Below are 132,146 nucleotides of genomic sequence, written 5' to 3'. Positions count from 1 at the left end.
GAGGAAGGCACTTGTGGGGAAGAGCACTGGGTGTTGTATGGAAATCAATTTGACAATAAAATATTACTATATCTCAAAAAAAAAAGAAAGGTCTATTTTATTATGTAATGAGGTGACTTTTGGAAAGCAAGGAGGTAACCGAAGGATGGGGGCTGGTTGTCAGGGGAACCAACCATATGTTTAGAGGGTTAGAAATTTCAGTCCCACTAGTAACTCACCTCCAGGAGAGGAGAAGAGCTGAAGGTTGAATCAGTCCCCAGCGAGCCAATGAGTTAATCAACCACACCCATGTAAATGAAGCCTCCACAAAACTCCAAAAGGAAACTTGGTGAACCAGCCTATTTCCACACACCAAACCCTAAACTTCAGGAGATTAGAAACTCCCTTTGTTCGGGACCTTGCCCTGTGCATCTCTTCATCTGGCTATTGATTATTATCCTTCAATGTCCTCTGCAATAAACCAGTAATTTAGTAAGTAACTTGTTTCCCAAGTTCTGTGAGTTACTCTAGCATATTAATCAAACCCAAGAAGAGAGTCACGGAACCTCTAATTGAAAGCCGTTCAGTCAGAAGCAGAGGTAACACGTTGGGCTCGTGATTAGCATCCGAAGTAGGGGGGTCTTATAGGACTGAGGTCTTATCCAGGGGAATCTGATGCTATCTGCATGTAAATAGTTTTAGAATTGATTTGAACCCAGTTTGTGTCAAAGACTTGCTTGGTGTTGTGGAAAATTTCTCCTTCATCCACACACTCGTTGGAATTAGGTACAGAACCCTTTACTGGGGTCTCACTCAGGGATTTTGTCTAGGCTGTAGCCATTTGGCCCTTTCCAGGGGATGAGAAAGGTTTTATGATTCTTTTATATGAGAACAATTAACAAAGACTTCAGATCTAATTCTCATGTATTCGAAGAGTCTCATGAGAGTAGGATCTACTCCTAGCACTGAGAAATCCAACAATGTTTCATTTCTTCACATTTGTTTAAATAAAGGATTTTTTCTTTAAAAGAATAAATAATTATTCTTACAGTGAAAGGTTTGACCTACATAAAACAGATTCATAAAAATAGTTTTAAACCTTTTCAAGGTTTAAACTTAATATCAGATTTTATTACCTTATAAATAAACCCTATAAAAATCCAAAGTGATAACAGAACAGTATAATTTTAGTAGGTTTATTCAGTGAGGGTAATGTCAATATTAAACTAAAATGGTTAGTATCATAAAAACAATCGTCGTTCAATTCCAAACCAATCATTTAATATTCTACTTTGTGATGCAGGGTTGAGAGTCTGTTAATCACATTTCTCCATTGCTGGCTGGTTTCCTGCTAGGTTTAGCCAACAGACGGCACCAGATGGAACCAGTAGGCTAGAGCAGGAAGAATAGACTTGGGCCCACTTGCCTATTCCCAACTTCACCTCAGCGGTGGACCTTGACCCTGGAAGGGTGGTGAGCTCTCATAGAAGCAGATGAGATTCCAATTACGGACTCCCCAAAAGAACCTCATCCTACCCTTTCAGATATACAAACACTAGCTAGATAGCATGTATCCTTAGAGGTCTGAGACCCAGCTACAAAACTTCTGAGGCAACAGTGCTGGTTGAACCCCAACTTCCTTCAGTCTAAGGGGTGGAAGATTTTTTCTGCTATTACTTCTTTAATAATCCCTCTTGCCTAGTTAAATATCCAATATAAATTTCAACAACCTCCTATATTAAATTATTTCTTTAACATAAAGCCATCTTTAATATGGCTTCCCTTTCCTGACTTGACCATGACTGAGAGTTAAAAATCAGATGGCCCCAAATAAAGGAAATGTGAGCTTCCAAGTCAGTAAGATAAAGGTTCAAAACCTGTAACCAATATTTTATTAACTCTGAGTGCAAAATATATGGATTTTAGTGTCAAGTGAGCCAATATATGATGGTGATTTAGATAAGATAATTTAAATAATTTGGGCCTTCTCATTTTTTATGATTTATTTGTATAAGAAGAGTGATTCATCTTGAGCTCCAAAATTCCATTATACTTGTTGCAAATGTTTCAAAGATATGTTAAAATGTAAGTCACACGTGAAGAGATTTAATCTCAGAGACAAAAACATCAAATCTAGCATACAAACACACACATGCTTACACATGCACACACTCACACACACTCACAAGGACTCAGACTTCTCAAAATTAAACAATTCTCAGTAGTTAATAGATTTGGAATCACTAGAATTAATCATACTTTTCACTCATTATAAGACAAAGCAATTTTCTCTTCACAACTGGAATTGCAGTGAAAAAAAAAGGACATCATAGCTATTTCACAGAGCCTTGGAGAAATTATTTAAAAAATCTTTGTTATCTGAAATTTCTCACACATTTCTTTACAAAAGACATTTCTCCAGGGCGCCTGGTGGCTCAGTCAGGTAAGAGTCTGACTTTGATTCATGTCATGATCTTGCAGTTTGTGAGTTTGAGCCCCTCATCGGGCTCTGTGCTGACTGCTCAGAGTCTGGAGCCTGTTTCTGATTCTATCTCTCCCTATCTCTCTGCCCCTCCCCCACTCGCACTCATTCTCTCTTTCAAAAATAAATAAACATATTTTTAAAAAAAAAGACATTTCTCAGGGGCACCTGGGTGGCCCAGTCGGTAAGTGTCCGGCTTCAGCTCAGGTCATGATCTCAGGGTTCGTGGGTTCAAGCCCCACGTCAGGCTCTGTGCTGACAGCTAGCTCAGAGCCTAGCGCCTGTTTCAGATTCTGTGTCTCCCTCTCTCTCTGACTCTCCCCTGCTCACGCTGTATCTCTCTGTCTTTCAAAAATAAATAAAAAACAGAAAAAAAATTAAAAAAAGACATTTCTCAGACATTTTTTTTAAAAAGCTATTAAAGCAAAGATTTAAAAAGAATTCCTTCCCAGTCTTATTTAATCTTTTAGGGAGTATATTTTTACGTGGTACAGTGTATCAGTTTGGTAATTTTTCTTGCTAAATTATTGTATTCCCTAAATGCTGATTCAGGTCAATTTTGTATGCTATCTGACTTTTATGAGAGATAACAGCAGGTGAAATAAAATTTAAAAAGCTCAAAACACCTTCATTAGTAAGTTACACACAATATCATGCACTAAATACTAACAGCAGATTTGGCTTTCTCCTTCCTACATCCTTTATTTTAAAATGTCCATTTTTAATGAGTATTTCCAGATCAAAGCCTGATGACTTTAAGTAAACAGTCTACTTAGAGTTTCCACTGTGACCCTGTCTCAATAGTCCCTGAGTCTGTTTTCTATAAAAATTTAAGAATATCAATCGTGTTCAAGGCTCTTCCAGTATAAGAAGGGTGGAAAGATTCAAAAAATGAAAGGGAGGGGCACCTGGGTGGCTCAGTCAGTTGAGCATCTGACTTTGGCTCAGGTCATGATATCATAGTTCATGGGTTTGAGCCCTACATCAGGCTCTGTGCTGACAGCTCATAGCCTGGAGCCTGCTTGGAATTCTGTGTTTCCTTCTTTCTGCCCCTCCAGTGCTCATGTGCTCACTCTCTCTCTCTCTCTCTCTCTCTCTCTCTCTCTCAAAAATAAATAAAAACATTAAGAAATTTTAAACAAAAAAATGAGTCAAAATTCTTGTTTATTTTCATTTCTCATGAGTTTTTATTGAAAATTGGCCACGTAAGCGATATAAGGTGGCAACCTTATAAATCAGACCCTCTAATCCCCAGGTGTTCATATTGTTGCTGTGTGTTGTGGTATTGATGCTGCTGTTTTGCTTGTTTAGTGACTTTTCTAAACTAATCCTGTTAAGCCTGTTTTCTTGGTAGTATGTGGCCAATGCAATTCCTGCTTGGTTAGGTTAATGGTCAGCTAAGGACCAGACAGAAATTAAATGTCTTGTGCCCATTAGGCTCCAGCCCTTGCTAAGGGGTTCTGTGTGTCTCCTGGTTGCCTACCTTTAATGCTTTCCTAGGCAGTTCATTCCTCTGCCTTAACCTCCATTTTGCTATGTATATACGGAACATCCATTTGTGCATTCCAGAATCTTTTCCAATACTCACTTTCTTTTTTTTAATTTTTTTAATGTTGGTTTATTTTTAAGAGACAAAGAGAGCATGAGTAGAGGAAGGGGCAGAGAGACAGGGAGACTCAGATTCTGAAAGAGGCTCCAGGCTCTGAGCCGTCAGCACGGAGCCTGACGCGGGGCTCAAACCCACAAACCATGAGATCATGACCTGAGCCAAAGTCGGTCACTTAACCAACTGAGGCCACCCAGGCATCTTTCTAATGGTCACTTTCAATCCTAACTTTCTTCATCTTATTTGAAGAAAAATACTCAGACACTTGAGATTATTTTTTAACAGACATTATTACTATGATTACACATGTATGTTTTTTTTAAATATTTTATTTATTTTTGATACAGAGAGAGACAGAGCCTGAGAGGGGGAGGGGCAGAGAGAGAAGGAGACACAGAATGTGAAGCAGACTCCAGGCTCTGAGCTAGCTGTCAGCACAGAGCCTGATGCGGGGCTCGAACCCACAAACGTGAGATCTGACCTGAGCCGAAGCCGGAGGCTTAACCGACTGAGCCACCCAGGTGCCCCTGATTACACATGTATGTTTACTTTGGAGAGTTTTTAAGTGTAATTGATCTTTGGAATAAATTTGTAGGCAAAAATTCATGTGACAGACGTATGTATTTTTTAGAATATTTTATCTTGGTACTGTTGTAGGACTGGGTAGATGGCATTATTGATCTTTTCCATTTCTTACATTTGTAAGAGAACTCTGGGAACTCAATAAACACCTGTTGACTAATGACTTGAAAGTTCTTACTCTGTCTCAGGGGAGCCAAACAACAACTGCACGCCATCTTTATTCATAGCTGTACTGTCTTCCTTTGTGTTCTGCTTACAAATCAGTGTTGAGGGCAAATACACCAGGACACACACACCCATGTAGCTATAATTTCTCATATTAAATGTATGTTGGTCAACTACAATATGTCTGTAGGTGTAATATTAGAGGTGAAATGTAAAAGAACCAGAGAATGTCATCATTTGTCCTTAGTGATGTCATATTTGAATCTGTTTTCTTTTATTTTTAAATGTTTATTTATATTTGAGAGAAGAGTGCAAACAGTGGAGAGGCAGAGAGAGAGGGAGACAGAATGCGAAGCAGGCTCCAGGCTCTGAGCTGCCAGCACAAGGCCTGATGCAGGGCTCGAACCCACAAACCATTGAGATCATGACCTGAGCCAACATCAGATGCTTTGCCGACTAAGCCACCCAGGTGCCCCATGAATCTGTTTTTATAAACCAACTTTGCCTATATAATTCTTATCAGTATCCACTCCCTGAGGAAGCGGCATACTCATTTATATGCAATACAAACTGCTCATTCATTCTGGATTATTAGTTCCCTTATTAGAAAATATATGGGGTAAATTGCCTACAGATAATTTGTAGATCTCAACATGACTCTTATTAATGACAAAACCAGTACTAGGACATCAGGGGTAATAAGCCCACAGGAACATTGTTACGGCGTAAAGTTAAACCCTTCACCACACTTGGAAAAGCATTGTTAGATATCTTTGCGCTATTTGCCCAGCGTGATGTTTGTGCCTTCATATGTATCATATATGTATGTGGAATTTGATATGGGTATATAGAAAGTTACTTCAAATCGATTTATCAGAAAAGCAAAAGTTATTTTCCCCAAATTAAGAGATCTCTCTCTGTATCTCAAGACAGACTTGACTTTGCTCTGAAGTAACAATTACCAAAAAATAAAAAGTCATTTTAAACTTCAGGCTTTCAAATCCTTCTTTTCTTTTACACTTTCTGGAGGAAAAAAACAGTTTCTTTTGCTATCATGTTTGAAAACTCAATCCATATTCCACTTCTTACATATTTTCTAGAAAATGTTTACTGGAAGAATGAGAACCTTTCTAGGCATTTGCCCATTCCCTCAAGGTCTCATTCTATTCCCTCTTTCATTTACCACCTTCTAGTTATGTGACGTTAGCCAAGCTACTTAATCATCATAAGCCTCAGTTTCTCTTCTGTAAAAGAAAAAGATAAATGGCAATACATACCTCAAAATGTTGCTGAGAAAATTAAAACAGTCCTGTTTCATTTGTGCTTAGCACCGGGTAAGGATGCGGTGAATGCTAAAATATTTTTTTCCATCTTTATTTAGGTATGATTGACAAAAATTGTATATATTCAGGGTGTGGGATGTGACTTTTAAAAAAAGTGTCACATGATTTAATATACATATATATTGTGAAATGACTACCACAATCAAATTAGTTAACACATTCATCACCTCATATAGTCACTTTGTTACATTATATAGTGAGAACACTTACTCTCGTAGAAAATTCCAAGTATACAATGCAGTATTGTTAACTATTATCTGTATTCTATTAATTAGATCCCCAGTTTATCTTATAACTGAAAGTTTATACCCTTTAAACAACATCCCCTTATTTCCCCCATTCTCCCAGCTCCCCCCACCCCCAGCAACCACGGAGTTTCTATTAAGAACAGGGGTTTCTTTAAACTTCCTTTGGTTTAAAATAATAGATTTTTTTTGTTATAAACGTTCTATACCTCCTTTTTCTTAAGACCTAAATCTACAAATCTTACCTTTTTACGTGTAGCTACTTCTGCATAAAAAGGATATTTTACTTACTCTTTAAACAAAGTTGGATTGCCTCAAGTTAAAAGACAAACTTCCTTAATGTTTAAGTCTGTTCATAAAATTGGGGGAATTTTCTTAAATATTTTAAACTTTAGTTACAGATTCAAAATATTTTATTTGCTTTCTTTTTTTTATTTTGTTTTTGAGTTCATTTATTTATTTTGAGAGAGAGTGCACAAGCAGGGGAGGGGCAGAGACAGAGGAAAGAGAGAATCCCAAGTGGGCTCTACACTGGCAGCACAGGGACCAACATAAGACTCGAACTCATGAAACTGAGATCATGACCTGAGCTGAAACCAAGAGTTGGATGCTTAACCGATGGAAAGTTCTTTATTTTTCTTGTTTGTTTTTGTTTGTTTTTAATTCCAGTGTAGTTAAATACAGTGTTAATTTCAGGTGTACAATATAAAATTTAATAATTCCGTATATTCCTCAGTTTTCATCAACATCAGTGTAGTCTTAATCCCCTTCATCTCTAAGTGCTATGAACCTCAGACAGAATATAACCCAAAGAAGCAAAACATTTAGTGAAATCTTATAAATATAATAAATTAGAGTCAATAAAATAATTTATTTTATACCTTCCTATACTTAGGACCTCTACAGGAGCTCCCAAATAAGCAACACCTCACAACTCAAGTTTAAATACATGTCTGTAATGAACATTGTTCTCCATCCACACTGAGTTTAACTAATTTCTTTACTGAAGGATTGGATTCTATATTTCTTCCACACTTTTCTTGGCTGCTTAACTGCAATCTGTGACATGTTAATGCTTTTTTTTAAGCAAGTTTTTGGCCACATCCTTGCTCTCACTTTTTCTAATTATTTTTTTTTCATCCTGGGAAGTGTTATTTAGTCCCCTCACCTGTCTCACCCATCCTCCAGCCACTTCCTGTCTAGTTACCATCAGTCTGTTCTCTATAGTTGAGTCTATTTCTTGCTTTGTCTATTCCTTTTTTAAAAAAATTTCCTTTACTCATTTCTTTTGTTTCTTGCACATATGAGTGAGATCATACGGTATTTGTCTTTCTCTGACTGACTTATTTCACTTAGCATTGTACTCTCTAGCTCCGTCTTTGTTGTGGCAAGTGGCAAAAGTGCATTCTTTCTATGGCAGAATAAGTCCATTGTGTGTGTGTGTGTGTGTGTGTGTGTGTGTGTGTATCACATTTTCTTTACGCCAAAAGATACTTGCACTGCTTCCAAATCTTGGCTATTGTAAATAATGTTGCTATAAACATAAGGGTGCATGTACCCCTTTGAATTTGTATTCTTGTATTCTTTGAGTAAATACCCATTGATGTGATTTCTGGATCATAGGGGAATTCTGTTTTCAAAATTTGAGGAAACTGTATTGTTTTCAAGAGTGGCTGCACCAGTTTACATATCCACTAAGAGTGCAAGACATTCTCCTTTCTCTGCATCTTTGTCAACACTTGTTTCTTTCGTTTTCGATTATAGCCATTCTGACAGGTGTGAGGTGATATCTCACTGTAGTTTTGATTTGTGCTTTCCTGATGATAGGTGATGTTGAGTATCATCTGTCGGCCACCTGGATGTCTTCTTTGGAGAAATGTCTATTCATATCTTCTGCCCATTTTTAATTGGATTACTTGTTTTGAGGGTGTTACGTTGTATCAGTTTGATATACTCCAGATACCAACCCTTTATCGGATATGTCATTTGCAAACATCTCCCATTCAGTAGGTTGCCTTTAGTTTTATTATTTCTTTGCTGAGCAGAAACTTTTTGTTTTGATGTATTCTCAATAGTTTATTTTTGCTCTTATTTCCCTCACTTCAGAAGATATATCTAGAAAAATGTTGCTATAGCCAATGTCACAGACATTACTGCCTACGTTCTCATCAAGAATTTTTATGGTTTCAGGTCTCACATTTAGGTCTTTAATCTATTTTGAGTTTATTTTTGTCTATGGTGAAAGAAAGTGGCCCACTTTCATTCCTTTCCATGAGGCTGTCCAGTTTTCCCAGCACCATTATTGAAAAGACTGCTTTTTTCCCATTGGATATTCATTCCCCCTCTGTCAGAAATTAATTGACCATATACTTGTGAATTTATTTCTGGGTTTTTAATTCTATTCCATTGGTCTCTGTGTTAATTTTCTATGCCCATACCATACTGCTTTAATTACTACTGCTTTATAATATAAATTGAAGTCTGGGATGGTGAGGCCTGCAGTTTTGTTTTTCTTTTTCAAGATTGCTGTGGCTATTTGAGGTCTCTTGTGGTTCCATACATATTTTAGGATTGTTTGTTCTAGCTCTGTAAAAATGTTGGCATTTTGATAGGGATTGTATTAAATATGTAGATTGTTTTAGGTACTACAGTCATTTTAACATTTGTAGTTCTAACTCATGCCCCTGCTCTTGCTTTAACACTCTAAAGTCATTATAATGCATTTTGACATTTCTAACATTTTCATTTTTTCATTTTTATGAAAATACTTCTGTATCTATATATCGCCTCATCTTTCGTCACTTATTTTGACTGGATGCTCAGTAATATTTAAGTAGTATAAAGTATTAACTCCAGATACACGGATATTGTGGCAAATTGTGTAACAGAAACACTTCCCTACCATCACTGAAGAACACACTGTACTTCGGGTTATCACTTAACAGTCAGCCTGATTTAATGCTAGGGAACAGTGGAGTCTGGGGAATTTCACATAATCCATAATGGCACCAAGTATTATATTACTTAATAATGTTTCCTAGATAATGTTATGCAATTCCTAGTGCCTTTAGATATTATAACTAATTAAATGCAATTTGTTTTAAACATTTCTAGATTTGCAGTTTTTTGTTATTATGTACTTTTCAAATGGATCCTAACATGTAATTACAAGCATCTGGGATTCCACAGAATATTTTGATATTAAAATATGATCTATGTACTTCAAAGTTTGGAAACAAAGATGAATAATACATAATCCCTGATGTCAAGTTTACATTTTAGTGAAAGAAAAATATATGCAGGACATGGATATCAATAAAAAACATACTATGGCAACAGGTGTATGAGTGGGTAATGAGAAGAGGTTAATTCATTCTGGGCAGTTTTTTAAGGTTTATTTACTTGAGAGAGAGAGAGAGAGAGAGAGAGAGAGAGAATGAATATGAGTGGGAGAGGGGCAGAGAGAAAGAGAGAGAGAGAATGAATATGAGTGGGAGAGGGGCAGAGAGAAAGAGAGGGAGACAGAGGATCCCAAGCAGGCTCTGAGACCATGACCTGAGCCAGAGTTCAAGAGCCGGATGCTCAACTGACTGAGCCCCCCAGGGGCCCCCAGACTGAGCAGTTTTAAAAAGTCTTCAAAAAGTCTCTATAAGAATTGAAATAAATGAACTATGTAATTGCTTAAATTAAAATACAGTCACTTTCTGACTAAAACACCTGTCAACACACTTAAATCTATTCTTTTGTGCAGACTTGCTAAAAAATTATAGATTTGCTAAAAAGCTAAATGTTTATTTATACTTTATTAACCAGGAGGTAGCCAAATACAGATGAAAATCCAAATCCAGCTACCCCATTCGGGTATTTGCCATCGCTGGCTATTTTGCAATAGTGATGTACTTGAGCCATGTGACTGAAACCATACGGCCGGCAAATCTGGAAACATTTATTCTCTGGTTCCTTAACGGCAAACACTTGCTGACTCCTATTGCATTAACATTAATACTGGGCAGCCCTGCAATCTTAGCCCAAAACTTCTAGGTATCTTAAAATCACAGTGCTTCTGGTTAATCACCACAGTTGGTGGCTATGGATTTGGTCTCATTCTTTTGGACCCTAATCCCCCAAAACATCTAATCAAGAAAGGGTAATTTCCTACATCATACTGTTTTTTAATAATGGAATTGCTCCCCTTTTTCCCTTCTGCCTGAACTAATTTACACCTACAATTGAATTAGTTCCCTAACTGGCTTTCCTATATGTTGTCCTAGCAACACTTAGAAAATGGCTACTACTTTTCACTGCCCTTGAGAAAAGGCTTATCAGAAAGGAATCAAACATTTCAGATGGAAATATAGAGAATTTTTGAATAGTGTCAAAATAGTCCTGACTTGGGGAGGCTCACTTGGTTAAGCATCTGACTGCAGCTCAGGTCACAATCTCATGGTTCGTGGGTTCGAGCCCCACATTGGGCTCTGTGCTGACAGCTAGCTCAGAGCCTAGATCCTGCTTCAGATTCTGTGTCTCCCTCTCTCTTTGCCCTCCCCTGCTCGCACTGTCTCTCTCAAATAGATAAAAATTAAAAAAATAGTCCTGACCTCAGGGAGCTTGGCATTTGACTATACTGAATAGTTTGGAAATAAACTGGTCTCTTCTAGTAAACAGCAGATACTGCAACGATAAAGCAATGTCACCTATGAACACAGAGTAAAGAGTCATTTGTATAGTCTCAAAGTCTTTATGCATAGAATAGTAAATATGAGCTCGATGCAAGATTTCTGTCTTTATGGTTTTTTTTTTTTAAGTAAAAGGTCAATCTGTGAACATTTATTAAAGGCTCACTCTTTACCATGCATTAAGAACAATGGACCAAAGGAGCAAGATAATGTCCTTAGCTCTAAAACGCTTACATGTTTATAGAGGAGACACACATTTATGGAGATAATAGTGACACCCAGATTTCTCTAAGAGCTTCAAGAAATATATTTTGCATAATGGGAGCTGAAGACTAGAATACTAGAGTGGGATCACTGAGAAAGCGACATTAAACTGGCCCCTGAAATATAGGCAGACCTTTTTTGAAGTGGAAATGAAAAAGAAGGGTTTTCCAGATCCAGGAACAAATAAATCAAATATCTAGACTAAAGATTAATGTTTTCAGTGTTACTAACTTCCGGATACAATGCAGCTGCAAAATGTTATTAATAATATCCTGGTCAATAATAAAGTTCTTTTATCAGTCTTGTTTTAAAACTTCAGCATTTGATTTAAATGCTAGTTAATTCACTTGCAAGATAAAATTCTAATTTAAAGAGCTTGTTAAAGTTAAAAAAAACAGAGAGGAATGAACAATTGGTCTTTCCATAGTCTTGTTTTAGAGAAAGACTAACTCCTTCTGCAGCATTTAAAATATAACATTAACAGACAGCACAGTTTTGTTCTCATCTGCCCTGGTAGACTCCTTCTATCCTTCTATCCTCAATAATATTTAACTGACAAAATTCAAATAATGGTATTTGAGGATATATGTATACTATGAATGTCATAAACATATTCTCTTATGTTTAAAACTAGAAGAGGCTGGCCTTTTATTTTTTATACTATATTTCATAAACAAAGAGCTATATTTTTACCTAGAAGGTACTGATTTCACATAAGATACATGCACAGCACACCAATTACACACAGTGTCTCTCGCTGTTCAGAAAGCCGCTGAATTGAAGGAGCCACAATACCATCTAGTGTCAGCTACGCACAGTCTCTACTAACACGGAGAATAGTAGACTAAATTAACATACAGAAAATAATGGAAAACAAAACCCGTGCCCTCTTTTTTCAATGATCAGAAATAAATATGTTGTCTAGCATGAAGTACTCTCTTGCACCTCCCCTATCTTTTATTTGTTTTTGAACCAAACTTGTCAAGAGAAAATATCAGTCTCCTCAGGATGTAATAGTCTGCCATCTTTCCGTTTAAGACCGATCCCACAAATAACAGCTCATCAGATTACCAAGACAGTATTTCTCAACAGGGTGATCTGTTGGGTTGAGATCCTGCTGTCCACAGTAATGTCACTCAGCAAAATGATCTGTGGTACAATTCAGCCATTATTCATCCCTATTTGTATGCTCTATGTGAAGTCTAGTTTCATTGACTCTTGCCTTTTTTGCAGTCTAGAAATTGACATGTCCCTAAATTGGACTGAGCTGCTTTAGGAAGTTCTGCATTTCTGGATGTATTTAATCTAAACTTAAGTGAGCTCTCCTGCATGAAATTTATAAAAGGGACTCATGTCCTTATACCTCAAGTTCCCTGAGTGCCTAACTTCTCTCTCCTAAAACTTGCTCTAGTGATTGCTTTCATTGGCTGGACATACAACAAATATTTTGAACTAATTTATTTGATTTTTGTACACATTGTGCCATGTCTTCACAACCTGGTTGTGAAATCTGATTTCGGAAGGGGGTTTGTCTACTTTCAGCTAACAAAGGTTTGCCTACAAAAGTCACTCAAAAAATAGCTGGTAACTGGCATCCAGGCTGGAATATATCCTGCTTACTAAAGCGATATTCATGTGACTCACTCTTGTTCTCCACTGCATCTGACAAAAGCTCAAGCCACAGCTCCTCTAACATATTTTGACAGCTTTAATGATCTATAATTGACACATAAAAAGCCGTATATATTTAAAGTGTACAATTCCATCATTTTAACATATGTATACTGTCATGAATCCATGATCAGAACCAAGACAATGAACACTCCTATCTCCCTCCTGCCCTGCAAAATTCCCTCCTGTCCCTGTGTAATCCCTCTCTATGACTAGGTGCTACAGGCTGAATTGCATCACCCTCAAAATTCACATGAGGAAGCCCTAACCTTCAGCACCACAGAATGTATTTGGAGATTGGCTTTAAAGGAGTGATTCAGTTACGGAGAGAGCATGACCATGGGCCTTAAGCCAATCAGACTGGTATCCTTGTAAGAAGAGGAACTTGGGACACACAAAGAGACACAAAGGTCACATGTGCACAAAAGAAAGACCATGTGCGGTCACAAGGAGAAGGCCGCCATCTGCAAGCCAAGAGAAGAGACTTTAGAATGAAATCCACCTGCAGACAACTTATCCTCAAATGTCCAGCCTCCAGAAAAAGCACATTCATGTTGTTCAAACCACCCAGTCTGTGGTGTTTTGTTAGAGCAGCCCTGGCAAACATACACCAGGCAACAACCGACTACCCTTCTGTCACTATGGATCAGACTGAATTTGCTAGAATTCTATATAAAGGTACACTTTGGGGTCTGGCTTTTTCTTCATTCAGCTTAATTTCTTTGAGATCCACTCATTTTGTTTCTGTTTGTTTAAAAATTTTGGGCTTTCTAATAGATATATGGTAGCATGTGACTACATTTTTTAATTTGCATTTTGTTACGACAATGGTGTTGAACATCTTTTCATGTGCTTATTTGCCAAAATTGAAGTGTCTATTCAAATATTTTGTATTTTGTGTTGGGTGTTTGTTTTCTCATTACTAAGTTATTACAGCTCTTTATATATTCTAAATAAATGTTTTGGGGTGCCTGGGTAGCTCAGTTGATTAAGCGTCCAACTCTTGATTTTGGCTCAGGTCATGACTTCACAGTTTATGTGTTCGAGCCCCATGTCAGGCTCTATGCTGACAGTGTGGAGCCTGCTTGGGATTCTCTTTCTCTCTCTCTAAAAATAAATAAATAAACTTTTTTTTTAAAAAAAAGGGCTTTATCAAATAGGAGATTGGCAAGTGTGCTCTCTTATTCTTTTTATTCTCTTCTTAGTATCTTTCACATAGCAGAAAATTTTAACTTCAAGTAAGTTGATTTGTCAACTGAATCTTTTATGGATCATGCTTTTGGTGTTGCATCTGGGAAATCTTTACCTAACTTCGTGTCAGAAAGATTTCCCTTATGTTCTCCTAGGAGTTTTGTAATTTCAGGATATAAATTAGGTCTACTACCTATTTTGAGTTAATATTAGTATGTAACCTTTTTTTTGCTTTTACATCATTGCAAATAATGTTGCATTCTGTCTTAAATGTTCTACCACCCCACTCACCTGTTTACACACTCATTATACCTCTTCTTTTTTAAAAAAATGTTAATGTTTATTTATTTTTGAGAGAGACAGACAGAGACAGAGCACAAGTGGAGGAACAGCAGAAGAGAAAGAGAGACACAGAATCTGAAGCAGGCTCCAGGCTCTAAATTGTCAACACAAAGCCCGATGTGGGCTCAAACTCGGGTACAGTGAGATCATGACCTGAGCTGAAGTCTGATGCTCAACCGACTGAGCCACTCAGGTGCCCCTCTCTTTCTTCTTTTATCACATCCTTTTATCCTTCTAAGTCAACATGCATCTTGCTGTGTCTACAGTACTAGCAGTTTAAACCCTATATCTCCTGATTTCTAGTCTTCTTCACATATGTGCAAATCCAAGTCACCTCTATTAAAAATAAAAAGTAAAACAACACCTTTTTGAGTCTACCTAGCTTTCTAACAACTTAACCTTAACTTGCCTTGTTCTTTCCCTACAAAGCTATTCTCTTGAGAGAATTATCTAGTTTTTCACTTTCCTCTCCTCCAACACAAGACTACCGGGCTGTTCTTTCTATCAGCATCCGTGATTTCCTTTTGCCACGTATACAGGCCCCTCTTCTGCTTTTCTCACACAGGCTCTCTGGGAGGCATTTATACTGCTGGCCTCTCCCAATGGTGGGAATTTCCTTAGCTCGTATGAAGCCACTTCTCTGGGTCTTCTCCCACCTGTCAGCCCTCCTTAGTCTTCTACATTGTCTCCTCATTTTCTCTCTGTTACTGGAGACAGGTCTTCCCATATTTTCTCTTCTCATTCTATATGCTCTGCTTGTGATCATACACAAAATCAAAGACGCTACTGCCAGCCTTAAAGCAATGAATCCCCTATGTGTATTTCTGGTCCAGACTATTATACCCAGACCTATATAATAACCTTCCTGCTGCATAATCCCAGTATGCTATATGTGCACATAACACATTCTTCTGTTTATCCAAACATGTGGCTCATTCTATATTTCTGTGTTGGCAGATAGATGGCTTAGCACTTGCTCTGTCACCTAAATCAGAAAACTGTGATTCACCCTTAACCACTTCCTCTCTCCATTCCCCACAAAAAACAACGAAGAGTTTTCTCTTATTTATGTCTTCAATCCAAACTTCCTCTCCATACCCAGGGTTCCTACCCTCATATCTCCTCTAAAGTTTTGGTCCCACAGACTCTAGCTCTTACTCTTTATAAATTCAACTTTCATACTGATGCCCAGGTAAACTTTCTAAAAGGCAAAAAAATTTTTCATGGGAACACTAAGCAAAATCATGCATCTCTACCACCTAGAGATCATATTGCACCCATTCTCATACAACATTACATGCCTTCCCGATCTGGATACCCTGAATTTGCCATCTTTTCTCTTAAGTCTTATCACTAACAGTTTACTCCTCTACATGACTTCTAAGATCCACGTATAACTATCTTCTTCGAGTTTCCTGAACATGGCATTTGAATATACCACCAGATCTTAATCCAGGATATGCACACCTTCTGTAAACGCCCTTTCCTTTCATGTCCATTGGTGACCAACACAGCCTGAAAAGAGTAGTTCATTCCTTCTCTTGCATGGAACCTTCCATGACTCAGTAAAACCTAAATGAACATTCCTTTTATCCCACAACTTATACTTCTATAACAGCCCTTAACATATTGTATGATAATTATATTTTACTTACATTTCCCAGTGGCTGCACTTGAAGTTACAAGTCAGCTCAAATTTCTGTTTACACCTTCTGTGCCTAGGATAGTGTTTGGCACACAGAAGGTTCTCAACATATTTGTTAGATTAATGATCAGTTTCTCTCTTTTCCTACAGAGACTTGCTCAAGTAGAGATCATCTGCAATCAAAGTTATACAAGTTTCCCTTTTTCTTTAAGGGAATAGGCACTGGTTATGTTCTAATCTACAAACTTTGAAGCTAGAAAATACTTCTTGAATCAGGTGTGATGAAAAGGAATTCGATGCATTGAGAACACCAAAAATGTTCAGCCGTTTAAGGTTCAGTGTGCAATCTTAAATTCAAAAGGCACTAATGGCATTCAATCTTTGTAGATGTTCCTAGTCACCCTTAAAAGGGTGAAATATATTGCATCTGCATGGAAAATAAATACTGCTTTTGCCATTTTGCTTCCTGTTATTTATGACTATAGAAGAAAAACTTGATCATTTAAGAGGTAATTTTTTTTAATAATTCTAATAATTTGCTTTTAACTTGATGGTTAATGATTGGATATATCTTAAAAATTAGAATATGTATAAACTTAAGAAAATAGTTAATGTGATATAAACCATTAATAAGATATTCTCAAAGTACTTTGAAAAAGCACACATATTAAGAAGTATGGCCTCTGCTCTTTAGGTAAGGGAAAATAGAGAAAGGTAAAGAAAGTTAAAATAATCATAAGTCCTAAGTTTCATTTCCCATTATTTTTATCTTACCGTTCAATACCAAAGGTCCTTGTCATCACAAAATTATCAATAGGGAAATAAAACATTGAATCTAGGGCTGACAAAGGTCTAGCAATAAATAAATAAATAAATAAATAAATAAATAAGGAGTAAGAATTCACATACTCACGTTCTCTCTCCCATTTCAATCACTGCCCTAAAGCCAGCCAGCAGTACTCACTAGAATGACCTGTGAAAACAGAAAAACCACGTGCAAATCTGAATTCTACTGCTTGCTAGTTGTGTGACTGTAGGAAGATCATTAACCCCTGACTCTATAAACTCAATTAGTTAGGCTTATCTAGTAAAAGGATTTGATGAAATATTGTCCCAATCAGGATAGGCTGGGCTATGCTCGGCCAATAAACAACTCCAAAATCTTAGCAGCTTCAAACTACAGACTTTATTGCCAGCTCATGCTCCAGGTATATCATGGTTGGGCAGCTGATCATTCTATTCCATATTATCCTTCTCTCTCCAAGACCCAGGATTATGTAGTATCCATCAACTAGAACTCGCCAATCTGCCAAGGAAGGAAATGGATACCCAGCAAGTTGCATATTGACTTTCAAAGTTTTGTACCAGAAGTAACACATGTCACTTCTGCTCATATTTTTCTGCTCATATTTCAAGAGAGAAGTGAAATCTTAGCAATTCTGGCTACCAAGAATAGCCAGAAACCTTTATTTTACATAAATATTTTCTATTAATGCATGATATTAAAATATACTACAACATTTTGATATGTTCAATGGTACTGGGTAGAGAATAACAGTAATAGCCCACTGGAGTGAAGGCTTACTCTGTTCAGGGCACTTTGCTAAGAGCTTCACTCCTATTATTTTATTTAATTATCATATTGGCTTCTAAGGCAAATAACTGCATCTATCAGATGCAGCTAGCTGCCTTTCCAATGACCATTCCCCCATTTTTTTTTTTTTGGTTTTTAACAACACAGCAGAGATTTCACTCAAGTGTGTAAAGTGTCTAAAGCTCACATCACCCTTATTCCAGGAACAAGGTGAAAAACTTGTGGCCCAAATGATATGTGGAACTCCCCAAACACCATCATTTCTTGAAAAAGATGTAAATAAATAAGGCAGAATTCTCTCTTCTTTTCACATGTCTGCAGAAGGCAGAAATGATATCAAGTGATACAGCTTCCACTTAGGGAAAGTGAGGTAAGAAAGCATGGGGTTGGCATAAACATCACAGAAATGGTGGCCATGACATCATTGCTGATGATGCCGATCTGATGCCAGCAGCCACTCCTCTGCTGCCTCCCTGTGATGTGAGCTAAATAAACCAGTTCCTCTTTGAGCTGATTTCTAAAGAGTTTTATCTTATTTTCATCTGCATCACTCTTAATCAATGCAGTGTATATCTCCCAAGGATTAATAACAAAACAAAATGAGTTATAGAAAAGTTATTTATAGATAACAGTCAAAATAAGACCAATTAGTGCCAGAGATAGAAGTTAGATCTATAATGGCCTGACTCTAAAACTGGATGATTCACTAGGGATCTTCTAATCAATTCCAAACAGCTGTGAGTCAAACCCTAGATAGTTGACATTTCAAAACATATGTGATAATCAAGTTATTAATAAAATGAAAGTATCACAAAGGAATTGAGAAGTTCTTAGTGTTTATAAAATAGCGCTTGTATAAAATCATGCTTCAGTTCAATGTATCCAATATATCTATTGGTATATCTTGGGCATTGTGACTTCATTGTTTAAATATATTTTTAAATGAAAGATTAACGAAATAAGTGACAATAAGCTAACCGCTACCTTCGTTAGGCTTCAGTTCTCTCACTTATGAATTGTAGTCATTGATTAGGTAAGATTTATTACTTTCTTGTCTATGTAAGCTATGATTTTAATGTGGTGATGAAAGCAGATAAGTTTTAGGTACCTGATTATTCTTTGCATACCATCACTGATAGAACAATAGGAATTATTTGTGGTTTTTTTTTTAAGTTTATTCATCTCGAGAGAGACAGAGAGAACAAGTGAGGGAGGGCTAGAGAGAGAGGGGGGAGAGAGACTCTGAAGCAGGCTCTGCACTGCCAACACAGAGATCGAGGCAGAGCTCAAACCCATGAAATGCTAGATCATGACTCCAGCCAAAACCAAGAGTCACAGGCTCAACCGACCGAACCATCCAGGAGCCCCAGGAATTATTTGCTATAATAGCTATCTAGTCAAGGGCCGCAAACCTCCCGAAGGCAGAGTCATCCCTGCCTTGGTCACTCTGTGCTTCTAGCATTTGATAGAGGAATTGTTCAAAGTATATTAACTCCTGGATGAAATGTTCAATATTATTCTGCTTAAAACAGGGACAGGATAAGACAAAAACAATCATGTTGAACGAATCACAGACAGTTGTATTGATTTTTTTTTTAATTTGGAACCAGTTGTGAATATTGCAAATAGACATATCTAGGCTTAACTAAATAAAATGTTCCTTACCAGTTAGAGGTGCTTTTTGATTAATGATCTTGTGAGTTCTCAGTCCCAGAATATAATAAAAATACAGGTAAATATTAACCTTGAAAAACAAATATTTTTATGAACTATGTGAGGATAGACTGGTAATATTTTACTGATAATAAATAGACTCTAAAATTTGAATGGTTGAAAATACTAAAAATTATTATTTATTCACTTAACAATCTTTTGTTGTAACTTTATTTTTTATTTTTTTTTAGAATATAACACGATTTTTTTAACATATGCAATTATTTTCCATCATTTACAATACAGTAGTTACAATGACACTCCAAATGGATAAGCAAAGTATATTGTGTCAGGTAGGGTGGCCTTCCTCCCTAAAGTGTTTCCAGGATCCAGCCTCCTTTCATCTCTGGCCCTACCATTCCCTTGGCCTCCTCTCCATCTGTATCCATGTGGCTGAGGAGAGAAAATCAGGAGGGAGGGTGTTTTATGGTCCCTGAAGGAAAGATGTTTTCTAGTACTCAGTCACTATAAAAACGTGGATACAAGCCATATTTAACAGCAAGAAAGACTGGGAAATGTAGAATATCTCTTTAAAAAATCAGAATAAAGGAGGGATGTCTGTGTGGCTCATCAACTCTTGATTTCAGCTCAGGTCATGATTTCATGGTTCATGGGATTGAGCCCCTGTGTCGGGCTCCACACTGAGTATGGAGCCTGCTGGAGATTCTCTCTCTTCTTCTCTCTCTGTCCCTCCCCTGCTCATGCTCTCTGTTTCTCTCTCAAAATAAATAAATAAACATTAAAAGAGTCGGGATCAAGGATTACAGTAAACAATTGGTCTTTGCTATTCATATTACAATTCTGTAATCGGTAATTCTGCGTGAAATTATATAGACAATACTTCACAGGAAAACAAGCAGCTTCCCTTATATATTTGCTTTGGTCTTTAAACTCCTTGAACGCATCTTCACGCATTGCTGTTCTTCCTTGATGACATTAAGCCTTGTGAAAATAAACTGAATGCATCCTGAGAATTTTAGTGTGGGAGCTGCCAATGATATTCTTAATGCTGCTTGTGTCACATATTCTTCTTTCCTTAGAAAACTCATCAGTGAAAGATTGTGCGATGCTAATTCAGTCTCGGTCTCTGTACTAATTCACATTGTTTCCATTAGAAGTTCTATTCATTACTGAGACTGGATAAGCACAGAAAACACAAAATTGAAAAGACATTTATTTAAATTGACTGTAATGAGTCAGTGGCTTCTATATTCCCCTTATTATCTTCAAATGCCAAATGAAACTTTCAGTAATGGGCGCTGGCCGTTGTTCAGTTTCATGATTATTTCACATTTGTTCAAAAGTCAATTGAAATAATTGCTTTGGTTAAAATAATTGAAGGTCATCTGTAGACTGATTTATCTGTGTGTGTGTGTGTGTGTGTGTGTGTGTGTGTGTGTGTGTTCTCTGTAAACAAGCACCTATCACAAATTTTGGAATATTTTCTTATATTTAAGGAAAAACAAAAAGCAAACAAATAATAAAATAAAGGGGAAACCTTTGTGATGTTTTATTGCATTATTTTTTTATTTGTTCCTAAAATTTAGACTGGTAAGTCTGATGTTGATTTTATAAGTTTTCGTATACATGTTCATTCCCAGGCTTTTTTATTTTGGGCCATTTATCACCCAGTTACTCTCTATTTTCAAGAGTCAGGGATCATGTCTCTCTTTCAAAACCACACCTCCTAAAGCCACATTTTAGATATTCAATAACTTATTTTAAATGTTGAATATACATAAAACTTCATTTTGAATATCAGGTTCACCCTGACATACATCCGTATCCTCTCTCTCCTCTCACCTTCTCATACACACACACACACACACACACACACACACACACACACAAATACACACAAATACACACACACCTTCTCTCACAGGTTGATTTCTGTGTAATAAAGAGAAAACAAACAACAAAATTATAGCTTGAGTTTCATTTATTTAAGTTTTTTTCTGCAGAATGGTGAATTTGAAGGGTTCTTTCACAAATCAATGCCATTATTGAAAATCTTGAGTAAGTAGTTTTATGGATTTGTAAAACATTGTGATCATAGAATATCATTAATAAATTTTGTCTTTTCCTTTTTGAAAAATATGTTTTATTTATTTTTGAGAGAGAGAGAGAGAGACAGAATGTGAGCAGGGGTGGGGCAGAGAGAGAGAGGGAGATACAGAATGTGAAGCAGACTCCAGGCCCTGAACTGTCAACAGAGAGCCTGACATTGGACTTGAACTCATGAACTATGAGATCATGACCTGAGCTGAAGCCAGTCGCTCAACCAACTGAGCCACCCAGGCGCCCCCATTAATACATGTTGAAAGAGGGAAAATATTCATAGGGCTAAGAACATTCTTTACAAAGGTTACATAAAGCAACCATATGTCTTCTTGATGCAATAGCCAGCATCACTATTTTATAACCAATAAAATAGATAAGATTATTTTATGTGAAAACTAACTTATAAAATGTGAAAAAAACAACCACTTACTTATTTGAATCACTATAAATAACCTTACAACTTTATTAATAATTTTGCATTATAATTGTGTGGTTTATCTATAATGTTTTCCATTTTCCACTTTTAATGCGGTAATATTCCAATGTACATATTCTAATACACACACACATACCACTGATAGCTCCCTTCTCTTGCCATTCTCATTGTCTCAGTCACCACTATCACCCCATCATTAGCTTTACCTACCCTCAAAATTAAGTTTACAGAGAAGACACATTAGAGGGGGACTTATCAAGGATATAATCTGGGCCACTCAGATAACAATACATATTTTGAACAGTCTGAGGTCATTTTCAGCAGGACTGTGACAATGTCCCTTCTAACAGCTGGCCCCTTAAGGATGTAGTTGTCACATGAAACATTTAAGATCAGAAATATCTGTGAATTGTGTTAAGTGTCTTCTCTAATGATGCGGAATACATTTCTTTTATTCTCCAAATATCCTTCAGTCCAATGCAAAGAAAACTCCTCCTGGAAAGTTTTTGGAACAATGAAGATCCGGCTTGAGTCAGACATCGCTTCACAGCAAACTATATTTCCACTACTCATTCATTATCTTCTAATTTTTTTAAGTTGACTCCCTGTTATTCATTACTATTATTTTTGAGAATAATGCAAAATAAAAGATGAGTTTACCTTGATAATTTTTTTATTGGCATACTTGTAAGTGAACAGAACAATCCCTCTAAGATTGTTGATAATGGAAAATGACAATGAAAAAACCTTGCTAGTCATTTCTCATTGTCTCATGCTTTCTGATATGCTATGGGTCAAACAACAGCCTCCAAACAAAACTTCAAAACATCATAGAGAATATGGGGACTGTGCTAGGCAAAATCTGATGTCTCTCCCAAGATTCTGGTTATTCAACCAAACACTAAGCTAGGCCATGCTTTAAAGCCATGACCTTTAAAGAAGATTATCCTAGATTTTCTGGTGTGTTGATGTAATCACATGAGCCCTTAAATGTAGAAGAGGAGAGCTAATGAACAAGAGGTAGCAGAAGAGCAAGGCAAGAGAGATGAGGTAGAGGGAAGTGTTGGAGAGATGTGAAGTATGAGACTGCCTCTTGCTGCTCTGATTGGCTTTAAAGGTGAGCATGAACCAGGGAATGCCAAAAGTTTCTAGAAGCTAAGAATGAGCAGCAAAGAAACTGGGACTTCAGTTCTTTAACTACATAGAACTAAATTCTGTCAACAACCTGAATGAAGCTTGGGAGTAGATTTTCCCTCAGAGCCTCTCAGAAGGGGATGTACTCTTGTTGGTATCTTAATTTTGGCCATTTAGGACTCTGAGTAGAAAAAGCAACTGGGCCATTCTGTGAAATCATGAGATAATAAATATGTTTTACTTTAAGCCACTAGGTTTGTGGTAATAAGCAATAAAAACCTAATGCAGGCAGCTCAGTTGTGTGTGTGTGTGTGTGTGTGTGTGTGTGTGTGTGTGTGTACGTGTGAGCTTTTGTTGTTCACACAATATCCCTAACACTTAGGGCAGAGGATGGCACATGGGTTGAAGCACGTAAATAACGGAGAGATAAAGTTCTTTAACTTCAGCAATTGTATTAGAGCCTAAAGATAAGCCAAGTTATTCTAAGGATAGCCAGACTGTCATGTTGGTATATATTTGTTTGTGATAATCAGACCATCTTTATGACATTTCTAAAGTGAAGATATTGGTATTTCTATGTTAAACTTTAATACTCCATAGCTCAGGAAAAGAAAGTAAGTTAACAAGGTCATTTTGGGAATGTTTACTTCCAAGAGACCTAAGCCATGCTATTACTCTTCAAGTCTTTGAAAGAAATGAGGTATTATGAAGGTATGGTAATGAAAAACAAATGTCTGAAAATTCAATATTCCTCTAAAAAATGCCAAGTGCATTAATAGGGTAAATTCTCTTCAAAAATATAGTCATTCATAAAATTAGAAATGCTGTGAAAGAACTCAGTCTCCATTTTTTATAATTAATATAGATTAAAGCTAGAGTCATTCATATTCTCCAATTAAACATTTCAAGCATAAGAGAATCTACTAAGCCTCCAAAACCCGAGATACCCAAACACAAAGTGAGATGTGCTAAGAAAAGAATGTGTGAAACACACACACATAGGTACATGCACATGTACACACGTAAACACATGCATTTCCAGCCTTTAGAGTCAACTTGTTTCATCAAGTTCCTAGGTTTTAGCTTTTATCTAGGTACAGCTGACCCTTGGAACAATATAGAGGGTAGGGTGTGCTGACCGCTGATGTGGTAGAAAATCTGTATATAAACTTTGATTCTCCCTTAATTTAACAACTAATAGCTTACTGTTCACCAGAAGCCCTACTGACAACATAGTCAATTAACACAAATTTTGTATGTTCCATATAATAATACTAATATAACTATACTTAATAACAATATAAATATAACTTATACTGTATTCTTATAACAAAGAAAACTAGAGAAAGGAAAATGTCATTAAGAAAATACTAAGGGTGAAAAAATATACTTGCAGCGCTGTATTGTATGAATAAGAAATCCATATGTAAGTGGACTTATACAGTTCAAACCTGCATTGCTCAAGGGTCAGTTGTAGGCCTGGTAGGGCTAGTTGACTTTTCCAGAGCTGGTGAGTGATAACTGATCCACCTGTCTACCTCTGGTTAGGTTAGACCATTGTTATGTATTCAAGGCTGTCTAGTACCCGTATATTCTTTAGAAAAAAAATACTAAGTCTGAAAAAAAGATACTACCTTGCTCCTCTAACATACTTGAGGTCTAGAATGTGACCTGCTCCATTCATCCTGGGAACATATACCCCAATAACTTAATAAGCACTTAAAAATTACATTTTAGAAAAGAGAACACAGCTGGTGCTTAAGCACACCAGAATAAGGAGGTTTCAGACCTGCTGCTGCTGCTCTTGGAGCACTAGGTTGGGATACCAAATAAAGTAAAACCTTGGTTTGTGAGCATAATTAGTTCCAGAAACATGTTTGTAATCCAAAGCACTCGTATATCAAAGCGAATTTCAAGAACCATTGACTCAGTTGTGATCAGGTGACGTTCGGCATCATACGAGTCATATTGCAAGCCTTCCCTCATTTATCAAGTTAAAACTTGTTAGAAATGTTTGCCCATCTTGCAGAACACCCGCAGAACAAGTTACTTGTAATCCAAGGTTTTACTGTTTGTGGAAGTGCCTCTGGGAGATGCTTGGAAATGGAGCTACAAGCCCATGTGTCTGCTGGCCTGCCAGGACCCTTGTACATGCACGCGGGCTAACCAGAGCACGGAGCAGACACCCAGTCCCATAGGGTCACAAAGAGTGAGGACTGTTTTAGGTCCAGTCTGGACCTAGAGACAAACGAAATTCTATACAAATGTTTATTCTGGGATTTTTTTGGTCTAATTCTTTCTCTGGGAAATCTCGGTTCATGTAACCTGAGCCAGTATTTTGAGACAAGATAAGCAGCTGGGGAAATAAACTAGGAGAAAGTGGGGACAATCAAGAGTTTACATTGTGCTGAAAATATTACAAGAAAGTAAATTAGTTTTTACCCGTCAGATTACACTTTGCTACTGACATTTTACCTCTTAATTTCCATAAAAGTTCTAAATTTATGGTGCAAGAGATTACTCTGATATAGAATAACAGATTGAGAGTGTTTACGTTTTTAGGATACTATTCCCCAAAGTTAGCCATTGCCTGACTTTTTTCTTCCTTTTCCCATTCTACAGTTAGACTTACACATGAACTCTTAGAAAAGAGAGTGGGAGGGGTACCTGGTGGCTCAGTCAGTTGAGCATTCGACTTCAGCTCAGGTCATGATCTCACGATTTGTGAGTTTGAGCCCTGCATCGGGCTCTGTACTGACACCTAGCTCAGAGCCTGGAGCCTGCTTCAGATTCTGTATCTCTTTCTCTCTCTGCCCCTCCCCTGTTCACACTCTGTCTCTGTCTCTCAAAAATAAATAAATGCCAAAAAAAATTTTTTTAAAGAAAAGAGAGTGGAAGGCAAACCAGAAGAGACTCTTAAATACAGAAAACAAACAGGGTTGCTGGAGGGATGTTGGAGGGGATGTGCTAGATGGGTGATGGGCATTAAGAAGGGCACCTCTTGGGATGAGCACTGGGTGTTATATTTAAGTGATAAATCGCTTAATCGATAAATCGACAAATAAAAGAAGCTTAAATGCTGAATAGCATTCTAAATATATACTCATGGAATTAGAAACCTGGTAATAGGAGAAGAGAAACTTTACTTCTTATCTCTCAGGCTCCGTTATGGACCAGCCTAGGATAGCAAATACGGAGTATGCACGATGAGTCTATCCAATTCAGTCTCAACTTTGGACATCACTAATCTACCACAATAGTTCCCCATTGGAATGGCAATACATCCATCTCAGTACAGAGATCCAGACAGCTACTCTTAATTGATTACATGTCATACAAAATAGAAAAATATATGCCCATCATGGAATGTTTTATCTTCTCATTGAGTGATAAGGAAACCAAGATACAAAGAGTAAGTACTTTAGACACAGACAGAAACTAGTAAGTGACTGAAATAGAATTTGAATACAAATTCTATCTGTGGGGTCCTCAGCCTTTGTTTTGTCTACCCTCCCACAGTATGCTTCTAGGCATAAAACAAACCCCAAAATTCTACTAAAATATTTCATAATGACAGATCAGTCTCTGTTCTCAGACATCACTGATTCATCTATTTATACTTATTATTTCTGTGAGCTGGGATGGTTATTTAGGCTCTTAGGCTTAGTTTCCTCATATGTAAAATAGGATAATCACAATACCTACTTAATTGTGCTTTTATTAGGAGTGAATGAGATAATACATGTAAAATGCTTAATCCAGCACCTGACACCTAGTAAATACCCATTAGAAGTTAGCATATTATTATTATTGTCACTCGCTACACTGGCTAAATGAAACCAGGAATATAATGTAAATGTTAAGATGCAAATTATGATTGTGCACTAGAATTATCAAATACCAATTATTTACCTTAAAAAACAGAGTGAAAAGGGAGTGAGGCAAATCATGAGAGACTTTTGAATGCTGAGAACAAAGTGAGGGCTGAGGAGGGAGGGGGAAAGAGGAAGGGGGTGATGGTCGTGGAGGGCACTTGCAGGGAAGAGCACTGCATGTCATATGGAAACTAACTTGGTAACAAACTATTTAAATAAAAAAATAAATAAAATCATATGGTTAAAAAAATAGTTAAGCATCATAAACATTTTTCTCTGTACTAATTCCAAATATGATCTCCTATCATAGACAAGTGCTCGTATGCTCCTAAAAGAAGGTAGGAAAATGTATTACTGGATAATGTAATGCATAGTGGACAATGTGAACTTTATTTGTTTACAAAGCTGAAGAGTTTTGTTGTATCAGGAATCACTACAAGCTGATAATGAAGATGGAGGTGAATTCCTTTTTCTTTTGCTTCGGGCAGTCAGGACGACTGCCAGTTCTGTATAAATGCAAAAATGGCTGTTGACAATGCGTTGGTGAGCACTGCAGGGGAGTGCTGGCACAGGAGAGAAAAGCAGGGGAGGTACTGATAAATTAGAATGGGAAAATAGGCATCATGAACCCCTCAGGAGTTGGGTAGTCGTCATTCAATATGAAAGCAAGAGATCAGACATTCTCAGGATAGGGCTCTATTCTACCATGCTGTGCTCTGCTCTTTTGAAGGAACCTATTAAATGACAAGAGCAATACTAAAAAATACTAAAATCTCCCTGAATGCCTGTCACCCAGTGTTGAAATATAGCCCTATGGACAGGAGCTACCACCATCTAAAGAAGCTACAGGGGCACATTTCAAGTCATGGGCACATTACAAGAACCCTGGGAATTCTCACCATTGTGAGGCTTTTTAGAAGGGGAAAATTAATCTCTACTTTTTTCACCTTTGTCAGTTATTCTTTTCAAACTTTGAGGAAATTGCTACTGCTGTCGGTGTCTAGCAGTAAAGGACAAGTGTGGACAAATAGCAAAAGAAAGGAAAACTGGTAAGCAGCACAAAAGGGTGATTCTTGCATCCTAAGAAGTAATAGATCAGATCAGAAAATCAGAACAATGGGAGTCATTTGATTTGTTTTCCAGACAAGAAAACTAAAGTCCAGAGAGGTAATGTGACCTGCACAGTGAGTTAGTTGCAGAGATGACACCGAATGCCCAGTCTCACGTCTACCTTTAAGACGTACACCAGTGACACACGGCAATATGCTCTGAGTCATTGTGGCAGACCAAATTCTAAGATGGCTCCCAAGGTTCCCCACACCCCCCATATGTAACATAACCTCTGAATTTACACTATGAAACTCCAGTTACTCAGTTTAAAACTAGTCTAGATGCTGCTCTAAATGGGTTTTCCAGCTCTACTAAGGTCCCAAATCATTGACTTTAAGATAGAAAGATTTTTCTCAGTGGCTCTGATCTAATCAGATGGGCCCTTAAAATATCTACATTTTCTCTATTGAGACAATTCAAAGCAGGATGGAATTTGATATAAGCAAACATTGGAAACTAACTTGTGACCCTCCCTCTCCAAAAATCATATGTTGAAACTCTATCCTCTATTGTGACTGTATTTGGAAGCAGGGCCCATAAGGAGATAATAAAGCTTAAATGTGGTCATAAATATGAGGCCTTAATTCAGTGTAACCAGCATCTTTATAAGAAGGGGAAGAACCACCAGAGACCTTTCCCTTCAATTCCAGCACATACACAGTGGAAAGGCCATGCGAGACCACAGCAAAGACCATCTACAAGCCAGGAAGAGAGGCCTCACCAGAGACCAACCGTGTAAGTACCTGGATCTCAAACTTCTAGCCCACAGAACTGTGAGAAAATAAATATCTGTTGCTTAAGCCACTCTATCTATGGTGTTTTGTTATGGCAGCCTTAGCAGGCTAACACAGAAAGACTGTCCATTTCAAGTTTTAAAAATTGAAAGCGTCATGTGACAGGAAGTAAGAAAAGTGGTCTCCCACTGACAGCCATCAAAGAGACAGAAACCTCAATCCTATAGCTACAGGGAACTGAATTCTGATCCAAATGCATGAGTTCAAAAGAGAACCTCAGGATCCTGATGAGGACACAGCCAGCAGACACCTAGATTTCAGCCTTGTATGAACCAAAGGAGGCAACCCAGCCACAATATGCGCAGACTTCTACCCTACAGATCTATGAGTAAATAAAGAAGTTTTGTTTCAAGTTGCTGAATTTGTGTTAATGCTTTAAAAGGTGACAGAAAACTAATACACCCACCAGTATTAATTTTATTGTTTAAACAGCTTTATGAGGGTATAATTGATATGCAAAAAACACCTATTTAATGTACACAATTTGATGTGTTTGAGCACATGCATACACCTATGAAACCATCACCACAATCAAAGTAATAGACATTTCTATCACCTCCAAAAGTTTCTTTGTATCCTTTTTTCACAACAGATCTCTAAGTCGTGTACTTTTTCTCATATAACTAAAACCTTATGTCCACCGAACCACAACTCTCATTTCCCTCTGCCTCATAGAGGGCCACCTCCAGCCCCTGGTAACTACTGTTCTGTTCTGCATTTCTTTGAGTTTGGCTATTTTTACTGCTTGTGAGTAGATTCATGTAGTATTTGTCCTACTATAACCAGCTTAATTCATTTAGCATAATGTCTTCCAGTTTTATCCATGTTGTCTCAGATTATACTCTAGTACAAAAATTAACAGACAAAAGTACTAAAAATAATTACTACTATAAAACTGTGTTAATGGATATATAATGCAAAAAGGTGTAAAGTGTTACATCAATAATATAAAATAAAGGAGGAGAGGTAAAAGTGTAGAAGTGTGCCGTTTTTGTATGCATTTGAAGGTAAATTGTTATCAGCTTACAGTAGACAGTTAGTGCTATAAGATGTTTTATATAAGTCCCATAGTAACCACCAAGAAAATACTTATAGTAGACACACAGAAGAGAAAGGAATTAAAGTATATAACTACAAAAAAAAAATCAACAAATCATAAAGAAAGATAGCAAGAAAAAAAAGGGACAAAAGAACATTTCAGACATTAAAAAAAAACCTAACAAAATGGCAATAGTAAGTCTTTATCAATGATTACTTTAAATGTAAATGGTTTAAATTCTCTAATCAAAAGCCATAGAGTAGCTGAATGACTTTTAAGAATCCAACTATAAGCTATCTATAAAGATACATATAAGTGGAAAGAAAAGGACTGTAAAAGATATTCCATGTAAATGGTAAGAAAAAGAAAGCAGAGATAGCAGTATTTACATCAGACCAAATGGATTTTACATCTAAAAATTTCACAAAATCAAATGATGTATTTATATATATTGTTTTATATAATAAAAAAAGGTTCAACTCATTAGGAAGATATAATAATTATAAATCTATAAGCACCCAACATTACTGCTGCTAAATATATAAAGCAAACATTGACAGATCTAGAGGGGGAAATAGACAGCAATACAATAAAAGGAGACTTCAATACCTCACAATGGATAGAATATTCGGAAAGATCAGTGGACTTGAACTACACTATAAACCAAGTGTATCTAGCCAACATATACACAACATTCCAGCCAGCAACAGAAGAATACATGTTTTTTTTCAAGGGCACATGGAACATTATCCAAGATAGATATTTATCATACCAAGTATCTTTCTCACCCATAATGAAATGAAGCTAGAAATCAATAGCAGAAGGACAACTAGAAAATTCACAATATGTGGAAATTAAATGATGTACTCTTGAACAGCCAATGGTTTGAAGAAGGAATCAAAGATAATTTTAAAAATCCTTGAAGAAAATGAAAATGAAGATAAAACATATTGACAAGATGCAGCAAAAGCAAACTCAGAGGGCAGTTTATAGTGATAAAGATCCACATTAAAAAAGAAAGAATTCAAATAAGCAAGTAGTCTTATAACTCAAGATACCAGAAAAGGAACAAACTGAATTCAGAGTTAGCAGGCTAAAAGAAAATTAAACATTAGAGGAGAAATAAATAAAACAGAGAAATGAAATACAATAGATGGGTGCCCGGATGGCTCAGTTGGTCAAGTGTCTGATTTTGGCTCAGGTCATGATCTCATGATTCATGAGTTCAAGCCCCACACAGAGCCTGCTGCTGTTAGCATAGAGGATCCACTGTCTTATTCTCTCTGCCCTTCCCCCTCTGTATTCTCTGCTCTTCCCCCTGTATTCTCCCCCACCCCTCAAAAATAAACATTAAAAAAAGAAATAGAAAAAAACAATGAAAGATATTTTTTTAAGATTAATATAATTGACAACTTCCGTATCTAGACTTCCTAGTTCTAAAATTTGATACTTAGGAAATAATCAGAGATATAGGCAAAAGTGTTATTTAAAAAAATGTTCAAAATAGTGAAAAGTTTAAAATCTCCATGTCCAATGATAAGTGATTGATTATATCAATTATGGCATATCGATGAAATATGTAGAAAAATACCATTAGAAATGGGTAAATATAATGTGATCTATATGTATGTTATGTTTGTATGTGTTTTATTGTATACACATTCAGAGATATGTATAAATACATTTCAAAATGTATTTTACTTACTAAATAAATATTTACATTACTAAATATTAGCTCTCGTGACTGGATTATAGAACATTGATTGGAACTTTTTTGTGCTTTGCTGTATTTATCAATTCTTCTGAAATAGTAGCTATTATTTGCAATAAAAAGAGAAACAACACAAATAAATTGCATTTTTAATGTTGCCATAAGTATTAAATGGTTTTTATGTATGTACAACTCTTCAGAAGCAAGATGCACAGATATTTTTTAGTGGGTTGCTCAACATTTTTCTGGAGAGAAGCTTCTTTTTGTAATCCTTAAAGTTCTCTGTCTTCACCTGAGCTATGAGGTCTGGGCTGCAAGTGCACGGAGGCTGTGGAATGAGTGTGGACGCTTATGGACACATTTTTCCTACTTGGCATTAAGCTTCAGGGACTTACCTCACAGGGACTGGACAGATCAATGCTGACATTTATTTTTTGCAGCTCCTAGAGTATTTTAAAATACATTTCTGATAGCCCACAGGCTTGAGAAATAAACTCAGGTAGGACATTTTGATTTTGTTAATACGTCAGACAGACACGTGACTGCAGGCAGTGACAAATGAGGTGGCAGCCTGAACAGGGGTGACCTGCGTTCTCGCAGTCTCAGTACCCTGCAGTACCTGAGTACCCACTGATAGGCAGCACAGAAAACTTCAGTGATGATTTAATTTAAAAAGTTCCCTGTGCTTTATCATTCATGTGTAATTATAGTTAGTTCATTAATTACCTTCTTGAGAAGTGAGACTGGAAAGAGAATTAAATGGTACTTTCAAAAGCTAATTTTGCAAACAATTAAATGAAGCCAAATATAATTGGTAATTGCTGTAACAGCTGGCCTGGAGGCATTCCTCTTTAGAAAAACTTGTTTAGACTTTGGTAATATGAGAGGATAAAAACTCTCTCCATAAGTTTAAATAAGCATGAGAAAGTCAAAATAAAGACAATTAAGCTTTTCCTAAAATTTGGTCGAGCTAAAGATGGCAACTTTGGCAACATTAATTTTAACATTGTTTCTACAAACTTTTGTTGATGATTACCAGGTCTTAGTGTTGGCAAATAATATATTTCAACCATCACAAAAATGGGGATTTTCAACAGGCAATGAACCTGTGACTCTCTTGTCTTTCTGAGGGAAGTTTCACTCTCTTGAACCTCCTTTCCCTAGTATTCATAGCACCTTGAGAGTTTTCAAACTGGAACCATTGAGTATACGGCAAACTGAGTATATAATTTCAAAATATCATTACTGAGGGGCTCCTGGCTGGCTGTCGGTGAAGCACCCAATGTTCGGTTTCAGCTCAGGCCATTATCTCCCGTTTTGTGAGTTCAAAGCCCCGAGTCTGACAGTGCAGAGCCTGCTTGAGATTCTCTCTCTCTCCCTCTCTCTCTATGCCCTTCCTCTGCTCATGCTATTTCCATCTCTCTCAAAATAAATAAATGTAAAAGAATTAAGAAAAGAATAAAAATAAGATATTATTACTGAACACCTACTTTGCGACAGACTCTGTGCTAAATGCTAGGGATACACCCAACCCTTCCTCAAGCAGCTGAGGCCCAGCAGAGGATTTTTCATCACAGCAAATCACAGGAAGGACAAGGAACAGAGTAGCCCAGAAAGAAAGCGCACACATTTTGGGTGGGTCATCCAGAGCAGGCTTAGCAAAGAGGTGGTGCTGGACAGCAAACAGCAGGGTGTGGAGAGCACGGAGTGGGAGGCATAAACAGCACCAGACTGGACGGATGGGGCGATGAGATGCTGTCGAGAAAAAGCGCTCCAGGTGGAGGCAAGAGGTCGGGAAAAGACTGGCAGCTTGGAGTCGAGAATGTGATGGCAGCCAGGTAGCTAGCAAACTTCTCCTAGAAGTGACTGGGAGGGTTTGAAAAGGATCCTGGCATCAATACACATTTAACTTCTGACGATCCAGGCTCCTGACACCTGGCTTAGCGGACCAAAATTTTCCCAAGGTGAAGCCTTTCCCTTGGGGATCTCACAAGGCACTGGGGAGAAAAGGAAGAAATCAGGCAAAAACAACGCGGGGCAGCATTCACTGCTGGCAACGCCCGCTGTTGCCCTTCTTCCAACAACTCAGAGCACAGCTTCTTTTTTTTTCTTAAAGCAGTGAAATGCTAGCCTTGGTGGATGAATTGTGATTGGGCTAAACCATCATGGCCATCCCAGTTCTCTTCACCTAAAGCTCCTTTTCCAGCCTCTCTTGCTGGGAATTGCAGAAGGCAAGTGAGCACTGGCTGGAAAAGACGGATCCTCGTTGTGCTTTGGTGTTACATTTACATCAAATGTTCTGTTATGTGTAATACACATGCATGTGCACACACACACACACATCCATGCTATATATAGCTATATTTATATGTATATATAATATATATGCATATCTCTTCCACATAACAAGTCTTCAGCTATCTGCTTAAAACTACCAAAGCAATATCTACATGGATACTGAAGACTACACTTCCCTAGCCCTATAACCACATGCCACATGATAAAGTCTGTAGCCCACATTTCCCCAGGCTAGCCCTTCTAGGGACATATGTTGTTAGGTCAGTGCCTTTTAATAAGTATGTTTCTCAAGTCAGGTCTTGTCTTCTGCACGACCCACCAGAGCACAGTAGAACTGCTTGCTTCCTTGACAGCATATAATGGTCCTTACTTTTATCTAGAAATCAACTCCATCACTGAACTGAGATAGACTAAAAAATAGCCGTTGCCTTTGACAGTTTCAGTATTTACAAGTCCTTTTTTTATGGCAGGATTTTGACTACCAAACTCCTGGACTCACCTCTGTTTTGGTGATGCCAAGTGTGAAAGCAAACATCACCATACTGAGGAGTAATACTTTTATCTTTGACAGAACTCAGACATTTTGAAAGGTCTATCTGCCTCTCCCCTGGCCACATCCATCTTTATCATGAGCCCTGAGCCTAGCAATCCTCCCATCTCGTAGGACCGGTGCCTGAAACACATTCAGAGAAATGTATTCATTTTGTTTCTGCCAACCCTGTGTTTCCCTGTACCCACAGAACCCTGCACAGAGGCTCAGATCATAATTTTGACTGGCCCAGTGAGGCTCTGGGACCTACTTCAGTAAATGTACTAGAATAGGTTCCTTTTCTTCGCCTTGGATTCTTTCTAGTCCTCAGGAGTCTGCTAAGATTCCCTCTCCCAGAAGCTCTCAATTCCTCTCTTTCTGCACCTGGTCACCAACACAAAAGCATTCTGAGGAACAGTACAGCAAAGATGAAGCAGGCTACACATTCTATCCTTTGGTGTCCCATTCTCCATAAGGTCATCAGGGAAGAGGCTCAGGTGTCCACTGTAGAGGCCCCAGGCCACATGGGAAAGAACTTCAGCCTGAACCTGGAAGTATGTGTGGATATGCCAGCCCCCTTGCATCTCTGAAACTCTGAAATGTTCTGGAGCTGGAGAGAAGGAAAAAAATGCTTTCTCCCACTGTGATCTGATCTAATCATTGTCAAGAGTAGCCCAAAGAAAAACATTACATTATGAACATAGGAAATAGAATCAAAGTGCCCAAGAGGGATAAGAAACACCCTGAACATACCCCAAATAACTCAGAACTCGGAATATCCAATTGTGAGAAAAACAACTTCAACAGGAATTAAGTGCATCCTCTCCCATAATAAGAAGGAAGGAATTTGTCAACATTTTGGCCTTTGAAAGAACCAGGTGGGGCAAATAGCAATGACAACACAGACCAACCGGAGATGAGAGCACAAGGAAAACAGACCCGATCCCAGTGGGAGAGTGGATAGAAGTTCCACCTCAACATAGAGTCATGGTCAAACTGCTCCACAAAGAAAAGTTTCATTGATTTGCAAACTCATTAACAGTATATGGGTAAACAATTCTGCTACCCCATCTATACTAGATATCCGACTGTTTTACGTATTTACTAATATGATAATCATCTTATTTTGCTTTATTTTTATATTCAAGAGCTAGAAAGACTTCATACTTCTACTGATCATTTGTATTCATTTTTTTGGTACATTGGTGAAAGAACTGACAATACATATTCACAATAATAATAATAATCAATCTTAAGTAAGAAATCCCACTATACTCCCTTGAGTCAAGGACAAGTCTCTCACGGGCATGCCGTTCAGTCAACAAGGCTCCCACAGTGCCCACTCTTCTGACATTTGTCACTAACGTGATGGACACTCTGATAATTGGATGAGTGAAGTGGGAATTACCTGCTCCACATACCAGCCACCAAATTCAGGTTGCTTTGCTTATTGTTTATATCAGCAACTGTGCTTATGTCAAGATGCCAGATTAGACCCAAGGAGAAAGAATAAGACCTAATTCCGGATATGGCTGTATTTATGATGCTTTAAACCTAATTGTTTCCTGGTAACACAGGCAGGCATGGGCATTATAATTGCCTTGTTTCTTAGCTGTAATTGCTTTGAATCCTTTTTGCACATAGGTGCAATAAGGTCTCCTTGACTGTGAGTTTCTCTAGAGTCAATTAAATTTGTATTCCCAAGGTTTAGAACAGTGCCTGGCACAGGCGATTGTTAATAAGTAGTATGAAATGCTTTTTGATTATACGAATGGGCTTAATTAATATAATAAAATAACGATATATGTGACATCCATCACTATAAATTCTGTGAAGATCAACAAGAAGTCTTTTCTGACATCTCTTTTTTCATGCAGTTGAAATTCTAAAAATGTCATTCTAGTGACATAATGCTTCCCGTTTCTCATCATTCATGACAATGCGTCATTCTCTCTCATTTTATGGGTAGAAACTATTGGCATTTTTCTATAGAAGAATTTGCAGGATTATACATTCTCACAGTTTGGTGCATTCTTTGATAGAAAAATGTGCTGCATTGACCTGATAGTTGTAAAATACTTGAGATTTACTGTCTTTCTCTCCTGTGGATGATGAGAAATAGCTCCTTTTCTCTAAATAGTAAAGAAAAATTATTTTTCTACATAAATATCATCAGTCATAACATTTATCTTCTTGATAAATATGGAAAATAGTATTTATCTTAAAGAATTTCATGAGAAGCAGATAATTCAAGGCCAATAAATACCCTTAAAAATCCATTAATCTTTATGAATTGAAAATAAATCCTATGAGAAATGTATTATAATTTCCCCCTTTTAAAAAGCATTCTTTTCTGATTTTTTGATTACAAAGGAAACACAATCCCATTTTCTCTAATGAGAGACTACCAATTTATTTTCAAAATAAATGAAAAACCACCTATAACCCATTACCACTCAGGGATAAAAGCTAGTAACAAGTTATTATGTGTTCTTCCTGTATTTTCCTACATAGGAGTATATATTTATAAAAGACATAATATGTTGTGAATACCATTTGTAAGTCTGTTAAAAACAAAATTGTTATTTCATGTCCTTGTTCCCATGTCAATAAATACTGGTTTAAAAGACACTGAGGGAACTTAACTACAATTTATTTAACCATCTGCCTACTGCAGGAAATTTAGATTGTTTACAGTGTTTGGTTATAATAAATAACACTGCAGTGAATATTTATGACTCTGTATCCAGTCCACCCTGAATATGAATACTTAATATCCCTGCCAACTAATTATATGCTTTGAAGTATTTTTCTATTTATTCTACTCAAAAGGAGGTAGAATAATTTTAAAAATTTTATGTGCTTAATACCTAACATCAAATTGTTTCCCCCCAAAACATACATATTTACATACATAAATATACATATTTATACATATTCACATTGCCAGCTATAGTATCTAATTATTCCCATAAGATTTAATATTTCATTGTAATAACACTATTTCTCCCTGAAAACTCAGCTACGGGCTACATTTTCAAGTAGAGACTCTAATGTATGCTGTGGTATAATGTCGTAGGTGAGAGCACAGGTTTATGGCATGTACTTTTTCTCTCTAATAAGAAATGGAAGTCATTTTTTATTTTTTTAATTTTTATTTTTTTAATGTTTTTATTTATTTTTGAGAGAGAGAGAGTGTGGGCAGGGGAGGGTCAGAGAGAGAGGGAGATACAGAATCAGAAGCAGGCTCCAGGCTCTCAGCTGTCAGCACAGAGCCCAACGTAGGGTTCGAACCCATGAGCCGTGAGATCATGACCTGAGCCAAAGTCAGATGCTTAACCGACTGAGCCACCCAGGTGCCCCGGAAGGCATTTTTTAAAGATGAGTTGAAACCATGTAATTTTATATGAACTAAACCATGAAGTCATCCCTCATGCTAATACTGCTATGTTACTTTCCAGAGAAAATAAATTTATGATAGTGTTATTTATATATATGTTCGTATATTCATCTATACTTTTTTTATACACATACACACACACACACACACACACACACACACACACACACACACAGGTTAAACCTGTTTGTAGAAGTAGTTCTTCCTTTTTCCAAAATTTAGATCATACCCCACATATTATTCTGTACCTTTTCTTAATATTAAACATTTCATGAATACTTTTGTTTTTGTAGCTTTTTAAAATATATGAAACCTTTTTGAATGATTTTTTCACTTATTCCAACATGTCCAGTTTATATCTCCTACCTCAGAAATCTCAATTTACCAAAAAATAAGTATTTTGAGTTTGGTGCAGACTCTTTTCCATTTATATTCTTGTTGGCATCATCAGAAAAGACCAAGAATTGAGTAAATGCAAACTTGTTTTTCCTTATGAAGCTACCTCTATCTTAAATGCTTTGACCAGTTATACCTTACCAACAAGATTACAGTAAAATTAGTTTTTCATATGATGTATTTTAAAAGGGAGGAAAAAGAATTGTACTTCTTTTGCTGTTACCAGTCTTCAGATGGTGACTTGAAATAGTGTCAAGATGTACATTTCTTCATTTGGTCCCATCAACTGAAATGAGTGCCAGCATTCTCAGAGCAGATTCTGTGCGTTATTCTATTATTTTTTATGTTTTTTAACGCTTACTCATTTTCAAGAGACAGAGATGCTGGAAGCCATTTCTGAACTCATGAAGTTGAGAAAAATCTTGTGAGGTAAGGTGGATTTTGCAAGGCTCCTGCCATCAGATGGCAACCAATGTCTATCCCCATTCAATTATTTTGCTTGAGTACCAACCCCCAAGGCGCCTTGCTGACTGGTATCAGGAGTAACTGCTAATTGTACCTTGTGAAAGAAATTATAGGAATTTCTTCTTTTGTGTTTATGAGAGCAAATATTACATTTCCTGAGGAACCTGTTTTTCTTCCCCTCCAGAAATCAGGCTATTGACCCCTGCTCACAAAGAACTAACTCTTGCCTTTGCTATGCTAAAAACATTGCCTTGTATTTGAATGCTAAACATCCCTTCCTTCCCCACATGATAAGCATCTAAGTCACCTACATCAGTCATTATTGATAAAGATTATACATGAGTCTTACCAACTATGTTCTGGGAAATTTTTACATACCAAAGAATTTGTCATCAGAAATCATTGCCTAAGGCAATTGCCATTTCTGTCTTATACCCCATACATTTTTTTTCAATTAGCAAAGCTGACTCTCTGGTCAATGCAGAGATGCCTACCTGGTGATCAGAGAGAAACCGAGGCTTTCTCACTCCCTTTCGCCAACATCATCCATCCTTGAGGGAGCCCTAGACCTGCTGCAGCTGGACTCCAGCACAGAGAGAACAGAGCATGAGCTGGGGTGGGGCAGAGAGAGAGGGAGACAGAGTGCAAAGCAGGCTCCAGGGTCTGAGCTGTCAGCACAGAGCCTGATGCGGGGCTCAAACTCACAAGCTGTAAGATCATGACCTGAGCCAAAGTCAGATGCTTAACTGAGCGAGCCATCTAGGCGTCCCTCTGTATCTTTATTTTAATGAGCAAGAATATTGCAAGAATGAAGGAATGAAATGTGCATACTTGCTAGAGGCAGATGAGCCTTTAAAGTATGCTCCAGGGGGCCCAGTCAGGTAGGCCTCCAATTTCTTCTCAGGTCATGATCTCACAGTTCATGGGTTTGAGCCCTGCATAGCTCTGTGCTGACACTTCAGAGCCTGGAGCCTGCTTCAGATTCATTGTCTTCCACTCTCTCTACCCCTACCCTGCTCACACTCTGTCTCTCTGTCTCTCTGTCTCTGTCACTCTCAAGGACAAACATTAAAAAAATTTTTTTTAATAAAATGAAATACGCTGAGTGGAAGAAGCCAAACAAAAGGACACGCAGCTTGCCCACTTGTTCTTCTAGCTGTGATGTCATCTTTTCTTATCTTTCTTAAAGTATTAAGGGCTGAGAAGTGGGGATCATAACCGAACATTCTTTAGATGTGAGGAATTCTCCACAAACTACAAACATCATCTGTATGTGCCAAAAACAGGCAGTTGTGTGCCGTCCCTAAATCACCACATGATTTTTTTCCTCTAACACACCCTGCAGCCCCCGTCACTGTACAGACCTTATCTCCTGCTAACCCTTCCCTCCACATACTCTGCCAGCCATGGAGTCACCCCTGCACTGTCTTGCCCACAGAGTGTTGCAGAACGTACCCTTCAGCCGGGAACATTTTTTTCCTACCTGGTCTTCTTATCATTTATATATCTGCCAGATTCATGTGGCCAGTATTTCTACTGAAGTAAGCTGTTCCAGAACAGAATCCTGTGGCTTCTACTCAGGGATGGGCCAGCACCTAGGAAACAAACATGGCCATGGTTTTTCTTACTCATGAATATTCTCTTCCCCGTTTTTACCCATTTCCAGCCTGGGGATCAGGTCAGCCAGATTACTGGGCTCTTAATCTAGAGCCAGTAAATATTATCTTTACCTTTAACATATTTAAAAATTTTTTTAATGTTTATTTATTGTTGAGAGACAGAGACAGAGAGTTAATGGGGCAGAGACAGAAGGAGACACAGAATCCAAAGCAGTTTCCAGGCTCTGAGCTGGCTGTCAGTGCAGAGCTCAATGCAGGGCTTGAACTCACGACTGTGAGATCATGACCTGAGCTGAAGTCAGATGCCTAACCGGCTGAGTCACCCAGGTGCCCCTACCTTTAACATATCTATGCATTTAATAAATGTGTACTGGGGAAATAAGAGGTAGAGAGAAAGATGTGAGGTCCAATAAAGTGCTCACAGATAAGCATATTCCCTGAGGAATCACACAAAAAGATAGAAGCATTTTTCAAATACATTTTCTGATTTATAAATTATTTAAAGAGAAAAAGAGAGCAAATAAAAAAAGTAGAGTGACATCAGTTTTAAAAGATATTTTTATTATAAAATAACAAAGGATTTGCTAAAAATGTGAAAATATAGGAAGTAAAAATCTTATATTTTAAGATTCTTTGCATACTTATTCTTGCTAATCATTTCATCTATATCTTTCAAGTTTTTAATTTACAGATCACATGATTGTATATATACATTAGCTCTTTCCAACTGTCTTGCAAATACACTTTTCTTTATTTCCTTATTTTTTAATGTTTATTTATTTTTGAAAGAGAGAGTTAGAGAGATAGTACGAGCAGGGGAGGGGCAGAGAGAGAAAAACACAGAATCTGAAGCAGGCTCCAGGGTCCAAGCTATCAGCATGGAGCCCGATGTGGGGCTCGAACTCACGAACTGTGAGATCATGACCTGAGCTGAAGTGAGATGCTTAACCAACTGAGCCACCCAGGCACCCCTACTTTTCTTTATTTATTTTGTGTACATGCGTGTGTGTTTGTGTGTGTGGTGAAGCATTTTTTTTCTTTTTATGATTCATAGGCTTTGTATCATGCTTCAGAAAACATTTGCTACTCCTAAGATTATATGATTTTGTAAAAATAATTTGTATATGGTTAGAGAGCAAAGGATGATAGAAAACCTTTCCCTTTTTTTAATATAACAGGCTTTTTACAGACACTGAAATCAACTAGCCCCTGGGGAAAGAATGACATTGCATTTAATGGAGCTGAACATGTTTGGAATCATCAAGTATAAGATCAATTAACCAGAAAATTGATAGCCCCATAAATTTATATAGAAACCTTTCAATGAACCCACCTACAGTTTATGAGTACTAGGCAAGAAGGACACTTACAGAAAGAATTTGTACATTTCACCATTAAGTCACATTGAGATTTATTTAGAAATGTCAAACTATGTTGAAAACTAAGTTCACGCACGGACACAAAGCTTGAAGTCTTAAAATGGCTTCTTAACTATCCTCAGAAAAACTTAGACTTAAGACATATCAGGTATAATATACTTTATTTCCATTTATATATGTAATTTGTTGGTTTTATTCATCACAAATTAGGCTTTCTGATGTCACCTCTCCAATAACGTTATCAATTAGTAATCTCGATTTGAAGCTCCTTTTCTGGTTAACATCTTTCTTTTTGTTTTTAGAGTTGAGTATACTTGACACACAATGTTACATTAACCACAGGTGTACGACATAAGGATTCTACTTCTCTATAGGTTATGCTGTGCTCACAAGCATAAGTAACATCTGTCTCCATACAATGCTATTTCAATTTCATTGACTCTATTTCCTGTGCTGTATCTTTTATCCTGATGACTTATTCATTCCATAACTGGATGCCAGTATCTCCCACTCTTCTTTACCCATTTGGCCCCCTCCCCGCTGGCAACCATCCGTTTGTTCCCTATAAGTCTGATTCTGCCTTTTGCTTGTTATTCATTTATTTTTTAGATTCCACATACAAGTGAAATCATATGATGCTTCTCTTTTTCAGTCTGACTTATTTCACCTAGCATAATACTTTCTAGGTCCATTCATGTTGTTGCAAATGGCAAGATCTCATTCTTTCTTATACCCAGGTACTATCCCCTTATGTTTATTCCACATCCTTATCCATTCATCTATTGATGGACACTTAGGTTGCCTCATCTTGGCTATTGTAAATAGTGCCGCAACAGGCATAGGGGTGCACACATCTTTTTGAATTAGTGTTTTTGCTTTTTGGACAAATATCCAGTAGTGGAATTACTATATCATATAGTATTTCTATTTTTCATTTTTTGAGGAACCTCCACACTAGTTATAAACTTTTAATACCCATGTCTGTAAATTCAGAGAAATACAATAATTTCAACGTCTTGTTCTTTCTCAGTGCCTTTTCCAATTATGCTTCTTTCTGAATGAGCTGCTTTGGTTGGACGTCAGGGAAATTGGGTACCTTATCACTTAAGTCACAATAAATATGTCATCTGTTTTCATTATAAAACTGTTAAATAAAATATGGGCAGATTCAAGACTCTGCCACAGAATCTCCCATGAGTTGACATCAAACATTAATCTATCTATTTTCTGACGGTCTCTTAAAAACTATGACTCCATGTAGCTACACTGAAATCCTGGAAATACCTTAATAAGTCTTTAGAGATATTATGAGAACTACTCTGCTGAAAGATAAATATATTATATGTATGTTCCCTAGCTTTTTCACCCTAGTAACTCCATCAGTCTAAGTGGATGATATGAACCTTCCAATTGCCTGTGTGTAGTCAAAGTTATGGACTGTTATTGTATCAGGAGAATTTTCTAAAAGTGGGATTAAGCCTTCCAGTTAATCGGTTTTTTTCTTAGTGACAATGTAAATGCCTCATTGGTATAAATAAATAATTTTTCATACTGTGTATGATTACACAAATCACACATGCTGACTGTAGAAACGAGAATGACACAGAAGACACAAAAATGAAAATAATTCATAATTTTAATATCTGGAGATAACGTACATTAATAGTTTGTTGAATATCCACCTAAGTGTATAATTATATATATCACTATGTTTTTCTTTATTTCAAATATAGTCCTACCTCTACCAGTTGACATATTAAAAAAAAAACAAATACACTCCAAAAAGCAAAACCAAAAGCAAAGCAGAGTGACATTTAAAAAACTAAATCTAAATACAGAGGCCTAAAGGAAAATGTATATTTCAAGTATCTACAGAGGCTGCTAAAGAAATCTTTTCTTCCTTTGTCATCCACATTACTCATGACAAATGACCTACCCAGCTACATACTGGTTCTTAGAAAATCTGGTATAATATTGGCTCCAGTGGATGCTCTCTAAAGAGTATCTTTCCACCCTGGTAACTTAGGAACTCAACAAATTACTTTTCATCTCTTCAGGAAATTAAATTCATTTCTTGTTGAAATCTTCATTTCAATTATTTTGCCTATGTACTCAGAAGTGGAATTTCTGGATCATATACATAGTAGTTCCATTTTTAATTTTTTGAGGAAATTCCATACTGTTTTGCACAGTAGCTTCAACATTTTACATTCCCACCAACAGAGCATAAGAATTCCAATCTTTCCAGTCCTTGCTGATGCTTAGCTTTGTTTTTTATTTTTATTCTTGCTAACAGCTATCTTTAATAGGTATGATGTTACATCGCATTGTAGGTTTGATCATTTATAGGTCTTCTTCAGAGAAATGTCTATTCAAGACCGTTGTACATGTTTTAATCAGATTATTTGCTTTGTTTTTGCTCTCGAGTTGTAGGAGTTTCCTTTATGTTTCATATATAAACCCCTTACCAGATATAAAGTTTGCAGATATTTTCTCCCACTCTGTAGGTTGCCTCTTAATTCTGTTAACCATTTCCTTTGCTGCAAAGAAGTCTTTAGGTCTGATGCAGTCCTACTTGTCTAATTTTGCTTTTGTTGTCTGTACTTTGGTCATTGCCAAGGCCATTATCTGTAGTACCATATTGACTGCAGCACTATTCACAATAGCCAAGGTATGGAAACAACCTGAATATCCATCAGTGTATGAATGGATAATGTGTTATATACATAAAGGTGCAAACATAAACTGGAATATTGTTCAGCATTAGAAAAAGAAAGGTGTCATACACAACAACATGGAGGATATTATGCTACACAAAATAAGCCAATCATGGAAGAACAAACACTATCTGATTCCACTTATTACATTAGGTATCTATAATTGTCAAACTCAAAGAAGCAGGAAGTAGAATGATGGTTTCCAGGGGATGGGGAAGGGGATAAGTGAGGAGGTGTTATTCAACAGCTATAAAGTTTATGTTAGGCAAGATGAGTGAGTTCTAGAAATATACCATACAATACAGTATCTATCATTCTTCTTTTCTTTCTCTCTCTCTCTCTCTCCTCCTGCCTCCCTCCATCTTTAAAATAACTTATACAGACCAGCAAATCTAACAACAAAACTCATTCAATATCTGATATAAGTACCATTTGAGCCACTAGAAAGAGAAATCCTTTTAGACAACAATTTGACTTTTACTACTGATGATTTGACCTGCAAGTAGTAAGTCAATTGGATGCAATAATCCTAAGGGGGATGGTTCCTTGAAAATCAGGCACTACTTTTGATGACATGGGCTTTGAGAAAGGAGTAGTGTGATAGGGGCTGTTTAGGATGGGGCAGAAAGGATGTGTAGCACACAGGGTAAGGTGATGAAATCCTGGCCACCAGGGGGACTACGAGAACATTCTGCTTCCTCAGTCGGTTAGGCTTCACACTCTTGATCTTAGCTCAGGTCATGATCTCACAATTGAGATCAAGCCCCATGTGTGGCACTGCACTGACAGAGTGGAGTCTGCTTAGGATTCTCTCCCTTTCTCTCTGCCCCTCCCATGCTCGCACTCTCTCTCAAGGTAAATAAATAAACTTTTTTAAAAATCTGCTTTCTACATGGCATTGAGGCATAATCCATCTAGAGAATCTTGGAGTGACTCTGAAGAAATAAGCATTTTTGGTGCATGTCAATTCTTACCTAGCAGCCACCAGAGGGGCCAGAACAGGTTTGGGCTTCCCCCAAAGCCCCACCCCTGACAATAGTCACTATTTGAACTGTCTGGAAGATCTCTGAAGCAGTCCCATTCACAAGACTTTTTTCTTTTATTTGACCTCACTCAGAACTTGCTTAGTGTAAACAGTCCAATCCTCAAGGTAGTTGTCAAAAACAATCAGTGGCATCTGCTAAAATCACAACTGCTTGAGGTGGTAAAACCAGTGGGGTTAAACAAATGTCTTGCCAAAGAATTTAAAAGGAAACACTGGTGAATGAGAATCCTTAGGGGGCTTTGAAAATTCTGACTTTTCCCAGGAGAGAATGAAGTCCATTTGCAAATGTAGGGCTAAGTGCATGCCCCTGGAACTAAATGCAAATGCCCTAAGCTCTTTCCTGTGGCCAATGCCAAAGGTCTGTGCAAGCAGCAAGTGAAAGCTAAGATAATCCATGAATACACATGAGAAAGAATATCAAAGTTTAAGAATTAGTTCATCAGTCACTAAGTTGAATAAACGTTAACGCTAACAATAAAAAGTCACAACAACAAAAAACCCTACAGAGAAGGGAGGGGTGCCTGGGTGGCTTGGTTGGTTAAGCGTTGAGCTCTTTTTTTGATTTATGTTTTAGTTTTTTTAATGTTTATTATTATTTTTTTGAGAGAACACATGCAGCAAAGGAGAAGAGAGAGGAGGATAGAAGATTAGAAGTGGGCTCTATGCTGACACCAGGGAGCCAAATACAGGGCTCGAACTCACGGGTCATGAGATCATGACCTGAGTCAAAGTTGGATGCTCAACTGACTGAACTACCCAGGTGGCCCAAGCATTGGACTCTTGATTTCAACTCAGTTCATGATCTCACAGCTTTGTGAGCTAGAGCACTGCATCAGCCTCTAACAGACTCTGCAATGACCAACCAGGCAGAGCCTACTTGGGATTTTCCCTCTCTCTCTCTGCCCCTCCCCAACTTGCTCTCTGTCTTTCTCAAAATAAATAAACTTTAAAAAAAGACATAAATGGGTACTTGGGTGTCTCAGTAGCTTAGGTTTCTGATTTTGGCTCAGGTCATGATCTCATGGCTTGTGAGTTCAAGCCCCATGTCAGGATCTGTGCTGACAGCTCAGAGCCTGGAGCCTGCTTCAGATTCTGTGCCTCCCTCTCTCTCTCTCCCATGTGCACAAGAACACATGTTCTCTTTCTCAAAAATAAACATACAAAATTGCACCAGCGTTCTTCTCAAAGCTAGAACAAGATATCCTCAAATTCGTATGGAACCACAAAAGACCCCAAATAGCCAAAGTAATATTGAAGAAGAAAACCAAAACGGGAGGCATCACAATCCCAGACTGTAGCCTCTACTACAAAGCTGTCATCATCAAGACAGTATGGTATTGGCACAAAAACAGACACATAGACCAATGGAATAGAATAGAGAACCCAGAACTGGGCCCATAAATGTACGGCCAATTACTTTTTGACCAAACAGGAAAGAATATCTGATGGAAAAAAGACTGCCTCTTTAGCAGTTGGTGCTGGGAGAACTGGACAGCAACATGCAGAAGAATGAAACGAGACCACTTTCTTACACCACACACAAAAATAAACTCAAAATTGCTGAAGGACCTGAATGTGAGACAGGAAACCTTCAAAACCCTTGAGGAGAAAGTAGGAACCAACCTCCTTGACCTCAACCACAGTAATTTCCTACTCGACACATCCCCAAAGGCAAGGGAAATGAAAGCACAACTGAACTCTTGGGACCTCATCAAGATAAAATGCTTCTGCACTACAAAGGAAACAATCAAGAAAACTAATAGGCAACCAACAGAATGGGAAAAGATTGTTGCAAATGACATATCAGATAAAGGGCCAGTATCCAAAATCTACAAGGAACTCACCAAACTCCACACCTAAAAAACAAATAACCCAGTGAAGAAATGGGCAGAAGACATAAACAGACACTTCTCCAAAGAGGACATCCAGATGGCCTATAGGCACAAGAAACGATGCTCAACATCACTCATCATCAGGGAAACACAAATCAAAACCACACTGAGATACCACTTCACGCCACTCAGAGTGACTAAAATGAACAAAGAAGACTATAGATGCTGGCAAGGATGTGGAGATGGGCACCCTCCTACACTGTTGGTGGGAATGTAAACTGGTGCAGCCGCTCTGGAAAACAGTCTGGAGTTTCCTCAAAAAACTAACAATAGAACTCCTCTATGACCCAGCAACAGCACTGCTAGGGATCTACCCAAGGGATACAGGAGTGCTGATGCATAGGGGCACATGTTCCCCAATGTTCATAGCAGCACTGTCAACAATAGCCAAATCATGGAAAGAGCCTAAATGTCCATCATCCAATGAGTGGATCAAGAAGATGTGGTATATATATATACAATGGAGTACCACATGGCAATGAGAAAGAATGAAATCTGGCCATTTGTAGGAAAGTGGATGGACCTCAAGGGTGTCATGCTAAGCGAAATAAGTCAGACAGAGAAAAACAGATACCATATGTTTGCACTCATAGGTCTAATAGGAGAACAGGAGAAACCAAATGGAGGACCATGGGGAGGGCAAGGGAGACAGAGAGTTGGGGAGAGAGAGGGACGCAAAACCTGAGAGACTATTGAATGCTGAAAATGAACCGAGGGTTGAAGAGGGGGGAGGGGGAAAAGAGGTGGTCGTGACGGAGGAGGGCACGTGTGGGGAAGAGCACTGGGTGTTATATCGAAACCAATTTGACAATAAACTATTTTTAAAAAATAAATAAATAAAATATAAACATAAAAAATTAAAAACAAAAACACTATAGAAACTATGACTGAGAAACCCAATTTGGTGGAATTATCACTTAACATATTAAATCAGCTCCATTCAATACCTTTGAAAAACTAAAGCAAACCACCTTTAGGAACTAAAGGGGGCCTCTGGCTTCTAACTTCACATGTCAGGAGCTTGGAAGTAGCCACTCCAACCTCACAAGAAGTTAAAAGCTGAATAGACTGAAAAATTAACAGCTGCCCTTGGATCTGAGAGAGAGGGAAGACACAGGGGAAACTGCTGCCCCCAAGACAGGAGAATATCGGGAGTCACAGCCACTGGGACCAGTGCTGAGTTAGGAAACCTGATCAGTAAGTGACTGGTGGAGGCTCAGAGTGGACAAGAGATTGTGACAGGCTCCAACAGGACTGAGTCTGCTGGGGTGGTGGGTGGTGGGGGGGGATCTGAGATGTACCTCTAGGCTCTTGAGCAGATTCCCATAGTAAGTATTTAAAAAAAAAATCTCCTCATGCATCCAGCAATGGGAAGGGAAAAGGAACCATTTTGAAAGACAGAGCACTCGGTTTCTCTTAACAAGTCCTGTCCTGATGGAACACGAGTTCACTGCAGCCTAACCTGACAGGGTTCAGAGCCTAACTGATTTGGGGAAGAGAAATCCCCAACTCCAGCCCACTCTCACCATCCTGTTCCACCCAAAGGAGGAGCAAAATCACTTGTGAAGATCACAGTCCAGAGACATAGGATCATTAAAAGACTGAGGCCCAATCATATCATAGAACTAGACAATGCATTCCCCCCGATACCTTCTGGCAACACTACGTAATGATTATTTATAGTTACATCATGTTGGATATCTAGGAAAAACCATAAGGCATACTGAAAGGTAAAAACAAACAAACAAAAAACAACAACAACAAAACACACACACACACAATTTGAAAGGACACACAAAACATCAGAATCAGACATTGGAATTATAAAGACCATGAATTTAAAACAATTATGATTAATACACTAAGGGCTCTAATGGATAGACAGCATGTAAGAATAGATGGTCAATGTGAATAAAGAGACAAAAATTCTAAATAAAAATAAAAAGAAATGGGGCGCCTGGGTGGCTCAGTCGGTTAAGCCTCCGACTTCGGCTCAGGTCAGATCTCACGTTCATGGGTTCCAGCCCCGCGTCAGGCTCTGTGCTGACGGCCAGCTCAGAGCCTGGAGCCTGCTTCCGGTTCTGTGTCCTTCTCTCTCTGCTCCTTCCCCTCTCATGCTCTGTCTCTCTCTGTATCAAAAATAAATAAAACATTAAAAAATTTTTTTAAAAAGAAATGCAATAGATTAAAAAAAACACTATAACAAAAATGAAGAATGTCTTTGATGGGCTTGTTCACAGACTGAGTACAGCTAAGGAAAGAATCGCTAATCTAGGAGATTTAGCAAAAGAATCCTCAAACACTAAACAGTCAAAAAGCAAAGTGAACAAATATTGAAAAGAAAAATCAGAACTGAATACCCAAGGGCTGTGGGACAGTTACAAAGTTTGGTGTAACATATGCATAATGGCATCATGGAAGCACCAGAGGAGAAGGAGAGAAACAAACAGGAGAAATATTTGAAATTTCAAATTACCAAATCTTCTACTTTATTAAATCAGAAGGAGAAAAAAAATGAAAAAGAAAATTAAACCCAAACTAAGCAAAAGGAAGGACATAAATGATAAAGACCATATAATGGAAATAAATGAAGCAGAGAATAGAAAAACAATAGCAAAGATCAACAAAACTGAAAGTCAGTTCCTGAAAAGATCCATAGTATTGACAAAATTTAACTACACTGATTAAGGGAGAAAAAAGAATCAAATTACTAAATAAATGACGAATGAATACAATAATGAAAGATGGGCTATCTTTGCCAAGTTTACAGAAACAAAAAGGATTATAAGAGAGTAGTATGAACAACTTTATGTCAACAAATTAGATAATCTAGATGAAACAAAGTCCTAAAGAGAGAAAAACCACTTAAACTAACCCAGGAAGAAATAGAAAATCTGATTAGACTTATAACAAGAGATTGAATTAGTAACAAAAAAATAAACCCATGAATAAGTATCCAGGACCAGATGGCTTCACTGTTAAATTCTTAATATAAAAAAAAAGTTTAAAGAAATAATAACACTGATGCATCAGAAACTCCTCAAGAAATGAAGAAAGAAGAAAAAACACTTGCTCTTATTGCACCAATATCAAAACAAGACAAATACATTACAAGAAATAAAACTGCAGATGAAGTTTCATGATGAACAACTCAGATATCCTCAGAAGAATAGTAAATCTAATCTACCAAATATAAGACAAATCATACAATGTGACCAAATGGGATTTGTTTTACTAACAAAGAGTTGGTTAGACATCTAAAATCAATCAATATCATATGCTATATTCACAGAATGTAAGACAAAATTACATGACCACTACCACTACAATAAATTCAGAAAAAAAACATTTGACAATATTCAACGAAGCAGGAAAGAAGGGAATTTCTTCAACCTGCTAAATGGTTGGCATTTCTGGTTAGAGGGAGTAGGGAATAAAAGAAAGAAACAACATCTAAATTCAAAAGGAAGAAGTTAAAACTATTTTGCAGTTGATATGATCTTGTGTACAGAAATTCATACGGAATCTGCAAAAAATTGTGAGAGCTATTGAAGTTCAGAAAATTTGCAAGATCAACATGCAAAAATCAATTTGATGTCTACACCCTTGCAATGACTATCAGAAACCAGTACAAATCATTCCATTTACAATAGCAATGAACAAGAATAAAATTTATGAACAAATTTAATGGAAGACATGCAGATAGGTACAGTGAAAATTACAGAGCATTGTGGGAAAAAATTAAGACTTAAATAAATGGGAAGACTTTTCACAGTCATGACTTGAAGGACTTAGTAAAGTTAAAATGGCAATGTTACCAAATTGACCAAAAGATTAAACCCAATTGCAATAAAAATTTTCAGCTAAACCTTCTTCAAAAATTGACATGCTGATCCTAAAACTGACTACTATTCTAAGAATTTTTGCATGGCTATTCATTAGGAAACCTCCTTAGCAGCTTTATTTCTTGCAGTGTATTTGTCTGTGTTTTGACATACCACAAAATTTATCCTTTAAAATGTTGGAGCACCTGGGTGATGCAGTTGGTTAAGCCTCTGACTTTTGATTTTGACGCAGGTCATGATCTTATGGTTTGTGGGATCAAGTGCCATGTCAGGCTTCACCCTGGGAACCTGCTTGGATTCTCTCTCTCTCTCTTGGCACTGCCCCCCCAAAATAAATAAACTTAAAAAAATAAAGTGTATAATTTGATGATTTTTAGGATGTGCATAGACATGTGCAAACATCAACATTATCTCAATGTCGACCCTTGTCACCACCACCATTGACAGAAGGCAATGCGGTCATTCATCAGCAATTACTCCTCACTCTCCTTTTCTTTTTCCCTGTAACCAACTTTATGATATATGAATATCTTAAAGCTGTTGTCTTATAAAGGGTATACATCCCCCCATACCTAGTCCATAAGAATATAGATACATCATTACAGTCCATAAGAATGCACAAATGTAACAAACACTAGGAGGTTTATTACAATATTTGATACCACCAAAGAAAAAAAACCTGCATAAAGTGCGACCTACTCAGAAACTGAAAAATTATGGAATTAAGGAATATCCATTCCATGAAATTTAAGCACCCTTAAAATAATAAGGTATTAAAATATCATTTGAGGTAATTATCATCAGGGATAAGTGGGTGAAGCTACATATGGAACAATATATGGAGTATAACCCCGTTTTTATAAATGAATAATGAACTTTACCAAAGGTGTATATATATGTATGGTATTTGTATATGACTACATGGCATTGAGGAAAGGTTGTTAACTGCTAGTCACCTGGGAAATGGGAAGAGAGAGATAGGTTAGATGTGACAACAAAAATTGGTTCTTCCTATAACTCCATAGATCATATGATTCTATGCATGTATGTAATATTATGCATATTTCCTATTCATAAAGATAAATATTAGAGGACAATCAGCAAAATACAAATACATTGTCTCATGATATTGAGATTTCAGGATATTCTGAATTTTGTACTGTTTAATTCATTTTTATGACCCTGATATAATCCAGAATTAAAAATGATTTGGGGCACCTGGGTGGCTCAGTCGGTGGCTCAGTGCTGACAGCTCAGAGCCTGGAGCTTAGGATTCTGTCTCTTCTCTCCTTGCCACTCCACCACTTGAGCTTTCCTCTCTCTTTAAAATATAAATAAACATTAAAATAACTAAAATAAATGTATTTTAAAAAGAATTAAAAATGATTCAACTATTTGTTCAAGGAAAGTAAATAAAAATTATCCATTTGAATATATCTCTAATGCATCAACTCACACAGGATTAGCCTACTTCTTTTTACTTTTGTCTATGGAAAAACACACTTAACACGAGTGGTAAGAGCAGAAAGACAGAGTGGTATCATCAGTACTTTGTGTTACATGGGCCTCAGTGTCCATCCCTCATCTTTCCACACTGAGCATCTATTTTAACATCTTACGGTATGCTCAGAAATAACTGAGTATAATGAAAAGATGGCCCTGATGTCATGGTATAGAATATTCCAAGTGTGTAGTATTACACCAGATACTTTGCAAGAGATATATTAAAGTGAGTTGCTTTTCTCAGAGTAACTTTATGTTAAAAGTCAAAATCTCTATATTTTGTCTTCTGAATCCAGTAAGTTAGGGTCTTGAAGTTTTTAGTCTGGCTAAGTTACTCTACTCACATACAAACTAATGGACACCATCAAAGTGTTTGTTACATAAAGAAAAAATTCCTTTGTCAAAAATCTTTGTAAATACACCTGTTTATCCACATAAATGTATTGTCAGTTCACTTTTATTGATGTTAAACAGAATAATCCTTTAACCCTGGTATCAAAAGTACCACAAAGGACAAAATGTCTGTATTTATTCTTTATAGGGTGGGTTAGGTTTCTGGAGAATCGGTTTGATGTTGTTCCAAGGAAATCAGTGGGTTACAGGTTAGATGTCAACACTGGCTAAAGCAGTCAATATATGGCATTAGTTCCTTCGGGACTGGGAGGGTGCCCACATTGCAGGAATGGGATTCTAGAAAAGATGGGACATAGTATACAAAATATGTGTTAAACTTCTATACTCAGTAAGGCCATGATTATGGTTTTTTTAAAGCTCAACCTTCATTGTTAACCAACTCTGTAACAATCTGATAATGCACTTTTTAAATGTTACTTATTTAATTTTGAGAGAGAGTGTCAGTGGGGGAGGGGCAGAGAGAGAGAGTGGGACAGAGAATCCTAAGAGGATTCCTTGCTCACAGCAGCAAGCTCGATGTAGGGCTTGAACTCACAAACCTCTAAGATCATGACCTGAGCCAATGTCAGATGCTCAACCAACTGAGCCCCCCCGTGCCTCAGATGATGTATTTTTAAAGTATCCTATAGTAGTGGCCCTTTGACCTTTATGATTTAGCTAAACAATCCCTCAGCCACTCCTCAGAGGGCCCATCTCTGTGCTCCTCTGCACTCTGCATATACCCTTCTAATAATGTTTGGTATTTTTGTATTGCAAATATTTAAACAACAGAGACTATCTGTGTACTTCACTGGAAGAGCTTAGAGGGCAGAGACCTATTTTGTTTTTATTTTTGAGACCCTTTTACTTCTTATAGTAGTACCTGTGTCATATAATAAACCACAGAATACTAGGCAAGTTGATGAATTAACTAATTACATATATATGAATGAATGGATAAATTTATATAAAAAATAAAGAATAAAGAGATAAATTAGTGAATAGTTGTCAAACTATAATTAAGACACAATTTTAAACACATTATAAGGGAAAGAGAGCAGGAGGGCAAAAGAGTGAACCAAATAGAAATATATCACCATCTCTGTGCTAATGTCTTCACTTTTCTTAAGTTTATTTATTTATTTTGAGAGGTGGGGAGGAGAAGGGGGAGAGAGAAAGAGGGAGAGAGACAATCGCAAGCAGGCTCTGTGCCAGCAGTGTGGAGCCAGACACAGGGCTCGAACTGCAGAATCATGAGATTATGACCTGAACCAAAATCAAGAGTCGGATACTTAACAGACTGACCCAGCCAGGCTCCCTCTGTACCAATATCTAAGGAGATTTTGTGAACAGGAAAGATACCATGATGAGATAAATATGTTCACTCTGAAAAGAAGAGGAATACTTGAAAACTTAACTGCTGATACTTTATCAGTGAGCCATGACTGCTTATATATAAACATTCCTCCCCACAAAACACATACACACTGTCACCATCTTCATTTAGGAGCTGCCTGGAAAAGAAGGCATTGTGTCCTCAACGTTACAAGGTGCAAGGCTGAGAAGAAAAAAGAACAGTTCCACTAGATAGTTTTGCACAAGAAAATAAAAATATATAGTCATTCTCAGTTATAAAATATTGCTTTGACAACCACCCACTTAGATACCATTTACTGCTTGTATTTAACATAATGGAAACTATATTGATAACATCAATTCATGCAGAGAGAATGGAGGAAAATGAATAGGAGACTTGAAAATGCTATTGTCTGTATTAAAGGCTTTTATATTACTGGAGTGCTTTTTTTCCTTTTTTCTTTTTTCTTTTTTTTTTTGCATCTTAATTACAGTCCTAAGGTCCTCAAACTCCATGGAAGAGAAAGTAGGAAACGTTGTGAATTATAATTAAGACTTAAATAATGCTATAGTTATAGGCAAAGTCACACTTGATGTCTAAAATCAATGGCTGCTTGTTTGTTTTGAGGTTGTCGGGATAAACTCAATTTGGTAAACATAGAGGAGGAAATAGCAAGTCACTAACACACTTGACTGTCAGGATTCTGTTCCTTTGTGTTAATAACTTGGGTTTGAACTTAAGCTATTTGGGGTGCCTGGGTGGCTCAGTCAGTTGAGCGTCCTGCTTCCGCTCAGGTCATGATCTCACAGTTCGTGGGTTTGAGTCCCGTGTTGGGCTCTGTGCGGACAGCTAGCTCAGAGCCTGGAGCCTGCTTCAGATTCTGTATCTCCCTCTCTCTCTGACCCTCCCCTAATCACGCTTTCTCTCTCTGTCTCTCAAAAATAAATAAGCAACATAAAAAAATTTTTTTTAACTTAAGCTATTTGATGTAAAAAATTGGAATTTTTAGTATTGATTTTTTTTTTTAAGAATGGCAGATGCATGATGAAGGTCCTGAGGATAATCTTCAAAATTCAGAAAGAGAACAGTGAATTTAATGGAAAGAATACAAGACCCCTGCCCTTACCTGCACCCTCAGACAGAAGTCCTGAGAACGGGGAGTATCAGGCAACAGGGGTTTCTGTAATCAGTCACTCAGCCCCTCAACACCAAGTAGTTTTCAAGGCAGTGAGGGGCGCCTGGGTGGCTCAGTCCGTTAAGCATCTGCCTCTTGATCTTGGTTCAGGTCATGATCTCACAGCACGAGTTCAAGCCCTGCATCCGGCTCTGCACTGGCAGTGTAGATCTAGCCTGCTTGGGATATTCTCTCTCCCCACTCTCTCTCTGCCCCTACCCCGCTTGTTCTCTCCCTCAATATAAACAAATAAACTTTAAAAACTAAAAATAAAACAAAGGCAGTGAACACACGGCTTCTCCAGCACGGCAGGGTTGAGCTCTCTCCGCCCGGTGGCATGTGCCATGTCTCTTTGGTATCTGTAATGATCAGGCGTCCTCTAAGTAGGCATATCCGGGAAACAATGGAGCAGACCCGCACTGTGCGGGACTTGCTCTCCTCATGGACAGCTGGTTTCTTCCTAACCCTAGGAACGAATAAAAAGCATTCATATTTCCGGTTATTAGTTTATGGTTACATTCCTAAGGTCTTCTCTTCGGAGAAGCACAGGACCACCCTATTTCCTATACAAATAGATGTCTTCAGGAATTGGACTGTCGAGGACGCTATCCTGAGTTGTTTGGTTATCAGCCATAACTCTGCATCATTATATATCTGTCTCTATATCTTCCCCTGAAAAACAGTTTATTTCCACAGCTTGCGAGAGGGCTCCCGGGTGGTTAAGAACATGCCTTTTGGCTGCAGGAGGGGGATGCAGAGGGGACTCTCCAGTGCCTCTGGACTCTGGAAGCACTTAGTTGTACTTGAGGGTCAGCCTTTAAAGGAGATACGCAGCCAGCCCAGCCTGTTGGTCAGGTATTCCCCCATCTGCATGATGAATTTCACTTCATCTATGAAGTGCTTCTTTAGAAAGTCACAGAGCCCAGCATCCTTACCTTAATGATACTTTCCTTATAAGCCATATAAGCAACTTCAAATATGTCAACCTGAAAAAAATCTGCTGTGTAGATAGCATGAAAGTTCTCTTTAGTAAGGATATATGCCTGAGAGAGCAACAGCCAGTGGTTCCAAGCATGGGTTCTAGAATCATACAGAAATCTGGCTGTGCTACTTTCTAGATTATGACTTTCAGCCTAAGGCTTCCTAAGCCACTAGGTCATTATCCATATAATAGGGGCGCTAATATCTGTATCAGACACTAAGTATGCACACTACAAATCTTCTCAGCTGCACCTCTTATCTAACCAGTACTGCAGTGACAAGTGCTATACAGAGCGTCCAGTTCCATGCAGGTACAACTTAATATTGTCTTGACTCATATTAACCCGTGTGTCTCCCGATTCCTGTTCTGGGGCTTCTCTGATGGGCAGCTTAGGGCAACCATCTGGCATTCCCTATGTTTTTAACTCACATGTGCAAAAGGATTACAGGCCCCCATGGAGCTACATTTGACCAACAGTGGATGGCACTCAATTAACAAATAGCTTTTTCTTTCTTTCCCTGGGGAGAAAGTTGTAAAATAAATTTCATAAAGCCCTTCTAAATGCCCTGGTGGGATCATACAACTTTTATTTTTTAATATTTATTTAATCTGGGGAGAGAACAGGTGTGGGAGGGGTTGAGAGAGGGGGACAGAGGACCGAAAGCAGGCTCTGCACTGAGAGGCTAACAGCAGTGAGCCTGATGAGGGGCTTGAACTCATGAACTGCAAAATCATGACCTGGGCTGAAGTCAGATGCTCAATTGACTGAGCCATCCAGGTGCCCTATACAACTTTTCATTCTAGTGGCCTACCAACAAATGCATCTTCATATTGGCTCTCCAAGCTAAGAGAAGGTTTTTATACATTGTGGTAAATGTGACCTATTATGGGATCAAATATTGCTCTCAACATCTTAGATGTCAGCTTAAGCAATGACCATACGGATCATAAGATAATATCAAGAAAGAAACACTTAACCAGTTTATTAGACCTAGATCCTAATTCTAATTGAGGAATGATATATTTTTTCCTATTTCAAAAATAAAATGAACTAAGTTATTTAACTGTCTCTTCTGAAGCTTCTTCACTGTTGCTATTTCCCCCAGTTAAGTACCCTCTCCTTCTTTCCACTGATTTCTTATAAATGAGCTACAAAACACTACTACTAATAAATATTACTGATAAAATTCCCTCATTAAAAAATATACATATGTATTCATAAAAATTACTAGACATATAACTCAGAATTATGATAGAATTAGAAGTTATTCAAATTAAAGCAACCACATGTTTATATTGGATATGATTGGGGATAAAAAGTGTCATTATTTGGCCAAGCATGTGTTTCAGAATTAGCTGTTTGGATTAAGCCCTCTTGAGAGTCAATGAGGTTAGATCTTATTCAGAGTCGTGGTTTGGAACTGTCTCCATTTTAGTTGACTCACAACCATGGTATTTGGTTCCTGCAAAATCTTTTCATGGTGAGGGAGACAACGGAGGTGTTTGTACGACAAAGGGCAAGGTCTGCTCAGTTTCTGTCCAAGCCACTGTCCACATTATCTAGACTCTGGTGAACTTCTTTACCACAGGTCAGCTTGCTTCTAATAGTTTGATCAAACTGCTTCATTTCTCATTTACTCTTGACTGTGTTTGGATAAATTAAAAAATGCAATCTAGGTCACCTGGGTGGCTCAGTTGGTTAAGCCTCTGACTTTGGCTCAGGTCAGGGTCTTGTGATTAGTGTGTTCAAGACCCTAATAGTGCTCTTTGCTGTCAAAGCAGAGCCTGCTTCAGGTCCTCTGTCCCCCTCTCTCTGCCCCTCCTCTGCTTGTGCTCTCTCTCAATCTCTAAGGTAATCATTTTTAAAAAATGGAAGCTTACCCTATCACCAATATAGGGCAGAGCATTGGCATATCTGTGATTGTCAGGGCCTGTTAAAAATGTGAGAGCGTTTCACAATGACAAAAGTTCATTTTGATAAGTCTTTGCCTTTGCACAGACATGTATCATTTGTTTATTCTATTTGTCAGATCAAATTACTAAAAATACATTTTCCTGCTAGGTTCTTCTCCAGTGATTCCAAGTTTTCTTCTCATGATAAAGATTCTAAAATTACCATTTGTCTTATAGTTAATACCCAAACCTCCCCAGCTGAGTTATTAATTGGATCAGTTGCCTTTCAATCTTTACTATTTAGGTTAAAGGAAGAATACCAATTTTAAAAGTAGGAAAAGATGAAATATCTATTCCATGTACCTAATGAGATAATGATTTCGACATGGCTCACTCCCTGTAATACTCTCTGATCATGTAAAATATCAATTGCAAAATGATTTCCCATAGCCGAAAAGCTGACTTATTTACTAAAAACGCCTCTTTACTTATTAATACTATATATAGACATATATATGTCTATCTGTCTACTGCTTCTACTAAAACAGTCATCACTAATCACAGGCTAGTTTGCAGATAAAACATGAACAAAATAGAAAAAAAGTACTTAAGTTCAAGTTGTATTTGCTACAACCAAGCCTCTTTAAACATCCTAGAAGGGCTGCTTCAATAAGCAAGCAGAGGAAAATGGCCAAAATCGATCCAGGAGACAAGAGTTTTAGTTCAAATCACAGGGGAGAGGATTAGAGTTTTTAGAAACCTAGGTTTCCAGGGCATTCTAAGGTTAGGTCCCTTTTTGTAATATGAAAGGTTCATAAGAGACTTCCCAGGAAAATCACATTTCACAGGTTTCATGTGAGAAGTTTGGCTATTTGCAGCCTGGACCTCACTATATAAATTGTCCTGGGCCAGCGTAGGACAGCATGTCCTGTCACTCGGATGACTGAAATGGCCTCCTGTTTTCCTTCCCCTAAACCTATAATCCCCATCACAGCCCAAATTATCCTCCATTTTATATCCACAGTGGTGTCTCCCAAACTGCATGTTAACTACATTATTCTCATGCTTGATGTCCTTCAATAAATTCCCACAGACTTTAGGAAAAGATCCAAACTCACTAAAATTGCTCTTAAGAAATGGTGCAGCTGACAGGTCTCAGCTACCTCAGCTTCATTTGTCTTGAAATGCACTCTCTCTGTCTCCTCCAGGGACCTCAGACAGATGTCTTATTTTAGTCTTACTTGCTAATTCCACCCATCATCAAGTCCCTGACTCTGAATCCTATCCTGGTAAAATAATGGTGAATCCCTGTGGCAAATGCTCCAACAAAGCCTTACACTTCTGCCTTAGAACACCCATCGCTCTAGTAGGGGCTTGTTTATTATTAGATTTTCTTACTAAAATAGACATACACGGGAATAGGGGGAAAAATCGCTGCATGATTCACTGATGTATCATCATTGGCTAGCATCATGCTGGCACATATGAAACTGATGATAAATGTTGGGTAACATAGTGAAAGCGAGCTCATGCTGAGATTTTCCTGCCAGTAAGATTCCCCTAACAAGTAATCTGACGTCATCAGTCAATCCAAAGAAAGCATAAAAAGTCCAGCATTCAGATTTCTCCAAAAGATTCGAATTATTGAACCTAAAACTGCCATTAATACCAGAGACTCACTGAAACAAGACAGAGTTACAGTGTATTCAAATAAAATCATACAAACAAAATTAGTTGTGTAACTGAACCCATGTGAGTTTGCTCCTTGGGTGAGTCACAACTACAGCAGGTTGAGTTGTCACAGGAGGAAACTTTTATTTGCAACAAATAAGGAAATCCTGGTAATGGCGTCCAAAGCCATGACTCTGCAAGAGATGGCAAATAGATTCCTTTTGTTTAGGGTTAGGATGAAAATTTAGATAGAGAAGCCTTGTCATCAAAGACTGGCCCACAATAGCGCAATAGTGAGTGGCTTGAGGAAACATGCCTATACACATGTGAATGTTATGTAAATGAGGCTTGTGCTCCTCCCCTGAGATTTTAGTATTATAATGAGGCAAAGGTGATTGTAGGTCATTCTAGAGGTCACTCCATGGTTGCATCTCCGCAGGTGCGCAGATGCAAAGTTTAACTCAAAACATCTGGTGGTCTGGACAGCCTGGGCCAAAGGGAGATTTTTGTCGGGGCAGTGGCCACCACCTGGTGGGGACGGGGTGGTTTTGAGTTTTACTTGTCTGCATTAAGGGGAAAAGCTGGAAAGTAGAGCTTAGAGAAAAATGTAAGACAAAGGTGAATGAGTACAAACAGGTGGGCAGTAAAAGCCAGGTCCTGGGGTCTAGCTGTTGACAGCTAGATATATTTAATATATATTAAAAATGAACAGGTAAGATCCTTTAGTGGTATGCTACTTTTGCAAAAGAGCTACATATTTTTGATATTGTTCAAATGGCAAAGAATTGACCTTATTTTTAGCTGGCTACTTTGACTCTGGTTTAAAGGTAAAAGAAAAGGCTGGTTCATTTATAAAATTTTTTTTTAATGTTTAGTTATTTTTGAGAGAGAGAGTAAGAGAGTATGTGCAAGGGATGTGCAGAGACAGGGGAAGACAGAGGATCCTAAGGGGGCTCTATGCTGATCGCAAAAGAGCCAACGTGAGGCTCGAACCCATGAACCCTGAGATCATGACCTGAGTCACCTAACCCACTGAGCCACCCAGGCACCCCTAGATGACTTTTCAATGGAGACAGTTTAACACATTTCATACTCTCTAAGTAATCTTGACTCTGAGCTACATTTGTGAAAATTAATGTTTTGCATTTTCCTTGCCTTAATACAAGTAATTTACATATTTCTTTATATATTATAGATTTGGAAAACCTAATATATCATGGAAAATATTGACTTGGGCAATCTCATATTTGATTATTTACTTAAAGATAAAACCTGTGTGTGTGTAATTTTTCTAAAACACTATATTGCAATCTGGCAAACTGGTATCTACTTGAATTTAATCCTTCTTCATTGACATAGGATACTGCTGTCACTGCGAGACACAATTTATCATCTCTTTTTGTTTGAAGCTTCTTATTTTTCCTTAGTATGAATCCTATCTATTGCTGTCTTGAAGGAGCACGGATGTGAAACTTTGTCAAAACTTAAACTTGTCAAAATTATAAAATTAGTAAGTTTATATTTTCCCCAGAAGTTGGTCATTAAAAATAATTGTCTGTTTTCATTCCAGGCAACAGAATTCCAATTCTTTTCTAAGAATGAACAAGTATCATTTAAATGTGTATTGTTTTGGGGGCAGCTGGGTGGTTCAGTCAGTTAAGTTGGTAGAGAGCTTCCAACTTCGGCTCAGGTCATGATCTCACAGTTCATGGGTTTGAGCCCCGCATTGGGCTCTGTGCTGACAGCTCAGAGTCCAGAGCCTTCTTCGGATTCTGTGTCTCCTTCTCTTTCTGCCCCTCCCCTGCTCGCACTCTGTCTCTCAAAAATGAATAAACATTTTTTAAAATGTTAATAAAAATAAAAAATATGTATTGTTTTATATTAATCTATAATTCATTAAGTGTTAGAAGATGCATTTAAAATTTGTATATAAATGAAAAATATTCCATATTACTTAAAAATACCTGTTTATAATATTATAAAAAAGGAAAATCACTTTATGTATTATTTTTTATGTTTAAAAAATGTTTTTTTATTCTTCTGAGAGACAGAGAGAGACAGCGCCATCAGGGAAGGGTCAGAGAGAGAGAGAGATACAGAATCTGAAGCAGGCTCCAGGCTCTGAACTAGCTGTCAGCACAGAGCCCAACGCAGGGGCTCGAACCCACGAACCGTGAGATCATGAACTGAGCCGAAGTCGGACGATCAATCAACTGAGCCACCCAGGCACCCCTCACTTTATGTATTTTAATTAATTCTTCCTGATTAAAAACTTAAGGTGAGGGAATATATACTTAATAAATAAAACTGAAGTTTTTGGTCAACTCTCCCTCCTGCTAGCTGAGTTCTCATATATGTATTTCACAAGAAGTTCCAATAATAGAACCAGATTCCCAGGCATTAGCAGGCGTACAGACAGGCGGATAGGTCCATCATCAGAGACCTTCAGTTCTTAGCACCAGCCATTACCAGCTGTGTGTCTTTAGGAAAGTAATATTTAATCTGAGGTCCAATTTAATCACCCATAAAATACAAGTAGTAATAATCCTTTGCAGAGCTTGAGGATTATATGAGACAGAATGTTTAACATGTTCTCTACATATTTTGGAACCTAGTAAATCATCAATATATGATACTAGAATACCAATTAATATGACCATTATGTATAGATCAGGAATTAAGATTCATGCCTTAGGCATGTTTCCTTTTAGACCTGAGGAATACTAGTATTGCTTCTCCCGATGGCTTATTTTACGTCTCAACCACCCTTCCTTGTCATGGTCCCAGCCTCCACAGTTTAGCCACCCACAACCTTAAGAAGCCTTCCAGCCTTTTACTGGCAGTCCTCTCTAAAGTAAGAACTCCTTGCTTCTCATTTCCCGTTGCTGGGCTCCCCCGCCCATGCACAGATACTCCATGTTTGGACCTGTCCGCCACCTGGTGCTTGCTCACACAGTTATCAGATTTATCAGTTTGCTGGGTTGGGTTGTCTGCAAGTTCATGGAGCAGGGTCTGTCTCACACTTACCTCCTATTTATCCAACGACTTTCCCCGGACCCCTGTTCTGAACCAGCTAGTTGGAAGCAACATGTGCAAGCTACTTGCATTAAGGAAATCTGTTACATTCACTTTCACAAATATCGCCAAGAAGCAGGGTTAATCAGAAAATCCAGAATTAATTACTTCACTGCCTTTAAACAACCAACTCATCTTAACTTTTCATTTAATCATCACAAAATTTATGGAAGGCCAATAGTAACTGCTTCCAATATATAGAAGAAAAACTGCCAGTATTTCCTAAAGAATGTTCATCCACATTCATGAGTGATATTGGTTGGTAGTTTTGTAATTACCATTATGCAAGCCTCAGAAAACATTTGTAGGGGGGACCTGGGGGGCTCAGTCAGTTGAGCATCCAACCTTGGATTTAAGTTCAGGTCATGATCCCAGTGTCGTGGGATAGAACCCCATTTTGAGTTCTTTGCTGAGCATGGAGCTTGCCTAAGTTTCTCTCTCTCTGCCCCTCTGCCCCCCTGCTCTCTCTCTCTCTCTCTCTCTCTCTCTCTTAAAACAACAACACCATTTTGCAAAGTGTTTCCTTCTGTTCTATTTTCTAAAATCTCTTTTAAGATTGCTACTATGTCTTCCTTAAATGTTCGAGCTAATTCACCAATGAAACGGGGCATAGAGTTCTCACTGTGGAAATACGTTGATACTGAATTAAATTTCTGTAATAAATGTAGAGCTACTCAGTTTTTCTTATTTTGTGTTATTCAGGTAAAAGGTTTTACAAGGAATTTATTTATTTCATATAAATAATAAGTTTATTGTATTCAAATGCTTTTCCCTTCTCAGTGTTAGTAAATTGCATTTTATTATTTTCTACAGCAGCCTTAAGTAGTAATAAATTGAACATAACAAAATACACATAGTATTAAAACCATCTTAACCATTTTTAAGTATATAGTTCAGCAGTGTTAAATGCAGTCACCTGTGTAGTCAATCCCCACAATGCCTTTCATCTTGCAAAACTAAAACTCTATGCCTAAAAAACAGTTCCCCATTCTCTTTTCCCTCCAGATCCTAGCCACCATATTCTAATTTTGGTCTTTATTAATCTGACCACTGATGTGAGCAGTATCATACAGTATCTGTCCTTTTGCAAAGGGCTTATTTACTTAGCATGATATCCTCGAGGTCCATCCATGTTGTAGCTAATGTGTCAGAATGCCCTTCCTTTCCAGTGCTGCATTTGGCTATTATGAATAATGTTGCTATGAACACGGATGTACAAATATATTCTCAGGACCCTGTTTTTAATTATTTGGGGATATATACCTTGTAGTGGAATTGCTGGATAATATGGTAATTCCATTTTTAATTTTTTGAGGAACTGTCATATGTTCGTCAAAACATTTTCTTGAAAGTGAAAGAGTTTATTGCTTCAAAGAAAACAACTGTGAAGTATTCGTAGACAAAGATATAATTCAAGACTTCAAACAAAAATTATCTGTCATTGGAAAATTTATATCTGTCACAGTGAAATCAACATGCCACACTTCCAGCATTTTCTGATTAGATCAGCAGTGATACCAATAAGTGTGATTTTTAAAAATTATATAATGAAAGGCGCCTGGGTGGTTCAGTTGGTTAAGTGCCCAATTTTGGCTCAGGTCATGATCTCACAGTTGCTGAGCTCAAGCCCCACACTGGGCTCTGTGCTGGCATCTCAAGGTGTGGAGCCTGCTTCAGATTCTGTGTCTCCCTCTCTCTCTGCCTGTCCCCTGCTCATACTCTTTCTCTCTCCCTCTCAGAAAAATAGACATTAAAAATTATATAAGGAAATGTGTCAACATTTGGATGGACAGTGAACCAATAATTTCCAAATGGCCAAAATCATGCGCAGGTAAAATGTTTATTATGGGGAGGGGCACCTGGGTGGCTCAGTTGGTAAAGTATCCAACTTTGGTGCAGGTCATGATCTCACAGTTCATGGGTTTGAGCCCCATGTTGGACTCTGTGCTGACAGCTCAGAGCTTGAAGCCTGCTTTGGATTATATGTCTCCCTCCCTCTCTCTCTGCCCCTCCCTTGCTCGTGGTCTCTGTCTCTGTCTCTCTCAAAAGTAAAAAACCAAAAAAAGATTTATTAAAAGGGAAAGGGAGGGGTGCCCGGGTGGCTGTCAGTCAAGCATCTGCCTCTTGATTTCGGCTCAGGTCATGATCCTACAATCTTGGGACTGAGCCCCACCTCAGGCTCCACACCGAACTTGGAGCCTGCTAAAGATTCTTTCTCTCCCTCTGCCCCTCCCTCCAACTCACTTTTGTTCTCTCCCCATACCCCTGCAAAAACAAAAAACAAAAAAGGGAGAGGCAAAGGAATTTTATAAGTCTTTATATATGAAAAGTTCATTGATATGGTTTCATATTCCTCATTGTGACTAACCTTTAAGAAATTCCCACTTGCCAAGTTTTGGTATAGTATCAAAGAAGAATATTTTCAATTACAGGAAAGATTCAAAAACATTCTTAACTTTTTCTACCTATATTTCTCAATAAATCTGCATTTTCTTCATATACTGAAATACTATATTACAGCATAATAAACTCAGAGGCTGATGAGTATCCAGCTTTTATTAAAACAGACATCATGGGGTGCCTGGGTGACTCAGTCAGTTAAGCATCTGACTTTGGCTCAGGTCACGATCTCACGGTTCATGGGTTCGAACCCCGCGTCAGGCTCTGTGCTGACAGTTAGCTCAGAGCCTGGAGCCTGTCTTTGGATTCTGTATTTCCCTCTCTCTCTGACCCTCCCCTGCTTGCTCTGTCTCTCTCTGTCTCTCAAAACTAAATGAAAAAATTTTTAAAAAAAAAGTAAAAAATAAATAAAAAATAAGACAGACATCAAAGGTACTTGCAAATTTATAAAACAATGTCACTTCTAATCTTTTTCTTTTAGAAAGTTATTTCTTATGAAATGTGCTCATTAGCATAAATTTTAATAGATCTAATACAGACATTTTTAAAGAAATCAATGCATCAATATAATAAAATGCACGCTATTAACATTCATACATTTTTCAGTCTTATTTCACCTTACATCTTTCTGCTAGTCAAAACAATTTAACTACAGACAAAAAGCCATCCTATAATTGGGAGGGTCTTTAAAACACCCTACCTATTATGCCCTTTTCTCTTTTCTCAACACAGATTCCTACACTCATGTCTTGATCATTCTTAGCTCTCAGCCCTGAGGGATTCAGATAGAACAGCTAACTTCTCGTAAATTCAAAGTGTGATAGCACCAATATTGCTCATTTCATTTCACGCTTCATAAATATGTCTTAAGCAAAATACAAAATAATAATGAAACCATCAAAACGAGAAAATCAAGAAAGTGTACAAGTATCTTCAATAAATTCATTGATTGCTAAAGAAAAAAAATTATCAAAGCAACTGCCAGAAAACTAGCCTAAAAGTGAAATTTGAACAATCACAGGTTACTGCTTCATTTTGCCATATGTTAGGTAGGCTTTTAAAATCTTGTGATTTCTAAAACAAGTCAATGCAAGTCTTAAGTAGTGCTCAAAGTGAGAAATGAACAATATCTGGTGTTACATGCTTTCTTTTTGGTTAAGTGTGGGGTTGAAAATGAATCTTCTCAGCCACTGAACTGGTAGTACTGTATTTACAACATACTGTATTTTCCCTAGCAGGTTACAGTTATAATCCTGTGTTTCTGAGACCCAGGAAGAAAAATTCTCAGTGCCAGGCAGAAATAGTGATGAAAGAATCCGTATGGTTCTACTTTTCAAGTTTGTGCAAGTATTCCTTTAACAAGAACTCAAAAGCAAATCTCTAGGAATCTAAAATAGCAAAATATAATGAAAATGCATTTGGGAAAGTTAAATCATGTTTCCAATCCTGTGTCTGTTAATGTTTTACTTTTTTAACATTAGGAAAATTTTACTATTTCTTTAGAAATTGAAATGCTCTGTCTTGTCAACTAAGTTTTTAATCCCTTTTTTCTCTTGAAGACTACAGATTTCCCTTTTTTGTTCTGTTGCTGGTTTTCTCTTTTCCCTGTGAAGAAGCAATGTGTTAAAAACTGTTAGTTGATTGCCATTTTTATGTGTGTGAATAGTTTTTAAATTAGAAGAAATAGAAATAGGATTAATTGAATAAAAGTTGAACCTTCTACTTTCATTAGCCATTTTTTCTTTTTTTTTTTTTTTTTTGGCTTTGAAGTTCTAGTTATAGGGGAAATTTTTACTATGACATGTTCATATTTATAAAAATATATCCTATTGTTTAGGATATTTAGCTCATTTCTAAATAGAATCAGTAGTTCTTTTCTTTCCTGATGCATTATTCAAAGTACTTCATTTGGAACTGTTGGTGATTCCCTTAAACAAGTGTATATTTTTGACAGATGTTTAGCATAGATAAACTTCAGATTTATACTGCCACCAGAGAAATACAGAACATCTGGCATTTTTGAAAATGAGCCTTTCTTGATTTATTTAAGTATAATAAATGTATTTACAGGATTGTGATTCTGAATTTTATAGTAATAGACTCTAAGACTAATGAATCTGAGAATAACTTAAATATCCATTCACTCTCAGGCTCACTGGAATGCCTCTCTCATCTATTTTTTTCTTTTAGCTATTCTTCTAATTCATTGCTTAATTGCCTAACATATAAAGAGGCATTTTGCCTAAATGAAGTAACATCAGTAAAATAAATGAGGCTAGACTTTGACTATGATATCCATTCTAGTGCTTAATCACTTATCCACAGAAGATTATCTCTGAAGGGCCCTATTCCCTCTTCTATTTCTCTCCAACAACACTCATGTATATATTCTAGAAGAGTTTTATTTGATTTGCATTTTAGTGAAAATAAGCTTATACATGGGAAAGTTTACAAAGTTTAAAGTCACATGGTCAATAATTTTTTTGTATTGAATATTACTTGAGCTTCCTACCCTAAATTCCTCTCTAAACAATATTTGCAAAAGGGTTTTATATGACTAAATATAATTAGCATCCTTGCTTTTGTCCAGAACAGAAAAAATATATCCACAAGCTTCCAGGAGGATAATCAGGAACTACTGCTGGATTTCACTGGAAATTCTATAGTAAGGGCATCACAGAATGAAGACAAAATAAACAAGTGTGGCCTCATTTTCCCCAGGTCTGCTTCCAGTTGGTTACCACGCATTAGCTATTTTAATAGAAACTTCATCTCTCCAATTCTATTCTGGAGTTGTGTTACTGCGTTCATTAAGTTCCCAGTAGAAATTGCGAGGTACGCTAAGCTGGAGTTTTTACAATAATTTAATGAAGAGACTAGTTACAAAGAAGGGAAAAGGAATGAAAAAGGACTATTAAAACATGCTGGGACAAGCAAAAGTGAAAGCTCGCTATTGAACAGAGGCATGGGGATCACATTCCAACCTCAGACTGACAGTGATCATGTAACACGGTCTCAGCAATGGTATTTTGGGGCCCATCTAATAAGCAGTGTAGGCTACTTGCAACCTGTTGGCTGAATTTGAGAAAATGTCAAGACCTTAAAATAGTTATCTAATCAAAAGACGTTATCTCCTGGCCCAACTACTGATGAATCCCAATGTTAGAAATCACTTGTAGGGCCAAGGCACTCAGGGAATACCAGCCCCAAATACTGACAGGCCAAAGTCTGTAGAGACCTGTCAAGCTTTCTTCCTTCACACTACATATTACACAAAATTTGCTCATCAGGTCCACAAAGATACCTTCCAACTGTGGGAGGGAGCAAGACAGTTCTTTTCTTTCTATAAATTTGGTCGCTGTTATAGCAGAATGAAACATGCTCTTAAATTCTTAACCTTGTATGTTGGGCTGATCTTGCTCTGTTTGCAATAGACAAGCTTGGGTCTAAAAGAGTGGGGAAGGAAACAGTAGGAACCTGCTGAGAGTTGAAGCCACAGAAGTTCCTGAAAAGGAGATATAATTTTAGAGAGAGAATAAGACCAAAACTAGACAAGCAAAGCTGAGAGGGAATAGGGAAAGAAATAACTTTTCCTTTCTCCTCTTTAATCACCCATTGGCCAAACTCAACTGGAAGCCACAGTTCCAAGCAGTCCTGGTGATGATCTGAAGGTCAGAGCCCAGGCACCAAACCAGGGCAGGAAATTTACATGGGGAGGAGAGGCACACAGAGACTAATAAAACCAACCAAGTTTCTATAATTGTCATCATTTTGTAAAGTATATCACATATAAAATCAAAAGTGTAGTTGCCTACTTAAAGAAATTGAGGTGTGAATTCTCATCTTAAGCAAATTTTCAATTATTTTATATTTTAAATATTTTATACCAATATGCAAAGTTTTTGAATTCATAAATATCTCAATGAAAAATTAATTTCTTTTTTAATGTTTTACCTATTTTTGAGAGAGAGAGAGACAGAACCTGTGTGGGGGAGGGGCAGAGAGAGAGGAAGACAGAATATGAAGCAGGCTCCAGGCTCAGAGCTGTCAGCACAGAGACAGATGCACGGCTTGAACTCGTGAACTGCAAGATCACGACTTGAGCCAAAGTCGGATGCTCAGTCAACTGAGCCACCCAGGTGCCTTGTGGACTTCGGCTCAGGTGATGATCTCACGGTTCGTGGGTTCGAGCGCCACATTGGGCTCTGTGCTGACAGCTAGCTCAGAGCCTGGAGGCTGCTTCGGATTCTGGATCTCCGTCTCTCTCTGACCCGCCCCTGCTCGCACTGTCTCTCTCTGTCTCTCAAAAATAAATTAAAAAACATAAAAAAATAAAATAAAATTTAATTTCTTTTAAGGAAAAAATTCTAATTTTCTTTTTAGAAAATACTGGCTTTAATTTCTTCATTTGAAAATAATTTAATGTTATTGAGTGACCACTAAATGCTCTTACACAGTTATAGTTCTAATTTTATAACATTGAATGATACTTACATTAGCAACTCTTCTGATGTAGTGTCAAGCAACCTTGAGTTTTCTGAAACATCTAAAACTGTATATAATTCTGTGTAACCAAGCAGCTAAGTTAGAGGTTTCTTTATTGTCCTGTTGCTCTTTTTAATTTTTGAATATAACGTGCATACAGTAAGTGATAAAATATCAAGCACTATGGAATTATATAAATATATACATTCAGAGAGAAAGACCCATACAATCACCATATAACCACCTCCAGAAAGAAATATAGGACATAAGTTAAAATTTGACTCAGGATCTGTTACCCTTTTACAAGAGAATCATGACACTGAGTTGCTCATTTTGGGCTCAGATAAATATCCCTTGGGCCTTTTTATCCTTGTCCTTGCCTGTTTGACAGAGTCATTCTAAAATGCCCTACTTAGAGCATTCAGTATTTGGCTCACATCCCGTAGTACAAATCGAAACAAGGGTAATGAAAGAGGAATTACCACTTGGCAACCATCATAAGAATTGATTTAGGCAAAAATCATCAACACATGTCAAACACTGAAAGTACAGTCAGGATTAGAACACTTATCTGGCCTCACAATAATTCTTTATTAATTACATAATATATTTATTACTTATAAAAGGAAATAGTAAGTTTACAATGCAGAAACCTGGCAGAACTCCAACCTACGAGAGCTAACATCATCAGTAATTCTTCCTAATATCATGAACTGAGAAAAACAAAACAAGGCTTCTGTGGTTTTCCCGTCAAAATCAAATACATGAATGCACTCAGGGGGAAACATTACACAAACCTTATCGATGGTCATTTTATAAAAGATCAGATCAGTTCTCTTCAAATATGCTAATACCATTAAAGATGCAGAAAAGGGAGTAACTGTTCCAAAATAAAAGAGACTCATAAAGGAATGAAGGAGATGTGATACCTGAATAAATGCATGGTTTGGAGTTTTCTTTCATGAATAAGGATATAATTGGGACAATTGTAAAACTGTGAATATGTATAAATGTCAGTTCCCCACTTTAATTATTATACTGCAGCTACGTAAAGGAATGTTCTTGCATTTAGGAAGTACGCTACAAACTGTACCACATCATAGACATGAACTATTCTTATAAAATGATGTGAATTGTATAACACAGAAAACATAAAAAGAAAGATATGCAGTAAAACCTTGGATTGTGAGTGACTTGTCCTGCAAGTGTTTCACAAGATGAGAAAATATTTCTAATAAATTTTACGTTGATAAATGAGAGACATCCTACAAGTAGTACGTGATGCCGAATGTCACAGGATCACAATGGTCCAAACCATGCATTTATTCAGGTATCACATCTCCTTCATTCCTTTATGAGCCAATGGTGCTTGAAATTCACTTTGATATACAAGTGCTTTGGATTACAAGCATGTTTCCAGAATGAAGTATGCTCGTAAACCAAGGTATTACTGTATATGTATATATAGAGAGCACATGAGGGACAGAGTGCAGTTCTTAACATTTAGAGGATCTTGAAGGAAGAGTGTAGGAATACATTGTACTATTCATTTTTTTTTATTTTTAATGCTTATTTATTTTTGAGAGAGAGAGAGAGACAGAGTGCAAGTGAGGGAGAGGTAGAGACAGAGGGAGACAGATTCTGAAGCAGGCTCCACTCGGAACTGTTCAGCTGTCTTGAACCCCAAGATCATGACCTGAGCTGAAGTCAGACACTCAACTGACTGAGCCATTCAGGTGCCCTTACTTTGTACTGTTCTTGAAAATATTTTGAAATCATGTCAAAATAAAAAGTTAAACAAAGAGGAGAGAAAAGAGGTAGAGATGAAGCTAGGTAGAGTAGAGCTGAGGCAGAACAACAAAACCCAAAAGCAAACCAACAACTATGTATGTATTCAAGTTCCACTCCTCCTACCACAAAGCAAAGGTTATGCTCTCAAGTCTAGCTAAACCAAGGAAAGGAAAGCTTTCAGGGAAGAATGAATGAGTGGTGCCACAAGGAAAGGAAGATCCAGACACAGCATTTTTAGTCACACATAGTGCCCCAAGCCCGGAGCACAGGGGCTGAAAGACAGCTGCTTCTGAGGACCCCAGGCATGTTGCCACAATTGTTGCTGTTAGCACTCTGTTAACAGGCCTGCTGGATGCTGACGAGAAAGTGTCCTACCATTACATGAGGCCGTAGTAGTATGTCCCCAAGAATGGCTGATGTTAACAGTTGTAGCAGCCAGGCAGAATGTAGACTCCAAGTCAGACTTGCAATTTTTTTATGTTTTATTTATTTTTGAGAGAGAAAGAGAGACAGAGCACAAGCAGGAGAGGGGCAGAGAGACACAGAATCCAAAGCAGGCTCCAGGCTCCGAGCTGTCAGCACAGAACCTGATGTGGGGCTCAAACTCACAAACTGCGAGATCATGACCTGAGCCAAAATTGGACACTCAACTGACTGAACCACCCAGGCGCCCCAGACTTGCAATGTGTTAAATAGAGAGTTCCAGTATCTTCGCATTATCACCGACACTTGTCATGTCTTGTGTTTTTTATAATAGTCATGGTAACAGGTGTGTAACATCTAATTGTGGTTTTGATTTTCACTTTTCTGATAATGAGTGATGTTGGGCACCTATTCAGATGCCTGTTGGACACTGGTAAGTCTTCTTTGGAGAAATGTCAATTCAAGTCCTTAGCCCAAGTTTTAATTGGGTTATTAATTGGTTTTTGCTATGGAGTTATAGGAGTTTATTTATTTTAGATGTGAACCTCCTATCAGGTATACAGTTTGCAAATATTTTAATTCATTCTTTAAGTTGCCTTTTCACTCTTGATTGTTTCCTTTACCAAGTATTGGTGAGGATGTAGAGAAATTGAAACCCTGTGCATTGACAGTAGAAATTCCAAAAGGTGCAACCACTATAAAAACAGTATGGATGTTCCTCATAAAATTAAAAGTAGAACATATGATCCAACAATTCCATTTCTAGATATCTATCTAAACAAAACTGAAATCAAGATCTCAAAAAGATATTTTCCCTCCCATGTTCATTACATCATTATCTATAATAACCAAAAGGTAGAAACAATGTAAGTGTTTGTAGATGAAAGTTAGGTTAAGAAAATGAGGCATATACACACATTGGAATATTATTCAGCCTTAAAATAGGAATCTTACAACATGTGACAACATGGATGAATCTTGAGGACATTATGGTAAGTGACCACAGAAGGGAAAATATTGCATAATTTTACTTATAGGAGGGATTTAAGACAGTCAACTTCAGAAACTGAGTACAATGGTAGTTTCCAGGGACTGGTGGGAGGGGGAAGTATGAAGTTGTTAATGGCTATAAATTTTGTAACAAAAGATGAACAAGTTCTAGAGACTCCTGGCCAACTCATGACTTAGTGAATATAGCATTGTACATTTAAAAATCTATTCAGAGTAGGAGCACCTATGTGGCTCAGTTGATTAAGCCTCTGACTTGGGCTCAGGTCATGACCTCCCAGTTTGTCAGTTTGAGCCTCACATCCAGTTACCTGCTGTCAGCATGGAGCCTGGAGCCTGCTTCAGATTCTCTGTCCCCCTCTGTCACTGCCCTACCCCCACTCATGTTTTCTTTCTCTCTCTCACTTTGTCTCTATCCCTCAAAAATACATACACATTAAAAATCGTTTCAAAGTAATTTTTAAAACTCTGTTGAGAATAGATCTCAAGTGTTCTTACCCCAACAAAGTAAAAACTAAAAAGATCCCTTGAGCTGCCCCTACCTCCCAAAAAAGAAAAAAAGTAATGTTTTAACATTGAGGTTAAATTCCTGTGATGAATTAAGAATGGTCTCAAATTATGACTCTCCCATAAAGGAGGGAGGTCTGCTTTGTTGTTGTTGTTGTTCTTAGTGATTCTTAAGTGGGCCTATGATTTTTTTGGCTAATAGAATACGGCAGAAATAGCACTGGACCAGCTTTCCACCCAGTCTTTAAGACATCTGACAGTTCCACTTCCTTTCTTTGAATGCTCATTCTGGAAGCCTAGACTGCTAAGAAATCTATGTACCATTGACATGAAGTGCAGAGCCCACGTACAAAGGAAATGAACCTGAGATTCCATGTGAGAGAAACCGAGCAGCCCTAGCATCCCAATGGAAAGCAGCCTTCCAGTCCTACCCTCCCAAGGCACCAGACATGTGACGGAGCCATCTTGAATGTTCCAGCCCAGGTTGAGCTCCCAGGTGGCTGCAGTCCCAGCTGATGTCACATGGAACAGAAGATACACCCAGGTGAGTCTAGCCAATCCTCAGATTCACAAGAGTCTAGCCAATCCTCAGAATCATCAAATAGTTACTCCTTTAAGCAACTAAATTTTAGGATGGTTTGTTATGCAGCAAACAATAACCAGGATAGACATATTCATTCCCATTCATAATTATTTCCTTCATTAAATATTTTATTAAGCATTTAATAAGAGCCCTGGAATAGGCTCCTTGCTGGTGATATTTGTCTAGCTGGAAAAGGAACATCAAACACATAAGAACATAACAATATGGTATGTGCAACTAGAAGGAGGTGAATTGAATGAAGAGAGAGGTCTGGTCCAAGCATGGAAGTCAAGGCAGTGAGGATTAAAGAGAGACCAGAAGAAGTAATAGGAGCAACACCCATGAGAGAAGCTACCACCTGTGAGAAATCCATAGAGTATTATAGAGCGTGGCACAGGGAGGACTAAGACAAGATTACTGCACCTGGGGTTCAGCATACTGGAGGATATGTGGTCAGGTGAGGCCACAGTCAAAGAATGAGGCCAGAACTGACTTAATAAACATGTACATAGAGATCATCTTGTTCACCTTATATTTTTACTACCTGCTACATTTCCTAACACATAGTAGATGTTCAATAAATGCTAAATGCTTCCAGAAAGGCAGGAAAGGAAGAGAGAAAGGTGGAAGTAAGTTGTTCTTTGCTCTTACATAGTCTGCTTACACAGGAGTAAGTTCTCCTTCTATGGTTCCCAAATTTTGCTGCATATTAAGTGATCTGGAATTTTTAAAAAATCTCATACCCAAGCTGGACTGTATACTTAATGAATTCAAAGATCTTGAGTGAGACTCAGACAACACAGGAGATTTCTGTGTGCAGCCCAGTTTGAGGAGTGGTGTTCCCATGAGTCTATGCTCCTCATAGTAAAGTGCGGAATGGTGCTCCCTGAATAATTTTCTGCACTGACCTTACAGTTTTAAAGGTCAGCAAATTAATCTCAATCCTAATGCAACCAGACATTAATAAGAAAAGGTGAACAAAAGACTAGCCTGAAATATCATTAAATCTGCTATTACTGAAAATACAAAACTCAATTTGAAAAATAGGTCTCCATTCCTGTGGGCTAATGAATTGTGTAAGTAGACTATGTAGCAGTTATTTACTGAAACAATCACTCAATGGAATATATTGAAAAAATATGCCTGAAAAAAATGAGCAAATCTGGTTCAACAACTACTGTCTCATGGACTGTTCAGTGGAAAAATATGTTTGGTCATAGGTCTCCACACCAACCCGGCATAAAAATGTAATTAGCATTCCAATTGATGGCTGTATTGTTGCTGATAAATTAGCAATGCTAACTAAATTACTAAATCAGTAATAGCTGTGGGAAAGAGCCACAATGGACACACTATTTTAACTTGCTTATAAAATGCAGTGTTGATACATATGCTGGATAATCTGGTTCATTTTCCTCACTCCTTATTGTGCCTTATCCTGAAGTGTTCTATGAAAAGTAACTTCACTAACTTCATGTAGAACTTCTGCATGGAAGATTTGAATGTAAGAATTTCTCAGCATTTTTTAATATCTCTTCATTCTGAAATTATATGTATTTTAGAATGATATAGATATCTCTTCATTCTGAAATTCACATATGTATTTATATACATACATATAAAAATTGCTGGTTTCATGCTCTGAAAACATAAAACTATCATTCAAAAACAAAAAACTACATAACTTTATCAACAGTAAGTATACTTATGATATTGGTTGCCTCTTAGACTGAAGTCTTATGTTCTAATAAAAAGCAATTTTCATAGAAGGAATTTGTCTGTTTATTGGAGCTCCAACACTCATGACAAGACAAGTCTGTTACGTTGGCTGGTAGGTTCTGCTTTCAGTTTTTCATTAGTTCAGGAAGCCATGGTTCCTTTATGGTTGCATTATATGGAGATGACTATTTAACAGTTTTCATCTGAGTCTCATGTCTGAGTAAATTTAGCCCTGAGGTTAAACTCCTTACTGTCCTCAAGTCCTTACTACTGATGATGAGATGTGGGTCTACTTTCCTCTCTCTGTGTGTCATGAGCTGACAAACAGACACTTTCATGACACTGATGGCCTGAAGTCTCAACACTTTTACAGCTTACTCTACTCTCCCTGGTATCTTGGTATTGTTCCCCGTCCCTCCACATACGTTTTCCACCATGCCACACGATCATCCTACTGACTTCCTAGTAGGGTCTATCTCTATGCCATGGAATTGTCAGGTGTTGACATGTACTGTTAATTAATCTTCACTACAAATCTGTGAGATAGACACTATTATTCTGATTCTAAAAATGAGGAAATGAACACACAAGAATTCTTAGTGACTTGCACAAATTCCCTGAGCCACACACAAAAAAAAAAAAAAAAAAAAGGATGAACCGTAACTCGCTAGCATAATTCCAGTATTATTTAATTGTATTGCATTCTAACTGGAGGGGATCTTGTTTTACACAATTAAGGAGATACCATCTCAACAGTTATTTTGATGAATTAAAAACTTGTTTTTGCAAGTTCCCAGCACTTGAAATAATAATATTAAATCCAGTTCTCATTTCTAAGTATTTACTGCCTTTATTTTAAAAAATGAAGTATAACACATTAAACCAAAAATAGACTGCCTACATTCCTTGCTACTTTATTGCTGCTTTATGGTATTTTTCCCCATAAATTTTCTGTATCGTGCTTTTAGTTCAACTAAAGGACTAACAACTCCAAACTGGCGTCTGTCATCAGGATCAGAGGGATCAACGGTGGGAGCCCAAAGGTGCAAAAGGTGTTGCAGCTCCTTCGCCTTCGCCAGATCTTCACTGGCACCTTTGTTAAGCTCAACAAGGCTTCAGTTAACATGCTAAGGATTGTGGAACCATACATAGCTTGGGAATACCCAAACCTGAAGTCAGTGAATGAATTGATCTACAAGCGTGGTTATGGCAAAATCAACAAGAAGCGAATTGCCCTGACAGATAACACATTGATTGCTCCATCTTTTGGTAAATACGGCATCATCTGCATGGAGGACCTGACTCACGAGATCTACACTGTTGGAAAACGTTTCAAAGAAGCAAACAACTTTTTATGGCCCTTCAAGTTATCTTCTCCATGAGGGGGAATGAAGATGACGACCACCCATTTTGTAGAAGGTGGAGATGCTGGCAACAGGGAAGACCAGATCAATAGGCTTATTAGAAGAATGAACTAAGGTATCTACCATGATTATTTTTGTAATCTGGCCAGTTAATAAACGACTACTTTCAAGGAGTTAACTCCTTGGAATGGAATCAGACATCAGGCAAACCAATTCAAGTTTCACTATAACCTGCCTGAGTAAATTTAGTCAAGCTCCTTAGCCTCTTGATGTCTCAATTTTCTCATTTGTAAAATAACGTTAAAAGTAGAGCCCAAAGCCCAGTTTATTAAGTGGTAAAGAGAGAGTAAGATAATATTCATAGAAAACTTAGCACAGTGCTCCAATGATTCCGATGATGATCGTAATGATGATGAAGGAAGAGGAGGAAGAGGAGGAGGAGGAGAATACTTAGAGGAACTGATCCTTCATTGAATGGACTTTGGGTGAATTTATTTACAGCAAATTAATGTAACACATAACCTCACCAACTTTGATCTGGAGAATGTCACAATATAATTTTTTTTCTCTCTTTCTTTCTTCCAGTTTCTTTATAGCAAGAACCATGCCTTCCTCATTTTTGTATCTAACACAACTAAGACTATTCATAAAGCAGTTAGTTAAGTCATACAAAAATGGCTGAATAAACAAATCCATGATCCATAATCTCCGTGATTTTGGGCCCCACCTTCAGCCAATAGCATCTTTTCCTGACGTACCATTCATAGCCCCCAAACCAGTTCCCCTTTCTCTAACCTCTTCCCACCTCTAATCCATTAACTGACTTACTATTTAACAGGACTTTAAAAAAAAAAACATGTTTTGTTTGTATTAATATCATTAAAAACTCTTTGTAGCATTCCATCAGCTACCATAGAAATCACACCCACCCTGTACAAGCTTTTATACTGTAATACTGCTTTTTTAGCAACATGATGCATTTTGTTCATTTGTTTTTGTTTGTTTATGAATTTGTGCTTATTACCTTATCTTCTTGAAACATTATCCTGATGCTAACTCATCTCTTCTTTGATTCCGTTTACTGAGCTTATATAAATCTTTCATTTTACAATATATCTTTCATTACTTTTCTACCTCTCCTTTTGGTTTAGATATCCCCTTCTCCATGCTTCTATTATGCCCTCTACTTGTCCTTTCATACTCATCATACTTTAAAAAAATATTTATTTTTTTTTTGAGAGAGAGAGAGAGAGCACATGAGCAGGGGAGCGGAGAGAAAGAGGGAAGAGAGAGAATCCCAAGCAGGTTCCACACTGTCAGTGCAGAGCCCAACATGGGGCTCAATCCCACAAACTGTGAGATGATGACCTGAGCCTAAATCAAGAGTCAGATGCGTAACAGACTGGACCACTCAGGCACCCCAATCATACTTTCATTTCAAGTCCAATGTCTCTCTTCTCAACTATTCTGTAAGCTCCATCAGGCAAAGCCAAACTGTCCTATTTATCATAATTTCCCCAAAGTCCCGCAAAATGCCCAGCACTTAACAGAAACCCAGTGCATGAGTTTAAGACTGAATACATAGATGAATAAGTACACGTGGAAAGCATTAAAAATAATTTGTATTTTATATTCTTATAGACCTTTCAAAAAAATTCTACTCCTGCCCAGCCACTTCCTGAAAGAGATCCATGTGAGAGGCTGGGAGGGGAGCCATTACTGCAGCCTCTTAGTGTAATCTGAAAACTCACCTTGCGTGGAACTCTTAGGATCACTCAGTTGTGGACTGTTGTCCTAGCAGTGCCTATTAGTAAATGGTTAGTTTGTAAACATTTGGGGTCAATTCCTCCTGGCAGTCCCCAGGCCTGAACACTTAATGTTCTAATGATCTATTAGTGTCTTCATATATATGTGTGACACTCAACTTGATTAGTATTTCTTTTGGCCACATGATGAGCAAATTTATATTAGACATAAAGCAACCTGATTTCCCTCTTCTTAGAGATGTCACATCCCAGGTTATGGTTTATTAACACAAATAGAAAAAAAATGAAAGGTAAAATGAGAAGCAACAGAAGGTAAACTTTTTATAATGATAATAATAATGGCAGTAGAGATAGTAATGATATTTGTAGGAGCTTGTATTTTTAAAGTATATTCTATGGGTCATTTATTTTGCTAAATGTTTTATGTATATCATTTTTCACAATATCCTTATTAATAGTATTCTGGTTTTTTTTCAATGTATGGGTAAGTAAACAGGATATAGGGATTAAGATGATCACCAAACAGAATATTACATATGGATAAAAGAGACACCAATTGAGATCTCTTTGCTTGGCTACAAAGCCAACACTTGCATGATAATTGGGAACAATGGCTCTAGGTCCAGGACCCAGTTATCCTGGACATTTTTGGCAGAATTACTTTATTCGTGTCATCTCCTTTGGAAGTGTGCAGACAAGTTAACAGAACGCAATTTCATACTGACTTCCTTTGCAAAAGTAGGCTTAGTCAGGATCCATGGTATGCATAATTGGACAGATAACACCATTTTACACAATAAGAACACTATGTATGTTTACAAATAACTGTCTAATATCAGCCTAGAAAATATCATCTTGTCTTCACAAACCTACTGAGAACAGTTATATCCATCCAGATATGGATGTTTGTGTTATGTTAACACAAAAGGCAATAGTTCTGTTCTTTAAAAGTATCCCTAGGGGCACCTGGGTGGCTCAGTGGGTTAAGCGTCCAGCTTTGGCTCAGGTCATGATCTCACAGTTTGTGGGTTCCAGCTTCGCACTGGGCTCTGTGCTGACAGCTAGCTTAGAGCCTGGAGCCTGCTTCCAGTTCTGTGTCTCCCTCTCTCTCTGACCCTCCCCTGCTCGCACTGTCTCTGTCTCTCAAAAATAAATAAAAAACCATTAAAAATTTTTTTAAAAAATAAACAAAAATATCCCTAGCTACATCATCTTTTAAATGGCTGTCAATATTCCTGTTATGTTGCAGATTTAACGCTACACTTAGGTTCTAAGCCATGGAATAAAACTGGAGATCAAATCATTCTAATAGTTTTCTCTTTTCTTTCAATAAAAACAAAACAACAAAACCTGGAACACTGTCTTAGCTATAATACAAGAGGTATCTGATGTGTTTAAGAATACAGTACTTGGTTAATAGTGATTTCTTTTTTAAAAAATTTTTTTAATGTTTGTTTATTTTTGAGAGTGAGAGAGAGAGCAAGCGAGCATGAGTTAGGGAGGGGAAGATAGAGAGGGAGACACAGACTCTGAAGCAGGTTTCAGGCTCTGAACTGTCAGCACAGTGCCTGACGTGAGGCTTGAACCCACAAACTGACCCATGAGATCATGACCTGAGCTAAAGTCAGCTGCTTAACCAACTGAGCCACCCAGGCGCCCCTGGTTAATAGTGATTTCTGAATCCTTGAATGCTAATACATTTTCCCAAGATTAAAAGAATGATGTTAGCCATTTATATTGGTGAGTGAGTCTCAAAGTGTTTAAGAACAATTTTCAGTGTTTGCAAAGAAACGACAGTCATCATAATGCTAAATGGTGAGAACTGGATAATAATGGGTTGTTCTCTTACTTCCTTTGAAGGACATGAGTGCCAGACATGGTCTGAACCAGGATCTTCCCCAGGGAAAAATGGTATTGGGAGGTCCTTTCCTGTTCAGAGGTCCTGGCATGAAGGACTTTCAGAAAGCCAGAATGTTTTCAGGGATCCTCAGAAAGCATGAAGTCTTCAAATCTAATGTTGCACCAAGGTGATATTTGTTACTCACTGTTTTTCTTTTTTTTCTTCTTCATATTTTAAATATTCTTAACATAAACAAAGAAATGTGGTAACTTCCTTAAAGAGTTGATTTAATGTGAACTCTCCTCTAAGTGCATGAGTTGCAATGACTTCCCTAGAGAGAGTGGTAGAGAAAGGATGTAAGCTTTGTCAGCACAGAGCGCAGGCTCCGTGGTCTTAACTGCCATGCTCTTGTGTGTCCCAGAAGGAAGCACCACACCCTTCAGCACCATCAGTCCAAATTACAAAGGAGGCGTCATGTGAAAAGAAGGGACTTAAAGCTGACCTGAAACCAGACTGCTCCCAGTTGCTTACTCATTTTGTATAATGATGAACATCTGCTCCCTGGCATCCACTGGCATGGATTCCCTCACGAAACAGGGCCATCTTGACGTGCTGAGGCACACTGCTTCTAAAGAAGACTAGTTGGAGTACCCCGCAGAATGTAATTCACAGAAGCAAACAGCTTGCTCCATTTCCAGAATAAAGGAGTCTCGATGTGGTTCTGATATTCAAAGAACGCTAAGAGATGAGGTGGAATTCTGTACCAGACTGTTCAACAATAACACAAACCTAGCAAAGTTACATTTCAGACAAACATGTTCCAAGAAACGTACCCATAGAGAAATGAATATGAAAACCAGGAAATACCTTTGTAGAAAAACACTGTGCTTCAAGGCACCAAAAGACCAAAGAGAGGACAAACCCTCAGTGAATCTATGAACTTGATTTCTGATGGATTGAGCTCTTTTTCTGAAAATAATTCAGAAAAAAAAATCTGTGGAAAGAGTGAAACCACGAATTCAGTACAGATCTCCCAAGGGTGTCTACATGGAACATATTAGGTTCCTATACAGAAAAAAAAATTAACATGTTCATACATAAATGAAAATAAATGGCACACGTAAGTATATTGAGGAGAACAAAACTAAATCCAAATTTATATTTAAATCATCCCTTTTAAACGGCCTAGGAAAGAGACATTTATCTTTGGTAGGGAATGAGAGAAAGGCTGCCTGACCGCACAGCTTGTTCCATTCGGTTCTGCTTTCTAGAAACATTGACAGTGGGAGAAAGGTTAATGAGCTCCCCTGGCGGTAGTCAGGGCACATACACTGGAGAGGAAGAAGAATGAATTCTTGTTTCCATCCAATCCCTTTTTCTTTTCACTGTATTACAACATGCCAAGTGCTCCTATCATAGGAATTTACCATAATATATATGGTGAGATGACCCTGATGCCAGGCAAAGCAATGAATGTGACTTTTTCTCAAATAATTGAAAAACAGACACTGAAACATTTTCTTTAGAAATGGCCGTTAGATTGTCTACGCAGCGTGGTGACTAGTGGAATACGTAAGGAACAATGCCACTGTATTTATATATTTCTGGACAGGTACAGCTGACAGTATAAACTCATTTTATGGGATAGCTAAAACAGCTGCAGGAAAGAGATAAAGACATTTTATCATTTTAATTTGCTATCACCTAAACAGAACAGCAGTGTAACAAAATTGCCTAGGATTATTGAAAATAATCTGTCATCAGAATTGATGGTATTTACCAAAGCAGCTTCCCCAGCAAACTTCAGTCTGTTCTTGGGTTTAAAAAAATAAAAATCTACTTCATGCCATGAGAAAATGCCCTTGGTCCTATCTAAACAAACAAATAATAATAAAGCGAACTGCAACAAAATGGATTTGGGATAAAGATGATTCTTCTTCTGAAAAACATACAATTATCCTGGAAAGGTATTACAGAAGAAAGTATATCCAAACTGTTTGATTTAACAGAATTACCACTTAAAGCCACATATACACCTAAATTTTAAAGCATCTGAATTCTTATTTACCAAAAAAACAAACAAAAAATCTGTTTATGAAATTTTTGCATTTGTTGCAACCTTGTAAACTCAATAAAGAGAAATTCATTCCCAGAGCCTTATTATCAGTGTTAAGCCAGATCATTTCTATGTTGAATTTTGTACCAAACAGATACCTTAAGTGGTCAGACACAGCCTATCACGTAGGATGGCAACATAAAAATTAGGAAAACTCTATCAAGGATCACCATGAGTTTATCTTTTCCATTATGAGGAGAAGAACTTTTGCTGAAAAGGACCTAAGAACCTAAGACACACAGGCCATATTTGTACTTTCCTATAAGAATCATATCCCACTGTTTCATGGGTGAGTGATTGCTTCCTCCTTGGGATACAAATAGCACTTACTGTGTTTTTTATCATTTTTTTAATGTTTTATTTGTTTTTGAGAGAGAGAGAAACAGCATGGGCAGAGGAGGGCCAGAGAGAGAGAGGGAGACACAGACTCTGAAGCAGGCTCCAGGCTCTGAGCTAGCTGTCAGCACAGAGCCCGAGGCGGGGCTCAAACCCACAAACGCAAGATCATGACCTGAGCCGAAGTCGGACGCTCAACAGACTGAGCCACCTGGGCACCCCAGCACTTACTGTTAAACATAGATTATCACCTGTTTTCATAGTCATAAAACTGATAAAGATTTTCAGGCGAAGGAAAGCTAAAAATAATATTGTTATTTTTATAAGGGGTATAATATGCCAGACATTGATCATGGACAGAGAGCTAATGTGGGGAAAAAACTGGGAAGTAAGAACATTTTCCTCTGATTCTGAAACCTCTTCACAGTCTCTCTGTAATTATATCACTGTCAAATGCCCAGATACATTGGTAAGGAATCTGCAATCAGGGAAAAGGGTTTACGTATATCTACATACCCAGTACTACCCACTCTACTGTGTTATATAAACCATTCGGTAGAGATTTCGCTGTCAAGAAAGCATAGTTTACATCTAAATGAAATGCAGCTAAACAGTAGTACTTGGGAATTTGGCCTAGTAGCATTTTAGACTTCAAAGGATATTTAAAATTGTCTCAATCAACTATGTTACGTTATGTTAGTATTTATTATATCAAAACAATACGCATACAGGGGCACCTGGGTGGCTCAGTTGGTTGAGTGAGTAACTCTTGATTTTGGCTCTGGTCATGATCTCACAGTTGGGAGACTGAGCCCAGTGTCAGGCTCAGCATAGAACGTGGAGCCTGCTTAAGACTCCCTCTCCCTCTCTGCCCCTCCCCTACTCATGCATACTCTCTCCCTCTCAAAACATACAAGTATGTAATTTTTATTTATTTATTTATTTTTTATTTTTTTAAATAGTTTATTGTCAAATTGGTTTACATACAACACCCAGTGCTCTTCCCCATAAGTGCCCTCCTCCATCACCACCACCTCTTATGTAATTTTTAAAGTCAAATTATAAATGTTTATATCAAAATATTAATTCTGCCCCTCCTTTCCATTCAATAGTTCTCAACCAAGGATAATTTTGCCGCCCAGGAGACAGTAGGTAATGTCCAGAGACATTTCTTGTCACTATTGGAGGAGAGAGTTGATAATGGTATTTGGTGCCTAGATGTCAGGGATACTGCCCAGAACAGAGTCCCACAACAAATTTCACACAGCACCAAGATTGAGAAATCCTACCACAGATCCCTCCACAGAGGCAACTACTTTCTACTTTTTAAGATTTTTGACTTTTACACATTGCCATGTTTCTGAATAACTTATATACCCTGCTACCTTTGGTGGCACCAATTATGTATATTATCTATTGATTCTAAATTATGAAGATGATAATTCAGTTCTCTTTTGCTTTTATTTTCTCTGCTTTTCCACAACATGACTCCTGAAAGTCATATGCAAATTGATTAAATAAGTGATATATATAATATATGTAATATATATAACTATACAAATATTTTCAAAACTGAACACTCTTGCTTGATTCAGTGTTTGACTTTTTCATCATTAATGTTCCTTTGTACATGTTGCTAAAACTTCCTAAAGTTTTAAAGCCTTTAAATGAAATGTTACACACGATCCATCACAACATTTATACTATTAGTCCTATTTGTATAAAGATACCTCTTCTGGGGCACCTGGGCGGCTCAGTCAGTTAAGCAACTAACTTCAGCTCAGGTCATGATCTTGTAGTTCATTAGTTTAAGTCCCACATCGGGCTCTGTGCTGACAGCTCAGAGCCTGGAGCCTGCTTCAGATTCTGTGTCTCCCTCTCTCTCTGCTCCTCTTCTCTCTCAAAAATAAATAAGCATTAAATAATTTTTTAAAAAAAAGATCTCTTCTGAAACTTCCATGCTCTTGATATTTAGACTAGCTTCTCTCTAATTCTAGCATTTATCTAGAACCTTCCTCTGCTCAGATCCTTGAAATTTCTTCTGTCTTCTTCCTGGTTTGATGCCTTTTTTTCTATAGTCTATTATCATGTTCCTTCTTTTTTTGATGAACCATATCCAACCTCCCAGTTACATCTAGTTCAAAAGTCAGAGCAATATGAGAAATATTGGATTTTTTTTTTTCCCTGTTGAGAGAATCTTGAATCACACAAATCCAAAATGGAGTCACTCTCTCTTAGTTTCTGTACATTAGAATTACTGGGCTGCTAGTTAAATTAGATTTCTGGATATGGTACTTACTTAACTCTCTTTTTTTTCATCTTCCAATATTACATTCTTGTTCTCTCTTTCTTTGTTCTTTTACATTTTGTTTTGTCTTGACAATAAACATACCATTCCTACTAGTTTAGGAAAAACTAAAGGTCTTTCTCCAATCCCTCAGCTCCACATAGAACTCAGACCTGAGATCTGAGAAGTCCAAGGACTTGTCCAGGATCCCATAGCTAGCAGCACATTCTAGAACCAGAAGCCAGTCTTCTTTTTTCAGTTCAGCATTTATATGCTTTCCACAAACCATCAGATCTACTTCATTAAAGTCTTCTAAAAAATATACTAATGACACATAACGTTATCTCTCTTCTACAACCACAGGATACATATATTCCTATTCTCAGCAATTCACTTTTGCTGTCTTATATGAATGAGGCATGATTCAGAGACTGGAAAAAACCAACAGAAAATCAGACCAAAATGCTGGTTCAATTGCAACTTCCAAGTTAGTGAACAAAGATTGGAAATTTAACTAAAAGGTAAATTATTTTATTCAAATGGTCACACAGACAAAAAACAAAAACAGACCTATAAATACAGAGAAGTGATGGTTGCCAGAGGGGTAAGGATTGGGGAAGGGCAAAATGGGTGAACGGGAGTGGGAGACACAGGCTTCCAGTTATATGATAAATAAGTCATGGGAATAAAAGGTACAGCATAGCCAATGTCATCAATGGTATTGTAATAACACTGTGTGGTGACAGATGGCAGCTACACTTGTGGTGAGCCGTAACCCAATGCATAGACGTGTGGAACCACTGTGCTATATGACTGAAACTAATGTAACCTTGTATGTCAGCTCTACTCCAATCTAAAAAATAGTGGGAAAAAACCCAAGTGGTCATGAATATACATCAAATTCCACACATACAGTGATACATCAAGTATGAATCCTGAAATCTATATCCAGGTATCTTATATTTCTATCTTTACCTCAGTCTAAAAATAGCTAAGGCCATATCCACTAAACAACAAAATTAAATATCCACAAAAATCTCTACTCCTTGGGGCACCTGGGTGGCTCAGTCGGTGAAGCGGCCAACTTCAGCTCCAGTCATGATCTCACAGTCGATGGGTTCAAGCTCCGCGTCGGGCTCTGTGCTGACAGCTCAGATACTGGAGCCTGCTTCCGATTCTGTGTCTTCTCTCTCTGCCGCTCCCCCACTCACACCCTGTGTCTTTCTCTCTCTCAAAAATATATAAACATTTAAAAACATGTTTTTAAATCTCTACTCCTCTTATTCTGCCCTTACAGATGATGAGCACCTGGAACCTGGTCCTTCAAGACATTGCATCCTTTACCCACCATAGTGAGTCAGCCTATAATTCCTAAAAACTTCTAAATCTCTCTTTTTGTCAATTAACTTCCAGTGTTCCTATCTTATTTCAGCATATCGTCCTTTGTGAATCAAATGGTTGCTATAGACTAATACCAGATTTATCTGTTTCTAATTGTGACCACTCTTCTTTCCCTTATTCCTCAGCCACACAGGCACCAAAGTGATCTTCCCATGCACACGTGTTGCTGCTCTACTGGAAGGGCTGTGCTGCCTCCCTAATACGTACAGAATAAAACCAAACCTTCTTGCTACATCTCAGATGGCCCTCCATGATTGTTATTCTTCAGTCAGGACCCTGGGGTAACTTTTTTGAAGACTTTTGGAATCATTTTAGAATAGCCACAATGGACCGAAGGTATTAAGAGCATTAAGTGGGCAGAGGATAGAGGTGCTACACGTACAGGGCAGATTTGTATAAGGAAGACTACCCAACCTTCACATGACTCAGCGGACAAGGAGGTCGGTAGAAGAAACCACATTTAAAACAGCCTGAGCCAAGAAGGGGCTTATTTTGTCCTCAAACCAGTTTGTTTCTATTTTTATATACACATTTAATTTCCATGGAATAGAACATCAAATAAAGAAAAGATAAAGTTTTGTTCAGAACTTCATCAAGGGTTATTCACGATTTTGTAAAAATATCTCTTCAGCAACTCCTCTCATATATTTGAGTTGTGAACACATGTATCCGTCAGCAATTGTTTCATTAAAGGTGCCTTTGTGCAGACATCTGACTTCTTATGTTGTCCAAGATGGTCTTTCCTGATCATTGATTTAGGCTGGGATCTTTGGGAAACAGACTCTAAAATTCTGATACTTTAGTGGAGAAGGATTACTAGGGTTACTCCCAGAGACAATAATTTGGGGGGTAAAGGATGCAGGATTGGGCAAAGGGAGAAGATGAATTGTGGTTCTGTTGCAACAGGGGACTCAGCTTACGCTGCCAGGGATTCTGCACTTGGAGGAAGGGACCAGTTCTTCAAACCCCCATGAATGACTCATTAGTGGCAGCATGTCTCCTGTGATGGATTTTGAGTTAATTCTTATATGTGGCCTAAGACATAGTCAAGTGTTTTTATTTGTTTGTGTTGCCTATGGTATTCCAATTGTTCCAGCACTATTTGATGAAAACACTATTCTTTTTCCACTGAAGTAGCTCTGTACATTTTTAAAGAAGCTATTTGTTATTTATTTGTTTTTAATGCTTATTTATTTTTGAAAGAGCATAAGTAGGGGAGGGGCAGAGAGAGAAGGGGACAGACAGTCTGTCAGCACAGAGCCCGATGTGGGGCTTGAATTCACAAACTGTGGGATTATGACCTTAGCCAAAGTTGGAAGCTTAACCAACTGAGCCACCCAGGTGCCCCATACCTCTGCACATATTGCAAGAGTCCCATCTGTGTGGATTATTTTTGCCCTCTCTATTCTCTTCCATTGATGTGTCTATTTTTACATCAATACCATATTTTCTTGATTATTGTAGTTTTATAGTGTCTTCCAAGCAGAATTGGGTTTCCACTTTTGTTCTTTTTTCAGAGCTGATTTGGCTATTTAGTTGTTTTGATTTTCATAAAAATTTCTTACACATTTTAGAATAATCGTAACAATTTCCAAAACTATCCACTGGGATTTTGATTGGAATTTTATTGCATCTATAAATCAATTTGGGGCAAAGTGGCATCTCAATAATTTTGAGTTATCACAAATGAATACAGTATGTTTTTATTTAGAGTTTCTTAATTCCTTTCAGTACTGCTTTATAATTTTCAGTGTACCAAGTTTCTCCTATCTTTTGGCAGATTTATTTCTATGTATTTCATAATTATTGTCTCTACTTGTTTGTTGCTAATATAGAAATATCATTTTACATACTGGCCTCTCATTCTGCAGCATTGCTAAACATATTTGTTAGCCTCTGTTTTGGAGTTCATGAGACTTCCTACATAGATCATCATGTCTTCTGCAAAGACGATTTTATTTCTTCCTTTCCAATCTGGAGGCCTTTGCTTTTTTTTCTTGCCTTTTTTCACTGGCTGGAACCAAAACCACCAATCCAACATGAACTAGAAGTAGCGAAAGAATACAGCCTTGATCTTCTCCTAATCTTAAGGTGAAAACATTCAATCTTTTGCCATTTAATATGATATTAGCTATAGTTTTGTTACTTTTTTAATGTTTTTTATTTACTTTTGAGAGAGACAGCACGAGCAGGGGAGAGTCATAGAGAGAGGGAGATACAGAATCTGGAGCAGGCTCCAGGCTCTGACTAGCTGTCAGCACAGACCCTGATGCAGGGCTCAAACCCACAAACCATGAGATCATGACCTGAGCCAAAGCCAGATGCTTAAGCAACTGAGCCACCCGGGTGCCCCAGTTTTGTTATGATTTTGAAGACATTCTTCACCAATTTCGGGAGGATCCCTTCTATGTCTTATTCTTTGAGTGGTTTAGTCAGAAATGGATCTTGTCAAATATTTTTCTGTAATAATATAAGGTTTCTCATGACTCTAGTCTTTGTTGAGACCTTCTTGACCCAGTGTTTCAATGACCAATTCAATGCCAAAATGTGACAGTCTCTGACCTGCCCTCAGGCCTAGGAACAGTTGGCTATGATGTCCACTTTACTTCCATCTCACTGAATATATTCCTTTAGTCTGGCCCTTGTATTATTTGTATTGTGCCTGTCTCTTCTGAAGGGTAAGCATGAAGCATATCACTACTCTGAATTCAGAAATTTGGTCAACGCCTGGCATATAGGAGACAATCAGTGTTTGATTAACTGAATTGAATTCCAGACTGTTAGCAGTATCTTAAATGTCTCAGTTCACTCCACCCATCAGGACTAGAGAACATGACTGGAATGGACATACTGCGTTTTTGTCACTCACTTTCACTTCCATCCCCAGCCAGAATATGTGAGTGCAAAGCTGTGTGAAATTAAAAAATTCATAGTCCAGAGATTTTAGGTGTGTGGACCATTTCATTATTTTACACCAACAACCTTATCAACATGTTTTATAACAAGGAAACTGTTCAGCCAAATTAAAAAGAACAGGAAAAAAAGTGTTAGTGAATTCTTTCAGCAACAGAAAACTGAAAGATAATGTTTTGTCAACTTTCTTGGAAGATATTCTCCAAATTCTAATTTACTGAAAGATACTAAGAATTTTGATACTTACATCAAATTATTGGCCACAGTAGCTCATCTACTTATTTTGTTTGTTTATAAACATCTCTGATGCTAAAAGACTTTATCAAATATGGAATATAGGACTCCTTAGAGAAATGGATTTTTTTAAGCCAATGCCATAGCCAAATGAAGACTAAGTCATTATGAGTCTCTTTAAAATATCACAATATTGGGGACCTGGCGGTGGGTGGGGTGCTCAGCCACTTAAGTGCCTGACTCTTGATTTTGGCTCAGGTCATGATCTCAAAGTTTTGGGGACTGAGCCCCATGTCAAGCACTTTGCTGACAGACAAAGCTTTCTTGGGATTCTCTCACTCTATCTCGCTTTCTGCCCATGTGCATGTGTGCACTTTCTCTCTCTCTCTTCTAAACTTAAGAAAATAAAAAATAAAAATTAAAAATCACAGTATCATTATGATAAATCCTGAAAAATACTTCTAAAATGTCATAAAAGTTAACCATTTTCTGGCTCAAGTAGTTTATTCATACCTCAAATTCAACTTTAAAACCTGTTTTTTACATAATACTATTACATATAGATTTTAAATTCTTCCCTAGAGCTCATAATGATCCCATAGATGGCTGAACAAAGTTCATGTTGACATCTTTTGTTTTTAATGCAAATCATTTTGAGGATGTTATGAAACTATTTCATTTATATAATAAAGCTTCAGTGCATATCTTTTTTTGCTTTTAAAATTATTTGGATTTTTTCCATAGGACATATGCCTACAAGTTAATTATTATATCAAAAGGTATGAACGGGTCATCTAGGCGGCTCAGTCGGTTGAGTGTTTCACTCTTGGTTTTGGCTCAGGTCATGATCTCATGGTATGTTAGTTTGATCCCTGCCTCCAGCTCTGTGCTGAAAGCATGAAGCCTGGTTGGAATTCTCTCTCTCTCCCTCTCTCTGTACCCCTTCCTCCCTCTCTCTCTCAAAATAAATAAATATTTAAAAACAGATATGATCATTTGCATAGCTCTCAACAAATTTTGGGAAACTTTTCTTGAAACAAATTGTGCCAATTTACTGCGATTCTAGAACATATAGGCATATCATGTTTCCTGGGCCCCTCTCCTAATGACCCACTGAAAAGCAGAGTCAGTGACTCCTGCGGTATCTTGGACTGCACCTGCCTTGGGGGCGAATCAGCAGGAGACAAGAGCCACCCGGACCCCCCCACCTTTTGTGGTTCATGCCACTACTTGGCCTGCAACAGAGTTATAGTCTCATTGCTGAGACTCTCCTAGGATGCAGACAAGGGAAGACTTAAGAGTTCTGTCCTACAATGTATCTTCTTCCTAGTCCTCTGACAGAAGACACTTTTCTGTCTCCCTCTCTTCACAATTCTAGTAGATACACATGTCCAAGCAAAGAGACATGGAAGGCAAAACAAATAAGCAAATAAAATTAAAAATAGACTAGATCTCCAAAGCATGGTCGTTCTTCAAGCTTTGATAGCTCTACCTCGTCTATCTGCTCTTTTTTATTTTTTATTTTCATTTTTATTTGGGGTATAGTTGATATGCAATTTTACATTAGTTTCAGGTGTACAACATAGAGATCCAACAGGTTTATACCCTAGACTATGGTTTAGACTGTGCGGACGCATGTAGCTGCCATCCGCCACCATATGACAGTATTACAGTATCACTGACTATGTTCCCTATGCGGTGCCTTTTATTCCCGTGACTCATTCATTCGGTAACTGAAAGCCTGTATCTCCCACTTCTCTTCTCCTATTTCGTCCAACTTCTGACTCCCCTCCCCCCTGGCAACGATCAGCCCACCTGCTCCTATTTACATGTTGAGAGACCTCCGAGAGCTACGTTATGCATTTTGTCTGAGGATTTTAGCTATTATCAGTGGGAGAGGTAAAATGAAATAGGTTTATTACGTTTTCACGGGAACCAGAAACTATCAGCTTTTACTTGGGCAAGTGTGAAAATATATGTTATTCTTTGTGTCACTAGCTGATTTCAAAGACTGTGGACTGATGACAACATATATTGGTTTTGAGCTAATCTGATCCAGTGACTGAGACTCACCATTGGTTCATTTCTTTGATATGTGTTAAGCTAGAATTATATCAGTCAGGCCACTTAACCCTGTATTAAATAGTATAAGATGAAAATTATGGCAGCAGTTTTTCTTTTTTTTTTTTTCCTACCTAAACGGGGGAGCCCAGATCCAGGGTCAGTATTTTATTTTATTTTTTCTGTAAAGGGTCAGATAGTATTTTAGGATTTGCAGGATAGGATTTTAGGATTTTAGGACAAAATGCAGGGACGTTTTGCAACTACTCAGTTTTGCTGCAGCAAACAGTCCTAGGCAACATGGGAATAAATAGACATGGCTAGATTTAGTGAACAAGCTGAAGTTTGTCACCTTTTGGCTTAGAATACTGAATTAATACCTCTGTGCTTTGGTTCTGATGACCCACTCAGAAAACTATTACAATAAAAACCCATCATGACACTTCATGTGGATTCAAAATTTCTATTGAGCAAAATGGGCATGTGTGTTTTTTTTTAATTTTAATTTTTTAATGTTTATTTATTTTTGAGAGAGAAAGAAAGAGACAGAGCATGAGCAGGAGATGGGCAGAGAGAAAGGGAGACAGAATCTGAGGCAGGGTCCTTTTGGCACAGAGCCCAATGTGAGGCTCGAACTCACAAATGTGAGATCCTGACCTGAGCCGAAGTTGGATGCTCAACCAACTGAGCCACCCAGGTGCCCCATGGGTGTTATTTTGAGATGAGTGATGCCTGCACAAGACTGGACCCCTGGGACACATGGGTCTTGGTTCTGAGATTCATAGGAGGCGGTCATGATCACTCTAATTTATATTTGTTTTATTATTTATGTGTGTGTTTTCCTGTGACCTCCTCATGAATTAAATGGCCTAAATTAAATTTCTTATATATGATCCTAGGCTATCTAATTTTATTCCAAAGGTTAAAGATATAGCAAAATAGCATTTAGGTTGCTTATGTTGATAGTTGCTAGATTCCAAATTGAAACGTCACCTTACTAGAAACAGAAGTTTAGAAGATTCGAGTAGTTATTAGCATTTAGTGAGAAATTGTGTATGCTCCACAGAAGAAAAATACTACCTTCAGCTTAAAAAAATTTTTTTTAATGTTTTATTTATTTTTGAGACAGAGACAAAGAGTGAGTGGGGGAGAGGCAGAGAGAGAGGAAGACCCAGAATCGAAAACAGACTCCAGACTCTGAGCTGTCAGCATAGAGCCCACCTGACATGGGGCTTGAACCCACGAATGTGAGATCTGACCTCAGCTGAAGTTGGAGGCTTAACCGACTGAGCCACCCAGGTGCCCCATCTTTTTTACTATGGCACCTCATAAAAGTCCTTTCTGCCTTCATATGAAACCCAACTTTAAAATAGAAGTGTTGTTGTTTTACTATCCTCACAAAGCATTCATAATTACAGTGGGCCTATGTTAAGGGGATTCTGTGTAAATCAAGACCAGTCTCCATTTTTCAAATTCTCAATTCCCAACTGTTTAGATTTATTAACATCATGTTATTTTACCACAGTTCTAGCTCTCATATTTCAAAAAACAGCCGTGACAGGACAAGAAATTACAAGACAAAACATAAATTTGGGAGTAGAAAAGATCTAAGGAAAGGTGATCATCAAAGCCACCAAACATTATATATTTTACTACATAAATATGACCAGTATGTAGATGGACATTCCTGCCATAAATTAAGTCACCCAGCAGACACTTCCCTTTGAATAACTACAGTTCAAGAAGGAAAGGAACCCAAAAGAAAACTTCATGAAGTTTGTAGGGAATTCATAAAGAAGTACCATTGCATAAATATAAATGTAAAGATGCTGAAACACAGAGAAGGGGATTATATACAAAGCAAATCAGGATGAGGGTAAATGAAACAAAATGTAAGGGATCAGAAAACCTCCTGAAATTATGAAAGAGATGGACCCTATCTCTTTTGCCCCAACTTAGATCTTCTGTTTCCTTGCCCCAAAAGTTATTTCAAATCATATTTGCCACTTCTCAGCGTAGCAGAATGCATACCCATTAAACCCCAGTTGCTTAAAGAGGTGATGCACTCAATATTAGTATCAGTCACAGAGCGGTTCACCGGCTCTGCAGAAGCACAGAACACGGGAAGAGATGGCAGTATTAATCAGAGCTTGTTTTAAAGACACTACAGAAGCAACTTTAATTCCCATGAGTTAGAAATTACACAGTTCTGTAAATAGCAGAGGTATTAGTATTTATAAGAATCCCATTACTCGATGAAGTATGCCTCATTTGCGTTCTCAATATACGCACAGTATATGTTAGGACTCCCAGGGGCTACATAGCAAGGCATATGAAGAAAATGCTCTGAAAATGTATTCTTTCATGAAATTCTATATGTCACAATATGGACCAAATTTCATAACCTTATCCACCTTGTGACCATTATAAGCAAGAAATGGAAGTGACTCAGTCACTATACATTCTCCCCCACGTGTCAAGGCATAGCTCACACTTGGCTTATCAGGATCCACTGAGAAGAACTACAGTGAGGCTCCATGCTTCCAGAAAGAAGATTACACCAAATCCCTGTATCATCTCCTTCTTTCTAATTTCATTTAGTCTGATTTGGGGGTCTGGACAAATCTTCACTTTGAGTAAAGCAAGCCGAGCAAGGTGTTTGTTTGTTTGTTTGTTTGTTTTAAAAAAGCAAAAACAAACAAACATCAGCAGTATCCCTTTGTTCCTTTATAATGACATTTTTAAAGTTTATTTAGTCATGTTGAGAAAGAGAGAGAGAATGTGAGCCATGGAGGAGCAGAGATAGATGGAGAGAGAGAGAATTCCAAGTAGGGTCTGTGCTGTCCACACAGAGCCCAATGCCATCCTCAATCCCATGAACTGTGAGATCATGACCTGATCCAAAATTAAAAGCTGGACACTTAAGTGACTAAGCCACCCAGGCACCCCCTCATAACATTTTAGGAAAATAACCTGAAATAATGCTGAGTGTAGGAAAACCTGACATCATGAACTATAACTATCGGGGAAGGATGACATCATGTCCATCCAATCTCTACATCTATTTAAACTTTGGTGTATTGATTACTAGACGATTTAACTCTGTTCTTAAGTTTCTCATCTATGAAATATTAGCATCTCCTTGAGAATGATATAAGAAGAGACTCTAGGAAATATTAGAATAGAAATAAATACAAGAACAGCTGAGAGCATGATAAATTTGCCTTGGGGAGCAGCGGTTGGATGTGGAGATTACATAAAATATAAAATACATTTCTGGGCCTGGAAACATGAATAGGGCCTTTCGTAACAGAAGAATAAGAGCCATTCAGAGGGAAAAGCAGAACTGATACAACTAATACACTAATACATAATTAGAAACCGACAGACCTCATTCATTATGGAAGAACATAGGGTTACAGGTCATGATGGTAAAGACTTAACATGGGTACAAACGTGAAGTGCGTCACAGCTTTGCTAAGGGGTTGAAATTTGTCGTTTCCATGGAAATCTATAAAATATTTTTAATGAACAGAGTGATGTGAACAGACCAAGGGTTATTTGATGATCCTCGCAAAAGCACCGCGGTTTGGGCAGAACAATGATGCAACTAAGTCATTTGGCTGTGTGGAAGTAAATCAGGCCGTACAAAAACCGATTCCAGAAAGACCGTAGATCTAAATGCAAAGGGTAAATATAAAGCTTTCAGAAGAAACTATAAAATGTCTTCATGACCTTGGAGCAGGCAAATATTTCTTAAAGAGATACAAAAGAACGAATCATAAAGGAAATTTTTTTTGAAAAATAAGACTGTTAAAGAATTCTTCTTCATTAAAAGACAAGCCACAGAGAAAGACGTTTCTTCAATATTTGTAGCTGGCAAAGAATATACTTCCAGAATATCTGAAGAACCCCACAAATCAGCAAAATACAGACAACCCAACCTAACAAAGAGTAAAAATATGCACAATGACCCAGAAATTATACTCAAGATATACAATAAAATGTGTATATGTTTACCAAAAAATATGTCTAAGAATGATCAGAACAGGACTGTTAACCAAGCATCCATCAAAAAGAATAAGTTTCTGGAGCATCTGCGTTACTCAGTTGGTTAAGTGTCTGACTCTTGATTTCGGCTCAGGTCATGATCTCACAGATCAAGCCCTGAGTCAGGCTCTGTGCTGTCAGCATGAAGCCTGGTTGAAATCCTCTCCCTCTCTGCCTCTCCCCCACTTACCTGCATGTTCGCACACATGAGCTCTCTCTCTCAAAAATTACCATTTTTTTTTAAAAAAAGGGTAAAGTCTCATACATACGATAGAATCCTACATAACAATAAGAATAAATAGCTACACGTACACATAATATGGACAAATCTCACAAACATAACATGGTGTTTGAGAAGTTTGACATGTCAGATCCATTCTATGAGATCCCATTTTTATCAAGTTCAGAGAGAACTATCATAGGGTGTTAGAAGCGAGCATAGCGGTTTCCTTGTGCGGACAGGCATGATGATTAAAAGGAGCAGTGGTGAGACTTCCCAGATGTCGATAATGTTCTGTGTCTCACTCTGAAGTTACATTTTGTGTTTACCTTGAAATCCACAAAGTTGCATTTAGGATTTATGCCCTTTCCTGTGCAGGTACTGGAATAAAACTTACCTATATATATATTATATATATGTAGCATTGTGGCTAGGTCAATATTCTGAAAAGACCTCCCAAGATACTGGATAAATTACAATACCCATTTTTACTATTATTTTTTTAACTTTTTAAAAAATGTGTTATTTATTTTTGAGAGAGAGAGAGAAAGACGCAGACTGTGAGTGAGAGAGGGGCAGAGAGAGTGGGAGACACAGAATCTGAAGCAGGCTCCAGGCTCAGTGCTGTCAGCACAGAGCCTGACACAGGACTCGAACCCACAAACGGTGAGCTCATAACCTGAGCTGAAGTTGGACACTTAACCAACTGAGCCACTCAGGCGCCCCGTACAATAACCATTTTTAAATGCTCTCAAGAAAGCACAGGAAGTAGACACAGGACAGATAAAAACCAGAAGGGAGCTAACACCAAAGAAATTTGAAATGTAAACCCTATGTTACCCTGAGGGCACAAATTTCCTAAGAATCTGGAGTTTTGGGCTTAAATAGCAACCTTGGTTACCAGACTACAGAATTTGACTCTCCTTTTCACCTTCCAGTCCCCCTTCCTGTCCCTCTTTGTCACTCATTGATGGAACTTTAAGATAGCAACACAGTTAAAACCTGACAAACTGTAAAGAATTCTTCAAAGGAAACGTGTGAATTTCTAATTGAGTGCCTTCCTCCCCCAATCTTCCCTAAAATATACAAACAATGCTCTCCCTTTTCTCGTTTTCTGACAGTAAGTGGGCTTACCCTCAGCAATCTTGTAATTGAGTTTCAACCCACTCCTTAGGGACACTTTTTTTGTTCTAACCTCATTTAAGATATCAGATAACCTTCTGTTTAACAGATACCTCATGGACCTCTACTTCTGGGAGAAAATAATATCACCAAAGAGTTCTGCCCTGGAATTCAGAGGGGAGATGAACACCTGGCACCAGTCCCAACACTTCTACTAAATCTACGATGACTTCGGGCAACTTTTTTGGGCCTCAGAAACTTCATTTGTCAACTTTAGTGAGTGGACACTGATTTTCCTGGCATTATGTTGTAGGAGAAAAAAGCATTAGCTTTGAGGTCAGGCAAACTGAAAATCTGTCTCTGCTCCGGACCAGGTAGGTAATTGATAGAAGCACAGACTGAAACCACAGGCAGCCCTTAAAGAGTGAAGTAGACCTGCGTGCCTTGAAATAGAAAGATTTTCAAGACCTACTGTTAAGTAACAAAAAGCAGAGCGATACAAATGGCATTTCATTTGTGAAAAAATAAATATGATGAATAGAAAACATATTATCACTAAAAAAATTTCTGCAAGGGGCTACATAAATCAAGTTTCTTCTGCCGATTTAAAAGAAGGGGAAGTATGATTTTCTGTATTCACTGAATCATTAACATGTGGATGTAGAACTCATATAATTTTATGATTACATATTTAATTAAAAATTTTTCAATGGCTGGCACAAAGTTGTAATGAAATAAAATTCATTTCACTTTTCTTGGACAAAGGGCCTATAAAGCTACTCATTTTTGGAGTTTTAAAAAAATGCTAATAATGAAAATATGTGAAATAAGTGGATTATCTGATAATATCATAATTTTTTGAAAACCAAGTATTACAGTGAGTCCTACTTATTTAGGGTTGAGTGGGGCGTAGGTGTACAATCAAGGTTGAGCAAGAAGTTTGGGTGCAGGCAGAGGAAAAAGGTAAAGCATTTAGCCATGTCATTTTTCCTTGGGAAAGAAGACTGAGACAGAACAGGTGATGAATGGGATGGAGACAGAGTAGGACAAAGGACGTTCCTGTGGCATCTTCCTGAGATTACAGAGGCAGCCAAGTAAGTGTCTCAGGTGGAGAAGCATAGAAGCTACTAAAAGTGATTACACATTTCTAAAATAGGGTCTCTAAGTAACTATAACAGTGAGAGCTAAGTAGCATTAACTAACCTGATATATGAGGGGCCTGGGTGGCTCAGTTGGTTAGGGGTCAGACTTTGGCTCAGGTCATGATCTCAAGGTTCATGAGTTCAGGCCCCGCCCCTGGGCTCTGAGCTGACAGCTAGGAGCCTGGAGCCTGTTTTGGATTCTGTGTCTCCCTCTCTCCCTGTTCCTCCCCCATTCATGCTCTGTCTCTCTCTCAAAAGAAAATAAACATTAAAATTTTTTACAAAGTAACCTGATGTAAAGTTTTTAGTCTAATTACCAAATTCAATGTAGGGAATAAAGCATAAGGTATACCAGAGAAAATACTTCGGTATACGTTTTTCTGACCACCGAGGAGCTACTGGAGAGGACAGCATGTGGGGAGGCACGATCCAGAAAAAAGAACAGTCAATTTTTCTGGCAATGAGACTGAATCAAATAACTACCCTGTGCCCAGAGTGACATAAATGAGCCTTATTTCTCATAAGTGTCCCTTTCACCAACTGCTCACAAATTGTAGGTTGGCTTATTGAAGGACTCCTGTGTCAATAGTGCTGTCACTTTGTCTTTTGGCCTTTTATAAAACCAGCCATGTTAGCTCTTTTTAAAGAACATTCTTCTTTTCTCAGGTTTATTAGATCCCAAATATCCATCAGAAGTTCTTGAATTCCTATCACAGTTTTCTTTTTCTTCAACCAAGGTTGTAGAGGAATACAGAAGACATTTACATGATTTTCAAGTAAGGAAGGCCTTTCTAAGCCCAACAGGAAATTAAGTAACCTCAAAAAGATGAAACATGGTAAATGCAAATGATAACACCTTCCTTGCCACAACGAACTTCAAACTCTCTGGAAGCCCAACAGGAAATTAAGTAACCTCAAAAAGATGAAACATGGTAAATGCAAATGATAACACCTTCCTTGCCACAACGAACTTCAAACTCTCTGGAAGCAGTCAAAACATGATCTCAGAGAAAAAATAAATATCTTTAGAAATAGCAAAAGGCCTTTCCAAAAACAGATAGACAAAGAAATGCCTCAGTTAAATTCTTTTTCTTTGTAATAATTTTTTAAAATTTACTTTTGAGAGACAGAGAGAGACAGTTAAAGCAGGGGAGAGTCAGAGAGAGAGGGAGATACAGAATCTGAAGCAGGCTCCAGGCTCTGAGCTGTCAGCCCAACGCAGGGCTCAAACCCACAAACTGGGAGATCATGCCCTGAGCCGAAGCCCGACGCTTAACTGACTGAGCCACCCAGGTGCCCCAAAATGCTTTAGTTAAATTAGTTTAAGAACATATCTAAAAATCCACAAAACAAAGTCATAACATGTAAAAATTCTCTAATAAATTTATTTAAATTTAAATTAGGGTGGTGAATGTTTCCTAGGCCAAAATAAAAATTCTGAGAAAATTTTTAAACACAGTTAAAGGGAAATTTATTAATAAATATATCAAAATTAAGATATAAAATTGCTCAATCAGAATTAAATCGGAAGTATCCTCACTTACAGCAAGGAACTAATATGGACATCAGCACCAAATGTGCATGAGGAGGTGAGACATTTACTGAAACTGTTCAGTAGACTGAGCCAAGCAAAGACCAGTCAGTGGGTAACAAAGTTGTTAGTGTTCATGAAACCCACAGAGTTCTCACATTTCCCAGCCTCCTTTGCAGTTAGACTGGAGCCATGTGCCTAAGTTGTAGCCAGTGACCTTTGGACATGTGCGATATATACTATGTTTACTTTAACTTAACTTAAACTTTAACTTAAAACCCTTCTCAAGCATCCATTTTCTATCTATAGTCCCCATGGAGACCATGTACTGACAGCATCATGAGATGAAAGGATCTCTGCACCTGGGGAACTGCCCCCAACGAGAGCCACCTAACTCAAGATGTCACCAAGGAAAACCCTCTATTCTGTTAAGTCATTGTAATTTCAAAGTGTGCTTGAAATATTATAGGATAGCCCAAAAAATTGCTTCTGAAATTTTGGTGGGCATAAAAATTATCTGAAGACCTTGTTGAAGCATGTTTTCGAGTGACCTTTTTTTTTTCCTTTTGTTAAGTAGGCTTCATGCCCAGCATGGAGCCCAACGTGGGGCTCTAATTCACAACCCTGAGAACAAGACCTGAGCTGAGGTCAAGAGTCAGACACTTAACTGCCTGAGCCACCCAGGCACCGATCATTCTTATTTCTAACAAATTCTCAGTTTTTGTTGATGCTGATGGTAAACATTGGCCTAAATGTAAATATAAGTAAGTGTAAGATTATAAAAACTATCAGCTTAGAATAAAAAATAAACAATACATAATATGTTAGCATTAGAAAATACATTTTTAGGGATACTTACCACAAAACTTCTACAGACCCACCTTTGGGAACCCTCATAACTTATAATTCAAAATTATTTTCTGATTTTGGAACATACATATGGTACATACATTACGTAATTCAAAGAAGCATTTCATGGTCAAACAACATTAATATTTCTGCAGTAAAACCTCTGAATATTCACACGAAGTGGGATAAATACAGACCACAAATAATTTCAAGTAAGTTCTAGTCATGTCTTAACCTCAAACGAATTTGGGTAAGTTTAGGTTTGAATTCCAACATTTTCAATTTCAAGTACAGAACTGTAGACCAATATTAGAAAAAAAATCAGGAAACAAATGATCATCAAAGAGTAATCTTCAAGTTGTGGTTCTTCTCAACACTTATACTAAGCAATCATTTTTTAGTGGTGATAGAATCAACATTCAAAATATGAATGTCAAAGATATACAATAAGGTGAGATAAACAAGTTTCAAAACAGCGCCACTATCCATTTCTTTTGTACAGCAGGCTTTCTGGTGACATTTGCTTTTCTGTGAGAAAAATTACTGACATGCAAGAATCGAAGGCTACTGAGAGGAGACTTACAGATTTTATAGGTTGTCCAGAGCCTATTTTTGAGCCTCAGCTTCTTCTTCTAATAAATAACATCTTTTTTTTACCTATAGGTAATAAAATTTATTAAGATGAATCAAGATGAACCTGAATGACCAAAAGTGAGTGACAGTGAGGACAAGGAGGGGGCCAGATAGCATCTCCATGAAGGCAGAAAGAGTCAGGTGTCAAGGGTAAATATAAACTTAGGCACACCTGAAATTTCTGCCCATATACAAGGGATATTGTTTAAGTGAATTAAAGATCTCTGTTTTTAAAAATATAGGACAGTAAAACTCATACCAACAATAAAAGTTCAAATTCCCTAATCTACAAAAACACAGTAAATCAAGAAGAAAAATGCTAAAATCTCTTTAGAAATAAATCAAAAACATGAAAATTCATATATAAAAGATATGTAAAAATTTTTTTAATTACCTTTTTCCTCTACATTCTCTTTTGAATAGTTTCTATATCTATGTCTTTAAGTTTATATAAGAGACCTAACCTTATTCATGATATGGTGGTTGCAGGTTAAAACCATAGTGAGGACTTTAACGTCCAACCAGATGATACAACTAGAAGATTTATCCTCCCACATGAAACAACCAGAAATGGACACGGTATCTGAAATAATAATTTTCAAGACACAAGACATCACACATCATGACAAGTAGGAGACAAACAAGGTGGACCTTTTGGTAGCCCCAGCTTACTACTTTTGGAAAGCGCCAGCACTGTTGCCCAGCAGATAGATCTGAACAGAGCCGATGGAGCCAAGAAACTACAGCTCCAGGTGGCAGCAATTCTCAGGATAGTGCATCAGGAAGGACAGAGCTACACAAGGAGAGAACTCTAGAGAGCTATAGAGATATCCCTCTGGTAGTTTCCTTACGTGGACTTTAAAAGATCTTCATTGCAGGGCACCTGAGTGGCTCAGTTGGTTGAGAATCCAACTTCAGCCCAGGTCATGATCTCAGAGTTCATGGGTTTGAGTCCTGCGTTGGGCTCTGTGCTGACTGCTCAGAGCCAGGAGCCTGTTTCAGATTCTGCGTCTCGTTCACTCTGTCCCTTCCCCCACTTGCACTCTGTCTCTCTCAAAAATAAGTAAGCATTTAAAATAAAAAAGATCTTTGTTGCTCTGTAAGTAATATGTCACTTTTTCCCTGGCTGTTTGAGAATTTTTTCCCTTATCCCTGATTTTGAACAATTTGATTTTGATTTAATGTGGCGTAGTTTTATGTTTCATATGCTTGAGTTTCAGTGATATTCTTGGTTCTGTGGGTTTGTAGGTCCATCAAATTTTGAAAATGTTTGATGATAATTTATCCAAGGATTTGTTCTATTTCCCTACAGACATCCCCATCTTTGGAGTTTTTATTACTTGTATTCTTTTGGCTGCTTGAAGTTGTCCCATGGCTCATTGATGCTGTTATTTGTTTATTTCAGAGGAGAGAATGGTTTTTTCCTTTCCTCTGAATTCCATTTTAGATTGTTCCTACTGCTATGTCTTTAGGTTCTTTTTCTTTTTTTCAATGTCTAATCTGCCATGAATCCCATCTTGTAATTTTGTTTCTCACACAAAATTACATTTTTCATCCCTAGAAGTTCAGTTTAGGTCTTTTGCCTATCACCTGTTCCTCTTTTTAATTTCTGAACACACTAAAGTGTTATCATAACTGCTTTAGTGTCCTTGTCTGTTAATTCTAACATCTGTGTCAGTTCTGGGTCAGTTTCAATTCATTGATTTTTATTATCATATGGGTAGTACTTTCTTGCTTATTTGTATATCTGGTTATCGTGGATTGGACACCTGATAGAGCGAATTTTGTCCTGTTGGGTGCGAGCTATTTCTGCATTCTCACAGACATTCTTGAGCTTCTTCTGGGATGTGGTTCAATAATTTGGAAATAATTTGATCTTTTTGGGTCTTCCAAAAAATTTTTTTTGTTAAATAGAAGCAGAACAGTGCTCAAACTAAAGCTAATTATTCCTGATTGGTCACACAAATCCTTCTGGATACATTATCAAATGTCCTGTGAATGTAAGGTTTTCCAGACTGATTGATGAGAGCATACACTGTTTCTGGAGCTGTGTGAATACTAAAAAGTGTTTCCTTTAATCTTTTGGAATGACGTTTCTTTTTTGGCCATGAGGAAATTTCCTCAAATGCACATTAATATTCTGAAAGGAAGCCAAGAATTGATAACCTAGAATTCTTTAATCAGCAAAAATATCTGTCAAAAAACAAAGGTGAAATACTTCTTCAAAAATATAAAAACTGAAAGAATTCATCAGCAGCACACTCTCATAATAGGAATGTCAAAAGAAGTGCTCCAGGCAGAAGGGAAGTGATTACTGATGCAAATATAGATCTATACAAAGAAATGAAGAGCATCAAAGAGCAACTACATGTATAAACATATACAATTTTTCTCATCTTTAAAATCTACCTAAAATAGAATTGACCTTAAACAAAGACAGTAACAACGTAGTGTGACTTTTTAACCTAATATCAAAGTAAAATGTATGCAAAAATAACACTAAGGTTGGGTGAAGAGAAATGTAAGTTCACTGGTGCAAGATTCATTTACTATAAGTAAAGTGTCATCATATCATCTGAAAGTAGACAGACACAGATTATATAAACAAAAATCTTAGAGCAGTTGTTTAAAGAACAGAGTTATAGCTAGTAAGTTGATAAAGGAGACGGAAATTATAAAAAAAATACTCAACTAATACAGAAGAAGGCATAAACTATGAAAAATGAATATAAGAAGAGATGGGGCAAATAAGCTATAGAACGTATGTAAAGAAGATCCTCTCAATAACACACGCCACAGTTAAAAAGCAGAGGTTATCAGATTGATCCCCAAATAAGGTGCAAATCTAGCCTGCCTATATAAAAAGCACTTTAAATACTAGCAACAAATAAGTTCAAGAGTTGAATAATGAAAAAAATTATATACCATGCTCCAAAAAAAGCTGGAATAAACATATTAATGTCAAAAAAGTATTTCAGAGCATTGACTATTATCAAGATCTTTTAAAAGTAATTCCCTAATATAAATGGATTATTTTAAACAAGAGGGCCTACCAATCCTGTTTCTGCATCAATAACAGAGCTATAAAATACACAGCAGAACTCCAAGGGAAAGTATTACATTGACAATTACAGTTGAAATTTTGATAATGCTCTCTTAATAATCGACAGAAAAAATAGACACAAGATCAGTAAAAATATAGAAAAGTCAAGGTATACCATTAGTCAACTTGATCCAATTGGTATTTAAATAACATTCATACCAAACAGCAGAATACACATTACTTCTAGGTGCCCAAGAAACATGTAAAAAATAGACTTTATCCTGGACTACTAAGCAAATCTCAACAAGTTTTAAAAAGATACAAGTCATACATATTATGTTCTCTAACCACAGAAAAATTAAGTTAGAAATCAATAATGAAAGCACCTCAGGAAAATCCCCCAATATTTAAAAATTAATGCATTTACAAATCAACCTAGGTCAAGAGTAAATTTTAAAAAAGATTTAAAAAATAATTTTAAATAATAAAAATCTTTAAATATCAAATTTTATAAGATCCTGCTATGTAGTATTTATGAGTAAATTTATAGTGGCACCTGGGTGGCTCAGTTGGTTAAGTATCTGACTCTTGATTTTGGCTCAAGTCAGTCACAATCTCACAGTTTTGTGAGTTTGAGCCCCATGTTAGGCTCTGTATGGACGGTGCAGAGCCTGCTTGGGATTCTCTATCTCTCTTCCTCTCTCTCTGTACCCCCTCCCATCACACTATCTCTCTCTATAAATAAATAAACATAAAATTTTTTTAAAGTAAATTTAGGAGCACCTGGGTGGTTCAGTCAGTTAAGCATCCCACTTTGGCTCAGGTCATGATCTATTGGTTCGTGAGTTCAAGCCCTGTGTTAGGCTCTGTGCTGACAGCTCAGAGCCTGAAGCATGTCTTTGGATTCTATGTCTCCTTTTCTCTCTGATCCTCCCCTGCTCGTGCTATCTCTTTCAGTCTCTCAAAAATAAATAAAAAACATTAAAAAATGTTAAAATAAATTTATAGTACTGAACCCCTTAATAAAAAAAAAAGAAAATTTAAGTTAATGGTCTCAGTTTCTACCTTAAGAAACTAAAAAACATGATAAAACTAAACCCAAATTAATTAGAAAAAAACACTAAAAATTAAGAAAGAATGAGTGAAATCAAAAATAGGAAATATCAAGGAAATGAAAAAAGTGTTGAACTACTGTTGATAAATGCACCAATATGAATGAATCTCAAAATAATCATGCTGAGTAAACAAACTGACCTAAACAAACAAAACAAGGGAGCAAACTCTATGATTCCATTTACACAGATTTATGGGAAATGAAAACCAAGCCCTGGTGACAGAAAGCAGATCCATGGCTACCTGGTGGGGCGGGGGTGGGCAGTGGAAGGCAGAGAGGGAAGAGAGGGAAGGATTACACAGAAGCACGAGGAAACCTTGGGGGTGATGGATATGTTCATTAGTTTGATCATGGGAATGGTTTCAGGGTCATATACATACGTCACAACCCATCACACTGTACACTTTAAATATGTTCAGGTTAGGGGATATCAGTTATTTTCCAACAAGGGTGTCACCAATATATTACTCTGAAAAATGAAATGATAATGACACGTGCACAAAATTATTCCATATAAGGTATAAAAATAATAAATTCAATGCAACCTAATGTCTAGAAACAAGAGAGTTGTTAAATTATGCTCATATAAGAGAGAAAGCAAAATATCTTTATGCACGACTATGAACCAATCCCCTCAATATATTGTTACCAACACACACACCCATAAACACACACCCCAAGGATAAAAACAGAAAAGGGGGTGCCTCACTGGCTCAGTCGGTTAAGCATCTGATTTCGGCCCAGGTCATGATCTTGGAATTCTTGGGTTTGAGCCTTGCACTGGGCTCTTTAATGTCAGCACAGAGTAGGACCCTCTGTTCCTCTCAATCTCTGCCCCTACTGTGCTTGTGCACAGTCTCTCTCAAAAATAACCACCAAAAGAAAAAGAATAAAAACAAAATGCAGACCAGGTTATATTCTAACTGGTATAAAAAGCAAGGATAGACTTTGCACCATTGCACACCTAAAACAAATCTAATATTATGTGTTAACTATACTTCAATTTTTAAAAGGGAAAGACAAGAAACACTTGCCATATCTTTAAGGTATACATGAGAAAGTAAAAATATTAGCATCACCAAGGTGACATGGGTGGCCAAAAGATGAGAATGAGGGCAAATTTTTTTTTATATATTATCTTGATCTTTTCTCTCTTTGAAACATACAAATGTCTGACCTAAATAAACAAATTTTTAAGAGCCCTGGGAATGTGTCATACTAATTACAAATTAGTCAAGCTCTGGATTGAGATAGCTTGTACTGTGTCATGTGGGGCAGCTTATTTAAACTCAGTCTCCGTTTCCTCACAAGTGTAACACAGATAATGATAGTGTCCCCTTACAGGATTCTTATGAATAGTAAGTGAGCACCTAGAACAGAACTGGTCCCTATGGGGGTGCCAGTTGGTTAAGCATCTGACTTTGGCTCAGGTCATGCTCTCACAGTTTGTGAGTTTGAGTCCCGCCTGGGGCTCTGTGCTGACAGCTCCGAGTCTGGAGCCTGCTTTGGATTCTGTGTCTGCCCCTCTCTCTGCCCCTCCTGTGCTCATGCTTTGTCTCTGTCTCTCAATAATAAATAAACATTAAAAAAAATAACTGTCCACTATGGTAAAGATGCAGTATATTTTAGACGTTATTTACAAAGGTTTAGTTAAACATGGCTGGTTCAGAGTGAAGCCTGATTTGGATTTGATTAACATTCATAAATTACAGGTAACTCCAATTTGCAGGTTGATTCATTTTATTCCCATCTCTTTGCTCACACTGGACAGACTCAACAGGTCTAGAAAGGGAGTTCAATGTCGAGAGGAACACAGCAATTGTTTCAGGTAGATAGTGCTTCATGAGTAGGTGCGGGTCCTTGGAAACAATTGTCATCTTCCTCATTCTAAAGAACCACACAATATGTTACCATTATTGATTTTGCAATCCATTGTGAGGTCACACGTAAGGCCCAACAGCTTACTCAATACTCTGATGAGTGAATAAGTATTCACCTCTATGAATAATTATATAAAGGCATTATACAACACACACACACACACACACACACACACACCCCAAAGAGGAAAAAAAACTCTGAGTTTAGAGGATTCATCTATGGTCACGCAGCTCATTTAACAGGAACTGGGAATTGAACCTTTTCATGGAACCAAAGTTGCAGTATCGTGTAGCATATAACCTCTAGCTATTTATATCCCCTTCTCTTTCTAACTATTTAACATACAGTTAAGAGTTCAAATCCATTGTATCATTCCTAACAGGAATGAGCAGATCTCATTCCTGGTACATGAAATAAAACAAACAATAGTAAACTGACGGGCTTGGAGAGTAGACCACATTTAGAGAGCAAATTACTTTTAAGAGATGGATCAAGATCCCAGGTTTCCTGACATCAGTTTTTCTTTCTTTAGAACCATAATGTCTTCTATTTCCTCCTCTTGACCCCAAATAGGCCAAGTAGAATAAACCACAGAATCTCAGAAAACCTTGAGTTCCTGTACTGCCCCTTCTGAAGTGCCCATGACGTATTTCCCAGCTGAGTAGTGACGCACTGATCTTTCCAACTTTATAAAGCAAGAGTTTAATGACAAGAAAGGAAGAAGAAAGAGGATGAGGGGATGAAGAGATTTAAAATCATGTCACACATTACACATAGTTCTATTATACTGTATGTAATTTTGTGTAGAGTGCAATGCATTATGATGCTAAATTGTCAATGAAAGATGCATTTACATCAAGTTTTGTGGGTCTAGGTCATCATTTGGTTATTTTTGATTCCTGCATTGTAGGCTGCAAGGGTTTATTGTGAAGACAGATGCAGGTAAATTTGGTCTCTTCAAAGGGCTGTGGCTAAAAGGCTCCCGCTCTTAAAGCAAGGTGTTTATCAAGTGTCTCTGACAATAGTCTGAATGCTGGTGTACTCCTAATATTGCAGTGTATTTTTAAGTAGGGGATACTAGATCAATTCACATGTTCTCTAAAAAAAAAGTGAAAATAGCTAAATCTTATCTATATTGAGTCTGTTAAGTCTCAGAGACCATGATAACTCTGCGTGGATTATTTTGTTTAATCAAAACAACACCCTGAGGTGGATATTATTTTCATCCCCATTATGATGAAGCCTTTAGGCACAGAGCAGTACAATAACTTTCCCAAGGTCACACAGCTAGAATGTAGGCAAATCTATGAATTGAACCAGAGTATTCTGATTTTCTGGTACCCTGCTCTTCCTCCTTGTCTAAGAATCAGAAATTAGCATCCTTATACTGAACAATGATTATTTGTACCTGAAAGACAGTAGGGGTTGTGAGATTTACCAGGATCTCACTAGAACCCATGAATGTGATAAAGCCTGCTAACCTCGACTTTTAATTACAGATCCCTGTTCTAGTTATTCATTGGCCTTACTTCCTAGATTTCTCCCAGTTTGTTGTTGTTGTTGTTTGTTTTGTGTGGTTTTTTGTTTTTTGGTTTCTCATCCACCCTTGACTGATGTTATCTTGCTATATTTTAAGCCTTCCTGGCTAGTGGCTTACATTCCTTCTGTAGTAAATAAATACATACATAAATACATACCAAAGCAGTCATCTCTGAAAGAGGATGGTGGCTAGTGACATATGAATTATAAACCTGCAATGAGCAAGTAATTACTTCATTATGTTTCCATCATTCCCTTTAATTAAAAATTCACTCTGTAGAGATGCCTGCAAAACTATCACCAAATTCTCATAAATTAAGGATTTAAAATCCCTGAACTTGGAGCAAAGATTCCATACCAATATCAATAAATTGAGCACTTAGCAAAGCTGACGAGGCCCCAGAATCAATCCAGAAAAAGCAAAACATCTCCAGAAAAACTTCTGACCAATTCGTCATATATGCTACATCTTCAAAGTAAAATTAAAGAAATGACTCGCCAAGACCACACAGTAAGGAGTTTAGCATTGTTAATTTGGTTCTCAGATAGTGGATTCAGCCTTCCATACCTCATTTCCTATCTCATAATGGATCTCAACCTCATATGCAGAACACAACATAATTTCCTTTCCCTCCTCTTTAGTCAAGTAAGTAAACCATGGATCTGGAACTTATGTTCTAAAAGGGCCTTATAGATAATATAGTGTCATCCCTGTATGTTACTGAAGAGGGGCGTGAGTTACAGGGTAGTTAAGTAATTGTGTAATGTCACATGCTGGTTAGACTCAATAGCCGAACTCCAATCCAGATCCCAGAACTTTAATTTTTTGATATTTCTAGTAAAACCACACTGCCTATTTCCCAAAAGAAAAATGTTTGACTTTTATGGCTATTGTGATATTTTACCAAGTATGAATTAGCTCTATCGAGTTTAACAAGCTTGTTCATTTAATCAATAGGTCTACATTTTCAACACTTTATTTCCAAAAGAGAAAGACATGGAATTTTCTAGAAAATATCTTCTACCTTTTGGAAGTTCCACCTAACAAGAAAGTGTTGAGAATCAAAGTGCACTACAGAAAGACACAGAAGTACTTAGCCACTCAGCACTTTGCACTGTCCATCACATCATGGCCACCCTACTCTCTTAAGGGTTCCAGCTCAGGAAACAAGTTCAGTGTGACAGGCATAAGAATGTAGAATGGCTGGTTTTCTGCACACGAAAACAATTGCTTTGTTTTTGTGCCCCTTCCCACCCTGCATCCAGTACATATGTAGAAGCCCTAATCCCTCCTGTGATGGCACGTGAAGGTAGGGTCTTTGGGTGGTAACTAGTTCATGAAGGTGGATATTAGTGTCTGTATAAGAAACAAGAGAGAAATCATCTTTCTCTCTGTGATGTGAGAATACACCAACAAGATGGCCACCTGCAAACCAACGAGGGCCTTCACCAGACACTGACCACACTGACTTCCTGACCTTGGACTCCCAGCCCCCCGGCACTAGGAGATGTTTGTTGCTTTGGGCCTCTAGTTCATGGTATTCTAATGTAGTGACTTAAACTAAAACATTTTTTAAAATGTATTTATTTATGGAAGGGAATGGGTTTAAAGAGGTTCTATATGACTGGTATATCCAATTAATAATAATGTCACTAGAAGACTTCCAGGGGGAAATCTTGTTGAGACAGATTTTTTCCTTCTGTGAATGGACACTGCTAACATATTGGGAAAAGGATGAAAGATAGAAAAGATGGGAGTATACAGACTGGTGGAAGTTTGTTTGTTGTGGTAGAAACTGTATATATATTCTTCTCAACCAACAGAAAGGACATTAAGAATTAGGTTTCCCAAATACCACTTTTTAAAGGCTAAGAGAATATTTTTAAATTTACAATGTGATGGGGAGAAAATATCAAGTTCTAACAAGAAGGATTTGCTGTCAGAAGTAGGTGAGTTCGCGGGGGAGCTTGAATAAAATAGAACACGGTCACTCAATACAACATAATGCTTTTGCCTTTACTGGATTTCCAAGATGTCCATGGTGATTTAAAAAAAACAAAAAACAGCAAACAAAAAAAGTATGCCATGCCTTCGGGATTAAATAGTTGATTTTCTGGTCCAGAGAGATCAGAGGTTCTTATTAATCATAACTTAAACCCTTTCAATCTCAGAAGACATAAGGATACAATGAGGATTTATAAATAAAAGGTCAGCTCTATGTAGGGCTTAATGAGAGGAAGTACATTAAGCGTAGCTGCTACTATTATTTCAGGGCAACCTGCTTTGTCCATGGTTTAAACAAGCATGCAGACATCTAGCTCACTGAGGGGTGACAAGGTGGATGGAGAGAAAATGGGGCTGTCAGAGTCACCTATGATTTGTGTCTCTCAAACCTAAGAACACAGAGCAGCCCTCTCTATTAAGTGTGAGACTAAGGAGTGAGAAGCCTTGGCTTGATTTATGTTACTTAATTGACCCACACTGGACCTAGGGGACGCGTCTGGTGTTTTACTTATAAATAATCTTATAAAATGTATTTCCTTAAATAACATGTCATCTCCCTGTGACACATAATTGTAACTTACCCTAATGTACATTCCATCTGTCACTCTACAAAATCAAAACACTAAAAAGTGTAATCCCACTTTTGACCAAGTAGAATAGCAGGAGTTGGAGTTATCCTATCACATAAAAATACTAAGTAGACAAAATATATGAAATAAATAGTACAGATGTTGGACATCAAGCAGCAGACGACAGTGACATCTGAGAAAGGGGAAACAAAATGAGCCCTGTGGCTGCCATAGCTTACTGAACAGAGAGAGTTTCTAGGGCACTTGGTGCAAGGAAAGGAACCCCAGAGGAGCTCAGCAGTTTCTGTGAGCGAGAGAGAGAGAGTCGGGAGCTCAGGGAGGCCAAGATGGCCACAGTATACAATTTCAGAGAACAAGAGAGGAGTATACCACACAGAAAGTAGGCTTGTGTGTGTGTGTATAATGCAAAAAAAATGTTAAGATGTATAACATTTATATTTTAATTTAAAAAATCAGAATACAAAGCAGCAGGAAAATACCACCATTAATGGCAGGGGTGGGGGATAATTACTAGAAATGGTTACAAAAATGACATACATGAGAGAATGATTAGACAGGATAGTTTTTAAGTTGGGATAACTTTATTACACATATACAAAAGGTGGAGAGAAAATGGACACTGTTAGAAACATGGAAGATACAGGGTGCCTGGGTGGCCCAGTCGGTGAACATCCAACTCTTTAGGCTCAGGTCATGATCTCAGGGTTGTGGGATCGAGAGTCCCACACTAGACTCTGCAACAAGTGTGGAGCCTGCTAAGATTCTCAGATATTCTCTCTCTCTCCCCCTCTTCTCCCCCTCGTGCTCTCTCTAAAAAAAGAAAACAGAGAGAGAAAGAAAAAAGAAGACATAACAGACACAACTCAAACTTTAAAAGATGAAAATTAATACTTGACATAAAAATATATACTTGATGTGTTTAATGGCATATTAGAAACTGTAGAATAAAGGGCTAGTGAAATTAACAGTAAAAGAATCTAAAATGTAAAATGAGAAAAAGAGTAAGGAAAGAGCACAGACTTATGTTATAAAAAGCCTCAAGCACCCTAATAAGTGTACAGCTGTAGTTCCAAGAAGACAAAGGGAGAATTAGAAAAAAAAAAAAAAACTTCAAGTGTCCAATTTTAACAGCCTTAATGAAAACTATAAACCTATAGATACAAGAAGGTTAAAAAAAAAAAAAGGTCAAAGCAAAAGAAACCAAGAAAACTACACAAATGCACTTGATTAATAAATTTCTTAATACCTGTCACAAAGAGAGAATCTTTAAAAAGAGAGAAGCCAAATTATATGTAAACACAGGTAGGAATGAGAGTTTACTTACAGGAAGTAAAACTGTATGGTACTGGCCTAAAGATGCAGATATAGACCAAAAGCATAGAACAGAAAGCCCAGAAACAAATCCACGCATACACAGTCCACTCATCTTTCGCAGAGTGCCAAGAACATGCAAGAGGGAAGGACAGTCTTTTCAACAAGTGGTGTTGGGAAAACAAGAAAGCAGGCTCTGTGTGTACGTGTGTGTGTGTGTAATGCAAAAAAAGTTAAGATGTGTAACTTTTGTATTTTAATATATATACACATGCAAAAGAATGCAACTGGACCCTTGTTTTTCAACATACACAAAAAATCAACTCAACATGGATTAAAGACTTAAACGTTAAGATCTGAATGTGTAAACCTTACATGAAAACATAGGGTAAAGGTTTTAGGACATTGGTCTGGGCATTCATTTCTTGAATATGACACCAAAAGAACAGGCAACAAAAGCAAAACAGACAAGTGGGAAGATCCCAAACTAAAAAACTTCTGCACAGCAAAGCCAAGAATCTATGGAGTGAAAGGGCCACGGGAGATATTTAAGGACGTTGATGTATTCTCTCATGAACACTTATCCTTACACTTGGCAAAAGGAGTCTCCTTTGGGTCCTTCCTGGTCCGGGCATAATTAGGGAATGCCTGAGCAAGCAGATAACAGATTCCACATTCCCCTTTTCCCAGAACCTTCAGATTCCTTCTTTTGTGGCCCAACAAGGAGCTTCTAGCTTTGCTACCACATGGACTGGAGGCTGCTTCCAAGGCGAAGCTTCATTGTTATTCAGACCATCAGATGTCATCCGCTTGAGGTCGCATTACTTCTCATACTGTAGAAGGAGTGACGAGTGAAAACTCTCTGCATGGGTACCCATTGCTTGAGATGAGGCAACTCCCAGTGACAGAGGCAGACTCTGTGATTACACTTTCCATGTTGTGTGGCTGCCTTGACTATGATCATGCCCAGGTGACTCAGCATCATTTCCTCTGCATACGATGAAATAACTTTTAAGTCTTCGGCAGTAATTCTTTGTGGCTTCTCCTCTTCATTCTAACAAATATCAAATCCCTTAGTATTAAGTTATTTGCCTGTGAAGATATCCATTATTTGTTATCTTCACTCATCTTTCCACTAACTCTAGGCTTCTTGGTAAATCCCATGCTTTTCTGCTTGACGTCCATTTTTATGGCAAGGTCTACATGATCGTACTAACGTATTCACTTCTCTCTGTGCATTTCTTTGACATTTTTTTTCTTCCAATATGTGTGTAAGGGGGTTAGGCCTTTAAAAATCTGTTATTTTCTTCCTAAGGTGACTTGGTTAGAAGACATTTTCACTTGATAAGGGAGGGAAAAGGAAAGAAAGGACACAAATATGTTTAAACATCACACAAACAAAATATTGTTCTCTAGTGAAAGAAGCTAAATAGAGGGTAGGGTATTCTACACCTTCTTACCAAGACTGAAAGAGATCTTAGATGCTTTTTCTAGCTTGACTTGTGGCTTTGTTTAAGGTTTTCTATTCTGGTTCTGAAACAGTTTTGTAAGTCCTCATTTTGAAGATTTAGAGAATTCTGATGTGGTCATCACGGAAAAGAACATCTCCTATTTGGCTCAGCACTACCTCATGCAGGCCAATGACACAGCAGGCAGCAGAGTCTAGAAGACAATAATTGCGTGGCTCAAATCTATGGGGTCCGGATGGTCAGCTGGCCAGAGCTGAGAGACATCAGGAGGGGAGCAGGCATGTTGGAAGTCAAGAAAATTGGTAATGAGTGCTTTACAGTCATCACTGAGTGCAAAGGGCCCAAGGCCTGTACCTTCTCCTCCACAGGGCCAGCAAAGAGATTCTATCGGAAGTGGAATCCACCCTCCGGGATGCCATGCGATTGTGCCACAATGTCCTCCTGGAGCGCTAGCTGGTTCTGGTGGGTGGAGCCTCTGAAACTGCTATGGCCCACGCCTTGACAGAAAAGTCCAAGGCCAAGACTGATGTGGAGTAACGGCCATACAGGGCAGATGCCCAGGCCTTAGAGGGCATCCTTTGTACCCTTATCCAGAACTGTGGGGCCAGCACCATTCTCTGCTTACCTCTCCCCAGGGCCAAGCACATCTATGACAACTGTGAGACCTGGGGCATAAATGGTGAGACAGGTACCTTGGTGGCCATGAAAGAACTGGGCGTCTCAGAGCCATGGCTGTCAAGCTGCAAACATACAAGACAGCAAAAGAGACAGCAGTTCTAGTACTGTGGGTTGATGCCATCATTTCAGGCCACAAAAAAAGGGTGATGACCAGAGCCAGCAGGGCTCCCAATGCTGCCCAGGAGTGAATGGCAGGGAAGGCGACCTCAACACGCAGAGGGGCCCTCATTCCTGAGCCAGACTGCTAGGGACACTTCGGACATCTTCATTTGGACGGGAGCAATTTGGGGGCAGCCTCAGCTCCCTTCTATCCCAGCTCAGTCTGCAAAAGGCGCTGACATGTAATTCTTTAAGGTAAAGTTTCCATTTAGTTTGCTTCCAGTGATTACCTCTAAGTCATTTGGGAAAAAACAAACAAACAACCCTGTTAATATAGATTGTTAACAATGTGGAGACGGAATGTAGAATTCAGTGAACTAAGTCGAGGGTGGGGTCAGAAGAATGTACTAATATTTATTTAGCACTGTCCCAATAACAGTGTAGTTGGGAAACAAACAGATTCTGATCCTTCGATACCTGAGGTTTGCTGTGAGAAGGGAAAAAAAGTCCATCAAGGTTTTTCTTTGTCTTCTGAGCCAAGAAAAAACCGCTTGAAAACCGTTCTGATTTTCTGGTCACTACAATCTCCTAATAACTGGGCCCTCACGCCAGGAATGTCCTGCAAATCTCCCAGAGAACTGCCACCTCGCTAGTTTCTTGTTACAATTACACGAGGAGAAAGTAAACAAAACACCCCCTCCCCAGTTTCTGGCACTCACTGTTATAATTAGAAATACCCTAATTCAAAGACTATTTTTTAATCTTTTTTTAATTTTTAGTTTTTATTTATTTTTGAAAGACAAGGAGAGACAGCATGAGCAGGGGAGGGTCAGACAGAGAGGGAGATACAGAATCCGAAGCAGGCTCCAGGCTCTGAGCTAGCTGTCAGCACAGAGCCCGACATGGGGCTCAAACCCATGAACCGTGATACCATGACCTGAACCGAAGCCGGGTGCTTAACCGACTGAGCCACACAGGTGCCCCTCAAAGACTATAACCTGGCAACAAGACCACTGAATTCTATCCCAAGTACAGTAAAAAGGCGACACACTGCAATTATATCTGGCTTTATAATTCTTCCCTATGAAGTGAAATAGAATAGAAAGTTGGAAGATTTTTACTTCTTTTGTCTTAGATTAGGTCTGCAGGTTGAGGATACGGAATGAGCTGAAACACCAATCGGTCTTTGAATCTTAGCACTGAGAGAGCAGTGCCACTTTGGGAACTACGAGTATATGAACCGCCAAAGACTCCCACTGTTCAGAACGATTGCAACAGTCATTACCCTACTAACCACCCCACCACCACCACTTTCTCCTTCCCTAAGGAACTGATTCATTCATGTAAGTGTATGTAGATCTTTCAGATTTGGGGAAAATATGTGTTTTTTTCTCTTTGATTAGATATATATCTTTCGATAGGAGGTATATTTATATGTATTTTATATAAATATTTTCAGATATAAAATGACATAAGAAGGAGTTCCTTGGGAGAAATTATCTCTACAGATAAACATGCATAACTTTCAGAAAAGAAAGGCATTTTCCCTAGATCGCAGATCTAAAAAACTACATCTTTCTAGCTTAAGATGTAGGGATGAAAATGTGACGCCTGGAGCTGTGACAACTATTTTGTCACAGTGAGGCAATACAGCCCAAGGATGAAAAGCCAACTCTCTGAGCACTATAGAGCAGAAGTGTGGAAATCCTGCATCCTTGACATCATTGCACCTCTAAAATAAATCTGGACATACCTACCTTTAGTCTTCTTTTGCTATATTAAATATCTTTGCAACTTGAGATATTTGGTGGGTTTGTAGTTATTTGCAGCCAAATCAATCCCTACACCCTCAACTTCAACCAGAGAGCTGAAGGAAATATAGATAACAGAATATTATTTGATAAAGGTATATGAAATCTTCTGTTCTCTCACTATGTAAATTTGTTTGATTTCATTTTTTAATTTATTTTTAAATATTTTATTTATTTGAGAGAGAGAGAGGGAGAGAGAGGAAATCTGAAGCAGGTTCCAGGCTCTGAGCTTTCAGCACAGAGCCCGACGCAGGGCTCAAACTCACAAAATGCAAGTTCATGACCTGAGCTGAAGTTGGACACTTAACTCAGATACCCAGGCGCCCCTGTTCCGTCTCATTTTAAATACAATAAATTGCATTTTTACCCAAAGAAGAGAAGCATTCCAAAGCCTGGCAGCTCCCAGAAGATATGGGGAGGTTTTAGATTTAAACTCACTGCAAATGCCTATACTCTTCTAAGACCATTTCATTAACAAAGATCTGACCCTGACCACCATAAATGGATATTTTAATCTCAGGCTGCTGATTCTTGGTCCCTGCTCTGCTCTATGAAGTCAGTGCAGAAGAGAAGGTATCGTGTAGACATCTCAATAAACCCATGGGGTTAATTTTTTGAACTGTCATTTTGTTTGTTCCAAACCCCACTTTGGTTCTACTTTTCAACTCTCTCGGCTGGAAGGTAGTTCACTATCAGAATAGCATTGGCTAGAAATGTAGATTAGACTTATTTTTTATATAAGTATTTATTTTTGATTAGCTAAATAATTTAATCTGTCACATAGTTAAAAAGTCAAGAAATACAAATACAGTCAAAGTGCTTGTTGCTGTTCTCTCTAGGGGTGACTTCTATTGTATGTTCATGATTCTCCCACATCCTTTCTATTGATTTGTTCACAAAAGCTCTAAATACATAAATTATATACATATATGGTTGTATAGTTGTTTATATACTATAAAATGCATAGTTTTGTGTTTCCTATTTGCATAGAGGATTTCTACTCTACCCATCATTCTTTTTTTCCACCCTATCTGTCTCTTTGATTATTGCATAGAATTTTATATAGGGTGCATTTACTACAGTTTAACACCTATTATTAGATATATAGGGGGTTTCTGATACATCGGTTTATAAACAATACTGCAGTGAAGATTCTTCTAAGTGCATCAAGTATAAATGAATCTCAGGAGATAGGGGGAAGTAGAATGCTTGAACATACGCAGTTTAAATTTTAATGGGGTTTGCCCAAATGATAGTCAAAATTTTATTTCCACATGGAAAGCTCATAAAAGTACCTATTGCTCAATCACTTGATATTATAGGATCTTTGAACTTCTGATCATCTGATCTATGAAAGTAGGCATCTGAGAGTTATTTTAATTCAGTTTTCAGAATACAAACAAGGTCAAGTATCTCTTCATATGTTTACAGGCCATTTGAAATTCCTCTCCAGATAATAACTTCTTATGTGTTTATTTTTTTTACTGAGTTTTTAAATCTTGTACTTATTTTTAGGAGCTCTTTGTGAATTCTGAATACTAACCTTTATCTTTAATAAACAATTATTTTTATCTGAAATATTTTATCCAAGTAGTCTTCGCTTTTATGGTGACTTTTTGACAAAAAGAATACAATTTGACATAGTCCATTTTTCAGTGTCTTTATTGCCCTTGCTTTTGGTTTAATTTATGCACGCTCTCCATAACCCGCATATATATTACATACTTTACATATTTGCATAATATGTATTAATCCATATTTATTATATATTTCATAGTTAAATATTTATATAAATGTATATTATGTTAATGGAGACACAACTGTATTTCTGGAATAATTCCTATATACTTAGAGAATAAATGCAAATAGATTCATCCCTTCCCCGCCACACATAAAAAAATAAATTTCTGCTAGATTTAAAACCTGAAGGTAATACGTATGTTAGAATGAATCTGTACTGAACAGGCATCTGTCACATACGGCCAGCACAGTGTTAATGTGGCTTAAATTTACAGCAGTACCTCCCCTGGAATTCTAGGAAATCTACATTGAAATCTGTAATACAACCACATGAGACTCTGTTTACATGCAAATCTAATCATCATATTACATGGATGCTTGAGGCCTCATGTATTTTAGCCGTACTGAGAAAACACAATACTTCATGGCCATAATTCTGTGAACACAAGCTAGCTTTCACCAAGGAGAGGCTACATATCCCGCTGAGAAAAACGAGTTTTGTAATAAAACCATTTGTTAAAAGAAATTTCTAGAGTCAGGAAATAGAAAAGTAATTCAAATATTTTTTTCAAGTGAAAGAGAAAGAGCTGACTTCCTGCCATGTTAGAGGACTCTTAAGTTTTGTACAGTGCAATTTATTTAATTATTGGTACCAGCTTCCCGGAATGTGGTCAGTACAAAGTGGATATGTTGCTGGAACATGGAAACCAGAACAGGTTAAAAATGTGACAGTTTTTTTTTTAATGGCTTCATATCCTGTAAAAGGCATTAGTTTTCAAAAGAATGATTATGGTTTGTCTTTTATATACCATTATATCTAATTTGTTTTATGCTCCAGCAGTGAAAATAATTTTCCTCCTTCCAATTTATATGGCAAACACAAATGAATATTCAAGTAAAGAAAAAAACTGATTGGTTTAATTTGACCATTCTCTGCCTCACCATAAAAGTACATACTTTATCCTGAATAAAGTGGGTAGAAATAATAGCTGGCCTTAAGTCACTACAATTCACTTGGCTCCAAAAATAATGATTCTTGAAAATAAGTAACCATTCTCAATTCCAGGAAGGTAAAAAGGGCAATGCACCTAGGGGAAAGCAAAGCAATAGTAATATTTAAAAACTGATGGCTTGATGTGGCCTCAGCCTTCTCATGAGGAAGAGGCAGAAAACCCTGATAGCTAGAAAAACTTAGCCAGGTATGTCTAATAAAATTAGGTCTGAAAAATTCTTGTTCAGATTTGCACACACTTGGGTGTGTATTCATTTTTGTAAGTGGGCAAGGTCTGTCCCATTACTGTAAGAGCTGAAGAACTTGGGGGAGTCCATGGTGTGAAGAGTTTTGGGGTTTTTAAATTTTTATTTTGAGAGAGAGAAAGAGAGAAAGCATAAGCCAGTGGAGGAGGGACAGAGAGGGGGAGAGAGAGTGAGAATCCCAGGCAGGCTCCACACTGCCAGCAAAGAACCCAATGTGGAGCTTGAACTCAGACACCATGAGATCATGGCCTGAGCCAAAGTCGGATACTTAAGCGACTGCGCCACCCAGGCGTCCTCAAAGTGTGAAGAGATTTTAATTTTGTCCTAAGTTCCTTTCCTACCTAACGAGTGCCTAAGATTTTGGTTAAAACCTAAGGTTAATACTTAATTCCCCAGGTTAATTATAAACTTTCAGAGACTAGTTTTCATATCTTTTACAGATGAGGGAACTCATGCCCCTCCTTTAGGAGTGCAACAAAGACCCTCAGCCTAGATAACAGGATCCATGAGCCTGGAAGCCAAGAGCAATGACACATCGCTCTGAAACCAAAGGGTTCATTCTAGGAGGCGTGCGAGGTACATAGGATGTAACATGATGGGCTCAGCATGATGACATCTACTTTAATAAGTGCAAGTGTCTGGGAAAGGGAGGATGAGCCCTGTGAGTGAAAAATACAAAATATATAATTTGAAATAGGACCCACTCCGAGGCTGCAGTGGAGAACAGACTCTTTGGGGCCAAGATGCCAAGTCCTGCCCCTTGACATTATTTTGTTTCTCAGATAAGCCAATTCATCATCCTTGATTCTTTTGCATACACTCTGTGATAATGCCTTTCAAATATGATTCCCAGGTGCACCTGGGTGGCTTAGTCAGTTAAGTGTCTGACTTCAGCTCAGGTCATGATCTCGTGGCTCGTGAGTTTGAGCCCCATGTCAGGCTCTGTACTGACAGCTCAGAGCCCGGAGCCTGCTTCAGGTTCTGTCTCCCTCTGTCTCGCACTTCCTCCTCCTCTCTCGCTCTCTCCCTCACTCTCTCTTAAAAATAAAAACTTAAAAAATTGTTAAATAAAAAACATACATAGATGATTTTCGGATGAGTGCTAGACCTAGGCAAAACTTCCAATAATTCTTGGGGAAGAAGAAGAAGAAACATGCATTTTCAAAAAGTTATAATTATTCTGGTAGCAAAAGAAGTCCTCTTACTCTGAGATATTTATAAAATTATGGTGATATACATAATATTGTATATAAGCCCCTGCTTATTATTCAGGAAAGATAACTGCAATTATGGTTTTTTTTCCCTATGAAATGTAAGTATATAGGAAATGCTAGTCTATGATGCGTAAAGATTAGACAAGTAATTTTGGGAAGCTAAGGCATGACTGGTAGATGTTGCTGCTAAAAAAAAGTTGCTATTTTTTTTTTTTTTGCTTTTTGTAGTTGAGGAAACAGTTCATCTCTTCTATCAATTCAGGTGAGAAAAGTTCTTAGGCAAAAATAATAATAATAATAATATTGGAGCCACATTGGAGCCACATTGTGTAACTGTCAGGGGGATTTCTTCCCATGACCCAGACTAATTCTAGAAAAATATAAGCCTTTTACTGTTTTCCCAAAACTCTAGAGCTACCTTTTATGTCAGATACTACTAGATCAATAATAGTGTTAGACTTTCCCCTTAACTGAATTTCACATATTTCTAACTAAATTCATGTATTTTTAAAAGTTAATTTATTTATTTTTGAGAGAGAGAGCAGAGGAGCGGCAGAGAAAAGGAGAGAGAGAGAATCCCAAGTACAATTCTGATCGCCATTCACCAGTGAAGAAACTGAGTTTCAGAAATGTTAAGAATGTTGACACTGGTTCCTCAACTAGTATGTGACATAGATATTTGAACTTGGGATTTCTGATTAATTTAAAAAATCTATTATAGGCTGAGGCACACACAGTTCTTCAGGAAATATTAGGTCATTTCCTTTCTTCCTCTCTCTCTGTTCTTCCATAAAATCACCCTGATTTAAGAAAATACTAAATATAACATGTATCGTACTTCATGATTCATAAAGCATATTTACACATGCGATAAATAAGACATAAAAATGTAAGAGTAAGTAGACAGGTATAAATAGTGTGGATAAAAAGCTGTGAGGTAGGTATCAACTCTATTTACAATTGTGAATCTGCTTAGAACCTTGTGTTTGGTGCATGTCTCTACTGGAGCCCCCAAGGAGAGGTACTCAGGAACTGGGCAGCTCATTTTTCTGGGCCCCTAAGGGATGGGAGTACCCCTCCTGGATCGCTTCCTGAAGAGGAGAACACTAACGTGAAACCACAGGTTTCCTGCCACCGGATTGCGGGAACCTCACAAACTTTGTGTTACAAAATACTTATTTTATGCCAGCGCTGGAGGGAATCCCTGCTGGGAGCTGCACAGGCCTTGCTGGATGACAGGGTCACAGTAAGGAAATGGCAGATGTGCATGGCTCCTGCCTTGAGAGGCGGAAACTGGCATCTCCTTCTGCTACTACTGCTCATGTGAAATTAAGCCTGTTGCTGTTGATTAGGCCTCACAATGTTCCAAGTCAGACTGATATTCCCCACACAGCTACCTCATGGGAAGAAGCATTTCCCACCTCTATAAAGAGGAAGTTAAACAAAGCACTGCAGATACTGTCTAAAGGCTCTCCTAAGGGGTTGAAGAACACAGGAATATTTACTCTGGCCCACAGATAAAGAGCCTAATTTAGGAATAAGAAATAAACAAGAGCCAGACATAAGTTACTGCGCATACATATGCTAATTTGGTGCCCATTGTGAGGATGGGTAAGAGTAGTTACAACTTAAACTCATATGCAAAGGCTGGCTCTTTTACACCTTCAACATCAAAGAACAAGGTTGACAAAAGGTTTACTTACTAACCATCATGAATACATTCTTCCTCTTGTGAGCCAAAGAGAATGCCTCCTAGCCTTGTTTTTGCCTGAATTTTAGTGTTGTTATAAAATGTGTTTGCTATCTGTTTCTCGCTGAAAACATCCTGCTATCTTCTTAGTTGTAAGATTTACTACCTTTTAAGCAATTATGTATGTTATCTGCTTTTCACTGAGAATATCCTGTTATCCTATGATGTGTAAGTTACCTCATTATAATTAGAATAGTTCTGAAAAAATGTCTCTGTAAAACCTATTTCTGCACCCTTTTCAAAGCATCTTTATCAGCGAGAATTATTTGTAAAAATTCCACTTTTTGATGTCATGTTAACACTTAAGTCTATAAATAAAGGCCCATAACCTGGCAAGCCAGAGAGATGCCAGAGATGATGCCAGGCTGGTGACCAAGAAAGAAGGAAACTGTGTGGATCTCTCTCAACCCATTTTTGCCGAGGCCGCTGCCTCCTTCAGGGAGCCCTGGACCAGCGGAGCGGGCCTCCGGCAGATCCCTGCCGGTACCAAGAAGCACAACGACCAAGGCTTGCTCACAGGCACCACCCCCAGCGATGCCCCTCTTCTGGAGGCTTTCCCTGGGGGACCCCCGTGGGACCTCCGCCTCCCACCCTGCCCTCCAAGCCCCACATGCTACACACCGGGGCTGCGCTCAGACCTGACCTGCCTCATTCTCCCAGATAATTCCTTCTTGCCAGATGTCATGGCCTATGCAGTCTGATAAGAGCAGCCTAGGGACCCTTTCTCAACACTGCTCAGGAAAGCACCTGTTTCTTTTCTATTAAATCCACAGAATGATGCAACCCTCTCTCTGCATTTCACTCAACTCTCAGTTTTTAAAAGTAGGCCTGGTTCTTTCCTCAGTAGGAGACTGTAAACTTCCCATCCTCCCACCTGGACCTTCAGCCCCATCTTGTCTGCAGACCCAAAGACTTCTTCTCTGGCACAGGAACTGTTTCTCCAGGATAGAAGAGAGGTCCATAACACCACTTAACTTTCTCAGCCTTCCTAGTGGAATGTGAGAAATCAGACCCTTCATGAACCGCTTGTCTTCTTTGGAATATAACAAAGTGTGTGTGAGATCTAGCAAGAAAATCCGCATTTATGAATGTATTACATATTTGGGAAATAGAAAAGTCGGAGCAACCTATGTTGCATTGGAAAGAATGCCGTGAAGCGGGAAGCCGGGTAGTCCTACTTTGGGTACTAAAAGGGTGTTGTTCAAATGCTGCTCAGGGGAAAAACACACAAAGAATGATCTTTATGGTGCCTCAGAGACCTTGACATAAGAAACTGGGCAAGAATTCTGAGCTGTAAAGTCTAAAATGTCCTGTGCTGCCCACATCTCTAGCTTCACAGGGCTCCGAAGGCCTGACATGCAGTCCCCTGCTGCCCCATATACACCCCATACCTGATACGTAACCTCCCCACAGGCCAGCCTCTTCTCTCCGCTGGACAGTTGCCCTCTACCTGGTCATCAGCCTAATGGGCTTAGCTTCCCCGACAGCCCACGGAAGTGTTCGAATAAACCAGAGAGCACCTCACCTCCTCGTACTAGAGCCTGCCTCCTACAGCCCGACTCTGGACCGCATCCCCATGTGTCCCTGCAGAGCTTGCAGTGTCCTCTACGCCTGGAATGTGAGTATGGTGACCAGTGCTGAGTGTCACTGTCATGTGTTTGCCCACCTTATACTATTTAGAGCATGCGACCCTCGCTCACCAACCGGGGGAATAGCAGGTAGTCAGAACACAAGCCCCTACTTGAACGTCAAAAACATACATTTGTTTTTTACTGTTTGTTTGAGAAAGGGAGGGAGGGCGAGAGAGAGCGAGCACACGAGCAGGGGAGGGACAGAGAGGGAGACACAGAATCTGAAGCAGGATCTAGGCTCTGAAACATCAATACAGAGCCAGATGCAGAACTCAGACCCACGAACAGGAGATAATGACCTGAGCCAAAGTCAGACGCTTAACAGACTGAGCCACCCAGGCGCCCCGGGAACATACATTTTTAAGAGCAACTCTTTTCAAAATAGCTTTTTAGTTAAAAATTATCCATTGTAGTCACTGTAAGAGTATCTAGGTAAAATGTATACATGAACACCAAGGAATCATGTATAGGAATCAACGTCATCATAGCATTTTGCAAGAATACATTAAACGCATTAGAATAGTTGCTTATTAGGATGCTGGGGGGTGAGAGGTGGATACACAGATAATAGGCAACAAACAAATCACTAAATAAACAAGAGACGGGGCCACAGACTCTACACAATAAAGGGCCATGTATTGAGGACATGACTGACAAACTTCTCCTATTTCAGGAACTCCTTGCCCAAAAAAGGCAGTAATTCATGCACATGGTGAGTGTCTGTTACATTTTAAAAATGGCTCTTTGTTTTCTGCCTTGGAAATCGATTAATTTTTATATATCAATCTTATGACCAGTAACTTTATTAACCTAGCTTATGTTCTCTACTAGTGTTCAATGTCATTTGCTGGCTAGAGATTTCTGGGAATCCAACCTGATCACCTGCAAATTAAGATAATCATCTTGTTGCCTCCTTTCTCATTTGTTTTCCTCCTATTTCTTTCTCTTCTCTAATTGAAATGGCTAGTACATCTGGAGTGATGTTAAATAATCAATGACAGTGCCTCCCTTTTACTCTTTTATGAGAATGCATCTAGCACTTAATGATATAAGGATGCTGAATGTTGTTTTATAAATATTCAGCTCTATACTTTATTTTGAAGCAATATATATATATTCTTATAGTTGTAGTAAAGGAGCATTTTATTAGGACCTGTGTTTTGTTTTTAAACCAGAAACAGGAGTTGGGTTTTCTCACATATCATTGTTCTACCTCTGGAATTAATTGTGTGGCTTTCGTGCTTTGGCCTCTTCTTAAAGTGAGAGATTTATTTGTATCATTGTTTAGAAGATGCAGAGTGTATTTTTAAATTAATTTATTTATTTTGAGATAGATAGAGATAGCATGAATGAGGAAGGGGCAGAGAGAGAGGGAGAGAGACTCCCAAGCAGGCTGCACACCGTCAGCGCAGAGCCTGACATGGGCCTTGAACTCACAAACCATGAGATCATGAATTGATCTGAAACTGAGTTTCATGCTTAACTGGCTGAGCCGTCCAGGGGCCCCACAGAGTGTGTTTTACAATATGAAATGCAAGCAATCTAAATCCGTCCCTGTTCTCCAAGCAGCATGTTGAGGGGCATTACTACACGAGCATGCATGTCCAACAGAAAGAGGTGGCCAGGGAACTTGGGATGTCCTTGTATGCGTGGCATTCCTGATGCTTTCATTTTTGCCTCACAGAGAGCGATTCTTTTGGAAAACTTGGCTCAGGCCTCAGCAACAGCTCCCCCAGAATGCCGACCACTATTATGCCCCCTTTGCTTATGACACAGTTTGATTTCTGTGCAATCAACAGCATGGATTTCTGTCCCCCCCAAGAGGAGCCGCTTCAATGCCTAAATTTTGTCCTGATTATGAACTGCATGATATATTCATCTGTGTTTACACTGTAAATTTTCTGCAATGTTTTCATGATTTATTCAGAATTTGATGTTTGGGAACAATTACTTTGACAGAAAAACCTATAAGCTTTGTGAAGGCAGGAAAAGCATCTGTTTCATCTCCAAGGACTTGCCAGCACAGAACTTGGTACATAGAAGATGCTCAATAAATATTTGATTATTTTTGTTTGAAAGTGTTTTGAAACATGGGTTTTCATTACAGAGGTTATATCTTTAGAAAATACTAATTTTATCGGAAACTGTCTTTGAAAGTGCTACAAGGAATGCTGTAATAGTACTACTATCCTCCATGCGTTTTTCCTGCTTTACTGAGGCACAATTGACATATAACATTGTGAAGGTTTAAGACATACAGCATGTTAATTTGCTACACTTAGATACTGTGAAATGGTTACCAGCCTGGTGTTAGTGAATACCTCCATCCTCATATAGTTACCATTTCTTTTTTTCTGGTGACAATATTTAAGACCTCCTCTCTTAGCACTTTCATGTGTGTAACACAGTAATATTTACTCTGATCACCATGGCGTACATTATGTCCTCCAAACTTAGTCATTTTATAACTGAAAGTTTGTAAGGGCTTTAAAAGTGCTTCTATGGCTTAAGATTTTCTTACTCTTTAAAGTGAACAAAGCATGTTCATATTTTACTTCAATTGATTTACATCCATATCCTTGGAAGGGAGTATCCTTGGTTTTCCATTCTGAATGTGAAACAAATAATCACAAAAACGAGACGATTTATACAAAAGAACTTGGTATCCCTGAGAAAACATACCCAGCAATCTGAAGCCCCAGATCTCTAAATCTTCCAATAGATGCCTATTTTTTATGAAACATCCCTGTTCTTTTTATATCCATCTCTAAATATTGCATTTATAAGAAAATAATATTTAAAATAAATACTAAAGTCAATCAGAAAGCCAAAAGGATAGACAGGTCACAAAACAACTGTGTTTGATCTAAGGGCAACTATATGGAGGATGGTAGAAGGTTGTTATTGGCAGAAAGAAAGGTGCATTTGAGATGCTTTAAAAGAAGAGAAAAATAGTATTGAACAATTCTAATGAAGAAAATCACCAGAAAAAATAAGGTAATGCATTTATGAATAGTCCCTCAGCATAGAAAATACATTTCATCTTTGTTGTTTGTTTTTTATGTTTGAAACAGAGAGACAGAGCTTGAGCTAGGGAGGGGCAGAGAGAGAGAGAGGGAAACACAAAATCCAAAGCAGGCTCCAGCTCCAAACTGCTAGCACAGAGCCCGACGCGGGCTCGAACCCATGAACCATGAGATCATGACCGGAGCCTAAGTTGGACACTTAACTAACTAAGCCACCCAGATGCCCTACATCTTTGCTTTTCTTATACCTAGACCAGTTAATGTTTGACATTTAGAAGGTACTCAAAAATGTTCTACTGATTACTGTATAAATAATCATAATAATTTACTTCTACATTTATATAAAACAATTTGGAAGCAGAGTAAAATTTCAAAATGTATGTGTTAGGTTCAGGCTCTTCTGATTTTTATTAAAAAATCATTAGCAGCTTAGTTATAATAACTTAAGTATTATTCCCAAAATGCATCACTTAAAAAGTCAATTTTTATTTATTTTTGTGGTCTTAAAAGAAGGTAATCTTTGCATATAGAGTTTGGTATTTAACTCTCGTGTTTTTATAACTTCCCTCTGGACTTCCTGCTCTTGTGATTCCCATTTGAGGAGTTAAATAATCTCCTAAGACTACTTCTTTTGATGTGACCTTTCTCTTATGCCATGTATACCTCAGAAAGTACAACATCAGTAGAAATCCAGACACTCGAGTTCAAAAAACCCACTCTAGTTACAGAAATTAAAAATAGGTATGAGTACAGCAAATAATGGGGAAATCAGTATCATTCTATTTTGAATTATACGATCTCAGAGTTGTAAGGCAATATACACTCGGTTCATTTCAATGACTCATAGAAGGCATAAAGGTGTACTATAATATCCTTCATTCAATGGTTTGGTTTCTAATTTTTATTTTACTTCATTTGATGTTTTAAATTGCAGTGAGAATTCTTGCTTATTTTACCAAGTCAAATAATTCAGAGTATATAGTTGATAATCTGCATAAATCCACCCCTCTTTACAGTCCTCCTTTGGAGCAACTATTATTACTAGTTAGGCATATATCACTTCATATTTTTTTGTGTTTATGCAAACAAACATCAATAGGCATACTCAGAATTACTTTCAAGCATAAGTCATTCTGACGTTGAATGATTCTTTAAAAAACCTCCTAAAATATTATGATACCTAAGAAATTGATTATTGATATTAATTGATAATTGATATTAATATTAATGCATAATTGTCTTTTAATAGACAAATTTCATTTTAAAAGAATTGTGCCCTGGGGCACTCAGTTGGTTAAGTGTCCGACTTTGGCTCAGGTCATGATCTCACGGTTCATGAGTTTAAGCTCTGCGTCGGGCTCTGTGCCAGCAGCTCGGAGTCTGGAGCCTGCTTCTGATTCTGTGTGTGTCTCTCTCTCACTCTGTCCCTTCTCACTCATGCTCTGTCTCTCTCTCAAAAATAAACATTAAAAGAAATTTTAAAGAACTGTGCCCTTTGATTTTATCTATGCATAATCATACTTACTATAAAGGATTTGTAGTTTACCTTATACAAAACACCTAACACAATTTTTAAAATAGTTTTTGTAAGGCTGAACCTAACAGACTCCATGACAGAGGTCCCCCTCTAAACTAGAAGGTCTAAGGTTCAGTTTCTCCGGAACTATTAGGCAGTTACACATTGCCTAGAGCAGGAGACCACTTTGCAATATCCAATCAGGAAAGGCCAGCTACCTCTCCCCACATTCCTAAGGGTGAGACCTGCAGATGGGAACTTTAGATAGGACCCTGTTACCAAATGTTAAAGTTAACCTGATAGTCACCAAACAAGACCCTGAACCTGCTCTGTGATTGGTTAATTTCAAAGATACTCTAAATGTTGTAATTGGGTCCTGCCAAAAGTAACGAACGCTCTGAACAATGTGTATGGTTAAAGTTGCTGCCAATACTATTGTACCCTTATGATTGGGTCACTGTATCTATGTCACAGTTTCTTGTAACTCCCCCTTCCCAAACCCCATAAAAACCCTACACAGCCTTGTTCAGGGCTCTCAGCACGGATCCACTATTTTGGTGAAGGCTGTGAGACCGAACTTAGGCCCGGTGAGCCTAAGCTGTAATAATAAATGCCCTTTGCTGCTTTTACATGTGTGACTCGGTCTCCCTGGTGGTTTCTGGTTTGGGGGATGATATTGAAAACTTGGGCATTACATTTTTAAAATATCTTTTAAGTAAATATATAACTTAACCATTTACTTTGAATTTTTACATTTCCATTTTCATTTAACTTTATGGTTTTATAGTAGTGGAGAATTAAATTTAGGATCATGACAAGAATGTCTCTCTCAGTGCTCCAACTCAATACTGTTTTGTATCAAGACAAGAGATACAAAACATTAGAAAGAAAAAATATGACAACCTATTTACTAAGTTTATGACTGCTATAAAAATCCAAGAACATCTACAGTTAGATATTTACAATCAGTATAAGTTCACAATGTTATAAAAGAGCAATATGCAAATTATTTTTCTGTACACCAGCACCAATTGATAGAACTTATAATTAAAATTAATTGAAATGAATCATATTAATAAGAGAAAGAAGGTATTTAGATACACAGCAAAACCTTGGTTTGTGAGCATTTTTCGTTCTGGAAACATGCTTGTAATCCAAAGCACTTGTATACCAAAGTGAATTTCCCCATGAGACACCATGGATACTCAGATGATTCATTCCACAACCCAAAACTTTTTATATAAAAATGATTACAATATCGTAATATAATACAAGATATTAAAGAAAATACAAAAGAAAAAGAAACAAATTAACCTGCACTTACCTTTGAAAGCCTTTGTGGCTGGTGTGAGGGAGACAAGAGAGACAAGGGTTATTCTGTAGGACAATTTTCACTATCACTAATGGAATCACTCTATCTATTGGCTCAGTGGAATCATTTTCTCTTCATGTAATGTTAACAAGGAACCTATTCAATGACACTTGATTTTGCCTCCTTCTGAAGATTTCACAGAAATGTGATACTGCAGTGATGACCACCCACAATCCCCCAGCAAGAGCAAGAAAGAAGAACCATTGGCTCACTGTGATCAGGTGACATTCAGTGTCACATAATACTCGTATTGCAAGACATCACTCATTTATCAAGTTGAACTTTATTAGAAACATTTGCTCGTTTTGCAGAACATGTTACTTGCAACCAGAGGTGTTACTATACTTCAAAGCAATTATGCAAAACCTATATGGATAAAATTTTACTGAAAGATATTAAATAAGTATCTCAAGAAATAGAGAGTTTCCAGGTTCCTGGGTAGAAAAAATTAAAATCCTATAAAGTTAATTATCCACTAATTAATAAGAATCCAAATCCAAACATTGTTTTTTTTCTTTTGGAATTGCCCATGGACTCTACAGTTTATATGGAAATCCAAATTTCAACAACAAACATCCTCTTACGAAAGAACAAAGTGAGAGGAAGTGATAATGCCACTCCCGCTAAATCTCAGAGCTTCATAGAATGACTGACAGAACATGCCATTTACAGGGTTGGTTAAATGGACGAACGTCACAAAATAGACTCATCTATGACAAAGGTAGTGTTACTCAACAAAGAAAGAATGGACTGGACACTAACTTGTTCTGCTAAGACAACTGTATATCTATCAAGAAAAAAAATAAAATGGGATTCTTGCTGCTTGCAAGATACAAATTTAGAGGTAAAAACCCTTCAAAAAGTTTACACTGTGTTTATTCCATTGGAGACTTCTTAAACGCACCACAAAGAATGCAACCATAAAGTAAACTGTTGATAAATTTGACTAGATAACTTCTCTGCATCAAAAGTTTATCTAGCGACATACAGAGGATTATTTCCCTAGAGAAACATACTCATTTGAA

General features: G+C 37.8%; 1 pseudogene; it reads left to right on the top strand.

The window, feature by feature from the left end:
- The first annotated feature begins 33,413 nt into the window (after positions 1 to 33,413).
- On the top strand, positions 33,414 to 77,744 carry LOC115275915 (annotated as a pseudogene).
- Positions 77,745 to 132,146: the final 54,402 nt, after the last annotated feature.

The sequence above is a fragment of the Suricata suricatta genome, chromosome 13 (genome assembly GCF_006229205.1).
Source record: "Suricata suricatta isolate VVHF042 chromosome 13, meerkat_22Aug2017_6uvM2_HiC, whole genome shotgun sequence".
NCBI classification, from domain to species: domain Eukaryota; kingdom Metazoa; phylum Chordata; class Mammalia; order Carnivora; family Herpestidae; genus Suricata; species Suricata suricatta.
Note: the sequence above shows the minus strand (reverse complement) of the source record. Positions and strands in the feature narration are given on the sequence as shown.